The sequence below is a fragment of the Eublepharis macularius genome, chromosome 4 (assembly GCF_028583425.1).
Source record: "Eublepharis macularius isolate TG4126 chromosome 4, MPM_Emac_v1.0, whole genome shotgun sequence".
Classification (NCBI taxonomy): domain Eukaryota; kingdom Metazoa; phylum Chordata; class Lepidosauria; order Squamata; family Eublepharidae; genus Eublepharis; species Eublepharis macularius.
The window spans coordinates 62,745,795-62,889,973 of record NC_072793.1 but is presented as its reverse complement, the minus strand read 5'-3'; the positions used below and the strand labels follow the sequence as shown (position 1 = coordinate 62,889,973).

The 144,179-nt window shown below is 42.6% G+C and overlaps 1 protein-coding gene across 2 annotated transcripts; it reads right to left on the bottom strand.

Moving 5' to 3' along the window:
* Positions 1 to 70,842: 70,842 nt before the first annotated feature.
* NSG2 (neuronal vesicle trafficking associated 2) lies at positions 70,843 to 139,503 on the bottom strand. 2 transcript variants are annotated; one of them, XM_054978392.1, is made up of 4 exons: positions 139,375 to 139,503; positions 103,193 to 103,312; positions 72,337 to 72,447; positions 70,843 to 71,034 (listed from the first exon to the last, which is right to left on the bottom strand). In XM_054978392.1, exons 1-4 carry the CDS (start codon positions 139,501 to 139,503, stop codon positions 70,843 to 70,845), a joined length of 552 nt encoding a protein of 183 aa, XP_054834367.1. The 2 variants fall into 2 exon arrangements, with proteins under 2 accessions (XP_054834367.1, XP_054834368.1); XM_054978393.1 differs by having other exon boundaries at positions 103,229 to 103,312.
* Between the last annotated feature and the right edge of the window lie 4,676 nt (positions 139,504 to 144,179).

Below are 144,179 nucleotides of genomic sequence, written 5' to 3'. Positions count from 1 at the left end.
GGAAGCAGGACTGTGGAATGACAAATAGGAGCTCTGGAATCAATACATACCAGCATAGAGTGTAGTCGCCAGCCTAAGCCATTCAGGGGTGTGTTTTAGGATAGCTTCTTTACAGTGCAATTCTGAGCAGTGACACCTTTCTAAGCACATCAGGTTGGGATCCAGTGATGCACATACCAAACAAGAAGTCAACATAGTTATGTTCACAGAAGGGACTGTTTGAGATCTTGTGCAACATCTCCCACTCTAGTCCTAGTTTGTTCTTCTACACAATGACAAATATATGCAAGCTCTTGTACAATATCTCCCAGTTAGCCATGCAGTCAGCTTTCAGCCATTTGCACTTGGAATGCATTTGGAGGATTATCCTGTGTTACCCCTGACCTACCATTACATCTCTTATTCGTGCCCAGTGCACAGTAGAATTCTTTGAAAAGGCATTCACACAAACAAATAAATGGCCTTTAAAAGGGCAACAGTCTCCTCCCTCTCTCATATACCTCAGGAAGCCATTCTGAGAATGAAGGCGCTGCTAGGTTCACTTTCTGAAACTTCAGGTTTCGTTGCAGAATATCTTAAGCAAGCAGGCACACAAGTGGCAACTAAATGAGATTGACTTAACACAGCCTTTTTCTTGTGTTTCTACTTGCACAAGAGCTTTAGCACAAGTGGAAATTTTTACTGGATCCAGCCCATTATCTTCAATGGGTGTAGAAGGGTGTGACTCTGTTTACAATGCCACTGTTAAACTTGCATTGAAGTTAATTACTTGAGCATTCTCTAATTCTTTTTCAACTGTTGCAGAAGCATTAAGGTTTTAGAGAAATAGTAGCTTAAACTGGCAGCTTCCTCACTGCAAGTATTCCTCATTCAAATTAACATAACTCCTGCTTTCACCCTTCTACTGTTTAGGGTGTTGCAATACAAATTACCACCTGGCACCATTATTTCATCAGTTTCAGGTGTCCAAATATCTTCAAGAGCTGACACTCTTGCTGACACACAACTGGTTCTGTATTTCACACTTTTGCCACCTGTTGTGTTGTAACATATGTCAGAGCAACACAGATTGTAAAATGACATTATATAATTTCAGTTTGTGTTTAAAACGTGTTATAAGCACATAAATGGCATTTGGATGTGCAACCTTCTAATGTTTTGTTGATAATGTTATTGTCAAAATGGTCCCATTAAATCAACAGAAGAGTGTCAGCAAGAACTCACTTGGTGGTCATACACATGAGCCTGAACACAGACAACATAATTGTGGCATATGTTCCAATGTACACGTGAGGTTTAAAGTATATTTCCCTGTTTTTATTTTTATACTACTTTATTTTTATAAAACTTAGAGAGTTGCTGCCAAAAAAATAAAGCAAAATCTAGTCTTTGGTGCAGTGATATTATATCTAGTGGTGGGCCAAATGTTCATCCATTTCACTTTAGCAGCAACAGTTGAGTTTTCAAGGGGCAGAAATATTTCCTGGAAAATCCTTTAAATGTGCAAACTTTCACACTTTTTGATCTCGTTTTCTGCTGTTTATATGCATTACTTCCTGTGCTTCAGTATCATTTTTTTACCCACCAGTCTGGATGTTTCTGCTGTCTGGACTGATCCAAGCCAATCAGGGATCACACAATAAATATGATGACACTGCATCATGGAGCCATTCAAATATGATGATATACTGATGTCACTGAAGACAAATGAAGCTCAGTTACAATCACAGTAATGCTTCCTAAATTGATCATCACATGGGTGATCCCAGTCAATCACTTCATATCATTGAAGACAAAGATTTTTCAGGGTTATGCATGCTAAACGGGTGGATGTGTCCATTGCCTTTCACAGTGTCCTTGTCTCAAAAAATGTTGGGAACACTGGCAAAAATGTTTGGAAAGCTCCACCCCCTACCCTCTGTTTCAGTTCAGCCCTATTTACATCTTGGTAACATAATTTGTTATAACATTATATCTGTTATGTTACAATACTTTATACAAGTTCATAGCTAACATTAAGCAGAGAGTACTTCCTGACCCAAATTTCCATTTAAACTAAAAATGAAACCCTTGTAAATTCATTCTGCCATAATTGTCATTATCATTTTGGTACTTTTTCCTTTACTATCTTTCAAATGATGTGCATATTTTCTACCCTTCCACATACCTATAGAAGAAACCATGTGGACATTTTGACTCCTCTGTGAGCTACACATAACTTCTCTATCCACATGACCCCCATATATTTCTGCACAATTGGTTTTTCTCTGCACATTGCACCATGCCAGGTCCAGGATAATACACCATTCAGTTGTAAATAACTTCTTAAAATTGCTGCAGAAGTCAGAGAATGTGTAGCAAAGTACCATGCTTCATATTTATCATTCATCAGACAGCTGAGAGACTGCAGCAAAAGAATTAAGATCATACTCCTTGAAATAGCTATCAGCTTTTTAAAAATGAAGAGATTGTTATTTCTATAAAACATTGACATGTTCATTGTTAGCAAAACTGTTCAATGAAATTGCCATGCATATATATAGCACCATTTTCATAATTTACTCTTGGCGTACATCTTTACTGCCGCATTTATAGTGGACTTTCATTCTTGACTTTTATCATTTTGATCATGACAAATAGTTTTCAGGTTTCTATCTCTTAGGACAGAACTACATTTACATGGAACTACATTCAAGAGGTCTTTCTTTTACAGACTGAAGCAAGTGCAGATGGCTCCAGCGGAAGAAGAAGGAGCTGTTTAACCTTTCCCCATCCTGTCTTTTATCCAGAGCTCATTTGGAGGGGGAACGCACAGGAACACAGTTCCGGCAGTTCCCCAAAGAGGTCACATGACAGGTGGCCCCGCCCACCTGACTCTCGGCCATTTGGGGCCTGTTTCAGCCTGGATTGGGGCCAAAACGGCCCAGATCGGGCCTCTGACGGGTGGTGGATCACTCTCCCGCTCAGTAGCAGCCTGATCCTGACCATTTTGGGCCCCTTTTTGGCCATTTCCAGGCCCTTTTTGTCATTTTGGGCCCAATTTCAGCCCTGAATGGCGGATTGGGTCCCAAACAGCCAGGATAGGTGATGTCAGGGGGTGTGGCATATGCAAATCAGTTATGCTAAGGACACACTTCTGGTGATGGCAAGGGGTGTGGCATATGCTAATGAGTTATGCTAATAAGTTATGCTAACGAGTTCCTCCAGCTCTTTTTCTACAAAATGACCCCTGCTTTTATCCAATAAAAATGTACATATTTTCTAGATGCATGCCCACCTCCTGAAAAATAAATACCAGGATCCATAGCTTTCAGCTGTTGGAGAGAAAAGCAGCTTAGGGGAACATGAATGGCTAGCACAGAAAGGGTTACAGTCCTTTACCTTCCTGCCAGTCCTTGGCTCAGTCTGAAGCCATCCACAAGAGCTTTACACAATAAAAGAAAAAGCCAAAACATTAAATCAGCTAGGTAATCCAGCTCTCCAATATTTGAGCCTTTCTCCATGGATTCGATATGAACCTTAGGTCATCCCATGATCTGAGACCAGAACTTTTCTACACATTATACTTTCAGCAGGGGCTGGCATCCTTCTGTTCAATAAAATCTGTTCTCTTTTGTTTTATAAAAATCCATATCTGTTTGTTCTCCTGAAGGTCTCACCCAGTACATGGCTAACTTAGCCATGGCTTCATTTTTAAAATCTCATATGTGCCTAACTTGATAAGTTCATTTTGCCTACTATCCAAAACTGAACGTCTCAAGGACATTTTGAAGAACATTATTTTCTCTTAATTTCAACCGTAAATATTGTGAAGCCCACAATGGGTAGAGATATCATATCTGAGTTTTGTTTGTTTGTTTTGTTTTTTACCCACACAGAAGAATGTGCATGTGAAGGCAGTTGTTTCTTTATAATAGCCAAGTAATGAACACTAGTCTCCCATCGCTGCATAAGGAGGGCAGGGTTTCTCTTCATAGTTGTTTGAGTGATTTATTGATCTTGAACTTCCAAGCTTGTCTTCATCTCTCCATGCTTTTAAAGTTCAGTCTTCCTCCTGTAAGCTCTTTCTTTGACCACAGATGTAGTTACTACGACCTAAGCCAAAGGCACTTAATAGCTACCGACATTGATTATCTCACACCACAATTCTCCAGCAAAGTAAGCTCATGCTCTTAGAATGTATTTATAGCATTGTTTGGATCATTCCTCCCTAAAAGCAGTTGCAACAAGTCATCTAAACCAAGAGAATCACAGAGGTGCAAAAGTACAAAGGATGTGATCTAGCCCAAGATACGTGTGTAGATGCATGTACGTGTCCATCTGTATTGGAAGGGGAGAGATTAAACATGTGCATACCTTTCCCCTAGTAATCAATGGGACTTTAAAGTGCTTTATTTTGGCTATCTCACGCTGAAGGAGAAATACTTCCTACTAAAACTTCTTATTATGAAAGCAATATTTTATTGATGGAATGTGTTATTATCATTGTCACTGCCCTTCCTGGGGCACTTGTCATCCAAACATCAAAGCACATATTTCTGCTTCCTATAAGAAATGTCACATTCCTCTTCAGTGGCACAGATGTTTTAGAGAGCTTGGGGGGATCTTCATCCCAGTGATCTTAATCATAAGGAAAATGTCATGAGCAGTTTCTCTCCCTGCCAGCTCCAGTTTGTGCTGCTTTCCCTAAACAATGGCTGTCTTGCACGACAGAAGTGCACAAGACATTCACCATATAAACCTAAGGAGGCTTATGGTAAATTCTATCCCACTATGTTCACGTTAATGAATTTAATGCAGTTCACAGGATTCGTACTTGGCAAGCTTTTTGCAGACAGGATGATTTCACGTGCTTTTTATGGAAAAAGTCAGAAAGAACTTCCTCAGCTTAAAAATCTAGACAGCCGCTGCTGGTCAGATACTGAACTAAATGGATCAATGGTCTGAATCAGAAACAGGCAGCTTTATATGTCATTAAAAGGCAGTGACTTCCTAGATATTGTCCCAGAATAAATCTAGAATTTGTTCTCTGTGGGACAGTCTAGGAACATTTCCTATTCCAGAGGAAGAAAATAGCGCAGCTGTATATGAGGGCCAATGTGGTATGATGGTTAGGGTTGGCATAGGATCTGGGAGACCCAGGTTCAAACCCACATTCTACCCTGAAGCTTGCTGTATCATCTTGTGCCAGTCACTCTCTCTCAGCCTAACCTATGTCACAGGGTTGTCCTGAGGACAGAATTAAAGAGAAAAGAACAATGTATGCTGCCCTAAACTCCTTAGAGAAAGGGCAGGATTTTTTTAAAAAAATTATTTACTATTCTTATGCTTTCCTGAATCCATTCTTTCCCCAGGTGTGAATTTAAGAGAACAAAGCTCCCCCTGCATATCGCCCCCCCCCCAGGTATGTTGACTTTCCAGCCTGCAGTGACTCTTCTCTCCCTGCCTATCCATGCCCCTGTATAGGATACGGAAGGGCAGAGAGCATTCTGCCCTCGCAAATTGGTATGATGGAGAACAGAACTATGAGGGCACATTGAGAACTGCAAACAAAATAGTGGGTGGGAAAGAATCATGAAAGTTTGACAAGAGAAATAGAATTGTGGATTATTCATATATACTATTTTACTGCCCATGAAAAATTCATTCAATTCCCCAGTGTTTTGTACAATCCAGAGCTGAAAATACCAATACTTTGAATAGCATCAATATAATATTTAAAGGAAACCCCACAAGGCATATTAATTTGATTTCAAAAGATATTAAAGTAATAAAAGAGTGAATAAAACATAGACTGACGTGAAGGCACATTTTAGTATTAAAAACCATTGATTGCAACCAACAGCAATTTCCTACTTACACAAGGGCACTTACACCAGCAGAAAAGGGGCAATTTTTGCCCATTCCCTCCTCCCACGACAAATCTCCACATGTGCCTAGCACTCCTCTTGAGAAGGAGGAGCCCTCCACAGGGTCTCTACTTGTGGTTGGGTACGACCTAATGTCTAAATGCAATATAACTGCCAGTGCCAACTCACAGTCAACTAAATGGAAAGTGCTGAATATTCTGGGGAAATAATAATATTAGTTGAGATATACAAGGCAACAGCTTGTTTTCCTGTCATGGAAGGCAATTATCACAGATTATTATCTAAATTCAAATAGATTTTAATTGTCAAAGGCTCTAAGAAATTTTTCTAGAAAAGAGAAGATTAATATACTAGGACATGGGAGAAGAGCCCACACGCCCTTAACACACAGCTACAGTACAGCTGAAGTTAGTGCCCTGTAGCTCATGTACAGCAGTTACTGAGCTATACCTTTAAGCAGGGCTTTTTTTCAGGGGGAACGTGGGGGAACAGAGTTCCAGCACCTCTTGAAAACACTCAGCAATAGCGCTTGAAAATAATATGATTTCAAAGAATTCCATGTGTTTCTTCCTCATTTCCCTCTTGAGAGTTATGCCACCTCTTTTCCCAGAAAAAACCTCTGCCTTTAAGACCCCTACTGCACTAGGCGTGTAGAAGATTTTTACTTTTATTTTGAGGTACAGCTTTTCTGTGCCTCAGAAAGGATGCTTTTAAAAAGTACAGTTCAGTTGTCTTTTGTTCTCTTTTCTGCTTTCCTTTTTCTCCTAATCCTCAGTCAGAAAGGAGGGGGGGGAGAGAGAGGACAAGACTATTTTATAAAGCACCCTGTTTGCTTCTAGCAGAGTAGAGAATTGCTCTTGAATTGAAATCAGATTTCAATCAGATTAGGGTCTCACCACATGAGACAAAATACTTGAATTACATGGGTAGTTCGAGTGTATTTGAGTGGAATTTGAGTGTAATTCAAGTGTATTTTGTCTCCTTAGACTGCTTTGTCACATTCACTCCCCTCCCTTTTTGACTTGAGATTTGCTGCTTAGATGTCTCTGTGTGTTTTTGGTATCTGCCCATAAACTCAGCTAACCATCTCCCAAAAGATAACAAGAGATGACAGAATCACTGTAGCCATTTCTCAAATATATGCCATAGATTGTGCAGGTACAAAAAGCAGACAATGCAATCTATCAGATGTCAGTCATCTGAAGGAAGCATCCAACTGCTCAAGTGCAGAGTGGAGGTAAACTGCAAGTGATTCCATCACTGACAATAAAAGGAGACATCACCAGGGAACATCCAGGCTCCTGCACCCACCCCAACTACCTGATGAGCCTGAATTTCTGTATTTGCCTTACAGAATAATGCAGCTAAAGGACACTGATACGATTGTGAGGCAGAGAGGAGCCGAGTTGCTCAGAGGCAGGGCCTAGTGACTCTCCTAAGCTAGAGAAGCAAGTATAAAGCATCAGCGATACTGTGGGGAAAACAACAGGACCTGTATTTCTATAAAAGTTGATAAAAATATAGCAGACTATTAAGGAAGTGGACCTTTAACAGAGACATTTCTCTGTTTCTTCCAAAAGATAGCAAAAGGGACACAAAAAGGTTTCAGGATTTTTTAAAAAGTTTGCTTAAATTTAATTATTTCGCTTTAAAAAGCGCCGAGGTGGCTTGATTTTAGTTTTCACTTTGCAAGTGTCCAGGTGATATAGTTTTCAGTTTTTACTTTATAAAAGTCCAGATGTCTTAATTTAAATGTTTTTACTCTAAAAACCAACATACCTAAGATTTTTTTTTAATTAGTAATTTGTACAGAAGTGATTTGCACATATTTTTAAGGACAAATCTACAATTTCTGTCAATGGGCATGTATGCTGTTTTCTGACTTATTTGTGGATTATTAACGTGCTGTTAAAAAAAGAAACTGACACAAAGTCTGTTTATAGAAGCAAACACCAAGAACACAATCCACCTTTCATTTTGGACCAACTCAAGTGAGCTTTCCAGTTAACCAAAACTATTCTTCAGGTTGGATGTTACAAAGAGAAAATATTTTTTTAAAAACTTTGGGAAGGGAGAATGCCTCAAGTTCGCTCTTTTTTATTTTTATTCTCTTGGTATCATCCAGCCTGAAGAAGAGTTCTGGTGAACTAAAAAACTCACATACTGTTGTATGTCATTGGGTGGTCTTAACAACAGGTATTCGATGGGCTGTGTTCTTGATTTTTGGATTTGTCTTTTGGACCAATACATCTGTTTATAAAACTGTTTATAAAAGGAAACAGTTTTATTTTTGTATGAGAAAAAAGGTTTACAAAGTCAGCCAAAGTATTTTTGTAGTAAATTCTTTTGGACAGGAGTCTAAACTAAGCATTGGACCAGCAAATATACAGTGTTTTATAACAAGCTTAAATAGTAAATGGGATTTTTAAGCTGCATCAAAAAGAACACAGTACCCAAGTAACCAGAAATATCCAAGTTACCAGGTTCTAGCCTGTCCTTCCTGCTTTTTAACACCTAAATAAAATCTCTGGGTAAGGTCATCTGGAAATCTGGGCTGGGCTGTCACCAATATGCAGATGACACTCAACTCTATCTCGTACTTCCAGCTGATTCCAAAAAGGCTATACAAGCCCTGAAATGGTGCCTGGAGGTATTTTGGAATGGATATGGGCTTAATCCTAAAATTAATCCTAAAAATCCTGAAGCTTAATCCTAAAAAGACAGAAGTGTTACTGGTGAGCAGAAGTTCTGACCCAAGATTTAAGGTGTCACCCATTCTGGATGGGATTACACTCACCTTTAAGGAAGACGTCCATAGGTTGGGGGTAGACATGGGCACGAACCGCATTACAAACCAAAAAAACTCACGAACCGCCTGATCGTCTGTTCACGAACCGGCGGTTCATGAGGGTCCCATGGCCAATGAACCAGCATTCGTTAGAAGTCTGGTTCATTGCATTCGCCCACGGTATGTGAAGCCAGACAGTCAGGCACCATCAATCAATTCCCTTGGAAACGGAGCTTGGGGAATGCCTGAACGCTGTCTGCACTCCTTCTGTCGCCCTGGAAACCTGAATCGAAGCCCAGCTTACCTTGATTGGCGGATCTTCCTTCCAACCATGGAGCTGCAAATTGGTTACATGGGAGAAGACACTTGGGGGGAGGGAGAGGGAAGGGGGTGTTCTGTAGCCATGGGCACTCCAATCTTATCCCTGCAAACCCTGATAGGCAGTTCTGATGGCCATCCCCTTGTACACTGGGCCAATGTCAACTGGTGGCTCTAATTGTATCGAATGGGAGTTTCCTGGGGGCCTCGGATTGGAGAGGGGATAACTCCAAGATCCCTATTGCAATCTTGACCAAACTTGGATACTGGCTGGAGGAGAGCCTGCTAAACACTCCCTGAGAATATGGGCTCTCTAAGTCCAACGGGGGCCATTCTGATGCCCACGAACCATGAACCACGAACCTCGAACTGGTTCGTCAGCAGGAAAAGTTAATTTCGTTTCATTAGTTTGGGTTCATCGGTGGCACTGAACCATGAACCGCTGGTTCATTAAAATTTTTTGGTTTGTGCCCATGTCTAGTTGGGGGTGCTCTTGGACCCAGCCCTACTCCTGGATAAGCAAGTGGTAGCTGTGGCCAGGAGTGCCTTTTACCAGCTTCATCTGGTTATCCAACTACATCCTCTCCTGGGCAGAAAAGATCTGGCACTGTGGTACATGTATCGTATTGTATCCTTTCATAGGCAGGAAAGCAGTAGCATCTAAAATGATCACTGCTTAATTCTGGTTTCAAGCACAAATGAAGCTCTGGTTATGAGCCAAAAGTCTATGAGTAATCCATTATCAGCTGAAAACTCAATGGAAGAGCTATTGTTACATTTCCTTTATGCTTACTGGCATTCAATTTCACTTTGTATTCTTTGAAGACATTAATGTATTGATATTTACATCACTACTGTATGCAGATGCCAAACCTAGTAATAGGCAGACAGTGCAAATGGTACTAACATGAAAATTAGCAAGACAAAAGTCCTTCTCCAAGAGATTTATAGCTCCCAATTACTTCCTGATGCTGTGCCATATTCTTGCTTCAGGAGAAAAAGACTCTTATTTCTAAGCAGTTTCAAACAGAACATGATTTTAAAAGCTTTGATGTGGACAAGAATAACCACCCTATTCTTTTTAAAAATCTTCCTAACATTGTTTAGCAATTGGGGTTGTTCAGAAACTGGTGCTTTTAATGTGGCCTCATTCTATTTAAATATGCCATCCCTAAATTAAAAATGTGAAGCTTTTTTGAGAGTCAGGAAAGGGATGTCTCTTTTAGAGGAGAGAAAACGCTTTGTCTGGCACAAGCTGAAATCAAGCTGTCTCGTAACATGCAGGCTGCTCTCCACCCATAATGAAGTGTGATCGTTTCACAGCAGCGGTTCTGCTTCCCTGGTGACAGAGCTCAATCTGGTAGATTCATTATATTTCTGACCTCACAATGAACTACAAGCAAGGTCTTACTAGTATAAAACCAGCACTTTTTAATGCATAGAAATGATGGGCTCACCCTGGGAATTATGTCCCAAGGCATTTGCACTCATACATCTGCAGCCCCAAGATATAACTGATGGCCCACTTACTTACACAAAGCAAATACAAAGTGCCACTGAGCGGCACCAGATGGAGGTAGTTGAAGAAATTTGGACACTTTATGACGAAGGAAGGGAAGGAAGAGAGAAGAGCTAATGAAGAAACACTATGCAGATAGGTAAGCCACTCAGCCGAGCAAGGTGTAGGGGATGGGGAGCTAATTGTATGAGGAGCCTAGCTTGAACCACTATCTCTAGGAATTTCAAAGCCAAATGCGGGTGGACTCCACTCTACAACCCCTATGGCCCACAAATGTTGTCAAAGATAAATTTTCTGAATCACTCCAAACACATGCTCCTCCCCCTCTAAAATAACAGCCCTGAAATTATGACTCCCTTCCTTTGATGAGGGGCCATGGCAAAGTGGTTAAGTATCTTAACTTGCATAAAGTCTCAAGCATCTCCAGTTAAAAAGACCAGGCAATAGGAGATGTGAAAGACCTCAGCCTGAGACCCTGGAAAGCCACAGCCATTCTTAGGCAACAATACTGATCTTGATAGACCAAGGTTCTGGTTCAATGTAAGGGCAGCTTAATGTGTTCATTAGTGTTTATTTACACAATACTACAGAAATATTACAACTCAGGCCAATGCTGGTGAAACTTGCTGAGATATTCACTCCACCAACTCTCAGCAAAAGCTGTGATAAAGAGCAGGAAGCACCAGTGGCATAACTGATTAATGCTGCTCTCAGGCCTCATTTAAAATCAGGACAGTCACAAAGCTGCCCTTCAAACCTTACAGGTAGGGACTGAGATTGCACGTGTGAACCCAGTTCAGAAGGACAGTCTGCATATAGAAATTGTCCCAGTGACTGACCACATGAGTTACTGACTTATGGCATGGCTAGCCCTTGCTAGATCTTGTTTCTTCTACTCTTCATTGCCTTCAGTCTTTACTTTTCGATATGGGGGAAATATTTTAAAAAGAGGATAATTATTTAGTGCCTCCTTGGCAGAAGTGTATATTTTAAGAAAGATGTTGCATAATGATTATCACAGTAGTGTTTTCTTCAGCTATTTATCTGAGAACTGAACTGCAAATTCTGGTTACCCAGAAAATGAAATGGGTGCAAAGTACATTCTGCCTGCTTTCAGGTGTCATGAAAAAAAAGCCCTCCTCGGGCTCATCCATGCATTTTTCAACTACCTGCCCTCAACACACAGCTGGTGAATGAAGGTGTCCTGGTTTAGAAATAACCAAAATGAATTGTTAGCTGCTAACCTGGGCATTTTAACAAACTGAGGTTTGATTGTTTTCAGCATCTGCTTACATCTATCACTTATGCAAGAAAGTTAGACTGTTTGTTGAAACAGACTGGGATGTCTGAAAAACCAATGTTGTTGTTATCATCAGAGTAAAGAAACAAACTTCAAATAGTTAAGGTATCAAAATTCAAACATTGCAACAAACTATAGTTAGACTGAAAGCTTCCTATATCAGGAAGTTTTCAAATATGGCTCCTCCTTACATGAGGGAAGAGGGAGGGAGTGTGCAAGTCTGAGGAGCTAAAGCTTATTTGCTTCACAAATAAATTACAATGTGATGTTGGCATATAGCCTTGATCTGTGTTAAGAGTTAGTGGTTGGTGTCAAAGAAAAGAGGTTGTCTTCATTTGCCACAAATTCCTTGTCTCACCTCAGACAATCTACTGCTAAATAAAGAAAGCTACCATTACCAGCATCAGAGTAGCATTTTATTGAGATTTTATAGTCGCCATCTGAAGAGAATGTTTTATTGTATTATGTGTTTTAATGTATTATTTATATAATGTTAAGTGTTTAACTTGTATTGTATGTAAATGGAATCGTTGTATTCCACCCTGAGCCTGCCTAGCGGGGAGGGCAGAATAAAAATCTAATATATAAATAAATTAAATAAATACCAGTCTAAGGTTGCCAGCTCCAAATTGGGAAATTCCTGGAGATCTGGGGGGTGAAACATGGAGAAAGTGGGGTTTGTGGAGGAAAAGGACCTTGGTATGGCATAATTCCTTAGAGTTCACCCCGCAAAGTAGCCATTTTCTCCAGGTGAACTGATCTCTGTGGCCTGGAGACCAGTTGTAATTCCAGGAGATCTCCAGCCACTACCTGGAGGCTGGCAACCCTATACAAGGCTCTCCAACAAACTTTGAGAATAGCCACCTAGCCAGTCTTCTGGCTTCTCAAAGCCAACCAATGAGCAATTTAAAATGCGCATATTTTAAAATTAATATGTGAAAATACATCTGCTACTTTTTATCCCACTCTTCCTCTAAATTGTTCAAAGCACTATACGTAGTTCTTCCTTCCTTGTTTTTATGCTCAAAACAACCCAGTGGAGTAGGATAGGTTGGACAAGAGTGACAGGCCTAAGGTCACCCACTGAACTTCATGGGAGAGTGGGCATTGGAATCCTGGCCTTTCCGTTCCTTGTCTGACATTTTAACCACCATATATACCATACTGACTCTCAAATGAATTGTCTTTTTTTTGCTAGAAGATACTGCAATCCTGCAATACTTGATTAGTTGTTCTTAGGCATACTATCTCCTATGCCACTGGAAAAGAAGACCAATGAAAATAAAAGTATTTCTGGTTTTATGGACAATTCACTTTGAGTGAAGAACTGCTTACTTGGCCATTGAATATGAAATACAAGGTTTGGGAAGCAAACTGAGTAAGTGGGATTTCCCTGTCCTGAATCAATTGAGAGTGTCCTAGGCAAGCATGGGCACATGAAAGCTGCCTTATGTTGAATCAGGCCAGTGCCATTGGTCCATCAAGGTCACTATTGCGTGCTCTGACAGTAGCTCTCTCCAGTGTGTCATGTCTTTCATGTCACATGCTACCTGATCCTTTTTCACTGGAGATGTTGGGGAATGAGCTTCTGCAAGCCAAGAAAATGCTCTGGCACTGAGCCATGACTCCTCCCCATTATATACATTGGAAACTAGAAGCAAACACTCATCCATAGAACCTTGGGGTAGATTGAGAGCGGAACTACAAGTGACAAAAGGCACAGGTTGGACACTTGTCAGCTTCCCTCAAGTTTTGATGGGAAATGTAGGCATCCTAGTCTTGCAGCTTGGCTCTCTGACTGCTGTCCAATGGACTTTTCAACTGTCACTTGCCCAACATTCCGCCAAGCTGCCTACATTTCCCATCAAAACTTGAGGGAAGCTGACAAGTGTCCAACCTGTGCCTTTTGTCACTTGTAGTTCCGCTCTGAGGTTGCTGAAATCTGGGACTGTAATGATTTTTGCCTTGAGGAAGGCACTCATACTTCCCATTCATTCCTTCTCAGTCTGTAACTGTGTAAATAAGCAATGTGTAATAAAAGCAAGGCTCTTTGAAAGAAAACAACTCTTTTCAGCACTCAAAGGAGCAAAATAATCTAAATCTGCAGGAAGGTGATCTTGTTTGTTCCTTTGCATTTCTCATTTCTTCTTGTGAAATGGACAGAATCCCTATCTGGAAAATATCCTTGTTTGATATCAGACTCAATTCATGAGGATTTGGTCTGATTTGGGGCAGTAAGAGCAAAACCATATCAGGCCAAATATCCCACACAAAAGACTGAACTTTGTGAAATGACAGAAATCACACTTGAGATTTCCCCTACATTCTGTCTCTTGTACTTATTTTGGAAATGCAAAGCCTTCTTTTTTTTCATTTTCTCTACTGTCACCCATCTCTGATTTTTTCTCATTAAAAGGGAAGTTATCTCATCCTATTGGCAAATCTTATCCATGGCTAAATGTACCACACCATCTTAATGCCTATGAACAGATATCCTGTTATGTTTCACTGGGGTAAGTCTCAGGGCTCAAGCTGAGCACACTGCATGTTCCACTGAAGTCATCAATCTAAGGAAAAACCTATAATACACTTTATCAACATGCTTGAAACATGGCTGAGTTTAACCTGCCTTTACATGCAACTTTAAGCAAAAATTCCCATGATCACAGCTGTAATTTTTTTCAACCAGTCGCAAGCACTGCAACGGCTGCTAGCCATTGTCTTGACTGGCCAGTTTGCATATTATGCTTTATTATTAACAAAGCACACCCAGCACAGTTAGGAGTGATACGATACTGGTTTGAATCCAGTGGTTCCCTTCTACTAAGACTTGTTCTGATAGGACTCCTTCTATCAAAACTAGGCTCCTCCTCCCTCGTGCTGAGTTACTGACTGTAGCCTGCTGCCCTAGCCTACCAGCTCACAAATGCAGTCTTTAGCAGTTATTACTTAGCTTGGAGACACATGCCAAACTGGAACTATTTCAGTACAGGAATTTATGCTCTCATTCTTGAGGTACATTTTGTCTCCCTAGGGATCAAAGACTTAGGGGCCTCTTTGTTCACTGCTTCTGTTTTTCTTGTGTTGGGATCTGTGGAGGGAGGTAAATCTTGCAGGGCTGCTAAATTGTAATTGGCAAGGGTACAGCCTTTTTTTTTTAGTAAGAAGCTTTGTGGGAATAGGAAGCCTAGGAGCGAGTGGTCCAGCCCCCAAAATAGTGGGCCCTGGGAATCCTTCCATCTTCCCTGTGAAGCAATCTCAGCTGTCTTAAAATCCCATAATTATGCTGAGTTTTCCTTTTTATCTCAGCCAATTCACCTTCACATTAAATGCCTTTAATAGTTTTAATAACAGGCCAGGATCCTGATGCCATCCTTTTTCAGTGCCTAAGAAATGATTTGTAGGATTAACGAGCACCAGGTGTCCACTTTTTTCCCTCCATTATAGACTGCAGGTTACTATAGTGCTCCAGTGAATCATTTAGAAAAACTCCTAAGTGATCACATACAAAAAGCAAAGACATCCCACTGCATATATCTGTATATGTCCCATCTTGGTCAGCTGAAGCCTGCAAAGAGGCAAGCTGGAGGCAGCAGACAGTGAAAGCAGAGATCAACTGTAGAACAATCAGAGATCATCCTACATGTGATGCTCAGTTGCAGTATCCTTTTTCCTGATTTGCTTAATGCAAAGCAGGGTCTGGGGCTATAATCCAGACCAGGAAGGGCATCACGGGGAGAGGGTGCTTGTATTCATTTTTAAGTCTATGATTTCTCATATCCCAAAATCTAGTTGTTGTTCTCATCATTCCCCCCACAGTTTGGATTGGAAGGATTGGTTAGGCAGGTTATCAGAAGAAGGTATATCTGAACTCTAGTGGGTGCAGATTAATGGACAGTTGTCAATATGTCATCAATCTATCATGAATGTCTTCCAACACAAATTAGTATTAAAAGGGCCTGGCTGTGGCCAGTGCATGACTGGTACAATTTAGTTGGGCCTGGCAATGGGGCCACCATGTGACTCAATCAGTCCACTGTGCAACTCAACAAACTGCATAGTGGTGCTGCCCACTGCACAACAAGCCAGGGCCTGCTGACTGCATTGGCCACCACACAACTTTTGCAACTTGGCCAGACTTTTCCTGGAGCAAAGCTACTGGGGAGCAAAGGAAGCTGAAGACAGTGAAAAGGAAAGCAGAAAAGGGGGAGAGGCTATGGAAGCTACAGGGGGAGTAAAGAGGAAATAGTGGGGAAGGGGATACAGGGGAAATGAAGTGTCTCCTGAAAGTCTTTTTGAGTGCCCTGTTTGTTCATTCAACTCCCAGGGACCATCATTCCACTCTGGGGAATGTCATTCCTGTTCTCCTAAAGCATTTATTCCAGTTCCAGGGACAGTCTTAGGCTTTTCTGGACGCAGAGTACAGTTCTAAGCAAGTTTATTCAATGTAAGTCTCATTCAATTCAATAAGCTTATTCCCATAAACCCAAACTGCAGCCTCATTCAAACTGCAGAAACCAAATTTGATGGGTGTGTGTGTTTTTTTTTCTTGATCCATTCCTTGCTTTATGTGTACCTTTGCAGTGGTGGTGGAGCCCTGACCTAGATAGCCCAGGCTAGCCTGATCTCATCAGATCTTGGAAGCTAAGTAAGGATGGCCTTGGTTAGTAACTGGATGGAAGACCTCCAAAAAGACCAGGGTTGTAGAGGCAGGCAATGGCTAACCACCTGCCTTAGTCTCTTGCCTTGAAAACCCCAGCAGAGATCACCTTAAGTTAGCTATGACCTGAGAGCAATTTCCACCACATCACAGCAATACTAAGATACTAACAGAGGTGCCCTTGAAGTTCCCTATGAAAGCACACAGAATGTTGAGAATTATCTCCAGATTTGGCATTAGCTATTATAGGTAATTTAAAGGTAGCTTCTTCTTTGTCGCATCTAATTCCAATTCCACACTTTACAAAGCATATTTGTAACACCTCACAGATTGGCCAGTGCTAGAATTGCTACAATTATCCCTTGTAAAGCAATTAGATTAGGACAATGCCATTTTGATATCAGCTGCCAATCCAATGAATGTCATATGTTAAGATTGTGACATTATTGCTGGACCTGTGGTGTCCCTTTAAGATGAATAAATAAGATATTCCTCTTTTTATCCTCCCATCTCCCAGCTTTATCCTGTCATCTCTGTAATAACAACAACAACGACAACAACATTCGATTTATATACCACCCTTCAGGACAACTTAACACCCACTCAGAGCACTTTATAAAGTATGTTATTATTATCCCCACAACAATCACCCTGTGAGGTGGGTGGGGCTGAGAGATCTCTGAGAGAGCTGTGACTGACCCAAGGTCAACCAGCTGGCTTCAAGTGGAGGAGTGGGGAATCAAACCCAGTTCTCCAGATTAGAGTCCCACGCTCTTAACCACTACACCACACTGGCTCTCTCCATGTCAGGTCTTGCCAGGTACTTCCACAAACTGTTCACTGCATCGCTCCTGTGTATGAGTTAAATATGGTTTTTTATCAAGGAAAAATATCAGTATCAAGATGCTATAACAGTGGAATTGACTGGAACGCCTATAGGTGGGAAAGTCAGATCAGTTATAGGTCAATGTCTCCTCCCCCTCCCAGTAGGAAGAAGAGACAGTTAGGAGTTTTGGTGTGCATCACCTGGGAAGAGGGGAGGGGGAGAGGATGAGCTCAGCTCAGTCTCTGTAGTAACTTCAAGGTCACATTCTCAGGCACCAGCAGGAACTCGTAACCAAAACACCTTGCCTCGAAGATAAGCAGTTAGCAACAGGTCTACACAACGTTGGCTTTACTCTGCACACACGCAGAGGCACTAATACATACATCCAAAATACATATACTGTAAGAAGCATGGCAGATATGCTGAAAGCCTATCTGACCCTCCACCTATAACTGTACCACACTAGATACAGTTCTTGCATAGCCTGTAATCATGAATGGACCCCTTACCTCACCTGGCTTGTATCTCCCTTCCCCAGACTTCCCAGTTTGACCACCGGAAAGGAATGCTAAGCAATTAAAAAAAAAACCTTTATCATCCTTTTCCATCAAAACAGTTATATGTGTATTTAACATTGTGTCTAATGTTTCTGATGCAGCCCCATTAAAAATGACAAGTAAACCCCAGGACTGATGCAGAAGTGGCGGCTTTGGTTTGCCCAGCTGGGTCTACTTTGAGAAAACGTGAAGCTTTGGGAAATGCTGGGATTACAATCATAGTTCATTAATGGTTTCCACCAGTGCCAAACTCTCCTCCTTGTTCAGCATGTTTGTCATAATGAGGAATACAAACAGCAGTATAATTTACTGCTGAATTCCCCATGTCTCCACTAAAACCTTTGGCATACATTGAGTTGTCCATTCAGTAGCAGCCAATTGCACGTCTCTAAAAAACAACCATATCAGTGTTCAGCCAAATTATTGTTGGTTTTCTGCCTCTCAGTAATTTCTCAGTGATTACCCATGCTGCACCACACCAAGCCATTGATCCTGCAAAGAAACTGATATTGCCTTTCTATTCTATCCCTCAGTTTCATGAAATAAGTCATCGATTATTTATTTTAAAAACCCAAAGCAGTCCTGAGCATAAATCAATAGCTCTTTCTTTGTTGCCTGTGCACATGAGTCACAGAAAGAAAGCAGGACAAGCAGGACTTGATTTTACATTTGGGTTTTACAGTAATTTTATGTGATCCAGCAGCACTTTTTCACTTAGAAATTCAACATGCAGAATCAAACCCAAAGTAATTTTTGTAGGTCTAATTCGGCTAGAGTTGGATATTGGGCAGGTTCACACACGCATGTTCATCACTGGAAGACAGTTACAGCACCAGGTGGTGGCTTCCATTGGGAGCAAGCCATTACAGCTGCTAGTCATCAAATACTCAGTAATCAAACACTAACAGTGCAATCCTAAGGCTCCCCCCCTCCCCCGCCACTGGTGCCTACACACCCATGGATCTGTGGCATCACTCATCCCCTCCCTAAGAACTTTCGTGGGAGAGCTATGCGGATGGCCAAGCCTGTCAAGGTGCAGCAAGGCCAAAGCAGGGAGTGCCTGCGCGCACACACGCACACTTCCCTGACAACTCCTCCAGCATCCCCCAATGGTCATGCTGCCTCTCTTAACAGACCGGCAAGTGGCAAGCAAACAAGCAGTCAATGTGGAGCCCGCTATCTCTGCTGCCTGTCAATGTCTCTGTCCTCCTCTCCAGAGAGCAGCAGTGCCCCTACCAAGGTGCCCAGCTCAGGGAAAGCCCTCCATGGGGGGTGGATCCCAGGTGCTGGCAGGGCAGGCCCCCTCATTCCTCAGCAGGGCCAGGCAGGTCATCGAGGCTATGCCCCTCATGGATGGCCCCCACGGTGCTGTCAATGTCACTCCCCTCCCCTGCAGAGAGCAGGTGCTTGGCACTCAAAGACCCCACAATCACACTCACTGCACCTGAAGACACTCTCTGGAGATGGCAGGGGCGGGGGGAGACAGGGGATGGGAGTGGGAGGCTCTTCCAGCCCAGGAAGTCCTTGGTATCTGGGCTGGTCTGATGGAGACTATTAACTCGGCACAGATTGACAGAGCTGGCATGTACTTGCACACCCACACACATGCCCTACAATCTCCCCAGATCAGTATTCCATGTGGAAGGACAGATCCAAGGGAGCTGCTGGCCCCTCCTGACACTTCTTCTTCAATAGTCTCTGGGTTAATGGTCTCAGAACAAAGGACTGGCAGCCAGCCACCTCTCCAGTCTCCCCCTTTCACTGGTGAAGAGAAGGATCCAATGGGGGCCATCCCGACACCGCTGCCCTCTGGAAATGGGGATGTGCCACCTCTATCTGTGCACAGGTGCATGGTGTGAAGACTGGCTGCCATCCCACAGGAACTAACATTCTCTGGGTGTAGACAACTCACCTTGGAGGCACAGACCCCAGTCTGGTGGCCTCCAGTCCAGGCCCAGAGCAAGGGTCTCCAGGTTCAACCCACATCTGCCCCACTGCTTCTTGATGGTGTGCTGTGTCCTCCTGAAGCACCAAAGTAAAGATATAAATCTTTCATGGGAAACTAACACCAACAGTTCAGTATATTAAAATATTAATTTTTAACTCAATTTTTGGTATAGTAAAGTGCACAGTGCTCACAGTGAATAGTTAATCCTATCTCCTTAAATACTGTAAATACAATAAATACAATAAATATCTATACAAAATACAGTTCTATAGGTCTCAATACTCAATCAATATTCTCTCTATGAAGTCATTAATAACCTGTGCTTATTTCATAAGGACGAGCTAGGCATCCAGTTGCCAAAGTCTCAAACGTTTACTTCAAGAGATAAGGTAAGTATTATTATTTCCAGCCAAACTTTCCTTCAAGTTCTCCTCAGTGTATATTTCAAGATCACTGTATGAGATCTTTCAAGACAAACAGCAAAAATTGACCACCAGATTTCACCAGTTGTGTCTCAACGGACTAAGCCCACGTTGTGATAGTCATTCCAAATCAATTTTTCCATTATGTTCAACAGGATGCTAGCTCTCAGCCTGTTTCGAACAACAATTGTTCTCAAGAACACCATGGAACTTCAAAACTGTAGCCCATAAGATTCTTTCCACAGCTTCCCATAAGCAATAAGACCCCATTAAACTCTTATTGCTTATTCTTGCCCTGCCACTGTATGCACTCTCTCCTGCCTTGCACTCTTAGTCCCCACAGCAGAGAGCTCTCAAGTAGCCCCCCACTGTGCCCCTACTTTCCTGGGTTCATTGGCACCCCAGCTAGAGGTTATGCGGGGGGTGGGGGGATAATAGGGTGGCGGGGAGGGAGCTTGGCTGCTGTGGGGGCATGAGTGGATTGGTCACCGCAGTAGTTGGCATCCTATGCTCCACCAGGCCACTTTGGCAGAATTGGGCGTGGGGGAGGGAGGTGACTTTTCTCTTACAATGGGCACCTATGGGTTACACCACATTTTTTTGAGGCAAGCTCTGCTGCTACTGGGTGCATTCCTGTGCCCAAAATGGTTTAAGGAGTGGACTAATTCACAGCCCACCCCAGCTAGCCCCCTAGCCCACCAGAGTAAGGGGTTACACCCCAGTTCTGCCCACACCCAGCCACCATGGCTGAGCACCAGCAGGAAACCCGGGCAGAGTGGCGCCAGGTTGCTGCAATATCATAAGAAGGGGTTACGATGCTGTAAGTGTGTGATAGACCATCATACCTCCTAGTCAGCTTCCTGAGCACTCCCCGTGTATACATGAACACAAGAAGAAGGATAAACCAGTGCTAAATAAAACCTAGACTTGTTTCCAGAATGTTTATGTAGCTTTGTGTATGGATCTTAATGTCGCAGGCTGGGTTGAGGCAGCATGAGTCATGCCACCAGAGCATGGAACAAAGCCCAGGCACCAACTCAAGCAGCGTAGTCAAGGTCCGGTCCTAGGTCAAAACACAGAGTCAAGAGCCATCAGTCATTTAATCCAAGGAGCAGTCTGTATAGAAAGATCTGGAGATTCAAGAGTCATCTATCGGCAGATTCTGGGACGAGATGAAGGCAGAGTCAAGGAATGGTCCAGAAAGTCACAGGAACAAGGCAGACTCTGATGCCGTGATTGCAGCATCTGAGGGATTACAACTTGTTGCTTTCATGCCTAATGGTCTCCCTTGGCTGGTTTTTATAGCCATATGCTGAAGGGTCCTATTCACAGCCAGCTGCTTGGGAGTTATCCTGCAGCTACTTATCCTTACTATCAGCATGCAGCTAGTGTCAAGTCAGGAGGGTGTGCACTTTTTTGCCTCTCCTCTAGTTCCATTCTTAGCCTCCACAGCTGATGCACCAAGGGTGTGGGCGACACTGGAGGGCTGGAAACAACCAACTGGGTTTCACCTGTTGCATCGGGGCTGGAGGCTGTGGGTGGCTCTGCATCAGCTGTTGGCTGGCTGTGAACCCTAACAAGCCTGCAGCTCATCTTCCTGCTTGCTGGCTTCTGCTGCTTAGGAGCTGACTACATGGGTCTCCTCTTCTCCTAAGGAATCCTCACCATCACTGGGCTCCAATTGGCTCAGGACACCTAGCAAATTCCAAAACTCCATCCTCCTGAGATAAACCAGTCACAGTTAATTGGCCAAATCTCTTGTTGGTGGGACTTTTGAATGAGAACCCTCTTTGCTACTGAACAAGAAGTGACAACCCACCTTCCTAGATTCAGCTAGAAATATGTAATTTCCTAGGGACAAAGGAAATCTTACAATGTTTGCCATTTCTGAATTTAAAAGTTTTAGCTTCTTTGAAGCTTGAATTTTGGAATCAAGGAGCTGTGGAGCAGGTGTCTGTCTGGCCTGACAGAACATGCCCACTTCTAATACAAAGAATATCTATGAACCTGGAGGCAGAAAGTGCTAAAAAAGAAATAAATGAAAGATAATAGCCACACTCTTCCCATTGAAAAGAAGTCTCTCTCTGAAGTCAATGGGAGCACTGAAATAAGTGGATGGATGATTGTTTTGTAATAAGAAGAAATGTAGCTAAGTTGACAGGACCTAAGAAAGCTTTGTAAAAGACAGAGAGCAGTAACTACTGAACTAAATCTGATGTCAGAGATACGAAGAGTATCTCTCCTAACAGTTTTTGCATTACTGCAAGTGCACAGGGTCACTCTGAATATGACTGGAGCATTGATACAGGGGGACATAAGTCTTTCCCCTCGGGCTGTTTTCCTGATCAAAATTAACCTCCCACCAGCTGCTTTTATCTCCATATGTGATAAGAGACCATGACCATATGTCTTTTCTCAATCAAGGAGAAAAAGCAACTTGAGGAAGAAATTGATCTGTGGGGAATCAATGGATTATCTTTCATATATTACAAAGCTATATTACCTACCTTTCAATTCAAGGTACTGGTTATGGGCTTTTAAACCCTTCACAGTCTGGGACCAACATATCTAAAGGTCTATCTTTTCCCATTTGTTCCCATGTGCCAAGTGAGATCCTCAGATTGCCACCTACTGGCTGTTCCCCCACTTAAGGTAGCCCACCTAGCACTTACTGCTTTTTCTATAGTAACTTCTGTTATGATTGGGGTTCACTCTGATGTTAAAAACAATGCAAGTTGGAATAAGTAATTGATTCCCAGTAACTCTATGGTGGAAGATGTGATGCATGATTTGGGAAAAACCTGAGTAAGGTGGGTAAGGCATCCATTTGCTGTCACTTTGCCTCTGATGGAAGGTAACACTTTTGCCTCTAAGGTGCCAAGAGCCAAATTGCCCCAACCCCAAACTGAGAGCTGTGACCAGAAAGACTTATCTATAACTGAAAATATTATTGACAAGTGGAGACCTGCAAGGACTTGCAGGGGGCATCTCATTTTTCCCTCTCCCACCATGCCCCCTTTTCACTTCTTCCCCCCATAGCTTCCCCACTGGCAACCTCTCCCCTGTGAGACGCCAGCTGAGCTGGGCCTAGTTGATGGTGGGGAACCTGCAAGGACTTGCAGTAAGTACTTTACTTTTCCCTGTATCCCCCTCCCCACACTATTTCCTCTTTCTCTTTTGGCAGCCTCCGTTTGCTCACCTTTTCCTACCTCTGTATCTCCTTCAAACCCACTAAATAACTTACCTTTTTATCTGCCCCCCCATCTTCACCCATATTCCTTAATTTACTGCATTTATGTACTGCCTTTCTCCCCAGTGGGGACCCAAAAGAGCTTAAATCATTCTCCTTGCCTCCATATTATCTCCACAACAACCATGAGAGACAGGAGAGGCTGAGAGTGTATGATTGGATCAAGGTTTCCCAGTCAACTTCCACAGCAGACTGGTGATTCGAACCTGAGTCACACAGTTCCTGCTCTGAAACTTTAACACCCCCCACCCCCACACACTTTGGTATGTTAAATGGGCCTAGTTTAAATGGTGGCAGCATTTATATAGATAAAGTAACCTCTGAGTTCCCTTTTCCCAATAGCCCTGGGCTGTAGTTGGATGAGGGGAGGTACATATAGAAAACTGGCTGCCTGTCTGGTGGAGCCTCTGGAAGAGGAGACCCTGTGAAGATTTGGGTCAGGGCTCTCTGCCTGCTATAGAGGAGGCTAGACAGGAGGTGCATGGTGAACTCTCAGCCTTTACAACTGACCGTAGGGGTGCCATTCCCCCATCCAGGACAGGGGATCCCCTACTCCCACCCTTTCCCCCCATGCCCACTTACTTGGCCAGTGGGGGGGAGCACTCCCCAGGGCATGCCCCCAGATGGCGCAGTACCCCCACACACACACATACCCACAGCGGCCCAATTCTGGTCGAAATGCACCTGACAGCGGGCCAATTTCTGGCCAAAGCATGCCCTGCAGTGGGCCTTGGTGAGCACATGAGCACTCCCAGCTGCCCTTTGACCCATGCAATGACATAACTTCCTGGAAGTGACATCATTGCACAAGCCAGGAATGCACGTGTGCTATGTACGCGCATGAACCCAAGACCCTGGGCAGCAATAAGGTTGGCGCCAGGCTCCTAATCTCTCGCCGGCGGAGTCAAGGGACCTGGCAACCCTACCTGGCTGGGTGGCAAGAGTTTGAAAGGCTTGTGAGAGCAGTCTCATCATTGTCATACCACTACACTACACTGGCTTGGAGGGGGCGGGACTGCTGTTCAACAGTAGCAAAAAACTCAGTGGAGAAACCACTGTGGAGGTCAATAAGCAAAATTATAAATATTAATTTATAAATATACTAAAGTGAAAAGTGACTAGTGCATTCGATATAAATATTAATAGATATTCAAGGTTAATATCCATAAATAAATAGCAATAAATACACATATTAGGATACACTTCTCAATGGAAGACCAAAATCAAGGTAGGTAACTATCACATAAGCATAATGGTCCATAATATTTTCTTCTTTTCTAGGTCCAGTTATTAATTCCAGAAGAGACTGCTCAGCTGAGGTAGAGAGTACTGGATAAAGATACAAGCACTCCTTTATTCATTTTGGTTTTTTTAAAAAACATGGGGTTTTTTTAGATTTCATATCTTTCTGTAAACCTGGGGCATTTTTCAGATGTGAAGGAAGATCTGACTTGTCTGTTCCTCCAGTCTCCAGATTTAAGTATCCTCAGATCTTTGCCACTCGTCTATTAGTATATAAGATGAATTGGATTGTGATAGGAATAGAGAAGTAAGATCCACAGTTGTCATTGTTTCAAACATGGGGTGTCTTGCAATCCACAATTCATGATAAAAATGTATGCAGCGATGTGTCCTTTGTTTAGCCTTTGTCTAGCCTAACCTGGTCTAGTCTTTATCAATCTAGCCAAGTTCTGGAACCCTGAGGGAATGAGCCTCAGTCATGGGAAGAGACTGACCCATCCCTCCAACAAGGAGGATGAAGGAATGTTCAAAGAGGGAACAAATTAACACTAGCTAGCACCATTTCCTCTTTCTCTAGTGAAATCCAGCTATAGTTCAGTTTTCTGTAATTGCTTCCCAAATGTCTGGACTTTCTATTTAATTTGATATTTAGTGGAGTAAAGCTTTTTTAGAAACCAAAGTGCCTCCTTCTTGAGGGAGAGGGAACCCTTTAGGAAACTTGCACCCACAGATTGCTTGGGCTGTACAAGGAGTCGAGACAGGATAAACAGCTCCATCTCTAGTCAAGAGGGAAACCCAGAAGGAAGTGAGGGACCAAGCACTCAGGAAGAGCGAGCCCGACATCCTCTATTGTGCAAACATATCCAGAGACCATGGCCGGTTTCACACGGCCAGGCACCAGGAACATGGCACAAAACTCACGCCATAAAAGCGTCTTCCTAGCGCAATTTCTCAGCACTATCCCATTTCATGGCCCTTTTTCTGACATCATCGGGCCATTAAAGGGGATTGTGCTGGGAGATCGTTCTAGGAAGACACTTCATGCTGTGAGTTTGCGTGATCTCTCAGAGCGCATGTGAACATGGCCCATCTCTTTCAGTACTATACTGGGAAGATTCTAATAACTGGAACTTCTCCGGTGGTGGTAGCACTGGCCACTACCTGGTTCTGATCCAGTTTGGACAGAAGGAGTCCCAAATGAATAAAGGGTTTCCCCATAAATCCCATCTCCTTGTTGACTTAGTGCAGGTGCTGAGCTGGCAGCAGTGGACAAAAGCTAAATGCCGGGGAATACTAACGCCATGACAACACCACAGTACAATTTTTTTTTTAAATTTGCCATTGTAAACCACTTTGAATCACAAAAAGGTGGGGTATAAATATTTTAATTAAATAATGCCTTCAGCATCCATTGCCTACCCATCCTGTGGCTGTAAAGAGCTATAAGGACATACTCCTTGTGTCTCCTGTGGACCCATAGAATTTGGGGATTGGTAGCAAATGCTGACAGGAGGAGGGATGGACAACAAACAGTCAAAAAACAAGAGGTCTTACTCTGCATTTTGGCAGACTATATTATATGTAATGTTCAATAGGCAGATGCAAGGCTTTTCTGACTGGAAAATGAATTACTATTATCATTGGAGAGAGACTTGTTTAAGTATCTGCTATTCATCTTGTTTTTCTTTCCCTTCTTCTGGTTCATGCTGTGTCCCTGTGGTGTGAATGTAAGAGGAATCTGACTTTTAGGAAACTCCTGTTGTGGCTTGGGACGCGTGCCTTGAGTGTCAGGAGATCACCAAAAGAGTTTGGAGGTTGGATGACAAGGTACCTGTATCTTGCAAGAAGAGAGAATTCTGGCAGGTACTGTGTATCAAACTGCTGGGGTAAAAAAGCTGGAGATCTCTGAAAGTTCTCTTGCCACAGAGTCTCTTTACACGTGCACCAAATTCAAGATTGATTGGGAGAAACCCGCAGCTCAATGTGTGTGCAACATGTGACTCAAAGCTTACCTTTAAAACACTGTGGGGATGCAAATTGGCTCCTGTGCATGTGTGGAGGTAGAAGTGTCTTCATTCTGTCCTTTGCAACCTGCATACTTTAACTAGCAGAGAGGGGCCATTGTGGGGAGGGCTATTTGTATTACAGCTGGTTTAATGGATCTGCCCAGGAACTACTCATATCATCTAGTCATGCCAGGGCAGGTGCATGAAATGGGATATAACACATGAATTGAGTTTTGGTTTCCTCCAACAAAACTCCAGTTTGGCACTTGTTTAAAGAGGCCCACAGTATCCATAAAACTAAGGAGCTTTCTCCTATAGTGCATATCCATGCTTGCTTATGTGGCCTGGCTTAGACCCTCCTAGTTATCCCTATGGAAGAAGAGAGGTTCATTTCAAGCCGCAGAAGGCACAGCATGGATCAGGCCTTCCTTACCAAAATGATGCTGGGAAAGCGGCAAAGGAAAGGTTACGTATGATGCAGCATCCTCCAGGCAAGGTGCACGTTGATGATACTCCTGCCGTGTACCAGATCCTAGAGGCCTTGGGCAAGCCTAGTAGAGCCTAGTATGATGATGGCTGATTTGGACCTACTTACAGCCAGCCATGGGATTCAGTGACGCAGTCCTCCTCAAATTCTGAAATATATTTGCTTGACAATAGCTGGCTAGCGTATGTTCTCCCAGGGACAAGATTGTTCTCAGAAGTGGCAGTTTAAAAAGGTGTGTGTGTGTGTTGTGTGTATATAAGTACAGATATGCTGTGGGAAGCAGAGTAAGGCCAGGAACTTGCTGACTTCCTACAGTCAGAAAGGAATGTGTGAGCTCTGAGAGTTTAAACCACCTGGGAACATAATGTCTTTCCGAGATATTACAGGCTTCCTGGAGGTTTGCTTCATTAGGAGGCCAGGGCAGGTGTTTCCATAGAATGAATGAAGTAAAAGCTTCCAAGTGCTAGAATGAAGGTCAAGGGGGCACAGGTGGTACAACAGCATGAGAGCTCATTGTAATCTCTCATTAGTCAATAGTTTCTTCGGCCCAACTGATCTAATGCAGATAGAGATGCCTCAGAAAGGGGGAGGGAATCTCTACAGAACAATTATTGATGATTACGATGTGCTTTCTCATCAAAATCCTGCACAAAATATCAGAGCCCCTGGAAAATTCACACTAACCACAAGTTTTATGATCAAAAGGTAATCCTGTTGCTATTCATTTCCTTATGACCAAGGAGAAACAGGAGACGACTTCCAGCTGTGTTTACTAGGAAGAAAATGTATGCAACAAAGTATGCATAGGATTGCTGTCTTAGGTGCTCAGCACCCCTTTGTTCTTTGTTCCGTGGATACAGCACCCCTTTGGTTCTTGGTTCCTAGGACCCCTTTGGCTCTTGCTTCCTAGAAAGAAAATGTATGCAACAAAGTATGCATAGGATTGCTGTCTTAGGTGCTCAGCACCCCTTTGTTCTTTGTTCCGTGGATACAGCACCCCTTTGGTTCTTGGTTCCTAGGACCCCTTTGGCTCTTGCTTCCTAGAAAGAAAATGTATGCAACAAAGTATGCATAGGATTGCTGTCTTAGGTGCTCAGCACCCCTTTGTTCTTTGTTCCGTGGATACAGCACCCCTTTGGTTCTTGGTTCCTAGGACCCCTTTGGCCCTTGCTTCCTAGAAAGAAAATGTATGCAACAAAGTATGCATAGGATTGCTGTCTTAGGTGCTCAGCACCCCTTTGTTCTTTGTTCCGTGAATACAGCACCCCTTTGGTTCTTGGTTCCTAGGACCCCTTTGGCTCTTGCTTCCTAGAAAGAAAATGTATGCAACAAAGTATGCATAGGATTGCTGTCTTAGGTGCTCAGCAACACCCCTTGGGTTCTTGGTTCCTTGGATACAGTGCCAACTTATCATTCTTATGGATCATGTCTCTAGAAAATAAATGGAGGAGGACAAGAATCACCAACCCTCTAAAATGTGTCAGTAAGCAAAACAAGAATGACTTATCTTGATCTCTGGAGACATTTCCCTCTCTTCCTGTTCTTGAAAGATCCTTAATTTCACCTTGTTTGTATGCTGAAATAAATATTAATTTGAGCATTCACTTAAGCAATTTATATTCACCTTGGTTGTTGTGGATTTTCCGGGCTGTATAGCTGTGGTCTTGGCATTGTAGTTCCTGACGTTTTGCCAGCAGCTGTGGCTGGCATCTTCAGAGGTGTAGCATCAAAAGACAGAGATCTCTCAGTGTCACTGTGACACTGAGAGATCTCTGTCTTTTGGTGCTACACCTCTTATGATGCCAGCCACAGCTGCTGGCGAAACGTCAGGAACTACAATGCCAAGACCATGGCTATACAGCCCGGAAAATCCACAACAACCATCGTTCTTCAGCCGTGAAAGCCTTCGACAATATATATTCGCCTTCTTTGAAAGTAAATGAGAATTGCTCATTGCCAGGGTTACAAGTATCTGCATTTTACTGAACCAGTCCAGCAGTCTGTATAATTCATGGCTATTGGCTTTGACATAAGTTAGACCACATTTACACAAACACGAGTAAACAGCTGGTCACATGAAGTGTATTTGAATCCCCCCACCCAAGAAAATAAAGTGTTTACACATGGCAATCCAACTTGGCTAGCCTAAAACATCCCCAGCATCCACTTAGAATCATAGAGTTGGAAGGGGCCATACAGACCATCTAGTCCAAACCCCCACCCAGTGCAGGATCAGCCTAAAGCATCTCTGACAGATATTCATCCAGCCTCTTCTTGAAAACTGCCAGAGAGGGGGAGCTCACCACCTCCCTAGGTAGCTGATTCCACTTTTGAACTACTCTGACCGTGAAAAAGTTCTTCCTAATATCCAGCCAGTACTTTGTGCATGTAATTTAAGCCCATTGTTTTGGGTCCTACCCTCTGCTGCCAACTGGAACAGCTCCCTGCCCTCCTCCGAATGACAGCCTTTCAAATACTTAAAGAGAGCAATCATGTCCCCCCTCAATCTCCTCTTCTCCAAACTAAACATTCCCAAGGCCCTCAGTCTTTCCTTGTAGGGCTCAATCTCCAGACCCCTGATCATCCTTGTTGCTCTCCTCTGCACCCTCTCAATTTTGTACATACCCTTTTTGAAGTGAGACCTCCAGAACTGCACACAATACTCCAGGTGCAGCCTGACCAAGGCAGTATAGAGAGGGGCTATGACCTCCTGCGATTTCGACGCTATGGCCCCTTTGATATAACCCAGGATTGAATTGGCCTTTTTTGCCTCATCATCACACTGACTGCTCATATTTAGTTTACAGTCCACTCTTACCCCAAGATCCCTTTCACATGTACTACTGCCCAGAAGTGTATCCCCCAGTATTTGTGCTTCCCATTTTTGTGACCCAGATGTAATACTGTGCACTTGTCTTTGTTGAATTGCATCCTATTCACAGCTGCCCACTTCTCCAGAGTATTCAGGTCTTGTTGAATTTTAATTCTATCTTCTTGGGTGTTTGCTACTCCTCCCAATTTGGTATCATCAGCAAATTTAATGAGAAGCCCTTTCACTCCTCCATCCAGATCATTGATAAAAATATTGAAAAGTATTGGGCCCAAAACCAAGCCCTGCAGCACCCCACTGGACACCTCCCTCCAATCTGATGAAATGCCATCGACCACCATTCTCTGGGTGCAGTCCTCTAACCAGTTCCCTATCCACTGAACTGTCCTATAGTCCAGTCCACAGTCTTCCAGTTTGCCCATCAGAATGTCATGGGGGACCTTGTCAAAAGCTTTACTGAAATCCAGGTAAATCACATCAACAGAGTTCCCCCGATCCAGTAAGCTGGTCACTCGATCAAAGAAGGAAACCTGGTTGGTCTGGCAAGATCTGTTAGGGACAAAACCATGATGACTTCCCTGGATCACTGAGCAGTCCTTCAGATGCTTACAGATTGATCCCTTTAAAATCTGTTCTAATATCTTCCCAGCAACAGAAATCAGACTGACCGGCCTGTAGTTCCCTGGGTCGTCCTTCTTCCCTTTCTTAAAGATTGGGATAACATTCAGTCTTCTCCAATCTTGTGGCACATCCCCAGTCTTCCAGGAGGCCTTGAAGATGATGGACAGGAGTTCTGCAAGTTCTCTAGAAAGTTCTTTCAGCACTCTTGGGTGCACCCCATCCGGCCCAGGGGATTTGTATTCATCCAGTGCAGCCAGATGCCTCTCCACAACCTCTCTGTCACTGTCAACTAGCCACTCAGGTGTCCTGTCACATTTTATACTATCTCTAGATGTGCCTGAGTTCTTCAGGGAGAAAACAGAGGCAAAAAAGTCATTAAGCCTGTCTGCTTTTTCTCTGTCCTGCATCAGAGTTTCTCCATCTACTCCCAACAACGGTCCAATTGCCTCTTTTACCTTGCGTTTGCTTCTCATATATCTGTAGTTTTTCTTATTGTAGCGAGCCCTCCTGGCCAGACCCAGCTCGTACTGAGCTTTGGCCTCTCTGATGGCTGATCTGCAGTACCTAGTAATCCTCATATACTCTTCTTTAGAGGTCTGTCCTTCTCTCCATTTCCTGAACATTTCCTTTTTCTCCCTTAGCTTATTCTGGAACTCTCTGTACATCCACATCGGTTTCTTGGAGCCCTTACCATGTTTCCATCTTGCTGGGATAGTGAGGGCTTGAGCTTGCAAAAGCTCATGTTTGAGAAGAGCCCACCCTTCACTCAATCCTTTCCCTTCCAGCACACTCCCACATGGAATGACTCTCATCAAGCCTCTGAGTTCATCGAAGTTAGCCCTACAAAAATCTAACCTACGAGTCTGGCTACGAACTTCCTTGCCCCCCACAGCAACTGGAATTGAAGGAAGACATGGTAACTTCCCCCTAAGGTCCCCACCACCTTTACCTCATCTACCAATTCTTCCCTGTTGGTTAATATCAAGTCTAGTACGGCCGAGCCCCTTGTAGCTTCTTCCACCTTTAGAAAAAGGAAGTTATCAGCCAGGCAGGTCAGGAAATTGCATGATTCATGATGCTTTGCTGAGCCTGTCTCCCAGCACACATCAGGGAAGTTGAAGTCACCCATATAGAAAACTTGCTGCACATTGAAAAGAAATGGATGCTGCCCTCTTTGAACAGATTGGTAGAGTATCCAGACATCAGAACCTTGTAATTATGTGTTCAGCCATGTGATTCTGCAACTGGGATCTGAATTGTTAAGTACAGGAGAAGTTTTGCCATTTCATATGCTGTTTGCATAAACTGGTCTTTATAGTCAACATTGAACCCAGCTCCCCAAAAGTCTGAGACTAGATCCATTTTGTAACTCCTTCATTCAAACTGCTACAAACTGAAACTGCCTTTCTCTACAACTATCCCTTGTTCCCTTATTTTAAAGATTAAATCTAATAATCAGCAGACTAATATTAGTTGGTTTCCAAGACAAGTCACTCTTCTTTTTAATTTTTTTTTAAAGAAAAGTGCATGGTACAATACTACAAAATTTTCAAAATATGATAAATATTGAAAATGCTTTCAATATAATATTCTCTTCTTTTGAAACCAAAGTACACTCACGGGTCTGTAGCTCCACTTGGTCTTCCTGCTGTATGGAACTAGTTGGTAGACAAAATTTGCTTCAAACTCTTCTTTTATGAAACAACAGGACAACTGTAGAACAAACCTATAGGCATTTGTGAAATTAAACAAGAGTTCAATCACATCTCACTAGTGAGATACAAATTGCTACTGACTGAGCGTGCATTACTAACAGCATGGTTCTACCAGTGGCATACCCATTACTCATAAGTAAACCAGACTAGATGCACTTCTCATGCAAAAGTGTTCTCCTTACTTCTTTCACTCTAGAAAACTACAGTATAGTTAATTAGTAGTGGAAGCAAGAGTTTCTCCAGTCGTTTGCCCTCCATCTTGTACAGTAGCACAGCGAAGCAGAAAAGTTGTATCTGGTGAAAAGAACCATTTTTATCTCTTCTATTTTTCCTATTTTGCCATTGCTGTGGCTGGGAGAAAGTAATTAAAGGAAAGGAATGTCTCAAGAACACTGTAGCAATTACTGCGATGAAATAGTTGTAGACACAGAACTGACAGCATCAAGCTGGAGACTTTTATGACGGTTCACATACCCAACTGGAGATGCTGGTAGCATTGCCAAATGGCTTGAAGAAAAATGTCCTGTCATATAGTAAAGAGTCCAGTAGCACCTTTAAAATTAACCAACTTTATTGTAGCATAAGCTTTCAAGAACCACAGCTCTCTTTGTCAGACACATCTGACTACAGACTAACATGGCTAACTCCTCTGGATCTATGTCCCTTTAATAGTGGCTTAATATGGGGAAATGAGCAGCTGAAGCTTTTCATGACATCATCTGGTCAACAGACCTGTTAAAGGGGAAAGGGTTTTTTTCTCCAGAGAATCAGCAACCCTAGATTGGAGATTGGCTGCAAATAATCCATGGTATGAACAAAACTCAAAGGGGTTGGCACTAGAGTCTGTTGTAACAAAAACAAGAGAGAGTCCAGTGGCACTTGAAAGACTAACACATTTATTGTGGCAGAAGTTTTGTTGTTTTATTAAGATGCAGCAAGTTCTGAAATCACGGCCTAATAACTGAATTAATGGAAGTAACCAAAGAGTCCCAGGCAAAGCAAGAGTAATATTATTCCTTATTAGCTGGAGAACTCACTATTTCTAGTCGTCTTTAATGCTTAAGAGTGTGAGTGACCACTGTTTTGTTTACTTTCAAATCACGGAATATCCTGGATATTATGTTATTTGAATGGACATCAGTGATTATCAGTCACAGAGATTGATACTCATAGGCCCTAGTTATATAGGAGACATAGATTGAAGGAAACATAACAAAGGGAGAGTCTATTAAATTAGACTGCTTGGCTTTAAATCTTTACTAATAGAAAAATACCAATAACTGGATAAAGTTCATAAAAAGTTTCTAACACATTCTTGGGTTTTAGGGGAAAATGTTCAAGAATCTGAAATATGATCTGATCCATACAGATGCATATATGACCAACTTGCATGCATTCTGGCTATTTTCACAGAGTAAAGGGATGAAACTCATGCTGGATGCTGCTTGTACCACCAGAACCCAGATTTTCTGAAAACAGGAGTCTATTTGTTGTTGACAATTTTAGAGGGAACACTATTCTAGAGAAAATATGACATGCTACCATATATATCCCCCCACACACTGAGACCTTCACAGCAAGAATGTTTAGACTAGAGATGGGCACGAACCGCATTATGAACTTCAAAAACCCACGAAAATGGTGATCGCGATCCGGCGGTTCGTGATTGTCCATGGCCAATGAACCAGCATTCAGGAGAGGCCTGGTTCAATGCGTTCGGGAAGCCAGACAGTCAGGCGCCAGCAATCAATTCCCCTGGCAACAGAGCTGGGGGAATGCCTAAACTCTGTCTGCGCTCCTTCTGTTGCCCTGGAAACCCGAATGGAAGCCCCGCTTACCTTGATCAGCAGGTCTTCCTTCCAACCACAGAGCTGCAAAGCGGTTACAAGTTGGGAGAAGACACCCAGGGGAGGGGGGAGGGGGTGTTCTGTAACCATGGGCACTCCAATCTCATCCCTGCAAACCCTGATAGGTAGCTCTGATGGCCAAACACAGACCTCCTGCGTTGCTCAATGGGACCTGTGCTTATAAATAGCCGTGGGCTCCCAGGCTGGGTTTCACTTTCAGCGAGCAGTGGAGTGGGACAGAGCTCTTGCTTGCCACTTGCTAGCCTTTGGGGAGAGAGACTGAGAGTATAATTGAGCTTGGATTTTTGTGGGAGTTTCCTGGGGGGCTTGGATTGGAGAGGGTATAACTCCAAGATCCCTTTTGCTATCTTATCCAAACTTGGGTGATGGCTGTAGAAGAGCCTGCAAAACACTCCCCAGGAATATGGGCTCTCTAAGTGCAACGGGGGCTGTTATGAGCCCCATGAACCACAAACCAGTTCGGCAACAGAAAATGTTCGTTGCGGTTCGCAACTTCAGGATCGGTGGCGGCACCGAACCACGAACTGCTGGTTCGTTAATTTTTTTTTGGTTCATGCCCGTGTCTAGTTTAGACTATGGGAAAGTGAGTGGCAACCAGTATCAGGACTTTCTCATTAGTACCTCCCCCTTCTCCACATTTTGGGAATCAGCTCCTAGGAAAATTTTTCAAAGTCATATTTTAGGGAAATTATTTATGAATTATATTAATTCTACACTGACTTTGCTGGTTATTCTGCTGTGTCTATTATAAACCACTTGGAGAAACCAAATTAGGTTATAAGCCTGATATAGTTTTTTTTAAAGGAGGCTAAAATCAGAGACCCCTTAATCTAGCCCTGCATGGGCTAGCCCTTGTCTCTTTCCTCCCAAGCATAGTTTCTTATTCCAAGAAATCTGATCCATATGCACCTCAGAAAATATCCCATAGGAAATAGGGTCCTACCTGTTCAGTGACTAATTTTTAATAGGGTCCACATTTTAAGAGAGAAAAGAATGAAGGGTCATAAGCTACCATTACTTCCTGCTCAATGATTTGCTTCCATGCAAGCTAAGAGGCAAAAAATACTCATTAATAGGGATGAATGAATGTTCCCACTTTCATTTATGTTTATGTTTTTTGTCAATAGCTTCAATTACCTCCTCTTTGCCGTTGGTTCTGTGGAATCGTTCCTTCATTGTACACTCACTGCATATCTCTTATATACATTTTGAATTTGCATTGAGTGTCATTTATATGTATAATAACAAATGCTGGTTTATGTCATCCAGATAATGTTGAAAAATGTGTACATTTTACATGACAAATTTGGTGTGAGGAAACAGAACATGGTACAAAAATGAAGAGATGCAGTTTTGATTCATATAAAGCGGAAGTGAAATCAAAATGGGAATGTTCAAGTCAAAACACAGAAATGAGAAATTTGAAATTATCCTAGCTTTTTAACCCCCTCCACCCACTGTGAACATAAAAACAGTGCAATCTTAAGCAAAATTACTCCAGCCTAAGCCCGTTGATTTCAATGGGCTTAAACTGGAGTAACTCTTCTTAGGATTGTACTGTTCATCACAGAGCCCTCCCTGAAACATATACCTCAGTTACTTAGATACCAGCAAAAGTTTCTTTAAAACACACCACCTCTAGTATTTATTAAGAGCTGCAGATGCTTTGCCAAAACAGCAATAACTGATGGGTATAAAGACAGAATTCTTTTAGCAAAGCCCCTGGTGCTGTTCACATCAAGGGAAGAATTAAAGTATGCAAAAATCAGTTCAAAGCAGTATATTTTTCTTTTGGGGTTGTTTAAGGTTTGAGAAGCCCTACTTCATCCCTGCCACGCCCCCCACCCCACCCACACACACCTGCGCACATTCTTTTTTTTCAAAAATCAAAATCTGGAAGACTCTTTTTATGTTGTCCTGACCTGGATAGCCCAGGTGAGTCTGATCTTGTCAGATCTCAGAAGCTAACCAGGGTCAGCTTTGATTAGTAATTGGATGGCAGACCACCAACTTAGACCGAGGTTGCAAAGGCAGGCAATGACAAACCACCTCTGTTAGTCTCTTGCCATGAAAACCCCACCGGGGGGTCACCATAACTCAATTCTCCACCACCACCTTTTAATGCTACTATGATGATGCTCTCTGACATTGTTTTTTTAACCACATAGTTTAAAAACTACATTTTAAAAAACAGTTGTTCAAGTAGGTGTTATTAACTAACTACACTACAAGAAGTTTAATTCCTCTTTGGGAATCAAGCAACACCCTGAAACCCAGACTACAAGTCAGCCAATAGTTGTACAAACACTGCTTTTCTAATATACCTGGCCTGGCTTCACTGAAGCCAAGAGACCTAGAGCAAGGATGAGCACTTAGCAGAAGCATAGTTAAATATTTCACTGGGGGGGGGGCTATTTATCTATTTGAAAAGAACACACCTGAACCCTTCTTATGCCTACACAAGCCTCTTACGGGGAAAACTCTGTTGGTCCCTAAGCTGAAATTAAAAACAAAAACAAAACAAATAGGAAGGCCTACACCACCTAACGTATGTTAAACACCTTATGAAAGTTTACTTACAAGTACTCAGAAAGAACAGCCCACCAGGTGAGCACTCCATTAGCAGCAGCAACTGCAGTGCAGAACAAAATGCCTTTTACAGGTAACCTCCTCCTTAAGCAACTGTTTAAGCAACAAGCCCCCCACACACACACACACATACAAAGAATAACTCTTAAAAACATTAGCAAGCAGCAAAGCAAGCAACTCTAAAAGCATCCCCTCAAAAAATAACAAAAGCAATCATTTAACTTTTCCTAAGGAAAATCTTGCCCCGTTTCTCCCTAACCTACCACTTCCACTCCCAGCACAAAGCCAAACACCTCCCCCACAAAAAACAGGAGGAAAACCCAGTGAGTCTTAGAACTTAAACTAGGTGAAATCAGATCAGGTGGCCCTCCTCAGGCAGGCAGCTCCCTAGGTCTTCCTCCAGCCAGGCAGACAGCACTGCAGCAGTAAGATCCAGGCGGCAGGTAGGTTAATCCAGTGGTGGTATGATAAGTGAGCAAGAGCAACATTCCCACAGCACAGCAGACACTCTTCTGAAATCCACACAAAATGGAGCCTGCTTTGAGTCAAGCCTGCTTTTTTAACTCCTTGAAGATTTTGAAAAAGATTCTCTCATCAGAGAATCCCAACTGGCCAGAAAAGCAGAGCTCCTGCATTAATTGGCCACTCATCCTCTCCCCCCACCCTGGTTATCTCGCTTCCTCTGCCTCCTGATTTATTCCCTCTCCCCCTTGGAAAAAAGTCTGGGAAAACTCAGGAAAGAAGAGGGGAAAGCTTGCCAAACAACAGCTAGAGCTTCATTTTCCAGGTAAAACCAAATAATCTTGGTTGTACCCTGCTAGTCAGTATCTATAATTTTAATTGATATAAACAGATTATGCCAAATTGACATATATCCGGCTATGTATCTGGTATATATGAATACCAAATTGCACACCTTTAGTTGCCAGTCACAGGCTTGGATCCAGTGGAGTGTTTAGTGTGACTTTCTCACTCTCCCTCCCATGGCAGCCCCAATGTTGCCAAAATGCTGCAAGAAAAATACATTATATGAATAGAAATCCTTCTATTTAGAGAAATGCTCCATTAGATCCAAGCCACACCCTGGAGTGAGTCAGGCTCAAACTTCAAGCATATCCTTAGCTGGAGTTTCAGGTTTTGTAATAAATTCCCCCCCCCCACCGCCGCCCAATAGAATAAGGTGACAAGTAAGAGGTGAATGGATTACAAATATGCACATAACACCTTCATCTGCCACAACAGCTTAAAAGTCTCTACATTCAATTTGTTTCATAACCTTTACATTATCCTTCAAATTCTGCCAGCACATGAAAAAATAATTGGATAGTCACTCTTTTTTTTAAAAAAGTTGTACGTAATCAACCATATTGAGTTCATCACCAAACTTCACAGCTTATCACAATCTAATCAGCAGTGAGCAAGGGGAATTATCATATAGGAATATGCCTGTCTCCATCAATAAGCCAGTGATTATTCAGCCAATATGAAGGCTTAGTCTCTCTTTGTTGCTTCTGATGTATGGTGTTCCATGAGGATTCTCCACAGAAGGGATTATTTATACAGCAGTGGAAAAATCACAGTGAAGAAAGCAGGGGAAAGGCTAGAAGAATTTTTCCTCCAAACATAAATATTAGAAGTCAAAATGATCGGTATTTGCAGAAGGAAATAGTAAAGCAATGTTACTTAGCAAATTAAATATGCAGTGCTTTATTGATTTTGTAACAGTGAAATGCTGCTTTTATGTAGGAACTGATGGAACGGAATACCAAGAAAATAAGTAACATTATGCTTTCTTATTGGTTACGTTCTATTTCTAAATTAGTATATTTGACTCTGTGACTTTTATATAATTCCTGAACTATTGTGTCAGATGGTGAAAAGCAACATTAGCCACAGGAACAAAATGAAGCTATACCAAATGTACATTATCAAGAAAGACGTCGTCTCTCATAACTCCATGGTGGATGCTCTACAAAAAAACTCGTTGTGCAGTTACTGTTTTTTAATTGTATCACTCTGGATTTCAGGTGGGAACTCACACGTCTAAATGCTCCCCCACAATCTCCCTAACATCTTTTGAAATATGGAAGCCCATTTTAAAAAATAGCCAATAGTGTGACTATTGGATGGATATTGCTCAAGCGGTCAGCCAGGTATTGCCACACTCACACTATGTGCAGCTTCCCATAGGCTGGATCCAGACAAACATTTCCAGAGGCGGAAGGACTGCTTCCTGTGGATCATTATTTTCTCACCTTTACCCTCCCACAGCAGCCTATTTCTGGAGGAGAACGGACTCTCCCTTGTACTTACAGAAATGTCAGCCTAGATCCAAGCCCACACTGCTGAAGGGAGTCCACAGATCATCACCATGTGGCTAGAGCTACCAAAAGGGATACTTTTAAATAGCCACAATACAATGTGTGGTAGTCTGTTTCCACCTTCCAATTTGTATTTAGTGAACAGTAGGACCTTCCAAAGTGTGCAGTATGGAGATGTAAAATATAAACACCAATTAACTATTAAAAGGACTAGAACTCAGATTCACAGTCTTATTTAACACTTGGCTAAGCATCACTTAACGTGGTGCTGCCCAAATGATTCCTCTGTAAAGTGGAATATGTTCAGTCTGTCCCATGGGAGCAGCAGTCATTACGATTCACAATTATTAGGCTAAATCAGTTCCTAGGGAGCTAGAATAGAAAAGAAGACAATTTTATTAAACATGCTGTTGCTGCTGCTATTATTATTATCATCAATGGTGATGATGGTGGTAGCAGCAGCAGCAGCAGCAGTAGCAGCAGTAGTAGTAGTACTGCTGCTGCTGCTACTATACAGGAAAGGGCAGATGCACTAGCCAGATGGGCTGTTTACCAACTATTGTACATCATTAAGAGCCAAGGTGATATTACAGCATCCTAAGTGAAAACCAGTAATGAATATAGTGTGGGTTTTAGTTTGAGGTAGAGTTGCCAGCCGCCCTCAATCTCCCAGCGGGGGATTGGGGGCTGGCTCTTACCTCTGATGTGATGGGGGGTGCACATGCGCAAAGCGCATGTGCATGCTCCTGCAGCATGCGATGACATCACTTCCAGTGATGTCATCCTGCAATGCACCCATCCACCCCCCAGCGCGCCCAGGCACCACAGGGGCTCGTGTTGGGGGCTGCTGTGGAGCGCAGGAACGCTCCTGCACTCCACAGTGGCCCAAAATGCGCCCACAGATTGGGCCCATTTTGGGGGGCTGTGGCGCGCAGGAGCACTCCTGTGCACCGCAGCATCCCAAAATGGGCCTGATCCACACCAAAACGGGCCCAATCCGTGGCTGGATCAGGACCATTTTGGGACACTGCAGTGCGCAGGAATGCTCCTGCGCACCACAGCACCCTCAAACAGGCCCAATCTGCGCCAACACGGGCACATTTTGAGGTGCTCTGGTGCGCGCAGCTCCGCAGGGGAGTGCACACACAGGGTGCCCCCCCCGCTGGCCAGGTAAGTGGGGCAGGGTGTGGGGGGCAAGGGCGGGGGATCTCCTGCCTCCACCAGGGGTCTGGCACCCCTAGTTTGAGGGTTCCCCTGAGTTCAAATTACTGTTTATCTATGAGCTTTCTGGGTACTAGGACAAATCGCTTTCTCTTGTGACTCCTTTATAGGATCCTCCCAGATGTGACAGATACTTGCTTATTGTGAAGGATCATGTAAAGGGTCCCTCAGCCTAATCTATTTAGTATACTGAAAAGTAGGCATGGGCACGATCCCCAAAAAAATACCGATCAAGCTGTTCGTGGATCCACGCTGGTGACGAGTCCAGATCACCAATTCACTCCGATCAAGTCCCGTTTCCGATCTGGGATCTGGGATCGGAGGGGCGCCCCCCCACACACACACACAGAAGGGGGAAAGTTTTTAACCCATCCCTGCCTCCAAATAGAGAGAGAGAGAGAGAGACACCTGTCAACAAGTTTCAGCCAGCTTTTTAAAAAAAGCAGGGATAGAATCCTCCATCCCACCCAATTTTAAAAGCAAGCAGCCAGTCTTCCAAAAGCATATTTTAAACAGGAAGAAAGTAAAACCAGGATCCACATGGATCCTTGCGGATCCTATGGTTTTTTAAATAGGAAAAACACAAATGAAACATCAAATCACATACCAACTTCTTGCAAAAAGCAGGCACTGGGCTGAGAAGCCAGGAGGAAAGAGATATCTCTTTTCAGTTAACTCAGCGCTGAACGAACTCAGGAGAGGAGCACAAAACAGCTTGATAGCTGCTCTCAAAGCAAGGGGTTTTTGAAAGAGTTAACACTGAGAAGACCTTTTCCTCGCTAGGGGAAATATTATCAAGTTTCAAACAGAGCTCAGGCATTCCCCTGCCTCCGTTGCCAGGGGAACAGATTGTTGGTGCCTGAATGTCTAGCTTCCCGGTCCTATCACGATCGCCCAGAGTCCTGACTGCTGGATCATTTGCCATGGAAGACAACGATCCACCAGGTCACGATTGGGAGATTGCCATTATCGTGGGGTTTTTTTAATGGTAATCCATATTGTGCCCATCTCTACTGAAAAGTGCTATAGAAACTAATAGCCTTTCTTTCATACAAGGAAGCATATGGACATAATTGCTCTTAGCTGTGATAAGTTATGACAGTTATGCCCCAAATATTATGAGGTGAATGTAAAACATTTTTATATCACTATCCATATTGTTTGTCCTTTGCTCACTTTATTTTAAAATTGTAATCCAAAGGTTCACAGTTTCCCCCCTAATTCTAGAACACAGAATATATCCTTAAATAGTTCAAAGTATTCTATAGTGTAGTAAAATTTCAGAGGGATTGTCATGTTATTTTGTTGCAAACCCACAAAGAATACTGAGACAAGGACTAAATGTTTATTGTGGCATCAGATTTCATAAAGCCATGAAGGGCATGAACTGCACACCTCCCAGTCAGGACTAGACATCGGCACGAACAGCCTTACAAACAAAAAAACCCAACAAACAGGCTAATCTGCTGTTCTTGAACAAGCTGTTTGTGAGGCCCCATCCTAAATGAAGGTCACTTTTGTAACCCCACTTTTGTAACTATCAGCCAGCTGATAGTTTAAAGGGATCTTTAAAGGGACAGGTAAGTGGGTTTGAGGGGAGGGGGGGCTAAGTGGGGGGAGTTTGGGGGTGGGGGGTCTGGACCCCACGAACAATGAACATGTCCGGGAACAGTTCATGTTCATCCACATTCATTGTTCATTGTTCGTGGATGGCACCAAACAACGAACAGGGTGTTTGGGGGTTTTTTTTCCCGTTCATGCCCATGTCTAGTCAGGACTACTGGTTTTCATCATGGACAGCCTTGACTATGCAAAGCTCTCCTGTTAAAACCAACATTTTATTCTCTTAGCAACTAAGTAGTCATTTCAGCCTTGTTTAGGATGCTGAATACTACCATTATGCATGCAAGGCCATGAGTATAAACTTCCCATAAAGTGTTCATCTGCAGTATTCAGTTTACATGCTAGGACTTCAGACGAACACGAAGCAAAGCAAAGGGCTACATGCTCACTCTCTGCCAAAGGTGTGGAGTCTAAATCAACATTGCACCAAAGGCAATTGAAGCAAATGTTGGTTTTGCCCTTGATGATTGTATCAAGGTGATGTTGAAACACTTTTGAAATCTCCTTGCATAGCTCTATGGCAGAACCAGTGCGGAGGCGCTTCTTTTTGCTTTCAAGTGTGTGACAATAATGCAGCATGACTGCCTGTTCTAATCTCCTCATGATCCAAGGAAACAGCCCTCTCTTCAATGTGATGGGCGGCTTCTTTCTCAAGCCCTCATGACCCACTGAATCAGTTGACCATGTTAAAAGTGAGACATGTACATATTTCCCATTGGCTTTAATTTGTAAAGACAGCCAAGCCAAGCATATTTGGAGATTCCTGTAGTTAGGAGCAGCACAAATGCTTTCTAATATCCCCTAAATCATTTTGATTAACAGCTGGAAGACATTAAGGTTTATATCTGTCACTGGGAGGCACATCAAACAAGACAAAGAGAAGTAACTTTGTGCCTTTCTTTTGGTTTAGTTTCTTCGTTCTGCCAAGTGGTCCTCTCTAGCTGCATCTTGATGATAAATCAGCCTTAGTTAGAAGGCCATTCAGGGTGATTGGAAACAGAAGCAGTTCTCTTCTGTCCCCTTCCTGGGAGGCTGAGTGCACCAACCATGCTGCAGCAGGGGCTGACGACCATGGCTGTAGACAAATGCTGGATGGTGGTGGACAGATTTGCACCACTTCCTTTGCTAAGACCTCCTGGAACTTTTTGCTAGCTGGTCACTGCTGCATGGGCCACCTGGCTGCACAGATGCCTGAGCTGGAGCAGGAGTAGCCCTCCTCTCTCCCCCATTTTGGCAGGCACCAGGAATCATTAAGTGACTCCTTCTAAATAGAAAGTCTAGAGGTTCTAGAGATTCTAGAGAAGTGTGGCCTGCAACTTCCCCATCTTACATATGCTTTGAGGAATCCCCCTAATGGAAACAATGTTCCTATCAAAGAAAAAGGACTGGAAAAATGAAGAACATCTGGTCTCATTTTTTAAAAAATGGAACTCTTATACATTTTAATACATATTTGTCATCCTCCCATACATCTTGATTGTGCGTTTATAGTATCCATTCATTAATTTTAGCAACAATTATATGGCTTCAGGACTATTGCAGGGGTAGCAAGATTGTTTTTAGTTTCTTTTTGACTGAAAATGAAGATGGAATCTTACCACGTGTGATACACTGAAGTATTATTTTGCATATAGGATTCTTACACTGCCATCCTAAGAAAAGTTACACCCTTCTAAGATGAGTTCTGTAGATTTAGAACAATGTAATTCTGATAAGGACTATTCTGTTACTCTCTCTCTCTCTCTCTCTCTCTCTCTCTCGCTCGCTCGCTCGCTCGCTCGCTCTGTGGTTATATAAAATAATATAAATAACATTTATTTTAAAAATACAGAATATGGACTGAGTGGGATGATAATATGAAACAAAGGGATGCAGCCTCAAGAGCTTCTTGAGTTCCAAATCCTTCTCTCCTTTCATGGCCATACGGCTGATGCTCATCCACATGAAGGCAAAATCATTCACATGACTCTGTGTGATCATAAAGCCAGTGCTAAACATACTATTCTCTTAGTAATGGCCATTAGCTGCTGGAAAGTGATAAGGGACTGATCAATAATCATATGGACTTTGGCAACAGATGAAGGACAGCTGAGTCAAAGATCGATGTGAGATTCGTAAGTGAGCAAGATATGGCTGTGTGGAACATCATAGACTGGAATAAAAACCACACTGTCCTGTACCTCCGTATTGGGATTTTAGTCAATTGAAGGAGATGAGCACTGAAAATAAGACATGGGGGTTAAAAAACACAGTGATTCTTTATTTTCCATGTAACTTCAATTTCTCACTGCTTCCTTAGCTGCTTGGATACAGAAGATGTTGAAAGTAGACAAGCATATTGAAGAGAGCTCTCACAAATATCAACAGGCTAGAGGTTAATGAAAAAGGGGATAGCAGAGTGGATTTAATATCACAACAGTCAATGCCTATGCAAATACTTTACAGTCAAAAAGCTGTAAAGAGTGCAATTATAAATCAAAATTGCAGTGGGGAAATTGGGAATACAAACAGTGGAATAGTTAAAAGATTACATAATATGCTTATGATGCAAACACGGCTACAAATTCGTATAGCTCTTATCCTAGGGAATATAGGATAGCTTTTCTTTTTTAAAAGACATTCCTTTAGATGACCCCACCATCAGCACAGGCTGGGACAAAATGGATGCACTTTGATGCAAAATATTTTATGTTTTATTTCTGTACATTGTTTTGAGCAAATTTGGAGAGGCAATGAATAATTGCTAAAAATAAATGAATTGAACTTAAAAAATGAATGATGGAGTGTGATGGACTCTGGTGAGTAGGACATTTGACTTATAGGGAATATTCCCAGTGAAAACCATTTGCAGCCATGAGCAAGCAGAGCCAAATACCAGTAACTCTGCCAGAACTGCAGGGTACACTCAACTCAGACCTGGTCAGTGATGCCCACAATGGATGTTGGCTCCTCCTCAGGGGCAGATTCGGCACTATAGCCACCAGCACTTTTTCTGGTGGGATGATGGCCTGACCACCCCACATGGTCTGGGCCAGCCCAGTGGTGGTGAGGACAACGCTGACCCAAATTCCAGGCGGCTCAAGGTTGGCTAGACAGGTAGGCTGGCTCTTTCTCCCTCCCTCCTTTGGGAGGAGGACCCTTTCCTCCCTTTCAGTCTGCCCCTGCTTCTCCTAGTGCTCACATATGCCTGTTATAGATGCAGAGGAGTTAGCCATGTTAGTCTGTAGTAGCAAAATCAAAAAGAGTCCAGTAGCACCTTTAAGACTAACCAACTTTATTGTAGCATAAGCTTTCGAGAATCACAGTTCTCTTCATCAGATGCATCTGACGAAGAGAACTGTGATTCTCGAAAGCTTATGCTACAATAAAGTTGGTTAGTCTTAAAGGTGCTACTGGACTCTTTTTGATATGCCTGTTAGAGGCAGGAGATCTCCCAACCCCAGTGGGTTTTACCTGTTAGCACTCCAGTGGCTGGCACTAGGGAAAAAATTAAATGCCTTCAGTGACAGTGTGATGACTCTTCTTGGGAAAAACTAGAAATGTCACCCCACACGCGCACCTCTCTAGGAATCTCTGATAATGCTACAGTTTTACCATAGAGTTTCTGGCGAGTCCTAGAGAGACATGATGTCACCAACAACCTCTCCCCGTGTTCCTCTCCCATCCCGCCCAATCTCCTGCTGGTTGACTGGCCTCTTTCTATACTGCCAAAAATTACCAGTTGGAGATGATGCAGGAGGAAACAACAAATGAGCTGACTCCTATTGTGGATGTCGCTGGCCAGGTCTGACCGCGGAGTGGTCCCTGCAATATTGGCTTGTAGTGTTGTTAAGGGCTATGCAGCCCAGCTTGCTCCTGGGCCAATTTATCTTCCCAGTCTGCACCTGCTGGTTAGTTCTGTGGGGAGTTCAGTGGATTTTGATGGATCAGAGGAAGGTCTAGAGTAATTCCTTGGGGGAACACATAAGCTGGCTCTGATTTTTCTTGGCATTTCAGAAAAGCATATGTCTTGCTTATTAGTGGCAGAGCTACTAAGCAGGACACATACATCTCATAATAACATCACAAAGTATGCCACTACACCAAATCAATGTTAAACTTTAACCCAGCCTTTTTTGTGTGGCCTTTCTTAGAAACATGTCATATGTTCTGAAGTCTAGAAGAAACTGAGCTATTTGAATTAGGAAGCAACTGGAATGTGTTATCCCTGCTTTTCATGCTATCCCACATGTTGCCTGCTGCTATGTTGACTACAGCAATGCTTCTGAAAGAAAAATCTGGTGAACACAAAGAATTTTATAGACAGGAACCTGCAAGGGCATGCAAGGGGTATCTCATTCCCCCTCCTCTATTTCATCATTCCCTTTCCTGAAAGCCTCCGTAGTCTTTTCTTGCCTCCTACCCTCTTTCCCACCCAGCCAACCTGCCTTTATCTGCCTCTTGTCTTCAGTTTTCCCTCTTCCTTCTATTCAGGAAAATTATAGCCCATATGTGCCGGTCACTGGGCTGGGCCCAGATGTATGGTTGAAACCTTGCAAGGATTTTTGAGAGGTGTCTCTTTTTCCCTGTTTCACTTCCCCCTCACTATTCCCTCTTTTCCTGATCCTGGCAACTCCAATATCCTCAGCTTTCTCTGCTTTCTTCTCTTTCCCACCCACACACCAACTTACCTGTTTTTGTCCCTCCTATTCAGCAATATTTATAATCTATTTACTTCATTTATTCCCTACAATGAGTTCCCAACGCAGCTTACATCAGTCTCCTGTTGTGTTTGGTTTGGAGAAGAGGAGGTTTAGTTTGGAGAAGAGGAGGTTGAGGGGGGACATGATTGCTCTGTTTAAATATTTGAAAGGCTGTCATTTGGAGGAGGGCAAAGAGCTGTTCCAGTTGGCAGCAGAGGATGGGACGTGAAGCAATGGGCTAAAACTACAAGCACAAAGATACCGGCTGGATATTAGGAAAAACTTTTTCACGGTCAGAGTAGTTCAAAAGTGGAATCAGCTGTGGTGAGCTCCCCCTCACTGTCAGTTTTCAAGAAGAGGCTGGATGAATACTTGTCAGAGATGCTTCAGGCTGATCCTGCACTGGGCAGGAGGTTGGACTAGATGGTCTGTATGGCCCCTTCCAACTCTATGATTCTATGATTCCTCCCCTCCATTTTATCCTCTCAGTAACTCTGTGAGCAAGGGCAGACTAGGAGTGAAAAACTCTGGAAAAGACCCTCTCCCTCAGCCCACCCTGGCCATGCCCCCCCCCCCAAGGATGGAAGGGGAGAGAAAGAGGCAGTCAGCCTGACCGTGCACCACCCTGTCTAAAGGAGGGAGGGAGGGAGAGAAGAAGAGACAGCGTGCCTAACCAATTAGCTAGGCACTGCTTTCCTTTCCTTGTGTGGGGTGCTGGCATGCCGGGTGCCACTTCCCTCCCCTGCTCAGGCATGCTGAGCCCCTCCTCTCCCACCTCACCTCATGCATGTCTTAGGCAGGCTGGATCCAGCCTTCTTCAGGGCTCAGGTGGGCTGGGTACTGCTGCATGCCAGGCAGCACTGCCTCCTTTGCCTGACTTTGGGCTTGAGCAGGCCAAGCCCAGCACTGCCTCTCTTGCCCCAGACCAGGTTAGGTGGTCTGAGTGAGGTGCTACCTCCCTCACTTTGCTCTGGGCTTGGGCAAGCCAGGTACCACCACCACCACCACCCTTTATGCAGGACTCATGTGGGCCAGGAGCCACCACTCCTGTCTTGTGTGGGGCATGTGTAGGCCAGGCTTAGCCCTTCCATCAAATGTGTGTGTGTGGGGGGGGGTCATTGGCCACTGGGAGCAGTCCCAGTGCTTTTAATGGCCAATCTGCCCCTGCCTTTGAGGTAGATGAGGCACCCAGGTGGGCTGAAGGTCACCCAGTAAATTTCCACAGCAGAACAGGGATTTGAGGTACTCGTCTGAAATCCTAAACACTACAGCCCCACACTGACTTTCATGGAGAGATTTTTCTGCAAACCTTGGGTGTTTTTCATGTTTGTAGAAAGATCTTTCTTGTCTATTCATGGCTCCAATCTCTCCATTTAAGTATCCTCAGATTTGGCCAGGTTGAGAATTAGATATATTGATGATGATGATGATGACGACACCAATAATGATGATGACGTGTAACGTCAGAATAGGTTTTCCAAAGGAGTTGCAGCGGAGGATTTTCTTAAGCACCTGTCTCTGTTCATTCCCCTGCAGTTCTGGGCAGCTACAAGCAACGGTCCCATTCTTTTAATCTGCACCTTTTAGATTTGCCAGACCAAAACAATTGATCAGAAAGTAAACAAATTAACAAAGACTCTAATTTGTCATTAGGTGTGAATTTTTATCCTTTCCACTGTTGATCCTGGTCTAGATATTTTACTTCTCAGTCCCTGCTGCTGATTTCTCTCTGTGGTCTCCTCAGGCTAGGCTTATGTTCAGCATGTGGTGAGCCTATTGTTAAGGGGATAAGACAGTGGTATTCCCTTGTTTCTGAAATGGGCCATATGTCAGCAACTGCAAAAAATAAAGCTGCTTGAAGTTTTTTTTAGTCTCCATTCTAGTTTATGCATAATCCCAGTTTAATTATCATTAATCCAATAATGCTTCTATAATTCCCTTTATCCCCGCCCAAATAAAATTTACTCTGTACAATGACAGTACCATTTTCTTACCTTAGTAACAATTCCAGAGGGGTAACCTTGAAAAAGAAAACAGTAGTCTTGTATCACCTTAACAATTAACATTTTTTTTCTTCTAACAAACTTCCATAGATTACAGCCCACTTTGTTAAATGTATCCTTTTGGGGGAACTGGAGTTTGTTTCCCACCTGTCCTATTGGCCCACCAGGCACGTTGTTGGAATTTTGTTTCCAGTTTGGTTTCAAAGGCCATTCACACAGGTCAAGCTTTTCCTGTACATGGAAAACTGGGAAGATCTCCCTCCTTCCAACCCAATTGGACAAGGAGGATGCTTGGAGGCAAGTTGGTCCTGCTGCCATATGGAGCCAGCCACCCTCTTAAGCATCCTCAGAGTCCAGGGTTGGTGCGTTAGTGAGTGGGAGGTTGACTTTGAGGAAGACCAGCTGTTCCACATGCCAGGGGAGCAGGCATGAATGATGAGAACTGAAAATATGACACCTATTTGTGAGAACACCAGTTCAATCTGTACGCTGGTGAGAGGGCAGGAGGCAAAATTCTGCACACAAAGAAGAGGTCTGGCCATACCAGCTCCTTTTTGACCCAGTACTTCAAAGGATCGGTGTCAGGCAATTCGTAGGGATCTGCAAGGTAGTCCTCAACCATGTCATCTGCCCAATCCTTCATCCTGTGCCTCCAGTTCCCACTGGAGCAATGTGCCCGCTACCAGGCATTCAGGAAGAATGCCTGCAAAGTGGTGGTCAGGGATATTCCTCCTCGGGATAAAGGGCCCCCAAGGCTTGGCTGGCACCAAGGGAATGACATGACCCAGGCTACTCCTGTCACTGCAGAATGCCTTGATGAATTCCTTAAGGGGTTTCAGGGCAAAGAGCATTTGGGCAAGAGTGTCCCATTGCACAGCAGTGATGATCCTCTCCCCCTGCCCAATGTTGATCTCACCCACCATCTCAGGCAGGGCACTCCTTTGCTCCACCAGACATTCAAGCATGGCATGGGTGACATTCCTGAGAGTGGGTATGTTGGTGACAAAGTGGTGCTCTAGCATGCCCCACTTCATGTGCTTCTCACACAGTGTGTATATAGTCTTCACAGTGCATGAAAAGTGGTCTAAAATCTTACAGAAAAGCTGGATCAGCTGCTGGAAGTCGTGTGTCTCCTGTGTGTGTCATGCATGCATGTGTGTGTGTGCACGCACGTGCGCGTGCGCGTGCGCGTGTGTGCTTGAGAAAGAGAGAGAGAGAGAGAGAGAGAGAGAGAGAGAGAGATGTACCATCAAGTTGCTTCCAATTTATGGCAACCCTATGAATTAATGACCTCAAAAACATCCTCTCGTTAACAGGTTTGCTCAGATCTTGCAAACAGGAGGCTGTGGCTTCCATTATTGAATCAAGCCATCTCATTTTGGGTCTTCCTCTTTTCCTTTCCTACCATTATTGTCTTTTCCAATTAAACTTGTCTTCTCATGAAAGCACAAATTATGATAGCCTTAGTTTCATCATTTTAGCTTCTAGGGAGAATTCAGGCTTCATTTGATCTAGAATCCACTAATTTATCTTTTTGGCTTTCCATGTTATCTGTAAAACTGCGCTGGCTGTTTCCACATGGCTTACCTTCTTCCGGAAAACAGCGTCTTCACGCGCAAAATCGCGCAAGAAGATGCTGTTATCACACGAGAAGATGCTGTTATCATGGAAGACAGCATCTTCTCACGTGATTTTGTGCGATAGCAGCGTCTTCCTAGCGCGATTTCTCGTGTGAAGATGCTGTTTTCCAGAAGAAAGTAAGCCATGTGGAAACAGCCGCTGAACGCAGGCAGGAAAACAGACACAGACCTAACTTGAGTCTGAAGTGTACCAAAGCCGTCCAGGGAACAAGGAAGAAAACGTAGTCCACTGAGTCTAAGGGTCAGAGCCAGGAGAGCAGGTATAGCAAAGAGCTGGGTTGCAGTAGAGCAGGGCAGGTCTTTGTGCAGGTGCTTCTGCAACAAGGGGAAGGGAATCCTGGCTTAAGAGCAATCGCCTCCAAGGCAGTGCTTCATCCTGCTAGGACTCAAGGTCACTATGCCACTGTTTCAGTGCCTGGAGCCTCACACTTCATCTCCTTTCCTGTACAGCAAGACGCTGCTGCACCCTACGCTGCTCATCAGGTTCAGGGGAACTGGGTGGAGATGCTGCCCTGGTCTCAACTGTCAGTGTAGGTAAGGGAACAGCTTCTGCCCAGGATTCCTCAGCCTGCTCCAGCAAGGGCTCCTGCTGTTCCACACCCTGCAGGTCCTCCATGTGCCTGACTCCTGAGGAGCTTGGAATGCTCCGCCCCCTGTCGTCCTCCACAACATCCTCCTCCTCAGAGGAATCAGTCAACATAGATGACCCAGGCTAGCCTGATCTCATCCGATCCTGCAAGCTAAGCAGGGTTGACCCTGCTTGGATGGAAGAACACCAAGGAAGTCCAAGGTTGCTATGTAGAGGAAGGCAATGGCAAACCACCTCTATTCATCTCTTGCTTTGAAAAGGCTATGGGGTCACCACCATCAGTCAGCTGCAACTTGAGGGCACTTTACACACATACACAACCTAAAAAAAATGGTCAGACAAAACTGGCAATAATGATGTTGCAGAACACAATAGGGCATTTGGTATGAGCCCCTTGGGGAACATAGGACTATAAATGCACACACAAGGATATGAAGCAACTTTGTACTGAATCAGATCATTGGCCCATTAAGGTCAGTATTGTCTACTCTGACTGGCAGCAGCTTTCCAGGGTCTCAAGCAGAGGTCTTTTATATCATCAACTAGCTGATTCTTTTAATTGGAGATGTCCGGGATTGAACCTGGGACCTTCTGCATGCTGAACCGATACCCTTCCACTGAGCCACAGCCCCTCCTCCATATTATTTATTTATTTGTGACATTTTAATGCTGCCTCTGCAAAGTCCTGATCAACATAGCTTACATCCCCATTCACAAAAGAAACAAAGGAAGTGATGAATACTTTAAAAACAAGAAGAAAACAGGTGATATATAAACATGTGAAGGTAAATGCAATAAAATTGTGATCGAAATATGCTTAAACTCAAATTTTGACAGGAAGTCAAACATATCCAATTGTTGCTGTTCCAGCCTACAGCACAAAAGAACTTGCATCCATTCCTAAGTCATGTCAAGCCAATGAATGTGAGGATTTTTTGACATCTCTACTGGGTATGTGCTTACCTCTGTGGGCATGTGGCAATCTCAACTACGCGGCCAGCTGCTGTGCTGAATACATAATCATATAGCCACTCGAAGTACCATTCATTTTAAATCACAGACAAATGGAATGTTCAACGTGAGAAAAAACAGGAACTGGGATAAAGGTAATTTTGATTTTTGAGTATCTCAAATTTGAAAAAAACAGGGTAGTCAAATAAGCATCCTTGCATTCATATCACAAAGAGCATTTTTGGTGTGCTTTCTCTCCTTAAAGATCACAAGCACTGGCAATCTTGATTCTGAAAGCCATCAACAATTATCACAGATGACAGTTTTTTCTCAAACCTGTCTTGGTTAGTGGGTTTTTTCCTACTGATTAGAAACAAAAAGTGCAATTCAACAGGTAACAAAAAAAAGCTGCCTTGAAAAACAAAAGGGAACAGTTTCTAGTGAATTAAATGAAGACATTCCTTCTAAAGGCAAGCACAAGGGTATTTCATCTCAATTATGGTACTCTCATTTTGAGTAGATGCTGAATCTAGAGGTTTTAAGGCAATACATGGATAGGAATTCAAATTGAATGTTTATATCTTTCATTTACTCCCTGCTGGCAAGAAAGTAAGAAAAGATGCTGCTGTAAATTAAGACAGAATCTCTGGCAACTGCGTAAGCCACCTTCTTTGGATTCTTCATTGGCTAGTCATACAAAATGCATCCTGCTTTCTCACCATCCATTTACATTTTCCTTCTGGCCTCAGCTGTTCCTTCATTAAACAGTTATAAATCATGTAGCATCACTATTCATTAAGAAGATGCTTTTTACTTGTTAACTAAGCATCTGTTATTGCAAGACGATATGCTGTCTTCACCAAAACATTGTTCTGCTTTCCATACAACCAGAGGCTACCCAGTTCACTGAAGGCTCGTTTGCTTGGCTCAACACAGGACATGATTCCATCAAAGTATAGAGAGTCGGAACTCATGCTTAACACGTGAACTTTAAAATGCTTACTTTTGATTTCATCTCTCTTACTTATATCGGTTGACATACAGTGCAATCCTAAACAGAGTTATTCCAAAATCCTCTCTTCCTACTGCACCAACCCTGTTGTGCTAACTTTGTTATCTATAGGGAGGACAGGATTTTGCTTAGATGGAATGATGCCAAAAATAACTGATAGTTTCAGGTAAGTAACTGAATTGAAGGGCATTTCATTTCAGAACTTTCAAAAATAGCCCAGTTAGCATGAACATAGATAAAGATCTGGATTTTGTTACTATGAATTATGTCTCATAAGAAACTAAATCATTGGGAATTTTGCATGAAGACTCACATGGGACTGATGTATTAGGTTGGAAACCAGTATTGTGTAGTGTTCACACTTCAATCCTCAACTGATTTCAATGGACTCACAAGGGTGTAACTCTTAGGACTGGGATGTTGCCATAAAGCTCAATGGGTGCCCTTGGGACCTGTTACTCTTTTTCAAGCTCCCAGAGGTTGCCCGCCACTGGCAGGCACCTCAGGAATGCGCACCACATGAGCACTCCCAATAGGTGCAGCGACATCCTTTCTGGAAGTGATGTCATCACGCCAGCCGCAAGAGCATTCCTGCGCTTCGTTTGGGACTGATTTGAGCTCCAAATGAGCCAAATCAGCCCCATACAGAGCACGGGAGTGCTCCCATGGCTGGCACGACAACATCACTTCTGGTGGTTCGCCAGCACAATGTAGGTGCCATGTCCTCTCCTCCCAGTGGGAGGGTATAGGGACCTGGCAACCCCACCTGTGAGGTAGGTTAGGCAAAGTACATGTAACAGGCCCAAGATCACCAACAAACTTCCATGGCAGAGAGGGGATGTGAACCTGGGTCTCCCAGATCCTATAACCACTACACTACACTGGCTCTTTATAATGGCATATTGCCATTAACATCATGTCATTTTAAAGGAGTGATGCAAAATAATAGTATTTCTCTTCAGATTTAAATCTATCTCATCCAGGTTGCTTTCACACAGCATTCTGGTTTATTTGTGCGCTGCCTGGGTTTTCCTCAGCTTTCTTTTAGTATTTACCAAACCTGCTTTGTTGCAGAGTTCAGAAAAGATGGCTGCCCTGTAGTTAGGAAAGTCTGGATTTTCCTGTCCTGCATACATGGCAGCTATTTTGTACACCCCTGTCCCTGTGGCAACCATTTCTTCCTCCTGCCATCAGGGGACATGAAATTGGCAGCTGAATACAGTTCTATCATTATGTTATAACAATATGTGTATCAGTGTGTGACCAGTGTATCTGTGAATTCCCTTCTTTCATTGTTTTAAAAAGCAAGTCTCTAGCCCCTTCTGTTGCAGAGATATAAGGGAAAGGGTATGTTTCTGCAACAAAAGAGGATAAAGACTTTTTTTTTTAAATGAAAGCTGGAATTTAGAAAACCTGTAAGCCATTATTATTATCATGCTTTATTGATATAGCAACATTCAATTGCCAATTTTTTAAAAAAACTGGAAAACACCTCATGGTATCATGGGTAGCAAGGGCTGCCAGGGGACCAGGGCAGGGAAACTATGGGGAAATTTGCCATGTGGAAGTCCCATTGTCACTATTCTTCATTGACATCAGTGGGGAAACCATGCAAGACTCCTCCTTTGTGGAAAACACCTTAATAACCAATAATCAATATGTCTTGATGCCCATAATTAGAAATAGTTTATTTCTCCTTTGCCCTATCTGATTGTTTCCCCAGTGTTTCTTTTTTATTTTTAGAATACCACAGTAAGTTTGTTTTGAATTCTCTTCTTGTTTTATTTGTAAAGCTAAGGAATGAGTCTTTGTTTTAATTAACTTATTACTGTGCTTGATGTTTTAGGCTAGAAGATGGGCGCTGCTGTTAAATTCCCCATGTGAATTAAAATACCATATGTTTGTGCAAGGTGGATTGCATTGTCAAGCAGTCACGTACCAAACCAATTCCCTGCAACTCAAAACCAATTAGTGGTCTAGTCCATCTCGGTTGCTCCCCCTTTATATATTTATTTTTGTAAACAATGGCAAATTGTTACAGTTAATTACATTTGGTGTAGTCTAATGGTGTTGGGTAATGGGAAAAGGAAGTAAGAATACTGAAGAAGCTGATTTCTTAGTAGTATTTACCTCCGTGACTCAAAGTTTTTCTTCTTTGTTGGTGTAAGTTCTAGTTTCAGGGCTCACTATAAGTTTTGATCTGCATAGTCATAGTTGCAGGTTTCCTTGGGCTTTGTATTCTTCGCATTTATTTGCCTGCAGTTGAATAGTTAAGGATTACAAATCTTTTCCCCAAGGAGACTGAAGGTTTTTCTATATGTACAGGTGAACTCAGGTTCACCTCAGCCACACAGCAGCTGTGAAGAATGACTGTTAAGAGAGCCCAAAGAGCCTCAGAATGTGACCTCAGGGGAAGGAACAGCTCCCCCCCCCCCCAGTCATTTCCCTGTGTCAAAATAGCGCAAGAGGAAGGTATTTCCATTTTTACTGCTCAGCAAACACAGAGAACCCACACGCACACTTGTTATTTTGGAAAACTGCAGGCAGGGGCAGAAGCTCTCCTCCCTCCACAGTGATGTTCTGAGGCCATTTAGGGTCTCCTTTATTTTTTAACAGCCATTCCCCACAGCTGCTGTGTGACTGTGGGAACCTGTCTGGAACAGTCCCCACCCACCCCAGACTAGGCCCCGGTGGCCACCCTGACCAGCTCACCAAAAGCCAGCAGGAACCAAATTCCCCGTTCCTGGGGCTATGGTCCCACTGACCAGCTGGCAGACAGTCAAAGACACTGAGGAAGGAGATGCACAGCCAGGCCAGGGACTAGCCAGGGGAGGAACAGAGACAGGAGCGCAGCTGAGCGGGGAGCAGCCCCAGGGGGCCTGCTGAGCAGTTGAGATGGACAGTAGTGCAGCAGCAAACAGTACCCCCCCCCAAACAGCTGAACAGTGGGGTGGGGCGGCAACAGGCTGCTCATCAGCTGGGGCCTTCGGTGCTGCAGCAGACAGTGCCACCATTACAGGCCCAACAAGGGCCAGTAGAGCAGCTGCACCCAGCATATATGAGCCAGGTGTGGAGTGGGAGGAGGGCAGACATGCCGGAGGGGGAGGTGAGGCCCTGGGAACTTGGGAGCCTTCGCCTCATTGGCCAAGGGGCACAGAGGGAGGGACCCCATCTGACAGGCAGGGGCTGAGCCTGTCCCCAGGACAGGTCCATGGGAGTGTGGGGGAGGGAAGTGGAAGGCTGATGTGGCTGGAGGGCAGATTGGCTGGCCCAAGGAAGGAGGGACTGAGGGGGCTATAAAGGGAAGAGCCCCGGGAAGCCAATGATGAGAATGTGAGCATGAATTGGCTAGAGAGAGTGTGGAGTTTCATGACCCAGCCCACCTGATTTTTGGCCATTTGGGGCCCGTTTTGGCCTGGATTGGGCCCAAAATGGCCAGAAGCAGGCCTAAAACAGCCAGGATTGGTCCCAAAACGGCCAGGATTGGGCCTCTGACAGGTGGTGGATCACTCTCCCACTCAGCAGCGGCCCAATTCTGACCATTTTGGGCCCCTTTTCAGCCATTTTCAGCCCCTTTTTGCCCTTTTGGGCGCAATTTTGGCCCTGAATGGTCAGGATTGGGTCCAAAACAGCCAAGATAGGTGATGCCAGGGGGTGTAGCATATGCAAATCAGTTATGCTAATGACACACTTCCGGTGATGGCAAAGGGCATGACATATGCTAATGAGTTATGCTAATAAGTTCCTGCAGCTCTTTTTCTATGAAATGACCCCTGATTCTTTCCCTGGTAGCCACATAGCCCTTCCCCTTTTCCTGCTTCTTTCCTCCTTCCCACCCACCAGCCAACCTAACTTTATCTTCCTCCCCTCCCCCCTCCATGTTCAGCTTTCCCTGCATCCCACTCACAGGCAGCTTCTTCCTAGGAAAAATCTGGCTTAGTTGTACAGTGACAAGAAGTGCTGGACCTAGTTGTATGGTTACCAGTGGCACCAGCCAGAACCAAGTTGTGTGGGTAGTGAGTAGGATTGCCAGGTCCCATTATTCCCCTGGCGGGAGATGTGGGACCCAGCTCCTACCTGGTTATTTTCCCTTTCCCACTCCTGGCTTGCATGATGACTTCCGGGAAGTAACATCATCGTGTGGGTCACAGGCCACTCAGGAAGCGCTCCTACATTCCCCAGGGGGCTGAATTAGGCCACTGCATAGCATGGGAAACCCAGGAGACACGTTTCTCCCCCCCCCACTGGCCAGGTTAGCAGGGGTGGGAGGTGGAGGGTGGGAATGGGGGATTCCCACCCCGAGCAGGGGACTGGCATCCCTAGTACTGAGTCTTCAGTGGTCACCCCCAGGCCTATCATTGGTGAGTTGTCCTCCATCAGAGTACATGACAGGGAAGGGAGATGAGAACTTTAAAGGGTTGTTTTGAGCTTTCATCCCTGCTTCCCCCTCTCCCATGGCTTTGTTTTATAGAAACCAGGAATTGGAAGGCTCAACTAAGCTTGGAAAGCTCAACAAAAATGGCATCTGAGAGCTCAGCGGGCAACAGATGTTTATTATTTTAGGAAGTTTTAATCAACCAATGTATTTATTTTTGGATTTCAGATTTTTCTGCAAACTTAAGATTTCCTTCAGTGTTATAGAGAAATCTCCCCATCTGCGCCCACGTCCATTTTGTGAATCTATTACTTCACACTATGAGCTGATATGGTTTAATTTGGAATAGATATATGATATATAATGCTGAGGGGAAACCAAAAATCAAAAAAACCTAGGGAATAGGAAAATTGGGTAAACTGTGTAAGAGGTAGCATTGTATAGTGGTTAGAGTGTCAGACTAGGATCTGTTCTGAGTTTGCAATGAGGAGAAAGGCAGTGTATAAATTAAGTTAAAAAATAAAATATATACGGATTCAAACTTATTACACAGCAATACTATTGCCATTGTCAATGAGCAGCTGTATGAGACCTTGGCATGACTACATTAACTATTTCAATGGAGAAGTTACAATGTAGACTCTTACTTTTCACCCCGTCATGGTAATACAAAGTAGATAAGGAAGCAAGTGAAACCTGGAATTCTTCCCGAAACTCCAGATCAAGCATCATATTAAAGGGAACAGGAACCCATGGGACACTGGTTCATAAAATAGGCTTGCCTCTCTGATAACGTTTATGTATAGAGAATGCCTATATGTAAAAGGAGACAAGCAATCCAAAACAAGACTCCGCCCCTCTGTCCAATCTAATTAGTGAGAATTACTTTATGTCAGATATGGTGATTGGTTCAACCACTTCAGAGCATGGCAGCCATGAAGAAATCTTTTACATGCTGGCTCCCACCTCTTGTCCAGCCACGCATAGAATATGGCTTTCTGTTTTTTACCACAAAAAAGAAACTTTGTTATATAGAGTTGCCAGCTCCATATTAGGAAATTCCTGGAGATTTGGGGGGTACAGCCTGGAGAAGGTGAGGTTTGGGGAGGGGAGGAACCTCAGTAGGGTATAATGGGCAGTTTAAAGGGACCTGCCCTTGCAAGTCCCTTAAAGGGGCAGTTTAAATGGCCATTTCCCTGGGGAAATGGCCATTTAAACTGCCCCTGTAAATACGACCCAATGAACCAGTATACAGTTCATGGAAGTTCTGTGAAAAGGAGCTTCCACAAACCCTGGTTCGCGAACCCCGAATCAAACTGGTTCATGAGTTTTTTTGGGGGCGTATTTAGGTTCGTGCCCATCTCTAATCCTGACAGATCATAGTGCTTTGGGGGTGATCTTTACTGAGTCAGTCCTGGCATGACCCTTCGCTGCTGGGTTATGCCAGAAATGATGTTATTATCTGGGGGCACTGGTGTGCATGTACCTGCCTCCTGGTCTGCCTTCTCCTGTTTCCCCTCATTTTCCCTGCTGGTCAGGTAAGCGGTATCAGGGGTGGCAGCTGGGGGTGGGGAATTCTTTGCCCCCAGCAGGGGAAATGACATCCCTGACTTGGTTCTATCATTTGGGAATAACAAAGTCAGTACAAGATGAGTTTTTGTTTAGAGCAACATGTTGTCATTAACATTTATCCAGGAAAAATCAATTAAAATTACGAAAGGAGTGGAGAAAGTGAATAGCAAGAACTTTTCCTCCCTTATCCATAATAATAGAACTTAGGAGCACCCAATGAAGTTGGAGGGCAATATATTCAAGACAGAAAACAGGGACTATTTGCTTACTCAAGAAGTAAATAAACTGTGCTATTCACAGCCAGTGGGTATAGTAATTGCTAAGAGCACAGATAGCTTTCAAAGGAGATTGAATAGATTCATGGAGGACAGGCCTATCAATGGCAACTAGCCATGGGGATGAAAGAGAACCTCCACATTCAAAGGAAACGGAGCTTTGAACATGAGGCTACATCAGGCAAGACTTTGGCCTCTCTGCCCCAAGGTGATTGGTTGGCCATTGTGTGAAACAGGATGCTGGACTACATAGGCCACTAGTCTGATCCAGCAGAGCCCTTCTTATATTCTTAATAACAGATAACCCTGGCAAATTGCTGCAAAGAAATGTGGTCACTTTTGCTTTGACGGAATACTTCAAGGGATCCCATTATTCTACATTTTCAACGGACTCAATCCACCCGAGAAACAGCCAATGACAGTGATGTCAACATTACAAAGACCTGGGTTTCTCTGCTGTCCCAATTTCCGTCTTTTTTTGTCAAATTATTATTAATACTCAATATGAAAGTCAAAAGCATTGCACTTTAAAGAATCCCAAGTGTTACTGAAAATAGAAAAACGTTCCTTCTTAATAATGTCATTGAGAGTTACCATTGGGCCACTGAGAATTGTTGTGGTGAGTAAAGGAGATGGACTCCCTATCAATATGCAACAGAATATTAAAAGCTTCTTTTGTCACCCTCTTTATTCTGGAAAAAAAAGCTTACAAGCCATTTTATGACATATTTTAAAATATTAATCCATTTGTCATTTTCAGCCAGATCTGTACACTTGAACTCTAGGGATTCTCAGGGGGGTTTTACTGAGCTGGTGGAGAAAATTGGGACAGCATATGAATTTTGACAAGCTATTCTTCTTGTTAACATATGGAGCTACTTTATACTGAGTCAGACAACTGGTGCATCCAGTCTGATCTTTAACTGACAGTGTAGGTTGCGGGTCTCTGTCTGGGGAAGGCCTTTCTCAACACTTACTCCCTGCAACCATTTTTAGCAGGTTATCCCTAGCACTGAACCTGGGCCCTTTTCACACTGCTTACCTTCACTCGCAACGACTTGGAACATCACGCTAAAAACGCGGAAGATCGCGTTTTCTCGCACGAGATTTGCGCGACAGCAGAGTGATCCATGGCTCGTACACTGACCATTATGCATTTTAAAATGAGTTTAATATAAAGAATACTTTTCAACATGATATTATGTAGTTGTAACTTCATGAGGATTTGAGAACTTGGTTTCTAACACTGACTAGAGTCAGGCTAGAGGTCTGCAGCATTAAGCATACTTATTCTAGAAGGAAGTTCAACTACATTGGGCATATTCCCAAAAATATATTTAAGTCTGCAAGTGTCACAGACTTTTCAGTAGATATGGTTAAATTGCAATCCAATGCCAAATTGGGAGGGGGGGGGCTTTTAATTTTGAGTTACCATGAAAATCCTTACTCTGCCATGAAACTGACTAGATGACCTTGGGCCAGCAACATTCTTTAAGCCTAATTGACTTCTAGGGCTGCCAGGTTCCCCTGGTGGGGGTGGGGGATCCCCCACTCCTAGCCTCTACCCCCTGTGACCATTCAACTGGACAGTAGGAGGAAAGGCACAGAGAACAGGCTCAGGAGGCAAAAAAACCTGGCCTCTGTGAAGTGCAGCAGCATGTTCACCAACGGGCGCAATGGCTTCACTTCTAGAAGTAATGTCATTGTGCCTGCTGTGAGCATGCTTTGCGCACATATGAGGTGATCAAGAAAGGTAAATGTCAGGTCTCTTCCCCTCCCACTGGGAGGTGGTAAGGAGACCTGGCAATCCTATCTGCTTCACAAGGTTCTTGTTAAAATAAAACAGGGTAATGAGTGACAGCTATGTATGATCCTCTGATGTCCTTGAAGGAAGGGTGGAAAGTAATGGTCGAGAGAGAGAGAGAGAGAGAGAGAGAGAGAGAGAGAGAGAGAGAGAGAGAGAGAGAGAGAAATGGAAAAACAGGCAGGCAGCCTTACACAAGAAGTACCAGGACTGCATTTTGTTTTAGTGCATCTCCATAATAATATCACAGAAGTCATGAAATGCACCTTTGCCAGGTCCATCTGATTGAATAATCAGATAGCCAGTGGGGGAGCATTTCAGTGCCCCAGGAATTCATAAGGCTTAACAATAGAGTTGAAGATTGCAGCACTTGGACAGAAGAGTTTCTAAAGGGACACTTCAATGAGAAATTAGAATTCATATGTAGATGTGATACTGTTAGACTTGATTCAGTAAGTAGTTGGGTTGATCAGCTCACTTCAAAAAGGAATTATCTCTTTGTTTAGGTTTATGTACATAATTCAGATTCATCAGTCATTAGGAATGTTTCACACACACACATAACACTTGTGCACACGCACACGTGCACACACACAAGCTGTGTAAGTCCTTACTCTTTTGACTCGGGGACAGGCTAGATGTGCAGGTTTTTAAAGTGTTGGGACTGGGTTCTCCATCTAACACATGAAGAACTCATGTCGGGAGGTACAATGGTAGCTGAGAAGACAGAGCTGGTGGCAGGGCAAAGACTTTGCTTTACACTGGAGCTGTGTGAAGGGGCTGTGAAATGTCAGAAGGAAACTTCAGCCCATTATAACTTCTCCAGGTCCAAGCCCAGCTCTGAAAAGCCGCTCCAGCCCATTTCATTTTTCGATTGCAGCCCCTACCCCTTTGTACTTGCTCCCATCACCAACACCTGGGCTTGCTGCTGGAGCACCCCCTGGTGGTGAATGAAAAATGAAAAATTCATTTTTCAAAAGTTTTCAAAACTTTTTCACAGAAACTTTCTTAATAATTGGCCAATGTATTGACTTTTTAAAATTGTGTTGTTTTTTTTAAAAATCACACAAATCATTTAGTTTTATAAGAATGTTTTTGTTCAAAACACCCATTTAGTTGCCCAGAACTATCTATTGGACTTTCATTTTCTAATAACTTTCCATTCATTCCCATCTTAAATGCTTTATTGATAAAATTGTGTTAAGATTCATTTCTGTGATCGGGTTTCCATATTCCCTTTTTGTTTGATGCAGTAGAGTAGCAGTACTCAACTTTCAGCAACCCAGTGACCCCTCCGCCACTTTGATTTACCTTTTTAAAAAAACTAAACCTTCTCCAGCACCCACCATATTTCAGGCATCCCCCTTTCAAAGTGTGTGGCAAACCAAGCATACTCCAAGGAGGCCTCTGTCTTCTAATGGCCTCAAAGGAATGCAATGAGAGCTACACCAGGTGCACTATAAAAGCAAGTGAAATGTTTGTATTATCTCTATATAGCTATAAGGCCAGTCTTAGGAAGGCAGCCGAATCTATAGGGCCACAACACAAAAGATCCTGATCCAAGTTCCAATCAATCTCATCCCTTGATTGGAAGGTACCAGATGCAGCAAGAATCTTCTGGATTACTTAATCATTCTAGGTATCAACCAGCTGAACAGGGGTGGGAAGGGGCCTTGAAAGACCTTCACAGCTGCTCATTGAAATAAAAAAAGATCAGTATCATACAAACTGAAAACTGCCTCTTGCTAGTATTGTTGATGGACACAGGGCTATCCATCTATGGGGAAATTCTTTGTACTGGAAACTAGATTACAAACTAAGTCCATTTTATACCGGAAATAACTGTATTAAGACTGTGCGTCCTTGGTGCCACTCAACAAATTAGAGTGAGTTATTGAATCCTGGCAACTAATCAGCATATTTTCTGGCTTGGATTCTAGGATGATCTGGAAGTTAGGAGACTGTGGGTAATGGTGACTCTCCAAGCTCCCACCCTTCAAAATAGCAGGGACCCAGAAGAAGACTGGGAAGTGAAAACAGCTCTGGAGCAAGTCGAGCTGAATGGCACCTGCTATGCTACAAGCCAGCTCTAGTAGGCCACTCAGTTCAGTGGGGCTAACAATGGGCATGGGCTCACCCACTGCATTGTCCCCCAAACTGGAAGCAGTGCAGGAAGAGAGCGTTGGTGAGCTGACACCAACTGCCATGACTGAGGGGCCTGGGCCATGCAGTCCCTGCAGCTCAGCAAAGTTGCTGGGCCTTAACTCTTCTTGTTCTTGGCCACCAGTGGCCCTCTAGGAAAGTGGTTGACTGGAGGCAGACAAGCTGAAGAATCCTGGGTTGCAGCTGGACAGAGGTCAGTGCAGTGACATGGTTTGCCTCCTCAGCTGCCTCACTCTCCAAGCCAGCAGCCTGACCACAGGCCATGTTGAAGCTGCACTGCATCCTGGAAGCACCAGGTATACTTGTGGCAAGACCCACCCCCTTGGACCAGCCCTAGGAAGCCATGGATGGGCCAGCAATAAGGGTAGCCCTCACTCCAGTGCTTGTCCTAGCAGAAGGGAAGGTTGAGACAGTGGAGACATTAGGATCCAGGGGACAACCCATCGATTGAGAGCCCTCCAGCCACTAAAGCTATCTCAGGGGTTGGAAGGGGTGTGGCAGAGCTCCTTGCAGGTGGTGCTTCAGCAGCAAGCCCAGGTGTTGGTGATGGCGGCAAGTACAGAGGGGTCGGGCTGCAATAGAAAGGAATAAAAAGGGCTCCAGAATCCAGGCCAGGGAGGGAGACGAGGAGCTGAACTACACTCTGCTAGCTACAGCCCTCCAGGAAGGAGTTACATGGGTCATGAGGGCACAACCCTCCTACCCAACCCCTCCATATCTGAAGCTTGGGGGAAGCCCTGGGGACAACCAAGAAGCACAATAGATGGCCAGATTGCCCTCTGTCCTTACCAAGTACTCTCACCATGCCCCAGTGGTCCCATGACCCCAGTCTGAGAAAGCTGAAGTTAAGTAACCACTACATATGTTTCACAGGGTAATTGCTTCTATTGAATGTGCCCCCTCATATTCAGCATATCAGAGGAGGGAACAGGCTGCCTGACATGGTAAATATCAGCTGTCATCATATTGGGAAGGGACATGATTATGAGGAATATTTACCATATTAAAAGGTCACATCATCTTATTATGGCTTTATTCTAAGGTGGTTCATGCATGCAACAATGGCAGTGCATTTCCTAAACCCACACCTCATTAGGATCATGATTCACTTTGTTCATTCAGATGATGCCAAATGTGATCCAGAATGCGGTGGCTGAAGTTTAGCTTGCATAGCCAGTGTGGTGTAGTGATTAGAATGCTAGCCTTAGTTCAGAAGACGCAGGTTCAAAGCTCATCCAGGAAGAGCACAGACTGGTCTTGAGGCAATCGCTGTTGCACTTCACCTATTTATGGAATTGTTGTGCAGTTAACATGGAGAAAATACCACATACACTGCCCTGAGCTTTGGGAGGGTGAGAGAAGAATGCAATTAATTCCCCTCACTATAATAACTTGATAAAGTGTTGTTATGATCTTAACCATCACTTCTTACTGCTAGTTCTGTTTCATAAGTGTTCCAAAAAGGTGAAAAGTAGAGTACCATAAGCCCAAGGATATTTGCTTCTAAGAAATTAATCAGTGGTACCCATATGTCTAAAGAAAATGTGTGAATCAAACCTGAGACTCTATTACATTGTAATTACCAAGTTTCCTGCCTTAGACTGCATTCTACGCTGGATGACCCACACTGGAACATTGATGAAAATGAAAACCAGGAGTTGCAGTTTCAGTCTGACTCTTGTTATTGTTTCAGTCTTAGCAAACAAAAGACCATGGCAGGATTCAGATTGTACGATAGCTTTAAGGTAACCATCCCAGACAGTACAATGGTAGTGAATATTTCTAGGGAGGGTTTAAAAACCTATTTAGATCAGATTTTACAGTGTGAGTCATACCAACCCCCCCACCAGGATAGATGAAGAGTGGGATTTTTCCAGCAGAAGGAAATAGCCTGGCAAGAGACAGTGCTGATGGGATTTCCCCACCATTAGGACCCAGTGTAACACTGACTCTTTAGCTAATGCATCATCAAAAATTAATTCCCATGTTTACTGATGCAATGACTACCGTGCTTTTTGTCTGCTTAAGGGGCCTGTCACTTCCTTTTTGGTGTTAAACATTCCCATCAACTGCTGGTTTTTATATTTTCTGTTGGAGGCTGCCATTCTCCCCTTTCTTCTCAAAAGGCTAAAGATGCATCATAATACCATCTCCACTCCACAGAACTTCCTTCAAAATTGCCTGACCGGCAACAGCCTGAAACACACACACACACACACACTTTTTGATAAACATTGTATTGTATTATTTGGGTTAGATATTACATTTTTGTTGCTATTGCTCTTTGATTGTCTACTATTAATGTAGTGATTCCCCACTGTGATATTTTAGAATATCGTATTACACAATCTTAATGTACAACTAGTAAATTACAGTTCTGCAATGTGGGTTTTTTTATTTGTATGCATAGTAGATCATAGTAGAGGAATACTAATGAATAATTGGATATGTTTTTCTAGCTGTCTTTAGATCACAGAAGAGTATATCCATGGCCTTAAAAATATATCCCCTGGTTTCCTACAATTTTTATCGACTAGTGTAGAGGGGGGGGGGAGGAAATATGAGGGGAAGTTTTATGAGGAAAGGGGAGCAAAGTTCCACTGTCTCTTCCCTGAAAGATTTCTGCAGCTTGAAGTTCTTCAAAATTTAATGGAAGATTGACAGAGCAAATTCTTAAGAGTGGTTTAATCCAGAACACAATTGAAGTGGGAAAATATGATCATCCCTAAATAACTTAGAAAGGGAAATAATCCAGGTATATTTAAAAGCTGCGTGCAGTGCTTAGAAATCAGCAAATTGCAGGGGGGGATCACCTACTGCACATCTTTTCTGATAAAGATGGTATCTTTATTATGAAGAACAAAGTCAAAATAGCTTCAGTTATGACTATGAGCCATCTGTTACAGTGCCTCGTATATGAAATGACCTCCTCCAACTGTTTGTGTGGCACCAAATCTGCTCACTTTCCATCAACAGACCAAAGCTATTTAACTAAATTTTGAATAAATTTGATATGTGTCTTGGTTTTCTTTGGTCTTCTTTCACTGATGTCTGAAGATCAAAGTTTTAGACTTTCAAATTTGGTCTTAGTATAGGTAAACTAGTGGTAGCAGTGATTTATTGCAATGTTTTATGCTGGTTGTATTGCTTGTTTTATACTGTTTTATGTATTTCCTGTTTTATTGTACATTGTGGTTTTATGAATTCTACTGGAAACCAACCCAAACAAATTGGAAGAGGGTATATAAATGTTTTAAATTAAATCCCAAATAGTGGGTCTAATTGCCCAAAATAGTGTTTGTTTGTTTTGGTTTATTTGTTTAATTATTGACGTGTATAGCCAGTGGGATGGTTGCTTGGTTGCAAGTCATCATAAATTCAAAAAAATAATCATTTGGAGAAAATACAGGATGCAATGAAATGCTTTCCAGTTCTAGTTATTTTAATATAAATGGACATTTGAACCACAGATTACCTGTTCATCCAACATAATGTGATAATGTGTGTTGTGTGGGCTACGAAGCAGAGTGCTGATTTGTAGCCCACCTAACCACTTAGCCACTATGCATCTCTGCCAGCCTTCTAAAGGTAAAGGTAGTCCCCTCCCTGTGCAAGCACTGATTCATTAATCATTACTGACCCATGGGGGCCAGCGCATCACAACGTTTTCTTGGCAGACTTTTTGTTATGCGGTGGTTTGCCATTGCCTTCCCCAGTCATCTACACTTTACCCCCAGGAAACTGGGTACTCATTTTACCGACCTCAGAAGGATGGAAGGCTGAGTCAACCTTGAGCTTCCACCAAGATTAAACTCAGGTCGTGAGTAGAGCTTGGCTTGCAGTACTACAGCTTACCACTCTGCACCATGGGGCCAGCCTTCTAGACCTGTGCCATGGGGCCAGCCTTCTGTTTTATATGTAAATTTACCTGTTGTCCACTTGTGTGAGGAAAAGGCAACCTATAAACATTATCAATAATTAATGGACACTATTGCTAAAGAAAATGCCCCACAATCAAATAGTCAGTTAGATGTGCTTAAGAATATTGGAATCACTAACTTTGCCTCATTTAGGGTTTGGATGCTCTCAGGAGCAGAACAGTAAAATTAGAAATACTGGAGTCAACATAGCAGCAATCCATCTTGAACATTTTGTTGAGCATGTAACTAATAGTTGCCCTCCCTGTGGAAGGTCTCCAACTCAGTAACAGAGCAAATGTTTTCTATGGCAGTCCCTGTTACCTCCATTAAAGAATATCATGAGTGGGAAAGATGTTTGTCAGGGCCTGGCTACATATTACATAGCCATGGAATGTTGAGAACCTCTGCAAGAATGTGCCATTAGCCAAATTCTTTATTTTCCCCTTGGGAAAAAGAAAAGGGATTCTCAAAAGTACTGAAGCCTACGTGCTTTGCTTTTTCAGCAGCACAGTCACTAAATTCGCTCAGTTCCACCAAGTTGTATGCATGACTCTGCAAGTGTAGGAGATCTGTATATGCATTGCACTCCTCTATGCCAACTGAAGTAGATGTGGGAAGTCAATATTTAATGGTTTGAAACATGTTCATTCCCCCACACACATCATTTCTTTTTCCTGAAAGAAAATAAACGTTCCACAATAGCTGAGACGCTCAGACACATCTAGCTTTATTTGTCCTGTCAGAAAAGCTCAAGAACTACACCAAAAATACTTCAGTCTCTGCTACCTACTGACATAAAATACACCACAAAATTATAAATTGTCCAGTGGTTGATCTAGACATTGTTGGGTTTTTTTTCTCATGTATTTGTACATTTTAGGTGAGAAATGAATTTACAGGTGAAGAATGATGGGGGGAATGTAGAGACACAGATTTAAAGTCAGACAATGAGATTTGGCACTACAATTTTGGCTACATTATACAACCATTTATCATGACTCCTGTTGAATCAGCCTCTAGTTCAAAGGGCCTTTATTTGCAAGCCAAACATAAACATTTGCCTTCAGTCAGACATCTGACTTTGGAATTTACTTTTTAAGATCCTCACTACCAATTGGCACTAGCTCGACTGAATATTTTTGAAAAAGGAGACCTATACACAGAGTAAATAAATAAATTGAGTGGCTTTAGTCCAGTACAATTTTGCCTAGTTCTTCTCCTTTGAATTCAGTTCTGTTCTTTTTAATTTAATTTGGGCATAATCAGCCAAACACTATTCCTATCAACTATTCCCCAGAAAATTCCATTAACAAAAATAAAAATTGGATGGGAGTTATGTTTGGTGGAACATGCCCTTTGTTTCCTATTCCTCATGAAAACGAAGGTGACCAAACCAAATTCACAAAAGCAAGAACTTCTGAATGTAGCCCTCACCCAAGCAAAATATGTTCCTGTAGATTACAATACATTAGCAACCAGACACTTCTCAAAATAACACATTCAAGGCTTCATTGTACACTGGTGAGGTTCCTGTTCAGATACTCTTGATCAGTTTGGTGATTTTTGTCGTCTCAGTTTTTTAAAATTCCAGAGTCCTATGCAAATTTCACGAAGGAAGCCAACAAATCTTACTAAGAGCTTACTATCTGAATACCAGAAAGCCAAGACATCCAATTTATTGGACAATAATTCCCAGCAGTTTTCTATACTAGCACCCAATTCCATTCAGCACACTAACATTGGTGTGCAAATGTTCATGTGATACAGACACTGTATGTGGTATGAAATCTTGTATCATGTTGTTGATGCAGTGTGCGATCCAAGAAAAAGGGATCAGTAACCATTCTGCAAATATAACATGGAAATTGGGCCTATGTTCCAATCTCCATGCTCTTTTTTTCCCACTATGACCTGGTTTTGAGCAGTCCATTGGTGGTTGAGATGGGCAAAGAGCCCATTCTTGTGAATGGGGATCAACAATACTTCAGTGCCCCACAAATCACAAACCCAGCATGCCCTGTTTTGGGCAATGGCTGTTCTATGATGAAGTTTTAAAATTAAAGCTTAAAACTTCATTCAGAACTTGCATCCAAGTACCTGAGAACCTACAGAAAAACAAATATTTTCACTTAATGTGGGACAGTATGAACTTTTCTCCACTTGCACACAGATTATTTCTGGAGGAAAAATGCCATTCATAAAGTGGTCCTATTTCTCTTTCTCAGCCACCAAGTGTGGGGTTTAAATTTGGTGTTTACAGTTCATGGGGAAAGTGAACCTAGACCGAGTGAAAAATTCATCCTGAAGAATATAATGGTGACAGCATTAGATTATACATAAGTGTACATGGGATTTGTCAGCCTGTTTCTTCTACACATTAAACCACAGATTACTTTTGAAAAAAGAAAAATGAAAAGAGATAAGAGATAAGAGATCTAGTAGGGTAAGAAACAGTCAGGAAATCTTGGTTGCTTATGCAAATTTGGCAGAAGCATATCAAGATTTTTTTTTTGCATGGGCGATTTTTGCTGCTTTTGGCCCTCATACCTCTTCAAGTTCTTCCAAAATCCAGACGATTTACTCCCCCTTCAGATTTCAATGCAGTTTTTCAAGGGTTATCTTCCAAATTTTCTCCCTGTGCAGAAATCTGAAATGGAAGTTAATAGTCCGGATTTCGGAAGAAACCCCATAGAGGCCCAAATTGGCAAAAATCACCCGTGCAAAAAAGCAGATCATGTTAATGGAACATTTTATGAAGCTTCTGACACATACACTCATTGAAGTGGTCTTTCCAAATACTGTCTTTCCAAATATTGCCAAACAATAAGAATCAGGTCTCTGGGACAGAAAGTGGAAATTATCATTTCCTCCTTCTTTGGCTTCCTGTCTTATCTAATGTTTAGAAACCCCAGCTGAAGTCTCAGCTTCTAAACCTTAGACGCTTCCATTCATATGCGGGCTTCTGAATGAGATATAGTTGCCCTCTTAGTCGGTTTGACCCTACTGGGCTTTGGTACCCACCTTTGTAGGGGCTTTGTTCTAAGTTTTTTTGTCTGTTGCTCATATTTTAAATGCATTTGGTAGCTGATAGATGACATCTAAATGTGTAATTATTGTATTCATGTATTAACTGATTCAAATAAGCAACAACTAGTATTTCTCTCTATGAATAACAGCACCCATACAAAGTAGTAATCTTGCTCTGGTGGTTCATTGCCTGTGCAGGGACTCCAGGGAGCAGATGAGCTTTCCTGGGTACTTTCCCATTTGCTTCCATGTTAAGCACAACTCCATTTGCATCAGAGCATCTAGAGAGTTTTTCAATTGAGTTGTATATGCATACACCTAAGAACTATTTGATTCTGGATCTGCGCCATTATACTGTACCCCTCCACCTATATTAGTTGTCACATGACATTCTGATGAATGAATGCTATCGCGTGTGGGGGGTTTTCCTGTTTCAGGGCACCATTTTTTTAATCAAATAAGGCATGAATAATTTTGTTTGCTATTTCTTCTACTTTCTTGTGAATGTTGTCTGCCTTTGCTTTTTTGTTTTTTAAAATTTTTATTTTTCTAACAAATATTAAGCAATGATTTTAAAAATATTTGTACATTGTAAGATATAGTCAACACCTAACATGCCTTTGTACAAGATTGTGACTTAGTTACAAATCAACGAGAACAATGCACCGAAGAGCGAAGGAGGGGGAGAGAGAGGGAGAGAGAAATCCATTAAAATGACACCTGCACTTGGAGTTAGTTTATTCTTGTTGCACTAGAAGCATGGCGCCCTCTCTGAAATAGAGCAATGCTTTAGAGACATGATGTTATTTTCCCCTTTTCCCTCCCCATCCCCTGGCCACCACATTGCTTTAATGGCCTTCTGTCTTGGTGGCCTTGGCTTCATGATTTACCGATCCCGAAGAAAGCCAGGGAGAGACGGATCGTGAGCTGGTTTGCTTAGCCATGCTGTAATGGCTGATGACAGTGTAGAATCTTCCCCTGGAATTGGAATCCTGAGCTGAATAGTAGGCGTCCAGGGAGGCTGGGATGCATCGTTTATGCTGACAATAAAGGAAAGGGAGGACCAGTAAGTGGCTATCACAGTAAGTGCAAAATGTGTAGAACACCACCATGACCTATACTCAGTGTGCTGCAATACAGCCATGGTGGTTTTGCTTCATAAGCATTACCAAAAATGTTAAGCACATGAAAAATATTGTAAGACTGCAAGTCATTTAAATATAAACATTGGGTAGCGTGCCAGCATATTTGTACACAAAGTCAGCGATATCAAATTATTGCAAGACATCTTGATTCATTTAGACTGAAATTCTAATGCAGTTTACAAAACTTGTTGAGAGGAGTCTATTTTAATGCAGAAATTTGCCATCTCTTTCGCCAGTCCGGAATCTGAAAAAATTCAGTCCATTTTGACTATTCTAGAGCCTTCAAAACCTGATACATCCATTATTTAAGGGAAGGGTCAATAGAGATTTATCATTGGGAGCAATCATTAACTTGGCAGCTACTAATAAAATCTGGATTAATATAAGAAGTGTCATCACTGGATATTAAATTTATTGCATAAATTCTCCCCCAAAGTCCCTTGTTTCAAGACAGGCCTACCACATGTGTCAAAAAGATAATGTTTTATTAGGGTGTGTCTCATGCACAGGTTCATGTCTCTAGTCAGCCATGAAGCTTTCTGGAGGGTCTTAGGCAGGTCCCTGTGCCTAGGCTCTGCCCATACTTATAGTTTCTTCTATTTCACATTCACTTACAGAGTTTTTTCTTCTGCTATGATCATCTGAAATTAGCTCCTCATGCTCTGGCTGATCTAACAAAATGTATCATCTCAGCTTATTCCAGCTCTCTCTCTCTTGTGGGAGTCACATGGTAGCCACCATCCTAATATTTTATATATTACGTATTTATTAACCCTCAAAACCAATGCTTGACAAGAATACGAGCATACTTTCCCTCTCTCTCCCTGTAACCACAAATGTAGCATCTATGTAAACTAATCAGAAAACCAACATTCACTGAGCATCAACATTACTCTCAGAACATTTTATTTATGGTGAAGCCAACTCAAAAGGCCAGTTTCTGTGAACTCATGGAGAAAGAAAGAAATGGGAATAGTTGGGGTCTTCATGCAAACTTAAACCAATTGAGCTCAAAATAATTGTGGCTGACAGAAGATAATGCAAGCCCCTGTTTCCTAAAGCACTAACCACTTTTCAGCATGCTCTTGACAAACGATGTCTTTGATCCTGAAGGAAAATGCAGGACTAAATTGTAGCCATGCAGTCAATTAGATTCTATCACTAACAGAGACAGTCCATCCATCTAAGGTCTCTTACCTTATAAACAAATCCATCTGGGCAACTGTGGTCATAGGTAAAAGCTTTGTATACCACAAGAAACACTATGCAGGCGAGGAATGCAAGAGCCAAACTTATGAGAATCGTGACCTGCCAAAGAAGAGAAATATTAGACAATCAACACATGTGCAATCTCATGATCAAATGACTTATATTAACAGCCAACTGAATGAATTTCAGTCTTCATTACACTGTGCAGCATTGATCTGAGCATGCAAAATTAAATGAATGCCAGGTCCAATATTCCTTTTTCCTCCATCAGGCCTTCATAATATAGTCTTCTGTGTGTATCTTTTATAAAAATCTCTCTCTCTCTCTCTCTCTCTCTCTCTCTCTCTCTCTCTTTTTAAATAAAAGAGCAACAGTAAAACCCACCAGAAATTGTTACAGGGAACATGTTCGGAAGTTTTACCTGAGGATTCTAAAATGGACTCTGGCTTGGACCCTATGAACAATTTCCATGTGCATTAAACAGTCTCTGTCATGCCGTGCACTTCCTCTTCCTCTAGTACTTCCATTTGGGCAAAGGCCCATTGAAAAACCATTAGGAAAAAAAAAGATCAATCAATCATTTACTACAGTTGAAGACCAGCAACATTAAATGCATATTGACAAAGCAATTTAAGGAACATATATAAAAAGCACAATAAAAATATTTTTTTAAAAAAATAATTTACTGAGTCAGCACTGTAGACTTTGGCAGCTGCACAGAATCTTACAACTGTGCCTGAGATTCCAGGATTAAAGTCAGCCAACTATCGATCTTGAAGTACAAAAGGCCCCTGGAGTATACAGTCACTATTAATAACTATTAATTAATAACTAGTTATTAATTAATAATTAATAGTTAATAACTAATAATTAATAACTATTAATTAATTACTTTGTCCAGAAGTAATTGTAATGGTGGAATGGTACTGCTTGTTACGCTCATCATGTTTTGCCTGTGAAGAAGCCTTTTGTGCAAAACGGGACTGGACTCCTTACACGCCGGCGAAACCCGTAGGCAGCATGAATTACTCATGAGGAGACATCTACCAATTTGACGTCTACATGATTGTTGCAAAACATTGCTCTGTTATGGACTGTTATGGAATGTTTCAAAGCACTTTTCTATATACATTGTATGAATGAACTTTGGTATTCCTTCTAATTATCCTATCACCATTGAACTTTGGTGTATATGAGGTGTGATATTTTGTGTTTGAATTGATTTCATTGAGCACTTTAGCACTTTAAATACATGAATTATTGTTATTAATAGTGACTGTATACTCCAAGGGCTTTTTGTACTTGAGCTACTGGAGCAGCTCTTTTTTGCTCCAACTATCGGTCTTGAGCAAATAGAAGTTTTAGCAAAAGAGGAAGTACATTCTGTGGCAAAGACTATCTATTGCACACAGAAATTGTTCATAGGATCTGACCAAGACCTTTGTGATGGACAGGATGGGCTCAAGCTCTGCCTCTCCTGAGAAACAATCAATGACAGCCAGTGGGGTGCTGGGCCAGTGACGGTTGGAGTCTGTTGGAGAGAGTGAAAGGAGAGAAGGTTTTTGGGAGCAGCTGACAGAAGGCAGCAGATATTGCTGGCTAATTACAAACCTGTTCTGTTACATTGAAATGGTCCCCGTTTAACCCCAGTATATTTATGAGTTTAAAACCATTCATTCCTATATTCCATCTTGTAAATAAATTTTGTTGTGTTTAATCCTGGCTGGCTTGAAGTCATTGGCCAAGGAAAAATATCACACACACAGACCTCAAACGCTCTAGTCACGTTAAATGGAATTGTGGCAACATATAAAAGGAAAGTAAACTCTAAGTTCCCTTTCCTCAATAATCCTGGGCTGTAGCTGGGTAAGAGGAAGAAAAAGAAGGAACAGGCTGCCTGTCTGGTGGAGCCTCTAGAAGAGGAAAGAGGGGACCTTGCGAGGATTTGGATCCGAGCTCTCTGCCTTAAAATTAGAGGTTAGACAGGTGGCACGTGGTGACTGCCCTTTACTGCCTGGAACCCCCCGCCCCCAACCTGTACAGGGAGGTTTAGGGTTGCCATACCCTTGACTCTCATCTCGTGACACAATGGCAGAAATCTCTGTGTTGCCAAGCATGCATCAGGTACAGGCATGGGAAGGAAAAGACCAGGGTATCTTGGGTGGGGGAGGGTGGACTATGGATGCAAAATTCCCTGGGGCCCGGGTTGCTCTTGAGGGCCAAGAAACCCGACTGTCTCATTTTCTCCTCCTGCTTTCACACGATGCTGGTAATCTAAATACCTATCATCTTTGAACTTCAGCAAGAGCTAGAAGCCTCTTTAGGAATCTATAAATATTTGTTTTTAACCCTTTGCTTAACTAGAAATCATAACAAGTGTCCTCCTACAGTGATTTGTTTAGAAAATTTATATAACCCCCCCTGTTCTCTTGACACAGTCAGGGCCAAAGGCAGGTGGCAATAACATATAATACAAGAATAATCATCTATTAAATTAATTTAAAAAGATAATTAAGGACAGAACCGAGAATATGCTGATGCCCTTATACTGCTGTTGAGAAACCTGAGAAGTGACAAGAGGCAGACCTCCGGTTCAGGTCAGTTGCAAAGCGCAGTAGTTCTGCCTGAACTGGGGTTCTGCTGTGTAGGGGTTCTCTGAGCCTGTACAGAAGGTGGCTAGCTGCAGCTGTGCACTTGTTTCCCCCTAGCTGGCCATGGAGAGGAGTAACGTATTCAAGGCCAATCGAGAAGACCCCCATACCAGGTGCATGGTTTAACTCCCAAACATCCAACTCCCCAACACAATGACAGGACATTGTGATCAGATAAGGTGGATGGTAAGATGGAAACATGATTTTAAAAGAGAAAAATATTTTATATTGCCAAAGCAGAATATTTAGCCCCCTGAGCACAAGGAGGAGGAACTGTAGCATACTAACTCCTTAAACTCACAATTGTCTTCTGCATTTGCCACTACATATGGAGACAGCAAACTGATTTGGAAAAGTATCTAGGACTGTCAGGTCCCCTTACCCTCCCTGCAGGGGGGTGGGGAATGGACCTGGCACTTACCTGGGAGGTGTTCCTGGTGGGGTACAACTAGGTCACTTCCAGGAGTAACGTCATTGCACTGGCCATGGGAATGCTCCTGTGCTTCAAGCAGGGCTGATTCCTTACGAATCTGCCCATTTGTGCTAACCGTATGGAAGCATTCCCAAGGTTAGGAAAATGACGTCACTCCTGGAAGTGTCGTGTGCTGTCAGGAGTGTGCCTGCTGAGGTATTTTGTCTCCAGGGTCTGTTCCTTGAGCCTTTTCCCGCCACCGGCCAAGTAAGTGGTGGCAGGAGGCAGAGGCTTACAGCCAGGGATCCCCTGCCCCCACTGGGGGGACTGGCATCCCTAAAAGGATCATTGTCACTGCCCACCCACCCCCCTGAGTCCTTGAGGGGTTTGGAATCAGGGTCAAGAGCGAAATCTTAATACTGGGGAGGGGGGACCCTCACCTCCCAGGTCAATGGTTGCTCCCATCAATGCCTCTTAACTAACCCTAAAATTAGAGACTGAGGAGCAAAGTCTGCAGCTCTACAGGGTTGGGTGCTGCAGGCTGAGTTCCACAAATTACTTGGTAGCTGTACTCACATTAGGCCAGCCACTGGTTTTAGATTGAAGCCCCAAAACCTAAATAACACCACAGAAGGATAATTAATTAAGTTTATTAAGAATAGTGCAAAATATTACAATTATAGAATGTGTACAAGACAAGAAAGAAAATAATCAAAGCAAAATAACTCCCCTAAAATACTGTGCAGGTTTTAGTTCCCTAATACAGATGTTACCTTGTCAGGTCAAACCACAGAGCCTAACAAAAAGGTCCAAAAGCACAAGATGGAGTGTAAGCAGCTAGTATCAGCAAACAGCTCACAGAATAGAATGATACCCTTGCTTTATGCCAGGCAGCCTGCAGCGTGGCCTGATCCTGCTTAACCAATGAGGGGTCTTACTAGGACGTGTGGCCACATCTCTCTGCAGCTGGGACGTGTTCGCAGTCAGAGCAACTTGGCCCTTCCAGTGTTCTTTGCACTAATTAGACGGTATGCAGTAGAGAGCCTCCCATTCTGGGATATGGCCTTGAAGCCCTCGGATCCCATGATGTCACTCACACCTGTAGTTCATCTTATATCTCTGAGAATTGCTAGCTCAAAGCACAACTAATTTTCCAGAGATTTCTTTTCCTGCAACCTGACCAGGACCAGAGCCTGAAACAAAGATTTAGAAAAGCCAAGAAACAGGCAGGAGAGGGTCAGCTTCTTGACAATCACAACAGGCAAGTTATGAAGTGACTAATTTCCTTGCATTCTGGCATATATAAATTGAGCAAATTGATCATGGCTGGCATCTAGTATATAGGCAAAAAAACCCCAGAAAACAATCCATTCAGCGCTTGAGTAAATAGAATACCATCAATTACAAACAAAGCTGACAGCTCAATAGTATCACCAGGTTGTGCTGTACCAAGGACGCCCCAGCACCTGGAAAGCTGATGGTTAATGTGAAATGTGATCCCTGAATGAGCTCTACAGGGACTGGTCTGAGAATTGATCAAGGAGAACCCAAAAGACCTTCTGGGACTGTCAAAGGGGCAAAAAGATGTTCTGTCTGAGGCAGTACAATCTGAACACAGAGAACATTGTGTGCATTGTTGATCTTGAGCACAAACAGTACATTTCACAGCCAAAGCTTCATATGGCCAAATCAGCACTCCTGTAGCTATGACTTTCCCCTCCCTTTTGCCTCAACTGCATCTAAACAACAAGCAGGGTTGTCATAACTTTTCTCTCACCTCTCAAATCCCCCCTACACTTCTCCATCTCTGCTATTGCTTCTTCCAGCATCCTAACCTCTACCCTTTTCTTCTCTGTCTCACTGGACCTGAAATGGCCCAGGGGTGGGGACCTACATGTGCACTTAATGCTTGCTAAATGTAAGTTGCAGTAGTCCAGCCTGGAAGTTGCAGAAGCATCTATCAGTGTGACTAAATCAATGGATCCCAGTCCATGAACAAAACGTAATGGGGAAAAGATGCTTTTGGCAGCTGGACCCCCTGCTTCTTTAATATGGCTGTAAACTCAATCACACCTCCACATCTCATATGTCCCACCCCATACAGATAAGTCAAGTAAGTTCTTCCACCACATGCTCAATCATCCCCTCTACTCTTTCCCCCAAGACGGAGACTGAAATCCAGTCATAATTAACCAATTCTTTCTTGTCTAAGTAAGATTTCTTTCAATAGAGGCTGAATCACTGCTTCTTTAAATGCCTGAGAGGATCTATTCTCCAGCAAAGAGTTGTTAATTATCCCATCCAATGGCACTTTCTATTCCTCCTGGCAAGAGCTAATCAGCCTTGATGGGCAAGGATCTAATTTGCAATTGGTGGCCTTCATAACTTCAAGCAGACTGTCACCATCAGTCAGGGTGACTAGTGTTTGTAGGAGATTGAATACCACTGAAAAATTGTTAGTGATGGATTCCAGAGGGATAGCCAACTTAGTCAGCTGCAGCCAAAATCCAAAATGACAAAGATTTTTTTGACACCTTAAATATTAATTTATTGTAGCATATACTTTCATAAGACATCACCCAGTTTCTTGGATACACCAAGTGATAAATTCAGCTGGCAGAAAGATTTATATCCAGAGTTACAAACGAGGGGAGCAAAGTCCTAGTTTCTCAGGAAAATGTGTGTGGCATTACATTGAAGAGCACAGGCATGATGACATCACTTCCTCAAGTGACGTCATCGTGCCCAGCAGCAGGCATCTCCCATACTTCACAGGGGCCCAAATTGGTGTCTGCTGGGAGCTCACATGAACCATGGGCGTGCAAGAGGAGATCACCCCCAGTAAATGCCAGGTCCCCCCCGCTCCTGCTGAGAGGGTAAGGCAAATCTAGTCATTGAGCAGAAATACTCCCCCACTAATTGCTGAATGTTATGTTTTCAGTGTTCAGTTTGTAGCTGTGTTTTTCCAGCCTTCAATCCACCCATTTAAGTTCAAATCAGATTCAGAATTAGTTCTGGAGAAGAACATCCATTATCCATTATATTATCCATTGCCAGGGATAATATACATTTCTCAGTGAATATTTCTGGCCAACAAACTTACTCCATTTGACACTCAGACTGTGAGCCAAGCAGGGTTTGCATCAAGCAACTCAAACAGCTGCATGTTAATCAGAAGCAACTCACAACTGAATGGGGGAATCATCTGGGAGTCGAGTTCTTATCCACCACACCTTTCAGCAAAATAGCTACAGAGTGAAATTGCAAAAGGGAGCTTTTCCCTCCCCTCCAAGCTGGGTGAGGATAGAAGCAATGCTATTACTGTCTGTGCTGCAAAAGAAAGAGGAGAAAAAGCCCTTACAACCCAAGCTGAGAGTGGGGTACATGGAGAAGGGAAATCAGCTGGGCTTCTTATCATCTCCCTCGTTCCACCTCAGTTTGCTGCATTTCAGCAAGTCAGGGTCGCAGCAGTTTACAGGATGGGAGATGAGAAATTAGCTGGGAGTCAGTGCCTGATCCCCCCGCCCCCGAAACAACCAGCACAAAATCTCCTCAACAGGAGATCAGAAGTTGACTCCCTGCTGATCCCTCATTAGCTCAGAGTCAGTATCTGAAGGCTGCAAATAGCCCAATCCCATGAATACACAATTGCCAAACAGCCCATTGATTAGTCAGCTACCTGATCACCAGTGGTAAAGGGTAATTGAGCCAAACTGGCAAGGGTTCAAGCATCCCCACCCATTATTCACTACCCTGACACCAACTTTCACTTGCATCCTTCGTGAATACTTCTACTACTGCCTTCCTCCAAATTTATCTAGGTACCATTCAAAGAGGGTTAATGCCGGCTTCATCCCTAAGAGCTGGATATTACTGTATGTATGTGCAGGAGTATCTACTGACACTCAGAAGCACAGGGAAGCTATGTTTCCCTGTGCTTCTTGGCATCAGTGGAGACAGTGGAATTCATTGGTACCTACATTTCTCATGATTCCCAACATCTATGGATGCTCCAACATTTGTTCGTAGGACTCTGGAAACCATGGAAATTGTTTCCTAGCATCTCAATGACACCAGTATGTAACACGGATGTGCAGAATTCTCTGCTACCAGTCCCCTATACCCAAAAGATATGTTGAGAATGAGCAACTGATGGTTAGGAAAGCTACTGAAAGGAGCTTGATGATGTTGAAATGCGCCTCTTCCAAACTGGGCCCAAACTTTGGAGTGATTTGGCCTCAGTTCAAAAGGAGCTCCATGGGGAACCCTGAGCTAGGTACTCTGAACCCCCATTTGGATGCAGGTAACAAAGTTGGAGAATCTGCCCTGTGCTATACAGTACAGTTAATACATACCATATTATTTCTAGGCCTGTTCCATGTCCCCCTAAAAATATTAGGGGTGGACCTATCTTATGGACCATCTTTTAATGGACTTATCCCTGTACATACTCCTGCTCTGGCATGAATCATCATACAATGATCTGCTGTTCCTTCTCACCAAAATTGCTCACCTTCCATCTCTAGACTCTCAGTATGGAGATGGTGATAAAAAGGAGGACTCACAATAAGGGAAAGGGCAGGCAAATCTCAAGTTTGGTTTAATTTATATACTACATTCTCCATATATAAGGCAATCACAGGGATACATCAGAGAGGAATTCCTTTTATTGCAACCCTCTATATTTCTCCAGGGAAACCCATCCACATTTAGAAAAATCTTAGCACCAATAACCAATCCTAGAAACCAATCCCAGAAGTTGGTCATCAGTGGAACATACTACAGGCTCTCAGTGAGGCCCATGCTTAAGACCTTTCTACAAGTAGTTCTCACTGTGCACTTGTTCTCTGATATGTTCTTCTACTCTAAAGCATGCCCTTCTGACTTTCCTGCTTGCCTGGAATTTAAGAATATATCAGATAACTCTCCCTTGACACTGTGGTTATACTCTACATGTCTTGTTATTAGGAATAAGGAAGCGGTCACCTACTAAGGTAAGATCCTTGGTGCAAATTCCCCAGTCTGACTTTCTTGATAGTGTAGGAAAAGTACAGAGTATGCGACCATACCATCTTTCCAAGCAATTTGTCAAATAATTAAATTGCCTGTGCAATAAGTAGCTGGCTCAATTAGACTGGTCAATTTCCATCAAGTAATATCATTTCTAGTGGCTGTTAGAGCCGTAATGGATTCGATGTCTGAAAATGTTTGTGGTGCCAAGTCACAGCTATGTGACATATTTCATTATCAACTCCTAAGTCTTCAACAAACAAACGAGAATGACAATTCATTTTGCAAACACTACAGAAATCTTAAAATGCTGTGGATTCTTTAAAAGTCTCAGTATTAACAATTATCTGTTTGACATACATCTCTTTTTTTTAACCTTGGGATATTCATCCATATCATTCAAGCATGAAAGAATCTAGAGTAATTAAGTTAGCAAATAGCAACAGAATAACTGAACTCTGCCTTCCTTTGATTCATTATCACATATTACGTAAGGTGACTTGCATTGCAATAGCACCATGTTTTGTAAAAATCATAAGGATCTGCAGATATTTGTGCTGCATTCAGACATCATAAGTTTCAATCAGACTCCAACTGCTGTGATCTCATGCACCCTTCACTTCTCCTACTTCTCTTCATGTGCAGGGTTTGATGCAAAACTTTGCAGCTTGATCAAGCTCCAGTTCACCACGATATCCAAATGTAGGTGCCTCATTGCACTGGTGTTTCCTTTCTCAATACAAGCAGGGATTCTAACCTGAGGTTTAGCCACTAAATCATGCCCACAGGGAGGAGCAAGGGGCTCGTGCAAGCACAGTTGTTTAATTCTTGGTTTAATCAGCCACTGCCATGTAACTCATTCCTGGGTCTCCTCTGTGCTGAGGGCAGGAAGACCTTCCACGAATCAGCCTTGTGGTAGCCAAGAACAGGACCTTGGAGCTTTCATTAATTCTAGCAAATGTAAATGATAAACTTCTCTTATTCACATATAAGGAATGTCTGCATTCCCTTCTAACCTGGCCCACTGAAGTAATTTCTGTTCTGAGAACGAAGGGCCTCTATCTCAATTTTGTACTTGAGAATGAATACTCATTGCAAAACTAGGATTCAGGTTCTGCTTCCCAGGATTGTTAGCATCTCTGCTTGTGGACCAAAGATAAAGCAGCCGCAATCACATTATGGTATAATAAGCCTGAAAAGCAGCCTCCAAACTAATCAGAATTTGTATCTGTTAGTTATCAACCAACTGGTTATCCCCATACACACAGACCTTCCAGGAGGGTTTCTGACATAACAGGAAATCACTGATATCCACAGAGAAGTCACACAGTTAAAACCACATGATCATCCACAGATCCTGCAATCTTACTGAACAATGGCCGTCGTCACACAGCCATAAATTTAGCGCCAAACTAGTGCCATCTCCCGCTGAATGCTCACCTTATTCCGGTTCTGTTGCGATTTCACCATTCTCCCCAAATCACGCTTTGTGACTCTTTATGTCGTCCTCATCTACTTCCAAGTGAATGCCCTGGATCGATTGTGAATGCTTTGCAATGCCAAAGCGCTCACTTCCCTGATCATCTGTCCCACCTAATGCTGATACTCCCGCCCCACACTCCCACAAGCTCCAGTGCAACCCGCAATTAAGCCTCCAAGTAATTTTTTTAAACGTAAGCCTTATAGCACTATTGCGATATTCTGCCATTCAAGAACAAATGAAGCAGTTTACACCAACTGAGTACACTGACATTTCCTCTAAAATTTTAGTGCCAAGTAGCTGTTGATTCTCTGCTTCATTGCCCGTCTTGGTCACCCCTTTTATATATATATAAAAGATGGGAGAATCTGTTCTGATAACGATAACAGAGGAAATTATTTCTAGTGCAAAACTGATGAAATAAGGGGCCATGTGACGACGGCCAATCTCATCTGATTGGCCATTAAGACAAATGTCCTAGCCTTTCTCTTTAGTCTGAAGAGTAAATCTTGTGATGTGTAACACACTGAGCAAAAGGGAAGAAGCGTCAGGGCTTCATTGTGTCTGCTTTGTAGTCCTGATAGATAAAATAGTTTTTGAATTGCATGCAAGAGTTTATCTGTGCACTATCTGGATGTGACGGCCAGACTTCTAAGAGGCCATAGCACCTTGGTTTTTGCCATGCATTAAGTGTTATTTCTATTGCACAACTGTAAATATAAAGAAAGTAAGAGCTAAACTGGGTGAGATTATGAGGGAGGCTTTGTGTTGCTGTTACAGCTGAACCCCTTCAGCAGGGCCAGCGCATCCATGGAGGCGGATCTGGCAGCCGCCTTGAGTGCTGAGGTGCTGGAGGGGGCGCCAGGGATGGAGGCGTGCGCCACGGAGCTGGCGGCAGCAGCAGGAGGGCTGGGAAGCCACCTGCACACCACCCCGGCCACCTGCCACGCCTGGCCCACAGCTGCTGTGCCCGGGTGGGAGCGTGTGCTGGCAGCAGCAGCATGGGGCAGTCTGAGTGGGCAGTCTCCCAGCCCTCCCATTCAGTTGCCCCATGCTGCCGCTGCCACCTGCACACAGCTGGGGCCAGCTCACAGCAGCATGCTGCGTGATGACATCACACACAGTGATGTCATCACGCAGTCCGGGTGCGTGTGAGCTTTGTATGTGGGATCAGCAACAGCCTTGAAGCCACCCCCTGCCTCAGGTGCCAGAAACTCTGGCACCGGCTCTGCCCTTCAGTAAAGTATTCTGTCTCTGTGCAACACATGTAAGTGGTGAATGTAAATATGAATGCTGTATACCCTTAGTATTTAATGGGAACTACAATCTAAGTTTTGCCTAGTACTTGGGACTGGTGTTGCTTTCTGGGAAAGCAACTGTTTGGTTGGATCCAGTAATCCGCTTACACAAAAATTGCAGATCTTCTCTGCTTTCCCTACCCTGAACAGCCATTCCTGGCCCTGAGAGTTGATTTCCAGGTTCTGGGGACCACATGAAGTAACAGCCACATGGGCAAGGATGCTGCAGTGAGAATATGTAAAGAAGCACAATCACCCTTCTTGTCTTTTCTGCCAGCAGAGCCCTGCTGATGAAACAGAGAGGGATGGAAATTTCACTCCATTTCCCCTTTTCATTATAGCTAACTGGTCCACATGGCTGTTCCTCCACGGGTCCCATGAACTCAGAAATCAACTTTCCTGGGATCAAAAATGCTTGCCAGAAGAAGGGAAAGTGAAGAAGTTCTACTACTGTCTGTGCCTTCCACTGGTGTATTGCTGTTGCTTTTCTAGCAATTAAACCATGAAGAAAGAGATCCTTCATTTCCAACCACCATTCCCAATTAATCCCTAGCACACAGAACAGTTATGCTGACTGGACTATCAGGAAAAGGAAAGCATGTGTGTTGAGAAAAATGGGAACTGACTTGCCTTTCAAATCACTAATCTGAGTAGGTGATTCAATTAATGGGATTACTGTACAGGGGCACATCATCCAGCTGCCGACCTTTCATAAGTGACATCTCATAACTTCCTATCATATTTCATCTATGGCACATTGCCATTCTCATTACATGTGGGATTTTGCATTAAAAAACCTCAAGGTTGAAAAGCCCCTTTAAAACAAAGCAGTGGATGCAAGTAACAAATGAAATATCCAGTGATACTGAAATCCTTCATGGCCACAAATGGAGCACGTGTACTGATACCTGGTCTCTGGCGTATTCCCTCTCAGAAACCCAAGGATTTCATATTCAATTACTTTACCAAGCTCATTTTTGGGGGCTTTTATGGTAGTAAAAAAAAGAAACCTTTCGAAGATGATAGTTTCTATTCATAGATGTATTTGTTTTAAAATAAATGCCTGCTGCTAGTGTGAAATTCTAGTGTATAAAGGATCCCAGTTACTGTATTCAATACTCAGACATTTCATGCCAAGTACTAATCTAATCCAACTAGCTGATTTCCATCAGCTATTGGCCAGAACAAAAGAGAGCAACACACGGGGGGGGGGGGGGGGGGGGTGGAATAAGCAATTGACTTGGTTTTCATTAAAAGAATCAGGAAAACAGCTGACGATGTGGGATTTTACAAAAGGCACACAGGATCTTTAAAAGGCTCAAGCATGGGCTGTCAACTGAGTTTCTATTTTTGGCTGCTTACTAGCCAATAGCAAGCCAGGCTTTTAAAGATCAGACCACGTTTCTTTCCCTAACAACATTTGTGGGAGAAACATATTCCTAGCTGACATATCAATAGGACATTTTTAAAAGGAGTGAATGAAATCCTCAGTTTCTCCTTAACACAGAGGCAAAATTGGACAGCACATGGAAGCTTGAGTCTCTCTAACATGTAATGCCTTTTATTAGCTTTGGATAATATGCCAGCAACATCCAATCTTCAGAAAGCAGGTCTGGCCCTGGTAATCCATTCTCTGATCATCAATGTCAGATTACTATGTGATTTACTGGAGTATACCTTTGAACTGTTTGAAAAGTTCATTTGGTCCAAAATATGGCAGGTTATTGTTGTGGGCTGGATACAGGGATCATATCACACCCCACTGAAAGATCTAGCCCTCAATCAGTTTCCAGACAGAATTCAAAGTGGTGACTCTTACTTTAAATGCCTTAAAGGCTTGTGGCCTGGGCTCTTGAAGGGCTGCTTCCGCCCATACTTTTATTCCAAAGTACCCCCACCTGCAGAGGTGAGGTAGGTAGCAACCAGAGTGCAGAGATTTTCAACGGTGGCACTTTGCCTTTAGAATGTCCTCTCCCTTAGAGCTTGCCAGGTACCTAGTTTACTGTCCTTTAGGTGCCAAGCCAAAACATTTCACCTTACCTAGGCTTTTAAAGTGAAATATTCTGTTTTTTTATTGCTGTTTATGGCTATTTTAATATTGATAATTTTATGGTGGTTGCTTTTTATTATTATTATTTATGTCATTTATAGTCTGCCTTTCTCACTAACTCATTAGCAAAGCACCCCCTCCCTACAATACAAAAGCCTTTTTGAATAATTCAGTTTTGTCTCATTTGCAGAAAGCTAGGAGACCCGGGGCTCTCCTGACCTCCTCAGGCAGGCCGTTCCACAGGGGCCACCACAGAGAAAGACCATGTACGGGCTGCTGTTGATTCCCATAGGTATGCCGGACCAAGGTTCTGTAGAGGTGACATATGTTTTTTGAATAAATTAAAAAATAATAAATTTGCCTTTCAAAATGAAAACTACCACCAAGTTAAACCTTTAAAAAGATAGATCTTTTCATAGAGGGTAATAACTGAGTTGAACAAGAAAAACTGCATGTCAGTATATAGTTGTACTGCTACCCACTAGAGCCATATCATGCTAGGTGGAGATTTCATAAACTCTTTATTTAAACTCTGACATAGCCAGACCTGTCTTCAAAGCTAGGAAAAATGGGAAGATCCATGGAATTCCTGCATTGGAAGCCAAGTTTGTTTAGTATGTGAAAAAAGCCTCCTTAAAGCATGATTTAGGAAGTCTGCTTTCTAGCACGGAAATAAGTTTTTTTTAACCATAATTTAAAAGGTACATATTTAGCTCATAGAACTATGACACTAGTCTCTGCTCTCCAAAAAAAGCAATTGGAGGACTCTGTGAGGTTCCCAGAATAGTTTTAAAGAGCTTATTTTGAAATAATTCCAACCTACTACCTTCTTGAAAACTCCAAACTTCTGTCCCTTATAGGGCTTGGGCATGTAGCTTCTTCTCAAAGATCTCCAAAACACAAAAGTATTGTTTACCTTTGAAGACTATCTGGAAGCAGAGCACTCCTGCTGTATTCTGACTTTAGTTTGACCATTTGAACATAGTTTGCCCAACAGCTAAACTAAAGATCTTACTAATCTATCTAACTAATCTAATGATCAGCTCTTAAAATGCCAATTAGGAGGAAGTGGGGCCCTGCATTACGTCTAGCTTCTCCTTCTCTCTACCTCCAGATTGGAAAGTGATCAGTTATGTCCAAGCTAACAGTACAGTTTAGCTGTTCAGCAATGGAAGGAAAATCCAGCAACAATGGGACATCTTCAGAATGGGCCTTTGGCTGTCAGTGACCCAGAAGCTTGCAGCAACAGACTGTTCAGAAGATACAGCTGGTACATCCCCCTTTTGCACCATCTCCCTTTTCCAACTTTCCCATACCAACACTATTTGTACACCATGTGGGTTTATGGTGGCTTGGAAAGCAACTATCATCCTACCTGCAGGATGTTTCTTTACAAGGCACTCTGTGAACGGCAGAACAGCACAGTAGCTCCTACACCATAAAGGTGCGTTCAAATTTGGCCTTGTTTCCTAAGGAAAAAAATTCCACATGGCAGAGAATGGCAAAGGGTTCAGATCTGCAACAAGGGCAGATCCCTAAATTAAATGAATTTTTGCTGTTTCACATATAAATATGTGTTTTGTTTAGGATTACCACCCTCAACATGGCATTGTCCCAGAAAGACAACTGTTCTCCAGACTAGAAAGATCCATTCCCCTGGAGGTAGGGTTGCCAACTCCGGCTTGATAAATCCCCAAAGATTTGAGAGAACTGCCTCAGAAAGACAGAGTTTGGGGAGAGGAGGGAGTTCAGTGGGGATGTGATGCCATAAAGTCCAGCCTTCAAAGCTGCCATCTTCTCCAAGGGAACTGATCTACGTAGTCTGGATATAATTTGTAATACCAGGAGAAATTCAGGCCCCACCTAGAGATGGCAACCCTACATCCAGGTAAAGTCCTCTTCGGAGGGTGGACTCTATGGCATCACATCCCTGCTCCTTTACCTCCCCAAATTTCATCCTCCCCATGCACAACTCCCAAATCTACAGGAATTCCCCAAGCTGAAACTGGCAACCCTACTTTAACTGGGCTGCTCCATTACTTCTTACTCCGCCTTCATTTTGATTGCAATATACACTCTTGAAGAAATACACAAAAGGATCAAAGCATAGATTGCCCTTTCAGACTCACTTCACTATACTGGTTAACAAAGCCAAAGCTAAGGTTTGGTCCTTAGATCACTTTTTCACTTTTCAGTTTTGCAAGCAGCTCAGACATTTAACACCACCACATCCCTCTGAAGGAAGGTCTCAATAGTGAGATCCCAAGAATGACTGACACTTGTTTATAAATAAACACAGAAATAATTTCTCCAACCAAAGTCAATGAACTTTTCACTTGAAATAAAATCAAAGGCAGCACTTTTGTTTTTTAAGGGGCCTTTTAGAAATCAGTGTGTGTATTTTCTTTTTGAGGAAGCTGAAGTAATGAAATGTGCTTTGTCTACGCATATGCCATCATGGGTCATGAAATAAAACTATCAGAACAGCAGTTTTCACACCTGGTACACTGGTTCCTCTCACATAGGATACATTAGTATAGGTGCATTGGGCCGGAAGGCACCTGAAGGCTGTCTGGTCCAGTCCACTGCACAGAGGCAGCCGCCTCCGTCCCCAAACACTTCAATCAAATTAGTCCCCCTGTCCAGACTATGAAGTGTTCCAAGGCAGAAAACAGACCAAGATGCACCATGACAATCAGTGAGAGGAATTTATTTAACGTGGGGTTTTTCTGAAGACTCCTTGCAATAATTCCAGCCGGACTTTGGGGTGGGGGGGGGGACAGGAATCAGCTTTCCACATGCTCTTTTTCCCCCCTCCATGCAGCAGGAGGCTAGAAAAAAATCACAACAGATGGTCTTGAATTTTGTCCATGTTCTGAATTTTGACTTTGTCCTTGAATGTTATTCATCCAAACAGGTTCAGCTCAGGACCCCAGGCCGTGGCTCTAGCCATGTTGAAAGCAATAAATACATTTCCCCACCTGGTGCACTGGTTTACTCCACCTAGAATTTTTTTAAAAAATATATCAGGAACGCTTGTGTGTTTCATGTGCCCATTTAAAGGATAAGAGCTTGGTTTTAGAACAGAACATTTTGAACCCCCCCCCCCCTGCCCCAGGCACACACAGAGATCAGATTCCACTCACTTGGAAATGCCCCCTAGCTTAGCATGAATCTTTCATATCTCTATCCCCCTTAAATAATCCTGGGTTTTAAAAAAGTCCTTTAACTACCACTAGTAGTGAATATGTAAAGTTACATGTAGGAGTAAGGGGAACTTTAAAGATGTTCCTAGTTATTTATGAATTCATATTTTTAATATTTGAATTAAGAGACAAAAAAAAACTCAGAAAAACTTGACCTTGCTAAAGGAGCTATGAAAATTTCTCTAATTCCTTTGAAATTGCCACCTCCACACACAAAAGCCTTGTGCACTGATAAAGGCTTGTAATAGCCCTACCACAGGTCCTTTCTTTTTATGCTGCATTAAATAATACCCTGACCTGGAAGGTCTACACTAACGCAATCCTGCCAGATCTCAGAAGCTAAACAGGGTTGGCTCGGGTTAGCATGTGGATGGGAGACCACCGAGGAAGACCAGGATCGCTGTGCAGAGGCAGACAATGGCAAACCAACTCTGTTTGTCTCTTGCCTTGAAAACCATACAGGGTCACTATAAGTCACCTGCAACTTGATGGCATGCTACACACACAACTAAACTATTCCATATGTTTACTTTCATCCAAGTCAGTGATGATTCAAGAAGGCCAACTACCTCTTTTTCCTTTAGTCACTTGGCTTTCTAAGACAGGACTTCGCCAGAGCAAGATTTAAGCCCTGAGTTTTAAGGATAATGCTAAGCTTAGCCACAGAATGTGCAAAATAATAAGTAAAGAAAATATGACTGAACAGGCAGGCAGGTACAGAGCAAGGAAAGGGGCATCTAGGACAAAGGACAGGATTCCACACGGACAGAAACCAGCACCCTTCTTTGTAGAAGTTTATCACCGCCTTAGAACTCAGGGCTAAAACAGACAATACAAAGGGAGTTCTGTCTGTGTCTGGAGCACCTGCTTATTTTATTATTAATTTGTTCTTTGCCACATGGAGGCTCAATGTGAATCTAGATCATTGTACAAGGAAGGCAGGGGAGAAGCCTCCCCCTGCACCATTTTCCCAAAACAGAATGGCCCTGGGAACTGCTGTTTGCCCAAATCTTTGACCCAGTAGCAGCTGGGACAAAGAGTGGCTGGGGCATTTCAGGTCAAGCGCATGGCATGGTTTAAGATCTCCTCATGCTGCAGTTCCAATACAAGTCATCCCCCCTCCTTCCCCATGATCCTGAATATTGAATTAAAGTAATTCTGGGCAGGAGAGGTCTTAACCAACAGGCAACAACTTACATAAATTTGAAATAAATGTATGATGGTTCATGGCCATGGAAAGGGAAAAGCCCAGTGATCCAACAGCCCAGGAAGTGGGGGAGAATCCTTCTCCTCCACATATAGCAACCATTGTGTGAAAGCACAACTTGTCTATCAATCCTCTGCGAAAGAAACAATCATCTCAAAAGTCTACCAAGCTTGGTATGATTCAGTCTCAGATACTATAAAGGACACAAGGAATATCAGAACTGTTTTTCTGGATCAGATGAATAATAACAACAACAACATTCAATTTATATACCGCTCTTCAGGATGACTTAACACCCATTCAGAGCAGTTTATAAAGCAAGTCATTATTATCCCCACAACAAAACACCCTGTGAGGTGGGTGGGGCTGAGAGAGCTCCAGAGAACTGTGACTAGCCCAAGGTCACCCAGCTGGCTTCAAGTGGAGGAGTGAGGAATCAAATCTGGTTCTCAAGATTAGAGTCCCGTGCTCTTAACCACTACACCAAGCTGGCTCCATCAAGTCCAAAAATGTTAATAGTGACCATCCAGATGACTTGCATGGTCACACGATCATAACTGCTGTCTATATTGCTTTTCAGAACAACTTAAAGGGGGTGGAGCGAAATTATACAAAGGCAAAAGATTTATACAATCTGAAGAGAAACCAGAGTATACGAAATTATACAGAAAAGGCCCACATTCTTTCAAAGAAGAAATTAAGAAAATTAAATGCTTCGATAAAAGCACAAATGTTAAACTTCAGGAAACTGACAGGGAACACAATAATTACTGCTGAAAGCTTCAATTGGATTCAGTCTTTGACTTAAATACACCGTAACTATCTAAGGGCATCTGTTGTACTGCAGAATGCATTGAACTCTCTCCCAGGACAGACACCTGGCCAGTTCTACCCTTAGCTTTTATTCTGCTCCATGACTACTTTCTGTTGATGGATGGCCAACTGGATGTCACGCTGGATACCGTGGTCTGAGGTCTGGAGGCTGTGGTGACTTGGTTGAAAAAAAGCACCTGAAATGGAACCCACTGAAGATGGAGATCCTGTACCTGGGTCATGGGACAGTGGATAGAGTGCTCCAGCCTCCCAACCCTAGACGGAGTACAGTTGCTGCTTGCATTGATGGTGAAGAGTCTGGGCATGACCTTGATGCCACACTTCTGATGGAGGCCCAGATCTTGGCTGTTGCCAGATCTGCATTTTTTCATCTATGGCAGGTCAGGCAACTTGCCCCCTATTTCTCCTCTCACGACCTAGCCACGATGATCCATGCAACAATCACCTCAAGATTAGACTACTACAATTCACTCTATGCAGGGCTGCCTGTGGGCCTGATCTGGAAACTACAACTGGTCCAGAACACAGCAGCGTGTGTCCTCACTGGGACACTGCTTAGGGCAAACAGCCACCTGGTGCATCACCAACTACACTGGCTCCCAGTTGAATTTTGGATCTGGTTCAAGGTTCTAGTTTTGACATTTAAAGGCCTTAATGAACTGGGACTGACATACATGCAGGACCTCCTCTCCCCCGGAGAGCTTTACACTCAGCAGACAAGAAGCTGTTGGTGGTCCCTGATTCAAGGGACATTTGTCTGGGCTCAACTAGGGCCAGGGCTTTCTTGGCCCTGGCTCTAGCCTGGTGGAACTCTCTCCCAATGGAAACTTAGGCCCTGCGGGATCTATTACAATTCCACAGGGCCTGCAAGACAGCGAAGTTCCACTGGGCCTATGGCTGAGGCCTGACGATGTACTCTCTGGCGGTTACTTCCCCCACCATGCAACCCTGAGTTTGACCAGCTCCAGCTTCTGCTGTCTGCATTTTATGGTTTAATCACAGCCTCTGGTATATACAATGGCATCTTATTTAGGTAGTCTTCTATTGGTTTTTATTTGTCTAATATGTAATTTTAAATTTTATATTTATACGCCTGTTGTGAGCCGCTCTGACCTTGTGTGCAGGGAGAGCAGGATATAAATCTAATAATAAACATAAAACAATTGAGATTTCTTTTTTTAATTTCCAAGAAATTAAATTATATTAAAATATGCTATTAAGCAGCCCTATGGGATTTCATCTGGAAGAGATGCTGTGTCCAGTAGAGGACAAAGTCACCCACCTACCATCTCTCGTCCTATCAGATTCTATTATTCCTGAACCCTAATTATAATCCTGCACAGATCTGGTGCTTCGTGGTGCTTCCATTGCCCCTTCCCCTTCCTAAGTGCAATGTGAATTGAAAGCCCCAACACACTATGGATTGGGGTCTAAGGAAAGGCTAGTCACAAGTGGCTCAGCTTCACAGCCAATCATTACAGCTGATTTTTTTCTTTGAGAAAGTGAACATATACATGTACAAGGAGAGTGATTTGACAGAGAGAAGCAGAACCAGGCAGCAGCCTCTGTCCATGTCCCACTGCAAAGAGACCCAGTATCTCCTATGACAAGACAACATATAACAGTATCACTCAAATTATTAGAATTACCAAGGGCCAGACTGGCAAATGTTTCATATCCGGAAATCCAGGAGGGAGCTTACAAAACAGCTCAGCATTTCTGCAGCTCCCATTTAAACACCATCAAAGATCAGGTTTGTAAAGGACCCATATCTCCTTCAGCTCCCACAGTCAGATGAGAACACGGTTGAAAATCTTTTTGCTCTGAGAATATTTACAGAAACCAGCTCAAACCTTTACCTTTGGACCATCAATTCAGCTCCTCCTTACATTATCTTCAACTTATGACTCAGGAGGGCCCTGGTCACAACCAAACACACTTTCCACTCACACAGAGCTGCAGGTGTTCTCTACCATACCCAGGCTTTTACCTCAAGAACAGTTTCCCTTTTATGTTTATGTACTTTTATATTGCTACTTCCCTGACTGCCTCAAAAGCTTTTCACTGTCACCAAATGCTTTTGCCTTAGACCTCCTTAGTTTAAGTGGTAATATAGGAAATCTTATAGATCTTAGTTTGACAAAACAGTCAGCATGTGAGAGAGGTTGTGAGGTAAAAAATGGATCTTTTTTTCTTAAACAAAAGTAGAATTTATTTGTACGTACATCAGAGTGATAGTTTACAGAGTTATGATATGTGTTTTGGTTTCAGAATAGTTCTTAATCTTGGTTTCAAAAAAAATTACATCTTCTTAAAAGTATATTCACAGACTCAGTCACAGAGAGTAATTTTCCACACAGATCTTCACTAACAGAATACACTCTCATCTCACCCATGCAGACAAATTGTCTCAGGCCTTCCCTCGTAGCTTGCCTGACCTAGATAGAATAATCCTTCTCTCAGATATACAAAAATTGACCCAGGTTCATAGACACCCAACTTAGAGTCTCTCTACACGAGACGCCTCGGCACGTGTTCATCAAGTGTAGAGAGATACAATGTTAGCCGGGAAGCGTAGTTTAAAAAGACAGAGCTGGCAGAAATCGCTCCTCAGAGCATTTGTTAATTTCATATTTACCTCCCAGAAGAATTGCACCTCTCTGGTCTAAATCTGTGTGGGAACGCAACCAGAGGGCAGTGAGGAAAGGAAATGGGCTGGAGCTGCCTTCTGGAGCCGGGCTTGGACTTGGAGAGGTTATAATGGACTGAAGTTTCCCTTCTGGCATTTCACAGCCCCTTCACACAGCTGTAGTGTATAGCAAAGCCTTTGCCCTGCTGCTGGCTCTGTCTTTTTAAACTACCCTTCCCAGCTAACATTGCATCTTCCAACACGTGTTCTTCATATGTCAGATGTCTCATGTAGAGAGACTCTTCTTCGACAATACATCAATCCTTTCTTAGACTCTGCCAAGCTACAAATGACGAATGACACTTGAACGGCAAGTGAACAGACTCACATGTATTCCTCCCTATTCACTTGTGCTCCACTTGTGCTCCACTTGATCACGTAGTGATCACGTAGTGATCACGTAGTGATCAAGTGGAGCGCAAGTGGAGCACAAGTGAACAGGGAGGAATACACGTGAGTCTGTTCACTTGCCATTCGAGTGTCATTCATCACTTGTAGCTTGGCCCTTAGATACAATCTCTGAGACACCCAAAGACTGACTGAAAACTTCTTCCCTCCCCATTGACTAAAAACTGCAGTTCACTCTGCCCCCTAGGGTACAGCAACTGGCCAAACATATCACACTCTACTTACCCATCCAGCCCCCACTCCTTCTGTCCTCAGAGGCCTTCCTTTAAACTCACAATAACAATTATTAAAACATCTCACATTAGCCAGCAGAAATAAAATCCAAATTAAAGACATTACATGCAAAACAGCTCAATCCGTTTAGTGTTCTGTTGGCTGTGATGCTTTATAATAAATATAATTAAATGTTCTGAGGAAGTAGGATAACACTTGAAAAATTCAGCCTTTGAATATCTTTGTGATTTGGCTGTGGTATTCGAAAGATGTTTAATAAATACAGATAAACTTTACCTTGACATACATTCAATAACTGCTTGCCTGTTACTTTCATCCATTTTCTTTAGCTATGTCACTGAAAATGGATTCTCCCCGGTAGAACTGGGAAAGAATTTCTAGACACAGTTCATGCATTTTCGTTTATTTATGTTAGCGTTTCTGTCCTGTCCAAGTAGAAGGAACCTAGTCAAGAAATAATCTAGTTCTCTTATGTCTTAGATCATTTCTGGAGGTACACTGGAGAGCCAGAAAAATAAAATGGTAGATCGAAATTACTTTCAGGAAGGAATGGATTAACCCCATCTGTTCTCAGTTTTCATTCTGTTTCCTCAGTAATATAAAAGCATCCCACACGCTATATGCCACAGAAGCCTGTACGTAAGAAGATTACCAAGCAAGAGTAGAATATAAAGGAAAAAGCAAATTTAGCATCTGAATGTTAAACACAAATGCCTCAGTTTAGCAAGAGCAATGCCCTGCTGCATAAGGACCCTTAGGTCCAAAAGAGTGCTGCACGCATGGTTTCTGAGCTTGGATCTCTGCATTCAGTATTTGGGTCTGCACCCATCATTACTGCACTAAATTGGGTACTGTAAATATATAATAGATTGTGCTGTCAGTACTGAGAGTGCCGTCACCCAGTTGGAGGTGGGGAACTGAATTCTGCATCTTGATTTCCTTCTTTGCAGACAGTACATGATAAATATTGTATGAAGGTAAAGAGAAATTGACCAAAAATGCCCACGGAACCTACAAAATAGAAGACAGAATGACAGATAAGTTAAGAAAAGGCTCTAGATGGGTTTTCAGTTAGACTAGGGAGAAAAAAGAGTTGGCACAAAGGAATGAGGCCTTTCCACAATTCACTTTAGGGACAGAATTCCAATACACAAATGATACCATTTCAGCCTGAATATACATCTACTGCTTTTTGGTAGGCCTTTGCCCTCAAGTCACTCTTTCAACATCAGTAACCACCCTTCACTTTGTACCTTGTTTTCCTGGAATAAAGAAATGTTTGAACATAGAGCAGAGCCTTGCACTTAAGTGACCCAGCTGTGCTGACAATTACCTTGAACTAAGTGGAAGAAAAGATCCATGGTCATTAGACTGTGTTCTGCCCCTGAAGCAACAGTAACTTTACAGGATATAATAGGATTTTTCAGCAGTACCTCTGCATCCCAAAGATAGCTGGCACAAAATGAGACGGTTGCCATGGCATTATGTTATTTTATTATCAGTTAACTATCAGTCATCAACATCTGAAGCCATTTCTATATAAATGAGCTGCACTGAACACTTAACATTGAAAAACACAGCCCTACTCTTTTCTTATACAATTGACATAAGTTTTGCCAGTTTGGATGACTTAAGTAGAGGCTCAGCGTTCCACAACATCTTACAGAAGAAGGTTGGTAGGGCAACATCATATACGAGGGAGAAGCTGGTTTAGGTATCAAGCTGCCAGTGCCAGCTTCTTTGATGAAACCTAATCTAAGAACAGAAAAGCCATTGATTTCTATTTCTGTTTCTTTTGCTCTGTTTCAGAGCAGACAGTCTTTTTCTACTTCTGTTTTTTTAAAAAATAACTTGTGTTGGAGCCCATTTTCGCCTTGTAAGAAGTGAATTCTGGATTCCATGGCATGTTTGAAAGATAGGCATTTAAACAGAAGTTTTGATATAACATGATGACTACAAATGAAAAACTAAATGCTTATAACTTCTAGCAATTCTAAAAATAGGTTGATCAAAGAAAGAGTAAATGTTTTAGCCACAAGGGAAGGGACCTTCCACAAGGGAAGGGACTAGATATTTACTATTTTTAAATGAAAGCTAAGATTCAGAGAACCTGCTATCCCTATTGTTACAACAAGAGGTTGATATCATATAACTATATTCTAGAACCAAATTTTTCAAAAATAAAAAGCCCCCCGCCCCTGGGCAGGGAGAGGAAATGGGTGAGGAAATGGGTGATTTCCACATGGGTGATTTACTCCTCTCTGTTTGAGTGTTTGCTCTTCAAGGATCAAATTCATTTTGGCTACCTATCTTTCCACATACCACTTTTAATCCCACATCACCATGAAATAAAGAGGGTAATGAGGTGAGGTGCGGACATCATTGTTGACATCACCGTCAGCATCATGGTGCCACCACATCACCATCACCCTTTTTTAAATTTCCATGTATGCCCAGTCACGTTAGTATGTTACGATGTTACAAAGTTATGACAACCATCAGTGGGAAAGAAACAAAAAGAAAAGAGAAACGAAAGCAAAAGTAAACTCAACATGGCACACGTGCAGTGTTGGCACAGAGTAATGTCAAACACAGTACTTTTTACCCCCAAAGCATACATAATTAATCTTTGAAAACCTAAAAGACATTGATTTAACCACAACACAAATTAAACTTGTCATTATATTGCCCCTTTTTTAATGAAGAAAACTTAATGACATTATAACATTGCAATGTCATTATTATTGTATTAGCCCCCCTCATTAGAGATGGGCATAAACCCAACTATGACCCAAAAAAACGCACAAACCAGGCTGGTTTCTGGTCCGCAAACCACAGTTTGTGGAAGCTCCATTTGAGGGGGTGGCAAGGCCGTTTTTGGCCTCCTCCATTCCTCTGCGGGCCCACAAAGGGACGGAGGAGGCCAAAAATGGCCTTACTGCCCCTCGCGGGAGGAGAGGCAGGATGCTGCGTGCTGCAGAGGAAGGTATGTGTGGGGCTGGTGGTGGGGGTGGGAGGGGCTGGGGTTTGGGCAGTTTAAAGGGCCCTGCCACTGGTAGGTCTCTTTAAACTATCAGCTGGCATGGGGCAAGGGGGGATCCCCCTACCGGCTGCCAGCTGATAGTTTAAAGGGACCTGCCGCCTGCAAGGCAGGAAGGGGCCCTTTAAACTGTTAAATGCCCCTTTCCCTGCCACTGCTAAGTGGCCAGAAAGGGGTATTTAAACCTCATGAACCACAAACTGGTTCGTAACTGGCCCCAGTTCTGTGCCAGTTCATGGTTCCTGGTTCGTGAAAATCCACAGACCACAAGCCTCATGGTTCAGAGTTTTTTTTGGTTCATGCCCGTGTCGACCCCTGATACCAGCCTCTGCCTCCCAGCTCTGAACCAGCCAGTTTGGATACACACTCCACACTCAGAAGGATTTCCATTCATTGAAACACAACTTCCTTTCCTCCCCTCTCATGTTTACGCTTGAAAAGCCCCCCACAGCCTGCTCAGGGGGGATGTGATACCGACAAAAGCATCATGAGGGGTAGGCCTGCCAAACTCGAGGTGGAGCCTGGAGATCTTCTGGAATTACAGCTGATCTCCAGACTACAGAGATCAGTTCTCCTGGAGGAAATGATTGCTTTGGAGGGTGGAGTCTTCAACATTATACCCCACTGAGGCCTCTCCACAAGTTCCACCTGAATGAGAACAAGTTTCCGCTCATGACAAATGAATCAAAAGTCCTTTTTGTATTACTGTGAATTGAGATTTTATTGGTTTCTAATAAATGTAAGCTACTCTGAGTCCTACTAATGGGGAGAAAAGTGGGATATAAATAGTATTTTGAATAAAGACTATTCAAATTGAGAGACTATTACAGGAAGCGATGTTGTATGCCAACTCAATATTGGCATTCCCTTCCCCTCCCCCCACCTTTGAAGCACCAGCGGGTAAAAGGGTGAATTGCCAGACATCTAAATGTAGAGATCAATGGTGATTCCTAGAGAACTCCAGACTGAGGCCCCTCCTTGAAGTCAGTATCCCTAGTAATAACATGCAAAGTGAATAACTATGATCTATTTAAGGGTTCACTGTACATTCAGCCAACTCAGTAAGTAGATTTTTGGCATTCTTGTCTTGTATGAAATCTTTAAGAAAGGGGGGAAAACTTTCTAGAGGGCCTTCCCTGAGTACATTCTTATAATGCAGGAGTAAAACTTCTATATCAAGAACATTTTGACATGTCTTCTCTGTGGCGAGAAAGCAACAAGGAAAGAAATTACTTTTGTGCATTGGTGGCTAGGCCTTAATGTTATTTTAACATCATTTTCTTGTACCCCACCTACACAGAGCGGCTTAGATGTTTGTCATAATGTATGTATAGGATGAGTCATGCGGTTGAAGAATAATTGGTCAAACTTGCAGGATGCTCTGTAATTGAGCTGAGCTACAAGGAAATATAGTCTCATATTTCAGAAGTGACAAGCTGTAGAAATGGCACAATATTTCAGCAAGAGAAACAGTATTAAAAAAAACAGTTGCCTAGGGACAACAGTTCCTGACAGATGTTACCTCAATTAAAGAGATAAGATCAGTGCTATCCTGGATGGATGACAGATGCATTTACATAATCTTCCATGTTCAACTTCAGCTTCTTTGTGGTCATTTATTAGCCCATTCAACAGATTATATAATCAATAGCACAGAATAGAGAGTATCTTTGTCCGCTAAGCATATCTAGTTTTTAAATTTCTGTAAAGCAGGGCAACCAGCAAAACCTACATATTGTTCTACATTCTTTCTGGCATTTACATGGCAGAATGCAGCATTAGAAAAAACACAGGGCTGCCACCAAAAATGGCAGCCCTTCCAGTGACACATATACTAGAACTTAACTCATGCCCTTATACCTTTACATTTACACTGTATATTTATCATAGTCTATACAGTGTATATTTCTATCAACACAAGTCAGTGATGGCAAGGAAACATAGTATAATGACATCAAAACACAGGGTAAGTTGTGTTAGATGTACAAAGGGGGGGGGGAAACTATAGAGAATTAGGCAGCTAAGTAAATGTAAATAACTTTTCTTCACTGTGTAATTCAGAGAAGCCTGAATCTAGCTTTTCATTATAGAATTTTTTTTACCGCAGTACATACTCATCTGCGACTGGCAATCATTCATCAAGGCAGAGCAAGAAATGGCTTCAATAGCTCATCAGGAAGAGGTGAAACATAATAATGATACAGAACACCAGCTGCTATTCTCCAGTGATAGAAGTTTACTTTGCCATATCACTAGAGCATTTTTTCCACTGAAAAGGTAACATTGATTTTTAGTGAGTGGTAGCCCCAAAGAAACTTAATTCATTTCTCATCTCCTAATGCCTATACCAGAAAAGCAACCCTCCAGGAATCTTTCTGACATAAGCCGTAGACAGGGGCGGAGCAAGGGTTTACCTCGCTCGCGGCTGGCCAGCCGGGCGCCCCCACGCGCGCACAAGCGCGCGCGCGCACCGGCCTGCGTGATGACGTCACACGTGACGTTATCACGGGAGCGCACGCGCCGCCAGCGGCCCGATTGCTGCGGCGGGCGGCCTCCGAGCTCTCCCGCTCGGTTGCCTGTGCCGCCGCAGATGCCTGCCCGCGGTGGCTGCACCTGGCCAGGGGCTTGTGCTGGCGGCGGCGGCAGCGGCGCGGGTTGGGAGGGATAGGAGGCTGGTGCTTTGTGGCACGCGCTCCCGCCCGCCGAGCCTCCTCCGGCGCTCCCTCCGGCACCCCGTGCCAGCGGCCACCGCCTACCTGGCCTCAATAGGCCCGCCGCCCTGGCCGTAGAGAAACACTTATAATTTGCACAAGAGCACAGCTAAATGCCTACCTAATTGCAAATCACCCCGACACAAAGTTTATCCGAGAAATCTCCTAAAACATTTTTTTCTAGGATTCCTCCAGAGGAGCTTGGACTCTTTTTGTTCACCCAAACCAGCCTTCTTATTTTAGTCTGATGATACATTTAGCCTCAAATATATCTACAGAGCCAAATCCCACACAATCTAGAAAGGATGAAGACATGATATGTGTGTATAGATAAGCACTTCACTTTTTACGGTACCATTGCAGGAAAGTGAAAATGAAATTTCTAGCACATTGTTCACTAGAGACCTGTAGAGAGTATCCACCCAGGAACAGAAAATATGATGATCTCATTTATAATGGCTCAGTCCTCCCCTGCCCTCAGCAATGCCAAAAACTAAGCTAATAACAGTTAAGCATTTATTCTGCCTTCCTGCTACAAAAACACAAATGCATGATGATTTCATCAGCTCCAGATAATAGATACGCACATAACCAGAGGGGACTACATTTAATAACTTGCCTAAAATATGCATTGGAATCAAAATGAAGAACAATTTTAAAAATCCAGTACAGAAGGCAATAAAATATAATCTATTATCTCAACTCATTTTGGTCAGGAAATAATACCGCAAACTTAATACGATACATGTGAGCTTTATGAAAAACAGGCTGAAGAGGTTTACAGCCTTATCTACTTTCAGTTGCGATGATGGGTGATTAATAAGTGACATTGAGAAGTTGAGAATAGAAATCATATGGACTTTGGAGAAAGAAAATGGCTGTCAAGCAGTGGAAGGACCACAGTTGATCTTACCATATCTTCATAAGGAAGGGAAGGAGGGGGGGGGGTGGAATTCTTTAAAAATTCGAATTAATACAGCATTGATTTTAGCCCGAAGTCTTACTTCTCCTCAGCCGGAAGTTTGCTAGTGTTATTAGATAAGACACATATGGATGGATGAGGAGATGAAATGAGAAGACTGTGTTTGAAAAAGGAGAAAACTCAAGAGTTGGAAGAAGGTTAGTGCCATGGAAATTAAGGTAACTCATAGTGACATAAAATGAATCCAAATCATGTTGCTTTGTTCTTAAATAACATGCTTCACGCATTTTAGAATAGTATAGTTCTATGAAGGAAACATTTGCACTGCTTTAAGCTTTAAGTTCTTATCTGTTATTCTTGGTACATTTTGCAATCAAAATGAAGGCCTAGAAAGAAGGTAACCCTCATTATGCATTGGGAGGCTCATGAAGCTGGATTCCAGATCTGAAGTAGATGATGAGACGCTTCATACTGTAATTGTGGACATAGTCACTTCTGTTTCTTAGCCCGTGCTTGTGCCGTTCACATACTGAGGAGAATACATAATTTATTCCTCTGTGTGTTTACTTATTGTAAATTGTACATCTATTTTTTCCACATCTGCTTTGTAAATGGTTCACACAGTGGTATACTGTGCATTCTGTCAGAGCCATCTGAAAGATGCAAGGCCTATTTAACACAGTTCAGCATCACAGATTCTAATGCTGAGTTCTGCTTAGCCATTGTAACAGCATGACTTAGTGAAAATAGCCCAAAGCAAATACATTTCCTGAATACATCAACACCGCTAGCACTCAGTCATTATAGAAAACTAGTATAGATGGGAATCATGAAGGAGGCAAAATCCCATGTCCCTAACCCTTCCACCTTATTGTCTCTGGCTTCATCCTCTCACCTCAACTTCCTACTTCCCATCACAACCTATGGCTTGTCTCCCACCCACCACTCTATTGCCACACCAGCTCCAGTCTGTCACTTCCTACCTGCTCATCTGTTAAGGCTTCCCATCCACCTTGCTGGATTGTTTTATGCCATTTTGGGGTGCCACAGCAACCCAAAATGCCCTCCCCTACTAAAATCCAGAAGCTTCCTGCTGTGTCCACTTTTTAAAACCAGACTATGTGTGTACAACAAAAGCATCCCCACACATGTCTTTATTCAGTTGGAGCCTTTGTTTTATTCTGGCATTTTGTAGGTGATTGGAATTCTAACATGTTGAACACCTGTTGGACCCCAAAGGAAAAAATGGAATAAATAAGCTCTATGCAGATTGCCATGAGGTCCTTACATGAAAGGCATGATACATATGAAATAAAGGGCTGTTCACTTATAGTCAAACTCAACTAGAAAGATCACCATAGGGAGAAAAGTAGTTACCACACACAACCACCAATGGTAGCTCTAGACCACTGTAACGAAACCATTTCTTTGGGGTACTTCCCGATTTGCTTTAGACTTGGGAGCAAGTTGTGTTATACACAGTGGGCCTTACTTACAAGTTAGCATGCACAGGAATGGGTCATCTGTGAACGTACCTCGCTGGATCAGATCAATGGTCCATCTAGTCCTGCATAATGTTTCACACAGTGGTCTGCCAGTTGCACTGGTAGGCCAACAAACATGAGCGAGAGGCCAAGTCCTCCCACAGTGTTGCCTCCAGCATTGGCAGTGAGAGGTTACTGGACATGCAGATTCACTTTAGCCATATTGGCTACTAGCCACTGATGCAGTGTAGGGTTCCCATTCCCCCAATAGTGGCAAGGGATCCCGTGCTGCCAGCCAGATCTTTCCACTACCTCTCAGCTGGTTGGTAAGGGGGGAAAGGGCAGGAAACTGGGGAAAGGATGAGCAGCCTGGCAACATGCTGATGTCACTTCCTGTGCCTTGGAAGTGACATCAGTACATTGCCAGGGAACATCAGGGACACTTGTATTTGAGCAGAACTCTGTGGTCAAACCCAGCTGGCATCACTTCCATGTGCACAGGAATTGATGTCAATATGTTGCTGGTGATGTCATGAAGTCTGCTGTGGGTGAGTCTACCTGCCAGTTGCCAGGCTATACCTGGCAAGTCTAATGCAGTGTGAAAGACTTGATATGGTTATAGATGCTGCCCAAGCATCAGGAAAAGTGCCCAGTCACAATTCTGGAACAAGGAGAGGCAACATCTCCATAATGTAAAGCTATTCCTGTACCACTATCAGCATTTTGCAGTTAAGCACAGGATCAATCTGTTGCACCCCCAGTTCTTCTTCCACTAGCAAACTGAATGGGGGGTCCCTGGGCAGGATAGAGCAGGATGTGTATATCCATAAGTAATTGATGGATCAGAATGCAAGCTTATTTCAAAGTCTGCTTTGTGTCAAACATAGAATGAACTTACTTACCTTTAGATCCTTTTAAGGAGCATAATATATTTTTGCTGGCCGCGTGGGTTGAAGTTGCGAGCACACAGAAGCTGGACAATAAAGTTAATTTCATGTTCTTTCACAAAATAATCTAATTCCAGACTTTTGTTGTGAAAGCCAAACGCCTTTCAGCTTCCTTGGTGGGGAAGGACTGCTAAATCAGACTTGCTGGATCAAGAACAGAGTTGTGCTATTTTTAAATCAGAATCAAGCCAGATGTCAGCTATTAATTATTCCGTGATAATTAGCTCTGTGCATAGCTCGCTGGCAATTAGCATTTCTTACCTTTAATCTTTCTGTTACACCATCAGTGAAACTGACTGTGAATTCAGCAATTTTGGGCACTCTGAGTTTTCCTTTGTTCTTCTGGTCTGGTTGATATTCTGTTCTTGTTTTCACAATCACCTAGGGGCAAATGTTGACATCTTAACTTTTCAGAACGAAGCAAGCATATTTTTGTCATCTGAAATGTTGCTTTCCCATAACCCTTTGCCTTAGATAACCTCATGAATACTGCAATCACTTTTTAAAAAACATTAATAAGAAGCATTTGATAAATGTGCCATCCAAACTTTCTAAAACTTTGAGAATAGGATGTCATTTGTGCAGGAAAATATATCCTATGCTTAGTGGGTCCCCACTCCCCACTTGGATAGGATCCGTTCATCATCAGACATTACACTATTGGAAGTGAATTATTATAGCAATTAGGTTTGGATCCCATCTAGGTAAGCAGAAGCAGTGCCAGAACAGTCTGGGCTGGGAATGGGAGGTCTCTGTATACCTGTTCAGTCCTCCTTTCAGTACTTTGCAGGTTACTTGAGATTTAGGACATGCTCTGACAGCCACTAGGTGGTGCTGTCAATTGTGATTTATTTTTATTTATCTAGAAAATGTCTAGGCCACCTTTCCATTAAATGCTCAAGGCAGTTTACAAAAATAAAAGCACATCTCAGAACACTATAAAAACAGCAATCAAGTGACTCTTTACTTTATATGGTCTCTAAACCATCTCCAGCTTTGCATGTATAACAACTGCCTGCCACCATCCATTGATGATCAGCGGAACAAATAAGCATTTGAAATTCAGACATGTTATACTCACAATCTCGAAAGCAACATATTTTTCATTTACTGCTTTGCCACAGGTGGATATTTTGGTAGCCTGCATGATTACCAGCATGGCCTGTTTATAATCCAATTAAGGACATAACTAAATATTACAAGACAATGGTGGTAACCCTGTTTTGATTTTCCTCTTCTTCCTTTCTATCTCATATCTTGATTTTTCACTGCTCCCACCAGTGGTAGCCAATGAGGTGGAGAAGCAGCTTGGTGTTAAGACATGGGGTAAATTTTACTAGATGGGAGGGGTCTCATCTGTCTGTCTGTCTGTCTGTCTGTCACTTGGGGCTGTAGTTTTCAGCAGTACTTCTAATATGATGTTTAGTTCTTCCTCAGTGTCATTATTTCCTGATTCTTCTTGAAATATTGCGGATAAGGATAGATGAACATTGACGTCCCTGTGCAACATTGGTCTATCATTCTGGACCTTTTAGTCTGAAGAATCTGGCACGATTCAAAAGCTTGCATCTTACACAGTAGCTGAAACCAATAAAAATGCCATCTCTCACACTAAAAATGGTAGAAGGAGAAGAATATCAAGATTTTACCTCATGTTTATCTTCCCAAAACAGATGAGTTTGAGCTAGCCATAATAACAGAAGCTGCAATAGTAGCCTGGATGGTTACTCACTTTCATCCTATTATAAATTTTGCAATAATTTAAAAATCTATACTTTCAGGGCAGGGGAAACGTATTGTTGTTAGTAACCCACTTTATCATCTAAGTCTGAGAACAGCTTACAGAAACCACTACTGAGCCTCTCCCCTTTCTAAAAAAAGAGGCTTTTGATATTGAGCTTGTACTGTTGAGATTTGACAACTGCATAATCATTTCCAGTGCTTCACCTTGCAAAAGACATTGAACAAGATAAAATAGTCCCCCTGCCAGGAATCTTCTTCTTATCATTTCCCCTAGCCTCACCTTGCAATAACCAGCCTCCCCTCTTCCATTGGAGCTGCTCTGGATTATTTAAATGTACAACATAAGTAAAAACTCACTCCATTTAAAAGTTTAAGAACCCGTCAGTCAGCAGCACTGGATGTTAGCAGCAGCCACCATCATTAATACTTACCATTTATGTAGCACTTTTAGTGTTCCCATCTATTATTACTATAATTCTCTGAAGAAACCTGTAAAGGTATGTTAGTATCTTGTCATCCCCATTGTGAAGATAGGGGACTGAAGAGGTTTGCTAAGACCAACAGGGCTGCAGTGACTCCTAACATTTCCTGGGAGTGATCCCTAATGAATAAAACAGTTGGTACTTCTGAGTAGATCTTAGCATTATTCCCCAAGACCATTATGTAGCTGAGATGAGTTTTTTGTATCAGTGACCTCCCAAAACAGAGCTTAGCCACTACACTACATCACCTACATTAAATAATACACAGTGAAATCCTAAGCAGAGTTACTCCAGTAAAAACCAGGAAGAGATACATAGGTCCACATCTTTTAGGAAACCGATTCATAGTCTCATGACTAGACAGTGCTCTTCACTGTGACTGTTCTTACTTTCTACATATAAACAGCCCTATCAGATGGACTCAACCAGCTAGAAGAGCTCAGACAGGGTGAAGTACTTTCTGAGGCATATGGAACCCAAAGTCAGCATCCCAAATTGGTCCTGGAAGCACACTGGTAGTGCAGTTGTCAAAATATTGGTTAAATATGCTCTCTCCTCCCTACACAAAATAGAATATGGGCTAGCATTCTTCACTAGCTGTACCTTCCAGACCATCCAAGGGCAACCCCACAAAGAGTACAATCCTAGAGGTTACATAGAGATGGGATTTTGTGGGGAGAACCCTGGACTCTAAAAATGGGACATAAAGATCATATTAGGTCTCAAATTATGGGTTTCTTCTTGCATGGGGACTGAGCTTGGAGGCGCAGCTTCCAGGTTCAGTTGGAACCTTTAGTCCCCCTGGCATCCTGACCTTTGGCAGATTAGGCACGCCCCTCACACAACAGAGTCCCAACAGTAATCCATATTGGAATTGGATAAATGATTACACCTCCATTGTGCCATAATGCCACAATGATTTGAAAAGAAAGGGGCTCAGAAAGAGCTGCTGCCTTCATCTTGCATGTCCACGTTTATGTCTTTGGGAGTGAGCCAGAAGGATCATATTCTGTTCTTCAAACACCAGAACTGGATTAGTACCCTGTTTCACAGATCTTCATATACAACAACAGGCTCTAAATACCAGCTGTATGAAAGGATCTCTGCATGCTCACTTGGAGAACATGTGGTTGGTACCGCACTGAGAAGCTTCTCCAGAAGCTTTTAGAAGAAGTTTGTCTGACAAGAAGGTGTTCCTATCTTACCTGCTTTTCTAGCAGCAGCGTCAGATGTTGTAGTGAACATGGATGCCCATCCTAGCTGGAGCGGAGGGTTTTTTCCCTTGCGTGTGTGTGGGGGGGTGGGGGGAACCTGTTGTGAAAAGGGATCACAAAGCTACAGGTAATGTATCAACTGAAATATAGTATCCAGATCATGTGAAGTGGTGGTATCACTTTATTCTGATCTGCTTAGATTTCATTTGGAGCACTGTGTTCAGTTTTGGGCTCCATAGTTTAAGAACGTTGTTGACAAACTGGAACATGTCCAAAGGAGGGCTACAAAGATGGTGTTGGTTCTGGAGACCATGTCCTATGAGGAAAGGTTGAAGGAGTTGGGTATGTTTAGACTGGAGAAGAGATGACTGAGAGGTGGTATGATACTCATCTTCAAGTATTTGAAGAGCTGTCACAGAGTATGGAGCTGTTGTTTTCTGCTGCCCCAGAGGGTTGTACCATAACCAACAGGTTAAAATTAAATCAAAAGAGGCTTTGGCTAAACATTAGGAAGAACTTCCTGACAGTCAGAGCAGTTCCTCAGTGGAACAGGCTTCCTCAAGAGGTGGTGGGCTCTTCTTCCCTAGAGATTTTTAATTAGAGGCTAGATGGCTATCTGATTCTACAACTCAGTATGAATTTAGGCAGATGGTGAGAGGGAGGACAGGAAGGGATAAGCCAGTGTTAGGCTTTCATGACCCCTTCTTATACACCCAGGGTAATGATGATGATCGCCACTTTGGGGTCAGAAAGGAATTTCCCTCCAGGCCAGATTGGCCGGGGATCCTGGAGGTTTTTTGCCTTCCTCTGAGCACTGAGCAGGGGCCACTGTGGTGGAGGGGGCTGTCAATTTCCTGCATTGTGCAGGGGGCTAGATTATATGACTCTTGGGATACCTTCCAACTCTTATGTTTCTGTTTTCTATGCTTTTCTAATGAGTAGTTTGGCCCAAAGAGTGCATTAGAGACAACTCGCTACAGTAGAAAAATTGTGGCGGTTAATGATGAAGTCAGACTCAAAACAATATCTAACTGCAAAGGGCTGGTCCCTATGCAGATAGTGAAATCTGCACAGTGGAGCAAGCCACAACTGCCTCTTAGGGAGCTGCAAACTCAAGGAAGCCCCAATTATTGCAAAAATATTATACTTTCTAAAATTAAAAATTGGGTAGAAAAAAATCCAAACAGTCTTTCCTAGTTAAAGCACCATTTTGAGATTCCATAGCCAAACATAACAGTGCACAAAAACTGTTGTGGCAACAGGAAGGCAGCAGTAACGGTGCTGAAGAGATGGAGTCAAGGAGGAGAATGGATCTGGATCCATTAGTGAGGAGTTCTTCCAGTTCCCTTTCTTGTAAATTAAAAGGACAGCTCACAGGTCTTCTCTAAGCAACAGGCAGAGCTCTGTTTCCTCCAAGCTTCATAACTCAATTGACAGACACACATTCTACAGAATCAAACAAGATCTCATGGGTAAGTTGGCTCCTTCCCTTAAGGTAGGACACATTTTTGCATGTATTGGTATAATCCTCAATTAATTTTTTTAAAGGATTTTGTTTTACAATACGAATGTTCTCTAGGATATGGAGGAAAGGATCTTTGTGATATTGTAATGCCAGTGCCCTGCCAGTTGGATTGTGATTAAAATTCACAAAACTCTTTCTTTCAGAGCTTACCCCTGAAGAAAGAAAGGTATGTTTAGACTGAATGCAATTAAGGCAGTTCCAGAGCTGCCCTGTTTCTCTAAAACAATGTTACATCTATTTCCACCTTAGGCATCTCCAGCCTTTCTCTTCAGCAACTTCCCTTTATGTATGCCTTGGACGATTCCTGATAGTTCAGCCAGACCCATGTCTTCATTACATAATAATGCAGATTAACTATGGTTGGGGCCACTGATCAGCACTTATTCCTGTCTTACACCGTGTGCTCCATTTTCATCTATGTGGCAATCCTCCTGCCTGGCCTTATCCTCTTGCATTTGACCTATCTCTGGCATCTGGTTGTTGTGTTCAGCCTTAGCATAATAATTCTGCCTCTTCTGTCCTCTAGACTGACTCCCAAAGACACTATTAGCCTCCCCCTGTGGCTTGATGACCTTCTGTCAACTTCATGTTCCCAAGCTTATGTGCAGCTTTTGCCTAAACTCGACATGGGAAATCAGATAGCCACCGAATTGAAATAAGCTGTTAATGCATCACAGGTTTTTTCCATACCCTAAAATACTTTAGATAAGCAGGATTTACATAATAAGCATATAGAAAGTATGGAGTGGAGCTGAGGGATATTTGGTGGAGGAGTTGTAGTCAGAGATTTTCTGTCCCTGGCTTCAGCCCCTCTACGCCTTGTGCTGTCTCCTAGGCAAAGTCTGCGTACCCCTCCCACTGCTGATGTTTAGTGAGCACTGCACCACATATTGCCACAACATTAAGAACAGAGCAGATAAAGTCCCACAGTAGGGTTGCCAACTCCACGTCATTTAGGGGTGGAGCCTGGGAAGGTTGGGATTTGGGGATGGGAATTACCTCATCAGAATATAATGCCATAGAGTCCATGCTCCAAAACTGCTACTTTCTGCAGAGGAAGGGATGTCTGTAATCTGAAGATCAGTAGTAATTCTAGGAGGTCTCCAGGCCCCACCTGGATATTGGCAACCATATTCCAAGTCCTCCATCTATTTTTGGAAACTGAGTCAGGGCTTTGTATATGTGGGCCATTTCATGCATAAAATGGCTGAGGGAAGCCTGGATTTGGCTCTGAAGGTCCACTCAAAATGCAGAGGCAGCCAAACATGGTTAGCCAATAAGCATACCTTTACATGGTTTCCAAGCACCCCTTTGTCACAATGAAACTTTGCAGTTCTTTGTATGCTTAAAAAATCTTAGGTGTACAGACTGTTTCCTGTTGAAATCACATATTTATTCTCAGTAAAGAGAATGTGCCAGATTCAGGTAAAACTATGCCCTTATATTAATAATATTAATAATAACAACAACAACATTCGATTTATATACCGCCCTTCAGGACAACTTAATGCTCACTCAGAGCAGTTTTCAAAGTTTGTCATTATTATCCCCACACAAAAAACTCTGTGAGGTGGGTGGGGCTGAGAGAGCTCCTAGAAACTGTGACTGACCCAAGGTCACCCAGCTGGCTTCAAGTGGAGGAGTGGGGAATCAAACTCGGTTCTCCAGATTAGAGTCCCATACTCTTAACCACTGCACCAAACTGGCTCTCATTGGCCAACATACTTATAAAGTGCCATACTGCAGCAATAAAAAGTTTTAAAGTCAAATTTGTTTTAATTTAAATATAAATATAAATCCTATCATGCTTGGCCTTAATAGGGATTGAGAGTAGCTAGTTTACTGCAGGAAGTAACTACTCCTTGATAGAGATGCCATCTTGCTTTGTCAACTCATCACCATTTTGGGAGTGATCCAGTCCTGCTTTGATTGAACCATTCACTTATGACTGGATCTTTTTTTCATCTGCACTCTGCATAAAAATGTAAGGCACGTATCTATACATACGCCAATTGAAAGGGACACTTTATACATATGACCAAGTGGGCTAAGTCTCATGAAAGCACATGCCTCAATAAATTTCTTAGTCTTTAAAGTGCCATGAGACTCGGTTCTCTTGACCACAACAGGCTACTGTATCATTTCTTCTGGAACTAGCCAGTCAACAAGGTAAGATGTGCTTTGTCTCTCCCAGTTAAGTCAGTTTAACTTAAAAGTGCAGAATGTCCCTCAAAAGATACATCAAAATTCTGAAAGAATCAAACGTGGGGTTATTGTTCTGATTCATGACTATTAAAATATAGAACTACATCAATGAAGTGGAAGGACTCTGTCAGATACCTTGAAAGACTGTCAATTCAGTGGAAGGCCCAATTAAAATGGGATCCACACTGCTGATTCCTTGCAGAGATTATTTGTGCACAATACCCTGGAGTTAGCCAGAATACATAACCGGGAAATTTGAGGAGGCAGTTAAGATCTGTGAACTATGCACTAATGCATGATGCATTTTAATGCTGCACGTGCAAGTTAAAAAGGCACTAAGCAGCGTCAACATCTCTCTGCTGCCCTCTGTCTTTCGGCAGTGTTTTACAGCCCAGGCCGGCCCTTAATGCAGCATTCCACTTGTTTCCTCATTGCCCTTTGCAAAGCCTGGACCATTAATCCTAGAAACTTGCCCATCAGCACTTGCTAAGCAGTGGTCAGAAAATGCATCTGTATCCTATTTATAAACCAGTCAGGCACAGCATCCAATTCCTTCTTACAGCTTGGATATGTTTTCCACTATCTAATCATGGGGTGTGATGCAGAAGCACTGCCAAAGCATCCATTTTCCGTCAGACAATTTATTCCCAGTTTTTAATCCTTTTGTATCCTTTTCAATTCCTTTTTCTTGTTTACTTTATGTCTGGTACATAGATGAAATCTGTGCAGGAGGGTGTCCCATACAGTATTATATTAAGAATTAATCAGGGACTTCTAAAAGGCCAGAAGACATAATATTCATAACTATGTTGGAATTCATATTTTAAGAGATTAATTTCTCCAGAAGAGACTGGTAGAGCTAATGCCTGCCCAGATACCATATGGGCTTCCTTTAAATCCTGCCTCCATGTGTTGGCTAAGACTCAGGATACTCAACAGTGATGGGGAAACATTCATAAATTTGGAGATTAAGCCCCACATTAAAACTAAAGTCAGTAACTGAGCCCCAGCTCCGATCGTGTATATTTCCTCTCTATTCTGGTCTTTTAATTGTTGCTTCAGCTTCCTATATGAAGTAAATACTTAACTAGAGCAAAGTATGAAGTGCCCTGCTCCAAGCATCTTGGGGATTCTTGAAGAGGGGTGCTCCCTTTTGGAAACCTCTTATGAGGCACATTTTATAAAATGAAATTACTCAGATGCAGAGAACTTCATAAAATCACAGTGGCTTCAAAAGGGTAAGTCTGTAGCCCTTCTGGTTGATGTTACAAGGAGAAGGGTATAGATTGCACTTTCCCCATTATAACTCCACAATGAAAAAGGATAGAGACAAACTTTTTAAAGATTTAAGCCGAGATCAAGGAGATCATGGCAAAGATTGTTATAACACCATATAAAATGTTATATGTCACAATCTTCTTGAATTTTCCTTACAAAGAGTGGAACAGTCTCATCGTCTCATATTCAACAATACTGAATATTTGTAAATTCAAAAGTGTGTTTCCATTATCAAACTATCATTCAGCTATGATTGCTTTGTCGCCTTATACATTTACAAATCACATAATTAAATCCCTAGTTTCACTTAAGTGTAAAGTCAGAAGTGGAGAAAGTGGATTGAGGGAGTTTTCTCTCTCTGTCTCCTATAAAATTAGAACTCAATGTCACCCAATTAAGTTGATGGGCAAGAGGTACAGGACAGACAAACAAAATATTTATTTATAGAATGAGTGATGAAATTGTGGAATTCATTGGCAGTGGAGGTAGTGATGGCCATGAACATAGATAGTTTTAAAAGGGGGTTAGATAGATTAATGGAGAAGTTCATCAATGTCAACTAACCATGGTAAGTAAAGGGAACCACCAGAAGTCAACCTCTGAAAGGCAGTGCTAGACACAACATAAAGGGAAGACCTTGGCTTTAGCTGGATCTCCAGGGCAAGTGGTTGCCCACAGTGTGAAACAGGATGCTAGATTACATGGACAACTGATATGATGGTTTGATTCAGCACTGCTTTTCTTATGTTCAGGGTAGAAACTGTCCACCACATCTTCATCCTGCCCTTCCTCCTAAGAGCTCAAAATTGTTCTCCCCTCTCCCATCATATCCTCACAACAAGCTTATGGAGTAGGTTAGGCTGAATTATTCAGAACTTCACTGCTATCTAGTACAAGGTTGCCAGATTGATCCTGCTTGCTTCTTGAAACATTCCAAGACAGTCATTGTACCTGATGAGCCATCCCCTCTACCTGTCCTTTCTTCTTCCTTCTTCATCTGCCTGCTGCAACAGGCAATACTATGGTTTATCTCATAGCATTCAAAGATGGATGAATGACTAGAAAAATTGTATGTTAGCTCTTTAGTTATTCCCTCACCATGTTATCTGGGTTATAAAAAGCAACTACACCTGTCCAACAACACCTGTTCAATACCTTTCAGGCATATATATAACGAGTATTACGATTGTTGCTCCAGCTCACAGGAGGTGAAGTCATATTCCTGACAGTATAATTAAACTCTAAGTCCTCCTGGCTGGAAAGCAGATGCGCAAAGAGTAGCAGTGCAACTGAAAAAAAGGTTTGCCCCCTGCCTCTTATCCCGCATGTCTCACAAAACAATTCACAGTCCCATCACTTGCTTCTCCATTCTGCAAAGTTTTCATTATCACACTGTCTGAGCATGCAAATAGTATTACATTGATGGAAGAGGGGAAGAGAGAGAGGCTTTGACCATTACACAGAAGCAAAATCAGGAAAGAACAAACATGGCATTTCTGAGGTAACATCAAAAGGAGGATCTCACAGTGAGATACATGAGATCCCCCAAGAAACATCACACCAGCAGCTCAAGAAGAGGAAATATAAGTCACTTCCTAATCCCCTAATTCTGTGTAACATTTTTTTAAAATGTCATCTGAGAGGGCATGTCCAAGGGCATGAAGAAATCTATGTAAGCATATTAGTTTATTGCATAAAAATATACCTCTGCAGAGTGTTTTATAAAACTCTCTGTACAGAGCCCTAGGGCAAGTACAAAGAAGGGAAGTATAAGTAGGGCAGGTATAAAGAACTACTTGAGAACAAGAAAATGCCATAAAAATGTGGTCTGACCTAGATCTAAAAACAGACTAAGCTAGGTTAAGGATGTTCAGGTAGGCTTCCTGCTTCCCTTGAAGTAAAGAGCACTACAAGCTACTGCTTTTACCTCTATCTATTAGCCTGGCTCTCCAAGTAGGTTCTAAAACAACTGTCAGCGTGATGCTCAAATGTCTCGTGATTTTTTTATTAAGGCAGGTCACTCTTCTCATTTTACAACATGGAACAGAGGTTCAGATAAACCACAGTCACTCAGAGTCTACAGCTGAATGGATATGAAGGTTCATTACTTCATACTTGCTGAGCCAGACTGGTGCTACCTCAGGGTCTCACCACACGAGACAAAACATACTCCCATTACCGAGGTAATTCAAGTGTATTTTGTAATTTGAGTGTATTTGAGTGTAATTCGAGTGTAATTCAAGTGTATTTTGTCTTGAGACAAAATACACTCGAAGTACACGGGTAATTCAAGTGTATTTTGTAATTCAAGTGTATTTGAGTGTAATTCGAGTGTAATTCAGGTGCATTTTGTCTTGAGACAAAATACACTCGAATTACACAGATAATTCAAGTGTATTTTGTAATTCGAGTGTATTTGAGTGTAATTCGAGTGTAATTCAGGTGTATTTTGTCTCAAATGTAACCAAAGTTACATTCATGAGTACCTTTAACAAAATCTAAATAACTGATGTGTGAGCACATAACTTGAACCTGCCCCTATAGTCTCCCATAAGAGACTCAGCCCTGTGCATTGCAATTATCAAAAGGCAGCCCTCCCAGTTCACACAAATATTTCTCAGAACAGCTTTGTATTTCCTCAAGTAAAGCCATATACATATACAAGCATGTATCTAGGCTTGCCAGGTGCCTGCTTATGTTGGACAATCTCCCAGCAATCCCTGCCTCTGTCTGTCAATCCTCAGCTGATTGGTGGGAAAAGGCCAGCCAGCGAAATGGGGGACATGTGACCGTCATCCCCGGCTGATGACTTCACTTCTGGTGTAGGTCAGAAGCACTGCACCGGGACCAATTCTTTAATAGTCAGCCAAAAACTCAGTATTTTTTCCCAAAGAGTTGGCCCCAGTGCTACACTGTTGGTTCTGGGTCACACTAGAAATGACATCATTATTAGCTGGGGACCACAATCACGTCCATGCCTCCTGGTAAGTTACTGCCACCATCCCCACCTCCCCGCTCCCCCACCTCCCACTAGTTGCCAGGGGGGACCAGGTAAGCCTACGCTTATCCAACCATCCATGGTCTTCATGGAGCATGATGGTAACGTTTCCCCTTCCTGCTGCAGTCCTCTGAGCCCCCCAAAATTTTGCTTAAGGGGGTTGGTAAATCCTCGGGAACAGTGTACATGGCAAAATGGGGGTCTGCAGTGAGAGAAGGGTATCAGATGAAATTGCCACCCCCTCCCCTCTAAACAGAAATGCAATTCCATAGGAGGAATTGTATGTTCGGATACATGCCACAAATTTGAGATCCTGCTGAGCCATGGACAACCATTAATAGCCACAAGGATCCAAGGCATTAACACCAACCTGAGACCAGGCGGGGGGTGGGGACAGGGAGACAAAATTCTAGGGGCCGTGATCACCCTGGGGGCCTATGGTGCTTTGCAAGTCATATGATTTGCTCTTACATGAGATTTGAGTTTTATATTCATTCATTCATTCATTCATTCATTCATTTATAGTTTGCCTTTCTCACTGCGATTGTAATTACAATTCAGTCAATCAGTAAACCAACTGCAAAATATGGTAACATCTGAATCTAACATCAAAGATTCCTATCAAAAGGAAGCTATTCAATCAATCAGCAAGTGGATTACAAAATATAACATTTGACACTAATGGCAAATATTCCTAGAAAAGGAACAGGTTACAGTGGATTTGGGATTGAGGGGAAAAAACACATTATTCCTAACTGAGGTCACCTCCCAAGCTGATCAATTACATCACAACTCATAGCTGTACCCCTGTCAGTGTTCTTTCATGAACACTTCTGCTTTCTATATTTTGAAAAATGATAGAAACATTGAGGCCTTCCTAATAGCCTCAAGAAGACTATTCCATAATGTGGGAGTCGCCACAGAGAATGTACATGAATGGGCAGCTGCCAACTTTATCTGTTTGCAGGATGGCCTCTTCAGAAGATTTTGCTCTGATGAGCAAAACTGTTGCAGCAAAACACAGCAGGAGAGGAAGTCCTGCAGGTACATGGGTCCAATGCCATTAAGGGTTGTGTAAGTGATAGTTAGAATTCTGATATTAAGCCTGGTATCTGATCAGTAACCCATGGAGTGTCTGCAGAAAGGGAGCAATATGCAGACTCAGCACCCAACAGTAGCCAGGCCACCACATTCTGTACCCACTGACATTTCTAAGTTGTCTTTAAGGGCATACAGACCCACTACAGTAGTCTGGCCTCGAGCTAACCATAGCATGGATCCACATGGCCAAGTCAGCTGAGTCAAGGTAGAGGGTCATCTCCCAAACCAAGCAGAGTTTGTAGAATGCCTTTTTTACAGCTTCATCAGCTTGCTTCTCTAGCTATAAAATGAACCAGAACCTCCCCCCGCCCACCGGCCCCAAGGCTCTTTATTATGTCAGTGAGAGATTATTGGACCCCATAAAAAGTGGAGAGCCTCGTGCCCTTCAGGGCCTCAGCCTTCACAATCTACCTCCATCTTGTCAGGATCCAGTTTCAGCTTTTTTTTACCTTAGCCACTCAACTCCAACAGCCAGGCATTGGTTCAGAGACTCTAGAGTGTCACCAGGAAATTTGGATAAAGAAATGTAGAGTTGGATGTCATCAGCATATTGATGTCACTCTATTCCAAAATCACAAATTATTTCTCCCAAGGGTTTCACATATAACAACAACAGTAGCAATAACAACAGAGCCAGTTTGGTGTAGTGGTTAAGAGCGCCGGGCTCTAATCTGGAGAGCAGGGTTTGATTCCCCACTCCTCCACTTGAAGCCAGCTGGGTGACCTTGGGCTAGTCACGGTTCTCTGGAGCTCTGTCAGCCCCACCACCTCACAGGGTGTTTGTTGTGGGGATAATAATAACATACTTTGTAAACCGCTCTGAGTGGGCATTAAGCTGTCCTGAAGGGTGGTATTTAAATTGAATGTTATTATTCACCTTATTCCAAAACCACAAATTATTTCTCCCAAGGGTTTCACATATAAATTGAATAGAATACAGAAAATACTGAGCTTTGTAGAACCCTACAAGGGGTTCCCATACTATAGAAAACTTGTCCCTATAGCAAACTTCTGAGTTCTGCCCCTAGAGAATGACTGAAACCAATCCAAAGCACATCCCTTAATCCCTTCTTCTACATCCAAACATCTCAAAATGATGTTACAAAATATACAGGGTGTTTGTTGTGGGGATAATAACAACATACTTTGTAAACCGCTCTGAGTGGGCATTAAGTTGTCCTGAAGGGTGGTATTTAAATTGAATGTTATTATGGTATTACGGTATTATGGTATTATGGTAAGGGTGGTATTTAAATTGAATGTTAACAATGTCTGTTGTTTCAAAAGTTGTTGACAAGTCTAGTAAAGGCAGAAGGGAAGCTTAGCCTTTGTCTATATTTAGACAGAGGTCATCTACGAGGGCCACCAGCACTGTAGTTCAATACAAGATTACAATACACTGTTACCATTAAGAAATACTATTGAAGAAATTAATGCAGAATGAACTAAATTATAGAAAGCCGAAGAGGGAACAAGGGTGGAAATGAAAAGAAAGGGGAAGATATGACAGATTACCATAACATAAAACTAAAAACAAAAAAATCCATACACTATCCAGAAGGGAAGCCATATTAATCTATTGCAGTCAAAACAACAGATTAAAACTTGATCCACTACATAATACTGGCTTTTATGGAGGGCAACTGCTGTTGAACAGTAGCAAGCAGTGGGGCCTTGGTGAGTCATGCAAGTCAGGTGGTATCCCAGTGGTTGCTTCTGTGCCTGGACCCGAGTCCTTCCTCAAGGACCAAAACATCCCTGGAAAATGACCCTGGCCCTCCCTCTGCTTTTTACTGACAGAAACCAAGCCTGAAATACTGGCTAAACTGTTATGGTTGTGTAGCAACAGCCACTAAGGGCATTGGGTTATCATTTTGGGTTTTTTAAAATCATTTTGGGGTGTTTTTTTACCTCCCCAAAGATTTTTTTTTAAAGATTGTTAGATTTTTCTGCAAGCCTGGGGCATTTTTCAGATGTGTAGGAAGATCTATCTTTTCTGTTCATGGCTCCAATCTTGGGATTTAAGTATTCTCAGCTCAGGGCCACTTGGCTATTAGTATATAAAAATGGTACAGACAGAAGAAGGGCAGGGTACGGTGTTAGAGTTGCCAGCTCTCTTTTGGGAAATTCATAGAGATTTTGGGATAGTGTCAAGGAAGGACAGAGTTTGGGTAAGGGAAAGATCTCAGATGGGATGTAAGATTTGAGTCCAGGACTTCAGTTTCTCCTAGACTGTATTGTATATCATAGAATCCTTCTTTTGAAGATGCCATTTCATCCATGGCAGATTTTTTCATACATGGATTTTTTCATCCATTTTATCCATAGAGATTTTTTTTGCAGAACAGAAATTTTTATTTAAAAAAAAAGATGAGTATAACAATAGAAAGTGCATAATATAGCTTATACAGGCTGTAGCTGAAAATAATTTGAGACTTATACAAATAGTACATTTGATCTTAATTTGTTAGCATACACAAGCACTATATTCAAGGAGATGTTGTAATTCTGGAAAAACTCCAGGCCCCAGCTCAGGGCTAGTAGCAACTCTATATGGTGTGGAGGATGTCACTGGAGACACTGGGCTTTTGGGCCCCCTTAATATTCAGGATGAAACCAAGATTCAGTAGGGTTGCCAACTTCCAAGTGGGCCTGTAGATCTCCTGGAATAAAACCTGGAGGCATCAGAGATCAGGTCCCCTGAAGAAAGTGGCTGCTTTGGAGGGGTCGACTCTATGACATTATACCTCACTGAGCTCACTCTCCTTCCCTACCTTCCCCAGGGTTCACCCCCCGAATCTCCAGGTATTTGCCAAACTTTAGTTAGCAACCCTTAAATTCAGCAATCTAACTTGCATTCATTCAAAATCCTTTCTTCACCCAGGGAACCACAGTATCATTTCCTGGCACTTTATGCATGCTGTTAAACTCTTCCATCTTCTGCATGAATAGAGTGATAATATTTAACATAACCGGGCATTGTGGATGCTTTAAATTATTCATTTAAGGGAAGGACATGTAGCCCTGATGTAATTCCCACTTTGCCACCAAGAAGTATATAATATATTGCAGGTCGGGTGGAGCAAAAAGTGCAGATCATTAAATTTTAAAATACTGCTTCTTGGGCTTATTAATAATGGAAAGTCTCGCTCCCTGCAGGAGTTCCCAGGATTGGCAAGATTGATAAATAAAACATGTTGTTCCTGCCAAGGAGAATGATTGCTTCCAGGTTTGGATTTGGCCTATGTAGCCTTACAAAGCTTATGGCTGGGGCATTCCCTGAGTGCACAAGAAGAATTTTCATGCTTTTGTTTTTAGTTGGCAAAATCCTGAGTCATCTATGTTCAAAGCTCATCATACTCAGTTCATGAAGAGGTGGGACATCTAACTGCCCAGCTGCATTCACAGAGACGGTGATGTGTAATAGAATTAGGCTCTGGTATAAGTGCCCACCAGGTGGCCACTTCTCACTTTCAAAGATCCACAGAAGAAGCCCAAGAGAATTTCTACTGTACGTCTCATGTAGAACTATAAATATTCAGTTTTGTTTAGCCAACCTACAGTTCCATCAACCATTCTCTTTCCTCTCCTAAATATCTTTCCATACCTTCTCCCCATTGCTAATTCTAAACTATTTCTTCTCTCCAGTTTCCAAACCACTGCCTGCTCCATTGGCTCCATATCTTCCTGGTTCTTCCATTTTCCCACCCACCTCCTCTTTCATCTTCAGTCTCTTCCCATTCTCTGGATTCTTTGCCTTTTCTTTTAAGCATGCTCCAATCTTGCTCATCATTTTAAAAAAAAACCTTCTATAACCCACATGCTCTCAATTGCCTGCTCCTAAATATAACCCTGTAATCCTGCAATTCAAAATGGTACAATCCAGGAAGGTGTGAACCATGTCACATGGGGGGGGGGATGATCCAGTAATGGGCTATCTATTCAACTGTCCACTCAGCAGCTGAAACACATAATACAAAGACTTTGTTTCCATTCAAACAGCTAGTAATACTGGCCTGCATGAACAATGTCTTACTATTCATTACTTGATTACTCATGGGAAAATATTAAGTGCCCATTCAAGAAACAACATGCCTGTGAGTTACTGTGATATCATCAATAATCATCATCAAAGTAAACATTAACACAATAACATATTCAAAAAATCAACAAATGAGAAGAGGAACCAAAAGAGCAGCTCACTGAGGAAGCCATTTGGTCTATGGCTAGAGGATTAAATATTGGATTTCTTTCCTATATCAACATATGCCTGCCTGTAGAAAGCTAACATGTTAGGGAAACTGGTTCCATTGACAAGAGGCTAGTTTTCCACAGCCAGAAAGCTTTTGACCTGAAAGAGCACTGAAATGTATGATGCGTCGTCTGTAGCACAAAATGGTACCATCCTAAGGAGATCCTTTTGAAAGATGTGTAAGTCAGCCCTATATCCCCTCTCCTTCTTTTCTAACACCCCTTCACATACACACTAGTCCTCTAATGTTCCTCTTTTTTGTCTCCTTCTATGCTTCCACATTGTATGCTGTTCAGCTCACCACAACAGCTTCTTCTCTTTGGCAGATTCTCCACTCTTCAATCTTATCCTCAAGAGAGATTATTTTTAGCAAAGTCATTCCTGGATCACCCAAGCTTCATTATACCAGCCCTCCTTCTTTTGCCATAGGATGCTCTTTGACTTCTCCTTGAGAGACCCATCCAACCAATGCAAATTGTAAGCCTTCTGCAGCTGTGTTAGGAAATACAGGATGTTAGGAACTATGTTAGACTATATTATTATTAACAACACTATGCAAATCTCTATATAGTAGCTGCAAGTTCACTGTTACTCCATCTAGGGTTGCCAGCCTCTAGGTGGTGGCTGGGGAATGGATCTCCCAGAATTACAACTGATCTCCAGGCCACAGAGATCAGTTCCCCTGGAGAAAATGACTACTTTGCAGGGCTTTTTTTCTGGGAAAAGAGGTGGTGGAACTCAGGACCGCAGAATGACATCACTTTGGGTCAGCTGGAACAAGAGGGGAGCTTTTAAAAGTTTAAATTGCCCTTGGTGAAAATGGTCACATGGCTGGTGGCCCCGCCCCCTGATCTCCAGACAGAGGGGAGCTTAGATTGCCCTTCATGCCGCTGGAGCAGTGCTGAGATCAATCTAAACTCCCCTCTGTCTGGAGATCAGGGGGCAGGGCCACCTGCCATGTGACCATTTTCAAGAGGTGCCGGAACTCCGTTCCACTGTGTTCCCGCTGAAAAAAAGCCCTGCTGCTTTGTATGGTGGTGTCTATGGCATTATACCCTGCTGAGGTCCCTCTACTTCCAAACCTTTCCCTCTCCAGGAACTTCCCAGCCTAGAGCTGGAAACCCTAACTCCATCCTACCTTTTGGCCTTTTTGTTTCTTGTTCCACAGTTATATTTTTTAGAAAAAGAATTCAACTCTTTTATGATTTATTACCGTATTCTTCTCCCTGACTGGGCAGGAGTGATCTCTAATCCTTCTGATAATGAATGATGTCTGGAAAAGCTGAATGCAAGTGTCTTTTAATTCTTCATTACAGTAAGTCTCTTGAGACTGTGGCAAACATTGTCTTCTGATGGAATAAAACAGGCTGTGCACCTCTCTCCTGAATATGAACCAGAGCCAGATTTACTGGAATGCAAAGTGCAATTATGCACATGAACCCTGGGCAAACATGGCTTCATGCTAATGGCCACAGATTGTAAATGGAAAAGCAACATTAATTTGAGTTTACCTAATTACAGCTCATGCTGCACTTCCTTCAGTTCATGGCCCCGTGACTCTCTGGTTTTAGTTTCATACAACCTACATAAAATGCGTGCATAGTGATGGTCCATTCATTGCATCTGATGAAGTGGGCTGTAGTCCACAAATGCTTATGTTGGAATAAATTTTTTCTAGTCTTTAAGGGGCCACAGGACTCCTGCTTATTTTTTCAACAACTGACTGACATGGCTGTTCATCTGGATAGGGCTACCATCCTTTGGGTGGGGCTGAAATATCTCCCAGAATTACTACTAATCTCCAGACTATAGGTATCAGTTCCCCTGAAGAAAATGGCCACTTTGGAGGGATGTCTCTATAGCACTGTACCCTTACTTCCCTCCCTTATCCAAACCCCACCCTATCCAGGCTCCACCCCCAAATCTCCAGAAATTTCCAAACACAGAATTGGCATCCCTATATCTGGAACATTTACCCTCAGGCCTCATCATGCTTATGAACAATGTAGATTAAAAACCAAACCATTAGATTTGCTGAACACTGGGGATTGAGGAAGGGACAGTCAACATCTGTAATATTAAATAAAGGCCTAGATTATTCATAAAATGAAATTTAGCATGTGGGAGAGCAATCCTTCTCGTACGTATTTGAAAGGCCCAGCAGCACAAAAATGAGGCTAGCTTGTAGTGTTACTAAGAAAAAACTGAAGCTATAAGATAGTTTATGAAGATACATTAACAGAAATGTGTAATATCGTGACAGGAAATAATGCTACCAGCATTATATTTGACCATAGCTGGCTTTTAGAGATTACAGTCTTCAAACACTGAAAGGGTTATGAAATGTACAATTCCAACCACGTGTTTAAAAGTTATTTGCATGTGACTAGTTGCTCTAGAATATGAATAGGGATGTATATTCCATAGTGATACCCATCCAGTTGTGCATCTCAAAGCAATAATATATGTGTTAACAGCATCCATATTGAGACTCACAGCTGATCTATGTCATTTTTTAAAGAGTCATACTTACAGAAGGCCACTTCTGGATGGGGCGGGGGAGCTAAGGCCTTACTTTCCCCCCTCTCCTGACACAAGAAAACGTTGTGGGCTTAGACTGCAGGGAAGTAGATTTGTTGCTTATTGCCAAGTATTTCCTGATCATGGGCAATATCCAGCCAACATTTCAGTAGAATTACTCTCAACTCAAGGAGAATACACTCTGGATCTTAGTAACTGTGATTTTGTATTAATTACATGCTAATAAATCCAGTTAAAAATTCAAACTACTGAGGCATAATTACAGTCAACACTTGTACCAGAAACATCAGTTGGCCAACAAACAGCTGTAGAATATTAACTTAGAAGTGATTTTTTTTAAAAAGATTCTGTATTTTGACCCAGTGCAGGAAAAAGGAGACGTCATATAATCTGCCTCAAAATAACCCAACACTTGCAGCTACAAGACATGAATGATAAAGAGAAACACACAACTCAGGTGAAGACATAAGCAATGCAGAGCTACCCAAGACGACAGAAATCAAAGTGAGCTATGCTGCCATGTATGTAGGCAAGGCTTCAGGTAGTGCAGAAAGTTGACCCCTTTTTTGCCTTTGCTTTTTTTCCCCCTCCATCATGAGATTTTCTGAGGGACTTTTGTGACAAGAAACGATTGAAGCAACTTTTCAACTTTGCTGAAAGACATTTGTCTTTCAAGGAAAGGAGCCGAACGCATCCGGAGTCTTTGCTACATTCGCCCACATGTAGATCTGAGTGACAGGACATCTGAGGAGTTTTCCAGCTATCCACTTGAGTATTCATCATAACTAGAGATGGGCACGATCTGAATTACGATTTTAACCCCCCCCCCCCCCCGATTTTGGCGTTTTCGCCATCGTGACTCAGCTAATCGGTTCTGTCCATGGCAACCGATCCAGCGATCGGGAGTTTGCTTGTTTGGGACTTGATCGGATGGGTCAGTTTCTGTTCGGAATTGCAGACACTCTGGCACTAGTAATTTATTCCCGGGGCAATGGAGTCAGGGGAATGAGCTGTGTTTGCCCTTCTTCTGTCGCCCTCGAAACACGAATGGAAGTCCAGCTTTCCTTGATTAGCAGGCTTCCTTCAACCACGGAGCAGCAACCCAGGGGAGGGAGGGGGAAGGGGGTGGGCACAAAGGAAAGGCAAAAGGCAGGGCGGGAGGCTGGGAGGCTGCCTACGCCATTTGCCTTTCCCCAGGACAAGGGGCGCGTGGGCAGGCCAGCCTCCCCTTGTCCTGGGGAAAGGCAAAAGGCAGTGTGGGTGGCTGGGAGGCCGCCTAAGCCGTTTGCCTTTCCCCAGAACAAGGGGCGCGTGGGCAAGCCGGCTGCCCCTTGTCCTGGGGAAAGGCAAAAGGCAAAAGGCAGTGCGGGTGGCTGGGAGGCCGCCTGTGCCGTTCACCTTTCCCCAGGACAAGAGGCACGTGGGCAGGCTGGCCTCCCCTTGTCCTGGGGAAAGGCAAAAGGCAGTGCGGGTGGCTGGGAGGCCGCCTACGCTGTTTGCCTTTCCCCAGGACAAGGGGCGCGCGGGGAAGCCAGCCGCCCCTTGTCTTGCGGGGCAGGTGAATGGTGCAGGCAGCCTCCGAGCCACTCGCGCTGCCGCCAACTCCACAGCACACCGGGACAGCCGGCTTGCTGTGTGGGTGGGGGCGACTCAGGAGCGCGCGCACACGCATGCGCAAGAGCCTGACTACGGTTGCCCTGGGCGCTGGCCTCCCCGATTCCCGATTGCGGACCGGAAACGAGAGTGATCGTTTAGAATCGGTGGCCTGCATTCAGCAGCAGCCCAGATCCACGAACGGCTGAATCGGAATTTTTTTTGGATTGGGCCCATGTCTAATCATAACCCTCAGGCCTAATCTAAACAGGAAGCAGAATGAGATGGTAGAATCCTGAGACAGTAACATGGACTTGTGGCTGAATTTATTATCAATCATATATGTTATATAGTTTATTTAGTTATTTTTTAATTTAAAACATTTATAAGGAAGTAAAAGCCTGCATATCTGGGGAGAGACTGTTTTGTCAAGGGCAGAGCTGTTGCCTGCTAATATTGATCAAATGGAGAGAAACCAAGAAAAATACATATATGAACTTCCTGACAAAATAAAGCTCTTGCCCTATGAACAAGTTTGTTAATAACAAGTAGTAATTGTGAAAATTGCTTATTCTGTATTTGTGTGAAATTGGTGTGTTTTGCACCTTATAAACCATTTTGGATTGGGACTATATTGTATGATGAAAAGTAGGTTAAATCTCCCAGGGGAGGGAGTTCCAAAGTTTCAGTGCCACAACTGAGAAGGTCTTTTCTCAGGTTCCAACCTGTCTAGCCTCAGATGACCTGAAGCGAGGTCTCCAAAGATGACCAGAGTTGGCAGGTAGGCTCATATGGGATAAGGCAGTCATTAAGTATGCTGGTCCATACCATATAAGGTTTAAATACTAGCATCTTGAATTGGGCCCAAAAGCAAACTGGGAGCCAGTGTACATGGACCAAGACTGGAACGATATGATCCCTAAGACCTACTCCAATCAGCATTCTGCCTGCAGTGTTCAGTACCAATAGTAGCTTCCATACAGTATTCAAGGGCAGCCCCACATAGAGCACATTGTAGTAATCTAATCTGGATGCACCAAGGCATGCACCACAGTAGCAAGATCTGCCTCATCATCTGGAATTGATAATAAACACCCTTGACTACTGCCACCACCTGTTCATTCAACAAGAAATTTTGGACCAGCAGCACCCTCAAACTATAAACTGCCTTTTTAGGGGGAGTGCAACCCATCCAGATAAGGATACATCCCCAATCCTGGGTTGAACTTTCCCCTTGCCAGTAGCACGTCCGTTTTGTCAGGATGAAGTTCGTATATGTATTTTTCTTAGTTTGTCTCCATTTGATTAATATTAACAGACCTGAATTCACTTTGGTTCTTAGCACTACTTACTGCAAAAATTACAAGCAAGCATTTCTTACTGTTGCAGTGTGCTAGCCTTGAAAAAGATAATGAGCAGAGAATACCGTATTTACTTGAAAGGTAGGCAACCCTGAATTTAAGACAACACCCCTAAAAAGTTATACATCAAAAAAATTACTGGATATTATTGTCATTGGTATTTAATTTTTTTTTAATAGCATACCTGAGGGAGAAAGCCTAGTCTTGCTCTGGAATAAACACTGTAGTTAATTCTATGCCCAGAAAATTTTCAGAACAAAACAGTACAGAAATGCTACTTGTTGGAAAGGATCACTGCATTAGCTGATAAAAATCAGACAACCCATTAGAGTCAGGTGTTTGCCTAAATTAGCATAGTCTGTATAGCTGGCAACATCCTGTGATGCATTTCATCTCTTAGAGCTGAAATTCACTGAAAGCCGCTTTCTTTTTCTACAAAAAGTCTGGATAACATTTCAATTCACTCTTAAAATTGAATGGCTTGTTTTAAATATTGTGGTGATTTAATTGTAAGCCACCTTGAAGAAGACTCTAAAGGGGCAGCTTAGAAATATCCTAAATATCGAATAATAAATAATAAATAAATATCCTAAATAAATAATAAATAAAATAAATAAATTCAGTTTAAATAAAGTAAATATGTCATGTATGCTTACCTATTTAATTGCTATGACCTCTTCTAGTTTAATCTGTATAATGGTGATCATTGCTTATTTCAGGAATAATATGATTGATTTTAAATAATGTTTTTAACTAAACCACTGAGTGATTATTGACTGGCTGGGGAATATATGGTTTTCATTCTGAACCTGAAACAAATAAACAAATTAGAGGCTGAGGCCTACAATCGGTGACAATTTGAAACATATTCACTTACTCCAGTCTTGTGGTTTAGACTGGTTCATGGGTCCTTTTAATTCAGCCAAAGAGGTTTTAATGTCTATTTAAAGGAATGCCCTCACATGCGGGTCTACATACTGACCATCACAGATTCTCCATGCTACTTCACATTGCTGGTGGTGGAACACATTTTTAATGCTCCTCTTATGTTTGTTAAAAGAAAAAAAGCTCTGTGCAAGTAGAAAATGAGCATAGCAGGGAGCGGGCTAGACTAAAACCTTTCTGCTTGATGTGCTAGTTTTCTACAGGTAAGCTTCTTATGAGGGAACATTTAAAAAATGGTATCCTTTGCCCGCAGGCAAAAGCTATACAATTCACTCTCCCTTTTACAGCACTGTACCAACTAATTTAATCACAAGGCACCTCAGATGATACTACCATTGAAATTATATCAAACAATGCTTCCACTTTAGAATCTGCAGTTGATAAATTTGACTTCATGCCGCTTGGAACATTTCTAAACTGAAAAGTAACTTGCAAAGTTCTTTCTGTTCCCCAGATGCCATTATACACAAACACACATTGTACAGCTAGATGAAGAAGCTGTAGGTCAATGTAGACTAACCCCTGTCCAACAGACCCTATATCCCTGTTCAGATGACTTTGGAATAGAATGCACTCAAAGTGAAGAGGCGGAATGGAATCACAGTACAGATTCTACCCCAACTTCTCTGTGCATCAAGTGCACAGAGCCTTCACTCTTTCACCCTGTTTGTACAAAATCCAAGATTATGCACACAAAGCACATATGTACACATAAGTTTTGTGAACAAGTCATGATCAATGCATGTGAAGATTAGGGTGAAGGCCTACCTTTACAATCCCACTCCCTCTCCATGCATTGAACATACACAGTTACGAAGCAGATGAAATGTGCTTATAAATAAAGTATTCAAAGCTATTCCAAGCTGTTTATTTACTCTAAGGTTCTGGTAGAGCTTTCAAAAATGCAAAGACACTGAAGAACATCCATCCAGACTTCCCTGAATATAAATATTGCTCAGTCAATATTCTGCATGTGCTCAGTCTACTCCACATCCATCCACGGCTACCTAGAGGGGAGAGACTAGTGGGGGGAAATTCTGTGAGTGGACCCTTTCTTGAAAGGAAAGGAAGTGGGAAGTCTGACGGTAGAGCAATTGCTTTCACCTCAGCTTAGCCTGCCTCACAGGGTTGTTGTGAAAAGAAAATGGGGAAGACTGTGTATTCTGTCCTGAAAACATTGAAAGAAAGGTGAGATATAAATCAGAGGAATAGTTTGCAGATTTTCTGGGCTGTATGGCCATGGTCTTGGCATTGTAGTTCCCAGTGCTTTTTTTCTGGGGGGACGCAGGGGGGTACGCGTACCCCTAAACATTTTGTGAATCTAACGGGAGAAAGTAAAAATTTTAAAATGTTGGAATTCCCACTAAACCAACTCCAAACGTATTATTATGGATATTTATGTGATTTGTTAAGTTTTATGTAGCGTATGTTGGCAACAAAGATGTTTAGTTATATTTAAACTCACTAGGAGCACTGTTCGTCTTACAAAAAATGGAACATCTTTTGAGCATCGAACACACCACCAAGATCGCTGGCATAATCGGTGATCGTTAGGGTGCAGACAAATACAAACAAGTCTTCTCTAAGCCACTTGGAGTTCTGGTAGTTGGAATCTAGCACGGTGATTGGTCAGTCTTGTTGCTACCCCTGATGGCGGTGACCAGTTAGTGTATTTGTGTACATTTTGCGCAAAGAGTGCAAAGAGTTTGTCTATATCGAAACTCTTTGGAATCAGGAAAAAGTTAGTGAACACAACCTCATGCCAATCTGGAAGTCATTGTGAGCTGTGTAATATGAGGTAATGCATGTTCTTGGTAATTTTGTCCATTGACTGCATTTATTTTTTCCGCTTTGAACTATAAAATGGTGATTTTCTTGAGTCAAACTGAGAGTACCCCTAAACATTTTTTTAGAAAAAAAGCACTGGTAGTTCCTGACGTTCTGCCAGCAGCTGTGGCTGGCATCTTCAGAGGTGTAGCATTGAAAGACAGAATTCTCTCAGTGTCAATGTGTGGAGAAGATGTTAGCAGGTAATTTATATCTACTCAGGAAGGTGGGTTTGGGCTGAGTCATCCTGTCAAAGTTTCCCAGGTTTTAGCATGCTAATAGGGGGAAGCTTCACTGTATCCTGAGGAGGTTCTTTTGAATAAGGATTGGTGGTTGATATGCTAATCTCATCTGTAGGCAGGGCTTTTTTCTGGGAAAAGAGGTGGTGGAACTCAGTGGGTTGCCAGCACAGGGGGCAACTCTTGGTGGGAGGTAGTACCCCTGGTACCACATGCATGTGCACAAAGTACACGCATGCTCCCAGGACCGCACAATGATGTCACTTTGGGTCAGCTGGAATAAAGGGAAAGTTTTTAAAAGTTTAAATCGCCCTCAGTGAAAATGGTCACATGGCTGGTGGCCCCGCCCCCTGCTCTCCAGACAGAGGGGAGTTTAGATTGCCCTCCGCGCTGCTCAGTGGCATGGAGAACAATTTAAACTCCCCTCTGTCTGCAGAGCAGGGGGCGGGGCCACCAGCCATGTGACCATTTTCAAGAGGTGCCGGAATTCCGTTCCACTGCGTTCCTGCTGAAAAAAAGCTCTATCTGTAGGGCTGTTGTAAGATGTCGGATATTTTGTTAGTCTGATGTTTTTTAGGAATGGAAACCATGCCTTATTCATTCTTAAACTCTCTTCTTTCCTGTTGTAATTGTGATTATGCTTATGAATTTCAATGGCTTCCCTGTGCAATCTGACAAAGTAGTTGGATGTGTTGTCCAGTATTTCAGTGTCCTGGAATGAGATACTGTGTCCTGTTTGAGTTAGGCTATGTTCAGCCACTGCAGATTTTTCAGGTCGGCCAAGTCTGCAATGTCTTTCATGTTCTTTTATTCTTGTCTGGCTGCTACGCTGTGTGGTCCTGATGTAAACTTGTCCACAGCTGCAGGGTATGTGGTATACGCTTGCAGAGGTGAGTCACAGCTGCTGGCAAAATGTCAGGAACTACAACACCATGACCACAGCCATACAGCCTGGAAAATCTACAACAACTAACGTTCTCCGGCCATGAAAGCCTTCGACGATAAAACCAATTATTAACATATTCCAATTATTAGCATAACCAACTCATATGATGTGTTTTCTTATGAGTTTGGATGATGTGAGAAACATTGGGAGGGGAGACTGTGGTGGCTCTGGACAGTCCTGGTCCCACTCAGTCCCCTGTTGGATGACTCCTGTGCTAAGGTAATGAATGCCACCCTACTGTGTGCCGTAGAACTTTATCTCACAATTTTAGTGTTCCATAAAGAACTATTCACAAATAACTTTTTCCTCAAAATGTACCCATCTCTTTTCTTAATTATCTCCTCTTTAAACCAGATAGTTCTTCCAGATTCTCATGTTGTGCATGCACCACTGAGTTATATTTTGTATTATTTTTCTAATCGTTTTGCCGTTGTCCCAGGCAGCTTGTTAGAGTTTTTGATGGTTTCAACACTTTGAGCTAATACATTCAGTGATTTATTTAAGACCTATTTTTGAGTGGGAACAGCTAATTTATTAGCAATCATTATTTATATGTAACTAGGATGAGGCTTTTTTCTCTTTCTCCTTTTGTTTTACAAACAACAATTCGAGCAAACATCCATCCTGTGCTGTGCCAGCTACACTGGCTCCCAGTAGAGTTCTGGATCCGGTTCAAAGTGTTAACCTTGGCATTTAAAGCCCTTCACAGACTGAGACCAGCATACCTGTGAGACAGCCTCTCCCATTACAACCGCTGTAGGGCGTTGCGCTCTGCAGACAAGCAACTCCTGGTGATCCCCGGCCTGAAGGACATCCCTCTGGCCTTGACCAGGGCCAGGGCTTTTCTACCCTGGCCCTGGCCTGGTGGAACGCTCCCCTGCTGGAGTAGCACCACATAAGATTTCACTATAAAACAGCCAGTGTAATTATAGTCATCATAATATCAAACTAGGACTGCAGAGACCTGCATTCAAATTCCTGCTTACCATGAAGCTGGCTGAGCAACCCTGAACACCTCTGGGCATGTGCAGAATGATTTCCTCATAAGGAATGATGTGTTTTCTATTTTAAAGATATAAGAAGAAAGTGCTTCTTCTTTGTCATTAGAGACACCTTTTATCTAAACAATGATATTAGAGACCCAATACCTCTGAGCATGTACAGATAACTTTCTGAATCTGACAGAAGCATTTTTTAAATACCACATAGGTATAGAGTTCATCTGAGAATGTAGAGAATACCCCAGAACAGCACATCTTATTTAAAAACCCACATCTTACAGAAAACAGGAAAACAAACAGCAACTCCTGGTGGAAATTCTCCCCTCTCCCCACTCTGCCATGAAGTTTGCTGGCTGATCTTGAGCCAGTCAGCTTCTCTCATCCCAACTACTTCACAGGATTCCTGAAGGACAAAAGAAGGGGTAGAGCCATAAAGCCGTGAATGCCACCCTGAGTTCCTTGGAGGAAGGATGGATGGATAGGCAGATCTCTCAGGAGCTGCATCAAAGGGAAAATGGCCACCAGGAGCAGCAGATCTCATGTTCCTTTCCTCTTTCAAAGCAATTCTCATTGAACAGAAATCATGCATCTTGTATACACACTATACTAAAAATGAAGATGCCACCCTACCAAGGACACATGCCATTCAAAATAAGCCTCCAAACATTTTTTTTCTTGATGTTTCACCCTTCTGTTATGGCAAACAGAACAAATGCATGACTCTTTGCAAACTTTAATTACTAACCTTTTACAAAAAAAAAAACCCAAAACCTTCTGAATATATAGTTCATGCAGATGAATCCTGTGATAATTAGTTGAAAAAGGAGTCTGTGTTCTCTCAGACTGCATTACTGGATGGTCCCCTGTGTTTAATAAATAACCTTCCTTCAATTAGACATTTACCAGAGCAGAGAGACATCTGGGCTAAAAACTTTTCTCCCTGATGGGCTAGCTTTCCACTTTCAGAGGGTTTTTGTTTTTAGTGGGAGGACCTTTAAAAATAGTGGCAGTACACCCCCCCCCCTCCTGTTTCAGGGCTCTAGTTACACATTCTTTTGTTGTATATCTATATAAAATAATCACAACTCTTCTGACACTTTGTGTCATTTCTTGCTTTTCAAATGTAGTTTCACAGTGAATTTGGGAGTTGTTGCTTTAGTTTTCACAATTCAGCTATATATTCTCAGATTAAGAATGGGCAAAGAACTTTTGGTATAGTGTACAACTTAAACAATAGGAAAATATGTGGTTGAAATATGTGGTTAAATTTACATTAAATTCAGGTCTGAAAGAAAACTTTTATAAAATGATGCATAGCTGGTATATGTCACTGGAGAAATTAACAAAAATGTATAATAATGTTTCAAATAGATGTTGAAAATATGAACAGCGGGAGGGACATTTTATCATTATGGTGGACATGCAACAAAGATTTTAAAATCTGGATACAAATACACTCAATTATTCAGAAGATTTTAAAGACTAATGCGCAAATGAAGCCGGAGGCTTTCTTGTTGGGACTAATGGACAAATAGTTGGAAGTTACACATGGTACACTTTTTTGTATATAATAACATAGCAAAACTGTTATATGCCCAAAAATGGAAAGCTACAATATTGCCTACAGTAGAGAAATGGCTGGAGAAAATGATGGACTATGCCGAGATGACTAAACTTATGTCTTTGATAAGGGAAAAGGCATTAGATAAATATATGGTAACCTGGAAGTCCCTTGCAGACTTTTTGCAAGAAACGAAAAGAAATGAATTAATGATTTGTGCTTTTGAAGATTGGGAGGTGGTGAAAAAATGTTCGGAGGAAAAGGAGAAGTATTTATTCATGGTAGTTTTGGAGCTAGCATATAATATGTAATATTTGTCTATCTGTTCACAGAGAAAATTGGTATATATTCCTATTCTTTTTTTATATATAACTATGTGCTTTTTTTCTTTTTATCAACTTGCCTTAAACTGTCAATAACATTCTTTTAAAAAGATTAATACGTTTCTCATATTTTTACATTACACTGGGCACAATATACATTCATAGCTTTTTGAGGTTTAACAAAGTTATTCCCTTTCAGTCCACCATGCATTAACCCACATCCTACAGCTTTTGCCATCAATGCACTACTGTCCTGCATTATTTTTATTCATGCCCCTTAAAATCCATACAGTGGGGTGTGTTATTGGAAGATTCTCCTTTGTATCTTCCTCTGTCTCCCCAGTCTTGCTATCTAGAAGCTCACTTTCAATTAAAGCAATTTTAAACCACACTGAGAGCCAGTGTGGTGTATTGATTAGAATGGCAGACCAGGATCTAGGAGACCCAGGTTCAAATTCTTGCTCTGCCACAGAAGGTTTCTGGGTGACCTTGGACCAGTCATACACACTCAGCCTAACCTACCTCGCAGAGCTGTGAAGATAAAATGAATGAGAAGAGAATCATGAAAGTCACTTTGGGTCCCTACTGGGGAGAAGGTGGAATATGTGAAGTAAATAAAAAAATCCCATGTGTCTAAATGATCTCAGGTGAAATCAATGGGGTTTTAAACTGCTAGGCCAGATTGTCCCCCTTATTGTGGAAAAAGTTCCATTAATTTCAATGAAATTGATTTCCCAAGTATGTATCATTAAGATGGCAGCCTATATCAAAAGGCATCAAGTGGCCACTGGGTTTAATCACAAAACACTTGAAGACATCTGGGGAAAAGAAAAATGCTCTCAGGGTTGGAATGATTTCACTGGGACATAAAACATCTCCTTCATGACAGCATGCAAGAAGCATTCATATGCTAAAATCCACATTCAGAAATGCCCAGGAGATAATGTTCAACCCGATTTATGGCAAACTCTTACAATAGCCTGATAGCCTGGGACAATGGGATGTTTTTTTAAAAAAAGCAAAGCTTACAAAGTATTCCCAGTTGCTAGGGTGGAAAGTCAGGTTATAAAACCTCATGAAGAACTAGTTCAAAAGCATAGCTTTAGTCATGATGCCGAATAGGGACAAGAAGAAGAAAAGACTGCTGGCATATAAAAACAATTCTATATTTCCATCAATTCCTTCCTTCCCTTTATGCTCTATTTTTCTCTTATTTTTGTTCACAAAATGTCTACCTAAGACAGCTCTGTTACCAATGGGGCAGAGTAAGCTATGCCAGCCTTCATCACATGGAAGCCTCTGCATATGCACACGCACGCACACGCATGTACATGCACACACACAGCTCCTCCTCAACTGTAAAATTGTGTCTCAGCCACTAGGACAAAATATACACATTAAAGAAATGTATATATATCTGCTTATAGTTTCTAATATCATTTATTCTGTATTCAAGTGCTAGCTTTTCTAGACATGGGGATGGCGTGGCAAGGACTAAAAAGAAGGAAAAAATGAAGGTTACAGGCAGGTGGCCTGGTTATAGTGACAATTATGGGGGAAAGTAAAGAAAGGGTTCAGTTAAAACTGCTTGGGCTTCCTGCATTGTCTGATATTACAGCTCACATTTTAACAAGCTATTCTAGTTTCAGGGACTAGAAAGCCACTTTTGCCAGAGATAAAAGCTGCTGAATTCTTCTGTAGTAACATGACAGACACTAAAGGGTGGTGTTAGACTGGCCACACAGTCAGATGATGTCATGGTTAATCGTCTTGATCTATTTGCTGCCCACAATTCTTTCAGAGTCTGACTCACCCCTTAAAGAATGCCACAATCCAAAGTTCAGAAAAAGGAGAGGGGATGTCCTCCCCCACCCCATGAGAGTCCTCCAGACAACTCCAGTCAGGGACATCTTTTTGTAGCCCATTCTACAAGCTGTTCTCCTTTCCACATTGGGGAGGGGGGGGCTCTTTCTTCACTGTACCATGCTGTCCTTTTAAAGTACTGAGCATTTTCAAAGGCTAGCTTTTCAGATACTGTTTGCATGAAATGACCTGCCAGGAAAACTGAATGGCCAAGATTTTCACAAAGAGAAGTAAAAATTACGTGTCCAGGAACCCAAATTAACGGAGTCTGGCATTCTGTGAAAGCATTGAAGCCACAATCCATAAAAGGTATGTTTGAGAGACCTCTCTCCCTAAAGCCTGAGTTAATAAAGAACGAGCTCCTGTATCACATTTCCAATCCTTCCTTAGTAAGGCATCAATGGGGACAAATATTACTGGTATAAATAGGTTGACTGAGTAAATACAGATTAACAAGTCAGATAAACCCAAGTGAATGCTTCTTAAACACAGCTTTGCAACACAATCCTTACACACTTCTAAACCAATTGAAGTCAATAGGCTTAGAAGAGTGTAACAGTTTTAAAAGTGAATTCACAGAATCTTCTTCAGGATCTGTCTCTTGGGCATGGTATACCATCTATCACTCTCTGCAAAATAAATGTAAGCACTTCCAAACAAACTCTAGCATTTCCACATGTAAGGAAGATAAGAACTACTCTGGACTAATATTAATGTATTGTCTTCCACTTTAGTAATCAATTTTTTGTATTGTTTATGGTATGTCATATCTGATTATCTTAGACTGATTTTTGCCAGCATTGTCTTCCAATTTTGTATTCTAGTCCTGTTGTAGTGTGTATTGGATGTTTTATGCTGTCTTACTGAACTGTTTTTATATTTTGTAATATGCCTAGAGTATCAGTGAGAAAGATCGGCTAAAACTAAAACAAAGTAACTAATCAATCTGCAATCTAGTTTTAACACTGTTAGGATGATCTGTCACTGATTACTCTTCTGGTAGTACTATGCATTATTCTTTAGCGCATGTATTGTTCTCCCCTCCTCCAATTTATCCTAACAACAACCCTGTGAGATAGGTTAGGCTGTGAGAACATAACTGACCTATGGCCACCCAGTACATATGACACAGAGGGACCAGTCCAACACTTTAACCACTTTAACCTCTCACTTGCCATTGAACTTTATGGTACAAGATTAGGGAGGTAAAATAAATGTTTAGAGGATATGTGTTGTTGATGGTGTTTCATCTGTTTGTGAGTTGTTCTTTATAATGATTTCTTGCTAGTTTTCTCACATTATTTGATTGTCTATGATGCTTTAAATTATGTTATAATTTGCCTTGTGTACCGATTTTTGGAGAATGCAATAGATCTTTTTCTTCTGTGTTCAAGCAGACACCTGCTAATTTGATTGAAATGAGAAAATATGAGCTTTTCACTTGAGAGTATCATCACAGGAGCTGCTATAGCTTTTCCTCTCCAGAGAGAGCCAAACTGTCAAATCCAGTATGATAACAATTATAAATTATAGTTTTGTTAACTAGAAAGAATCCCATTCCACATCTCCACATCTCCATGAATGCTCAAATGTATGCATGGCACATGGAGGGTAGTGGAGTTCTCCATTCATCTCAACAGGCAAGTCAGCTCCAAGTCCCTCCAATTGTATATACAAATCTGCTCCCCAAGCCAGTTAAAGGGAATGGGGAATGTCCTTATGAGAAAGTGCTTTAAAATCATTAGAATGGGACCAAAGGGTTTTTTAAATTGCTTTGTGATGTAAGTGTAAATTGTATTGTCTCTCAGAAATTGCTGCTATTTTTCTAAACATCCTCCTACAAAGGTTAGCTTGTTGGTCCTTTAAGTGCTTCAGACCACCACATACTGGGCCACTGAGGTTCCCTTAAAAAGTCATATGCTTCAAAAGCATCTACCAGGACTAAAATTATATATCTCTGAACTACCATTTGGTCCAGTTGTGAATACTCATATAAGCAGGACTTAGATGCAGAGATGAAATCCAGTTCAACTTCTGATCTTCCTCAAATATGAATTATTCCCTCAGATCTCCAGATACTGCCTCATAGGCATCTGCTCACACAACCTTTGTCTTCTTTTCTTCTAAGCTGTAACTGAGGACCTAACTTCATGTTGCAAAGTCCTTGTATCTGCCACCATGACTTTCAATCAGATGAGCATTGTGAGTTCCCTCCTGGGAACTCAAATTCTCCATGTTCATGGATTAGGCCCATGGCATTCAGATTTTATGCGGATCTGAAATGGCCCTGGGGGCACTATTTGCCCTTTAGGGGATTCCATGAGAACTGATGGGGCCACAAAGGTTTCCCCAACATAGAAAATGGCACCATTGTGGGCTTTCAGGCCAGGAAAACTGTGGAGAGGAAGTTTTGAGCACCCTCTCACTCACCACAGTGGTGCCAATCCAAACTGGGAGCCCACGCCCCTGGAAATTGAGTCCCTAGTGGGAAACTCACACGTTATTGTGATTGAAAGTCACCATAGCAGACTCAGACTTGACACAAGGATCATAGAATACATATTTAGGTCCTGTCAGGAGTTCAGCCGAAATCTGACCAATTTGCAAGGCAAATTCCAGAGGGGTAGCCGTACAGTAAAAAAAAAAAAAGAGTCTTGTGGCATCTTAAAGAATATACTGTGGCAAAAGCCAAATTCATTAGATGCATGATGAAGTTGGCAGAGAGAATTTCCCGGATACGGTGGGTTACATTACGTTGCAAAGCTCAGGTGAAAACAAGATCCAGTCAAAAGATTGGGAATGGGCAACGCACAGCTGGTGGCAAAGCAGGAGGAATCTGCATAGTATACATAAACCTATAAGGAGGAATCATTATTTTTTGGAGTGAGATGACCACCCTAAGTTCTTGTTGAGTCTAAATGACAGTAGCAAATCTATGATTCTGATTCAGCAGCTTCTCACAGGAGTCTCTCTCTTTGAAACTTTTCTACTGACATATTGCAACCTTTGCCTGGCCTTGTGTGTCCAGGGAAGTTGAAATACTCCCCCACTGGTTTCTGAAAGTTTTGATTTTTAGTGACTGCTACATGTCCATTATTCTCAGCTGAATTCATGACACAACATCTCATGAATCTACACAAGGCCATCTTGGCTGCAAGGCTTAAATTTGCCTTCCATTAGTGAATTGTGACTTTGACTTACTTCCCACTCATTAATCCCCAAAGAGCAACACAACATCTCTTAACTGAGCTGCAGAATAAAAATGAGTCAGTAGGAAATTTGTAATGTTTTGTTTAGATTAGCTCCCTAGATTCCAGTTCTGCTCCTGGCTTCCAAGCTGGCCTTGCACCTTAGTTCATAGACTTCCTTATTCCCTTGCCTGCGTGGCCCTAAGATCCTCCACAAGTTGGGGCAGGCTGCACATCTAAGGGCGCAATCCTAAGCAGGTCTACTCAGAAGTTCCATTTAATGGGGCTTATCCCAAGAAAGATTACATCTTACCGTTTGCAATGCTACATCATATGAATTTATGAAGCTGCTTTATACTGAGTCAGGTCACTGGACTGCCACGGTCACAACTGTCTACTCTGGCCGGCAGCAGCTCTCCGGGGTCTCAGGCAGAGCTCTTTCAAATCACTTGTTACCTGAATATTTTAATGTGGACTGACAAGGATTGAAGCTGGGCGCTTCTGCATGCAAAGCAGATGCTCTGCCTGTAAATGGGCAAGGACAACCTCTAACTCTCACCAGGCAGTTAAGCATATTCAGAATTGCTACAAATAGGCTATGAAATGAACTTTTGTAGACAGCGGCCTTCTTCAGATTGATGACGTGGAAAGGGTCAAATTCCCTGTCAGCTTCATGCATCTAACCTGATAAAACAAGATCTGTTCTATGAAACCTTCAATGACTTTGTTTGTCTTTAAGATTTCACTAGGTTTTCAATTCAATCTACTGTTTTCATTTAGAAAAAGTCTCTCTCAGCCTAACCTACTTCACAGGGTTGTTGTGAGGATAATAGTATATCTGTACACTGTTGGGGAGAAAAAGAGAGGGAGAATAACATATCATCTTATATTTATGAGCTTTATACAAATACAGCAGGAGAAAAAAATGAGCTCCAGAAAACCAGTATTTAGGAAACAGGCCTCTCTAATTACAAAAAAAAGGAAAGGGAAACAATAATTTTGAATATCGGTGTGAATCTCAGCATCAGATCTATTTCCAGAAATGTTACAAGGAAACCCAGCTTGTGCCTCCTTTTCTTCTGAGAAATCTTTTGATATTAGACCTCCTCGCAATCAGAATGGCAGGTAGCCCGGGTTTCCTTTGCTGCCTTTTATGGATGCCAGCACCATTCCTCACTTTCTGCATGCCCGAGTCACATCAATGGAATTCTTCTACATTGCTGAGACTGAAGTTCTGGAGAAATGCATTCTACTGTTTTGGCTTGAGGCTGAATCTACTGAGGTGAAATAATGGTGCCCCTTCATTTGTATAATTTCCCTCTTATTCCTCTATTTAAAATATGTGCATTATACAGTCCACATGGTATCCATGTGTTTTGTACATATTTATTATATGTGCAGTTTGAGAACCGAGCATATTATCTTTGATATTCATTGGAGAGATAGCTTCTGTGCATTATATATACATTATTAGAATACAGAGATGCAGTACTGCAGTAAATCACCGTTTCTCATAAGGATTTACATCACATAGACGTTTCTGGGAACACAATCTTATGGTGAGATGTGTTCAGGGCGCCACATTCTCTCTCCTAGTGACAGTATTGATGTAAATCAATAATGTGTATGGAGTGGACAACAGGCTATATAGAGATAACAGATCAATGAGCAGGCAATCGATGATACCCACTTTTTAGCATGCCATTTGAAATCTGAGAGCTTTGATTGGGAGTTCTACAAAAGCCATTTCTTCCCATAAGCCAAATGATATTTTTTTAAAAATGAAAATGTAGAATGTTCCTTTGCCATATAGAAGAATTCAGTTGTTCTGCTCATCCATAGAAGTGTAATTTTATATCTGATGACCAATCTGGATTGCAGTTCTAAAACCAAAACATTATTCTGAGAACTAGAAAGTAAAATACTTTAATCGTCAGTGCACATACAAAAGACAATGATGCACAAGATGATGTTTTTAAGTGCTTCAGGTACAACATAATTTGTTCCCAACTAAATGTTAATGAAAGTTAGACCATTAGGAAGACCTCTCTAGAACTGTTTCCTTGTTTTTATGTGCAGGTCTGCTGTGCTTTAAAAACACACACAGAGCAAAAGTCAGCCCCCACCTCACCCCTTTTAATATGGTTGCATTTCACTGGAGCAATAGTTGTGTGTGTGTTTTTAAATGCCCCTGAAAGACACCAGAACAATACAGTGGACACGCATTGTTGCCTGTTCTTGTTTTTATTTCTTTTACCTTTTCTGGTGCTGGGAACTGCAGGTGGTTTACTTCCAAGGGTGTTATCAATGGAACTGTCTGAAAACCATCCTCACTGGACGGTTGCTGCTTGTTCTTGTCATTCAAATTGCTCCCCAGTTTCACCATCCTTAGATTTCGCTTCCCAGACCTAAAACATATTGAAAGGACCAGGGGTGAGATGGGAAAAGACTGGCAATTAAGAAGTAGATACTCACTTGCAATGCTTTAATCTGCCTGGCATAACATGCCTACCAGCCTTCCCACTTGCAGCTCCCTGCCAGATTGCTAGAAATAAGGCATCTCTCATTTTGTAGCAACATAAAATACAGGCACAATTTAAAAAATAAATAAAACATCAAGCATGCTCCTTGTGTTATCTTCCAAAATTGTTCCAACCAAGCATCTTAAAAAAAAATTTAAGCTAAATCATCACAGAGAAATGACCCCCCCCCTCCACCCCTGCTGCTTTGTTGCAAATCCATGGAAACCAGTAGACTTGTACAAGGGGTGGTTTTGGCCCAGGGTCTGGATTTTTGTTTAATGTAATTATACTATTAACCCTTTAGAGTCAGAATCATTATTTAGCTACCCCTTATTCTTAGGCATCTGCTAAGGTTTGCAATTGAATAATGGATATTGTTGTACTCTAAGACTCTTTGTTTTTAAGAATCAGAATCACAACAAAATCACAAAAATGTTGGCATTAAAGAGGCATTAATTATCCTTACCCATTCCTTCTTACACATTACAAATTTGTATCAGGGGAGGGGGGGTGCAGAACAATCGGCATGCTTTATAATCAGACCCATAAAACGCCCTCTCAAGCCCCCACCCATCAGTCTCCCATTATGGACTTACTGCGGGGCACCACGCACTAAAGAGACTCCAGACGGATTGCGCGAAAGGGTTTGGGTTTTTTTCCCCCCGGGTGGTGCTGAATGGACAGCGCTCCTCTCCTCAGCCGGCTGATTCCAAAAGCTACTGAAAGCAAATCAGGAACCGAGCGCAGAGAGCAGCTCGAGTCTGCGGCACTCACACACTCCCAAGCTGGGGCGGCGGCTTCTGCGCGGGATCTGGCACCACCTGCTGTTGCAAGAGAGGAGAAGGACGAAGAGTAAGGCACTGAAACTCGCAACGCCACCTGCAGGCTGCTCCGAGAACGGCAGACAAGACTGCCCTTTAAGCTTGGCGGCGTATTTCCAGCAAAGTAACAGCGCTTCTACCCTCCTTGTGCTGTTCTGTTGTCTATTATGTCATTTACAAATGGTACGTCTTGAGACAGGACAACATACAACAATGCCATCTGTAGCAAGGCAGACTTTATCACGCACACAAAAAATCCTGGGCAAGAATTTCCATCAGGGCTCAGAGATTGCAGGTAGCAGCACTGATTTAAGGAAGCAAGTAGAAATTCTTCTAATTTTGGACCAACCTAAATGACACAAAACAGTATGCAGGCTTTCCAGTTCTCCAGAGCTCTTCATTAGGCTGGATGTTAAAGCAGGTGGGGGGGGGGGAGATACAATTCATGTCCTGTGATAAGTCCTTTTGTTTATGTCCTGTGTGAACTGTCTTTGGCAGAGTTGAAATTTTGCTGGGCAGAGCTGGAATCAAGTTGCACTTTTAGTCTTCTAGGAAGGAAAAATGGCAGCTTCAAGTTGGGCAGGATGAATTGCTGTAGTGATGAAGAGTGATTTTTATATAGTAATAATAATAACATTCAATTTATATACCACCCTTCAGGATGACTTAACATCCACTTAGAGCGGTCTACAAAGTATGCCATTATTATCCCCACAACAAAACACCCTGTGAGGTGGGTGGGGCTGAGAGAGCTAGAAGCTGTGACTGACCCAGGGTCACCCAACTGGCTTCAAGTGGAGGAGTGGGGAATCAAACCCGGTTCTCCAGATTAGAGTCCCGCACTTTTAACCACTACACAAAACTGCCTCTCTCTATATATAGATATATTTCTCTAGTCCGCTCTGGATCAAGAAAGTCAGACCTGAATTTTAAGAAGTCAAAAGAAGATAATATCCAATGAAAACCATGAAGTACATTTTAAGAAAGAAATATAGCATCTGTCTCTTAAAGAATGTGCCTGCTTGCACATACAAGACAAATACTGATATAATCCTTGGCACACTACTACCAAGTAAGTCCCACTGAATTCTGTAGGACTTACTTTCTAGAAAACTTACTCAGGGTCAGAGAGGAAGATTACTCACAGAAGGCTGGTTTGTCTGTGAAATAAGATAAAAGCCTCCTTCCTGACTCCCAGCAGAAAAGTCAATAACATCCAATGCCACAGACATAAAGATGTCAAGCACTAAATTTACACTGCCTTGATCACTCTTCCTAGCTATTTGTCTATTTTGCTTCATTGCATGTCAATTTCATTCCCAAAGTGAGGTTCAAGTCACCAAATTGCTACTAGCCTTTAACTACTAATCTGGATTTTGGTGTTGATTCACTGACCCATTTCCTTGATTGGGGGATAATCGACAAGGGAGACGGTCTACTTTCCTGCTTCTGGATGGGAACTGATGTTCTTTCTTCCCAGTATCATCACAGAGTTCCTTAATAGTGACAGACTGGTTGAGGCTGTTTTCACAATGACACCGACACATGTTTCCATTGTGCTGCATATCCCATGTGTGACTGTTAAAGTATGACCTAAAATTGAAGGAAAACTGAATGTACATTTTGCCAATGTGTGTTTCATATCCACATGACACAGCTTTGCGGGAAAGCCAATTTAAGCTGTATGTGTGAAAATATCTTACATTTGCTTTCCTTCTCTTAGGTCCTTTTCACACATTACACTTTCTTTAAAGAATGTAAACTGTGGCAGACAAGTATTTGACTACACATGCATCATGAAGAGAACTGGGACTGTCCGTGGCTCCCTGTTGAATATATACGTGGTAGCAAACCTGGCTTGGTTGCTATGTGAAATGCCCCTCTGACAGACATTCTCAAAGCACGCAACTGGAAAAGGCTTAGCTGAGAAAACTCGGCCATGTAGAGAAGTTTTTTTAATAATCGAAGCTTCAGTTCTAACCAAGCATATGATACCTCTGTATTGGAAGAGAAGAGTGTGCTGGTCTGGCATAACTGAGAAACGGATGACCATAGGCTGAGGTGAACTGGGTTATATTGAGGGATGTTATCTTTGGATGGAAGGGGAAAGGAGCACCATATGGGCCTCATACCCTAGAATCAACACCCAGAAATACCTGACAAGCAGTTGCAATTACTTCGTGCTAATGTGTTGAGAACCTCCATGTAGAACATCCCTGAGTCTTTTGGTCATTATTGGGATCACAAACACTGGAATTTTCAGCAGCAGATACTTGTACCATGTGAGATCTTTGGAGGGGCTCCAATTGTAGGACTATTGGCATGAAGCAGAGTCAAGGCTGGACTGAGGATCAGATGTCCAAGGCCTTAGTAAATGAGTTGCAGGCAAAAATGGGATTGAAAATCAAGCTGAGCACTGAAGTGTAAATAGGCAGTCCAAACAGAAGAGGCCTTTAACTATGTAGAAAGGTGGGGTATAAATGCTTAAATAAATAAGAAGCATAACCCAGGGCAGGCAGAGTCAAGCTGCAGGAAGCTGGGCTGGGCAGCCCAAAGCACCATGTTTTGTCTGAGGGTCACTGTAAACATTACTTCTTTTATGAGTTCACCATGGAGCCAATCTGTGCTCTGCACAGTAGTCACATAGCAGTTCTGGGGAATGGCTTCTATTTAAAAAAGGAGAGCCCAAATGTGCTCAGAAAGCTGCCACCAAGGGTGGAAGAGCTCCTGCCTTTCTCTCAAGCTTTTTTCCCCATGCAAAAACACTGGGAGGGGGGAGATTTCCTGTTTCTGTTGCCACTCATGCACACAATACCTCCACATGGAGCAGCAGAAATGGGAAAACTCCCCACCACCACACTGTTTATGCATGGCGGGGGTGGGGGGGACTTGAGAGAAAGGCAGAAGCTCTCCCTCCACCAGTAGCAGCTTTCCAAGCCTGTTTGAGCTCTTCTTTTTGTATAGAAGCCATTCCCCAGAGCTGCTATGTGGCTGCACAGAGCATGAGTTGGCTCTGTGGTAAACTTGCAAAAGAAGTAACATTTAGAGTGACCCTGAGAGAGGTCCTCACAGGCTGATAAGACTGAGAAATCAGCTTGAAAGCCTAAGCTTGGATCTTGTGCCTGAGGCCTGGTCAACTGATCCCGAGTCAGCAGAAAAACTGCAGCCTGAAGGCAGTGTTATTGCACAAGCTGCAGTAGTTGGCTCTGTAATGAGGTTGTAAGATGCCAGACCTAGGATGGGAAGGAGTCATGGTCCAAGTCCTACTGTGGTACCATACAAGTCTGAATGCTTCAGGCCTTGAATCCATTTTCAAATAGCCACCTCTAGGACTGGGCTATAACGGTACAGTGAGTAAAGCAAGATGTAGCTGCAATGTCTTTCTTTCCACTATAATGTCTGCTTGCTTGAGAAAGGTAACAGTGGAAAAAGTAAGAGAGACATTACTTTAATCTTGGCTAAGGTATAGGAAACACTTTTGGCTTCAGGACAAAACAGCCATTCCAAAACAGTCATTATGTTGTCCTGAAGGACAGTATATAAATCAAATGTTGTTGTTGTTGTTGTTGTTGTTATCCAGCATAGTACCTAAGTACATATTGTGGGGCAAAACCAACAAGTTAACCAGCATTATTACTTCAGAAATCAGAGCCACATATATAGCAACACCCACATCAGCGTAATTTGGAAGGGGGGAAATGTGGTTGTAGCAGAAGAAA

What these genes read in the sequence shown, in the direction of transcription:
- NSG2 (XM_054978392.1), bottom strand. Translation starts at nt 139,503, where the DNA reads ATGGTGAAACTGGGGAGCAATTTGAATGACAAGAACAAGCAGCAACCG. An exon ending in AGTTCCCAGCACCAGAAAAG is followed by an intron (nt 103,313 to 139,374) that starts GTAAAAGAAATA and finishes ATTTGCCCCTAG; the next exon opens with GTGATTGTGAAAACAAGAAC. An exon ending in CAGATGGATTTGTTTATAAG is followed by an intron (nt 71,035 to 72,336) that starts GTAAGAGACCTT and finishes CTTTATTGTCAG; the next exon opens with CATAAACGATGCATCCCAGC.